The sequence below is a fragment of the Taudactylus pleione genome, unplaced genomic scaffold, assembly GCF_031769625.1.
Source record: "Taudactylus pleione unplaced genomic scaffold, aTauple2 ptg000205l, whole genome shotgun sequence".
Classification (NCBI taxonomy): Eukaryota; Metazoa; Chordata; class Amphibia; order Anura; family Myobatrachidae; genus Taudactylus; species Taudactylus pleione.
Genome location: NW_028284607.1, coordinates 2,453,768 through 2,597,946, shown reverse-complemented (window position 1 = coordinate 2,597,946; position 144,179 = coordinate 2,453,768). Strand labels below are relative to the sequence as shown.

Sequence of the window (144,179 nt, the reverse complement as noted above, 5' to 3'; positions counted from 1 at the left end):
ATCATGAACCACTGATGTTTTGTTAAAGATATTCAATATTTTTGCCATATATGGGGAGTTTCCAATGTTTTCTTACTATTTTTGTGATGTCACATCGTACCTTGATTGGCTCTGATGGCCAGCCTTCCCCCACCTACTTCTTCCTATTACCTACAAGGTAGGACATTGGGGCCTGTAACCTATTAGCTTAATGCTGCTGGACCGCATATGCAGTCAATAACCTATTAGGAGAATGCTGCGGAATCTGCCTGTGAAGGACACTGGTTGTTAAATGTATTTATCCATTAGGAAGACAATACACTTGGCCAGAGCATGTAGGTTGTTAAGTGGTGCTGGTGGTGGTAAGTCTACACATGGTACAGCTTAACCAGGTCTTAGGTTTGTTTAACCAGGTAGAACTGTGAGGATGGAGAACGTTACTACGCATACTTCTTATTGGATCCTTCGGGACTGATTCAGGGGCCTATTCATCATAACTTAAAATTCGATGGAGGTAATTAGGTTTAGAACTCGTATGGAGTTCTACCTAATTACTGGAGGAATTCATCATTCCTCCTCTCCATAACTATCTATTTCGAAAAGCTGTCATTTTTGCGATGACAGCTTTTCGGGAAATAGATAGCTTTCCCTCTCTACTCTATCTTACCGCAGTTGGAATCTGTGCTGTGCATGCGCTGTTACATTCATAAAACCAGCGCATGCACAGCAGTGCCTACAGCGGCGGTAATTTTGTGTGTGTTCCCCACCACCCGCCCCCCCTTCCTCCTCCGCATACCTCTTCCCTGTCCCGCACTTACCTGCCCGCTGCAGCGCCTCCGGCTCCGGTGTCTGCTCTGACATGTTTTCTCCCAGCAGACCACAGTAAAAACGTTTTTTTTTTCCAAACTTTATTGTGTTCTGCTGGGAGAACACAGTGTCCGAGCAGACGCCAGAGCCAGAGGAGGGACTAAAGCGCCGGAGGAAGACGCCGGGGGACCTGCACACGCTGACACAGGTAAGTGTCACCTGCTATTCTCCACCTCACAGTGGCGGATAGTAACTCCATCAAATTCTGAAAAAACATAATTTTCGGAATTTGATGAGTAGCATAATTTCCATATCCCCATACTAATGTATGGGGAGTGTGGAAATTAATGCAGGGGGACTTAACCAGGAGATATCAGTGATATCTCCTGCGTTAAGTCTCTTCATGAACACTAAAATAACAGTAATTAAGGAAAATGTCCTTAAAAAAATTTATTTTAGTGTTGATGAATAGGCCCCTCAGTCTCTTACCAAGTTGGCCGCCGTCTGCAGTTCGCACATGTATAGTCTTCCACTTAGCTTTGGAGAGACCTGCTATTACTGGATTCCACAAATGCCACTACCACTATAGAGACTCTAGTTCCTCTACAGTGCTGCTTACATTCACCAATTGGTGAGCTGTATGCCTCCACTCTGCTCCATGACCAGTCTGAGAGTATAACTGTGACTATGGCTATGAAATAAACCATCCCACTGGTTAAGTACTGGGGTGTACATTATATAACCAACAGGTTATGGACTCAGGCATGCAAGTTACAATTACAGAGGCCCCAAGCTGTTAGAATTCCCAGTAGCACACATAAGCCATCTTAGTCACATGCAAGGCACAGACTGCTACGCTATCAAACACAGAGTGAAGACAGCACAGACTGTTTGGTCCATAACAGTGTGTCAGCAGAGAAGCTAGATAGAGCACAAATGCTGCATAGCTATGTCTGTGAGAAGCAAACACACAGAAGCTACAGCCATAATGGGATTTATCAAGCTGAAAGGTGTAGACAATTACACCATATGGAATTTGCTATGGAAATGCAAATAAAGGGAGAAAGGCTGTGGATAGTTTAAGTAGATCCTGGTGACAGCCAAGCCCAGATGATGTAGAAAGAGTAATGGGGACAATAGGCTTAAGTGTAGAGGAACACGTGTATTCTATCATATGTGGGATGGTGTCAGTGAATGACATGTGGATAGCACTGCAGACAGCATATCATGCGAAAAATTAAACTGAGATGTCTTCCACTTAGCTCTGGAGAGACCCACTACTACTACATTTGACAAATGCCACTACTGCTATAGAGATGCTGGTTCCCGCAAACAGTCACCAGCTGGTGAGCTGTATGCCTCCATTGCACTCCATGACCAGTCTAAGTGTGTATAACTGTGAGTGCTACTACATTGCTATTAAATAAACCACCCACTGGTTAAGTACTGGTATGTTCGTTGTCTCAGAGAATCCACTGGTGTGTGCATACAGTCTGTCATACCACCGCTACCTGTACACACATATTCCAATAAGAACAACAGGTAGCATAGAGACAAAGGGATATAACAGATATATTGACGATATGGTGCAGCTTGGAGCTCAAGGGTATTGCTGCACCGGGTGGTATGATGGCATATAGTACACCCTGGTGGTTAATTGTACTATAACCCCATATGTAAGTGGTGGTGGTACAGGGTACTTACATTGCCCATAACACTCTTTATGGCTCTCATGCTGGAGTCTCCTTATAGCTGGAATGCTCTGCATCAGTGCAGCACCTCATCCCTCGAGGTTCCACCTCAGCCCTCAAGGCCACATTGTGTCACTAACCTGCACTCCAGCCCTCAAGGCTGCACCTCAGCACCAGTGCCATACTTCAGCCTTCAAGGCTGCACCTCGGCCCTCAAAGCCACACCCCAAATCAGTGCTGCATCTCGGCAATCAAGGCCGCATCGTGTCACCTAAGTCACACTTTAGCCCCCCGATACTGCAGCCTGACCCTCAAGGTGGCAATGCATCACCTAAGTTGCATTTCAACCCTCAAGGCCACACCTCAGCCTTCAAGGCTGCACCTCAGTCCTTAAGGCTGTACCTCATCACCAAAACCGCACTTCGGCTTTGAAAGCTGCACCTCGACCTTCAATGTCACATCTAACCTCCTGTACCATCGCCAGCTGCTTAACATCTTGTGATCACCAGGATTGGCGTGTAAGCCTCTACTATCCCGAGTTTAAGACCATACGACCACTTAAGTACCGGTGAGCGTATTCTGCTCTAAGGGAACATCGGGTGGATGTTATTGACAGAAGACCTCGCCAGCATGATTCTAGGGGTCTTACATGGTGGTTCATTATAACTGGCCCAACTACATGGCTGTCATGGATCCAGGCATGAATCCAGAACAGGTTTGGCTACACAGATCAAAGCTCTCACCCAGAAAGTTCGGGAACTGTCCTTTCGAGTGGAAGAGGTTCGTACTACATCTGACACCCAAGCCTCTGTTAGAGAGCCCAAAGTGAACATTCCAGATCGCTTCTCAGGGGGCTGTATGATATACATGTATTTTCATCTTTGGCCATCGTCATCTGGTAGAGAAACCCAGCGTGTAGGATTAGTCATATCCCTGCTCCAAGGAGATCCTCAGATCTGGACCTTTGGTTTACTTTCAGATCACTTGGGCTGCAGTCAGTGAATTACTTTTTTGAGGCCCTCGGCTTGCTCTTTGACAAACCATATAGAGCAGCCTCAGCCGAGGCACACCTACTATCCTTAAAGCAAGGGGGAAAGCTGCAGAGGACTACTGCACCGAGTTTCATAGATGGGCCGTAGACATCAGATAAAATGATCCTGCTCTCCGCAGCGAGTTCTGTCTCAGCCTTTCAGAAAAAATAAAGGACATCCTGGTCCAGTACCCAGTGCCTGAGACTCTGGATGACTTAATGAAGCTTGCCATCCACATACACCGATGTATCAGAGAGCAAAGAGTGTAGAAGGAATTACCAGCCTTGCCCCCTCGGCTGGTAGTGTTCGACTTCACAGCAGAACAAGAAGAAGCCATGCAGGTTGGGGCTCTTTGCTTGTCTGCAGAGGAAAATCTCCGGAGTTGGACCCTGGGCCTCTGCCTCTATTGTGGAGGAAAAGGTCATGCTGCCAATTCCTGCCCTTCAAAGTCAGGAAAAGCCAAGGTCTAGAGCTGCAGGGAGAACTTCATCTGGGCCTAGCTATAATTTCTCCCAAAAATTCCTTTTTGGTGCCTGCTCTGATACAAGTCGTTGGAAGGGATTATACAACCACCGTCTTTCTGGATAGTGTAGCAACTGGGAATTTCATGAACATATCCAATTTTAAGACCTTAGGAATTCTGTCTGAAATCCTTGTGCACCCTATTTCCATCTGCAGGATTGACGGTAGCCCTCAATCCTATAGTAGTGTTAAACACCAGACAGAAGTTGTCACCGTCTACCTTTTGCATTGCCCCTTGGCTCCAATAGTACTTGGTCTGTATTGGCTGAGGATCCATAATCCTGTCTTGGACTGGAAATAAGGCAAGATCCTTCAATGTGATTCTAGGTGTCTTACCTATTCTCAACGGGCAGCACAACCTTCTTCACAGTCAGCTCCCCCTGAATTACCAGTCCCTTACCATGACTTTCTGCATGCTTTCTCCAAGAAAAAGGCTGATACACTCTCTCCGTACAGACCTTATGACTGCACAATTGATTTTCTCCCAGGTGCCAAACTCCTAACGGAAGACTCTATGCTTTCTCCATTCCTGAGAGCAAAGCTAGGGATGAATATATCCAGGAGAGCCTGGCCAAAAGCTTTAATCATACATCAAAGTCTCCCGTTGGAGCAGGCTTCTTCTTTGTTGAGAAGAAGATGGATCGCTTCGGCCTTGTATAGATTAACGGGGTCTGAACAATTCACATTCAAAAACTCTTACCTTCTGCCATTGATCTCTCTTCTTTTGGATCAGTTGAGGGAGACAACCATCTTCTCTAAAAATTGACCATTGGGGAGCATACAACCTGATCTGCATCAAGCAGGGTGATGAATTGAAGATGGCATTTAATACACTATCGGGACATTATGAGTATTTGGTGTTGCCGTTTGGCCTCTATTGTGCCCCAGCCATCTTCCAAGACCTTGTTAATGATGTCCTTCGCAAGTTTCTGGAGAAGTCTGCTGTAGTATATCAAGATGACATATTGATCTATTCCCAGTCACTGGATCAACATCGTCATCATGTCAGACTGGTACTACACAAACTTCATGAAAACCATCTCTACGCTAAACTTGAAAATTGCGAGGGTAATAAAGTCTCCTTTCTAGGATATTATGCCTGCGGTCGCTAAAGATCTAGATGCCAATGTAGCGGGTAAGTTCAGACAACCAATGGGAGACTGAGGTGTTGCAAACCAGTAAGATTTTTATTCCAGGCTTGAAAAGGCAGAGCCAGTGTAATGGCTTCTTTCATAAGGCAAACACAGTTTGGGAACAATTATTCAGCTTACATGAGACAGCAGTTCAAACGAGCAGAGTATTCCCAGCACAGTAATGGTTCAGATTGTCCAGCATAGAGAAAGCTGCTGAATGTGCAACCTCTCCCCCACATTTCCACTGACTAACTAAACTTACCAGGTTTTTATACCTTAGCTGGTCTTAACTGAGGTAAGGGTGTGGTTCCTCCCTGGCTACAGGGAGGTTAACCCTTTCCTCTGAATATGTGAGAGTCCCACTCTGTCACAGCCAGACTGACACAGTCACTCCTGGGACTACTGGCTTGCATGCTTCTTTGCAGCTGTTGGCCATTTGCTCATTTGCTGCTTTGCACGCTCATTGGTGCAATATCTTTTATATTCCTCCTAGTCAAACACCATCTTGCTGATTATAGCGTTTCCCAATCATGAGTTCCCAGCCCCTGCCAGTCAGTTTCCTGCCTGTCAGTGTCTTTGCCTGCTTGAGACCCTGCCTCTGCTGTGACTATGCCTGACATCTTATAGCTCACTCACTGCAGTTAACATCCTGAGCAGTGTGCTGACTTCAGGGAAGTTGGCAGCAAGCCGTGGTCTCCTGTACTCTGATCTTGGCCTGAGGTCTCACTGCATTCACAACAATACCATCTAGTGGCCTCCATTTGCTTCTTGGTCACCTCAGCCCTCAAGGCCACATCGTGTCATGAAAGCCGGACACTGGCCCTCAAGGCCGCATCTCGGCACCAGTCTCTTACTTTGGTCCTAAGGCCAAATCATGTCACCAAAGCCACACTCCAGCCCTCAGCACCAGTGCTGCACCTCATCACTCAAGGTTGCATCGTGTCACTAAGCCACACTCTGGCCCTCAAGGCCACACCTCGGCACATGTGCCATACTTCAGCCCTCAAGGCTGCACCTCAGCCCTCAAGGCCGGACCTCGGCATCAGTGCAGCACCTCAACCATCAAAGCTGCACATCGGCCCTCAAGGCCACATTGTGTCACTTAGCTGCACTCCAGCCCTCAAGGCCGTACCTCGACACCAGTGCCGTACTTCAGCCCTCAAGTCTGCACCTTTCCCCTCAAGGCCACACCTCTGTATCAGTGCCTCATCTTGGCCCTCAAGTCCACATAGTGTCACCTAAGTCGCATTTCGGCCCCCAAGGCTACACCCCAGCCCTCAAGTTTAAGACCAGGCAACCACCTAAGTACCGGTGACCGTATTCAGCTCTAAGGGAACAGTGGGTGGCTGTTATTGGTAGAAGACCTCGCCAGCATGATTCTAGGGGTCTTACATGGTGGTTCCTTGGTAATCGTAACACATATACCACCTCCTAATCATTCACCACGAAGGACACTTTAGTTGCAATGTAATAAAGGAAATCCTGACAGTCTATTCTGAACTTCTTTTTTGTACAAATGCAACAAAACTGACAAATGGCCAGACCGCCCATGGTATTGCATATGCTGCACTCTCAATCACTAAATAACAAATTAAGTGAACAGGAAGAGGTTTGAAAAATATCTTACATTTTTTTATCAATGCAAATTAAATATCAGATGTACAGTATATGTTTTACTCAAACCAAATTGTCAATTATTGTGTTTTGTTAAGGCTGTAAAATTATTTTCCACATGAATGCAACTTGTACTTACAGTAGCTACTGTATACTATTTCCTTTGTAACTAATGCACCACAAAGCTGCCATCAGTAATATCATTTACAGCTAAGGTCAAGAGCAAATCACTGGTTAACTGCTTTGATGCTATGGGGACCTTTATGTTTTAACAAACCAACACAGACATCAGGGATGTTAAGAAGAGCTGAAGGGGTTATTCCATGTGGCATTTCTCTGTGTTGTAAGAGCAGGTAACATCAGCCTCCAGTGAGTCAGGTGCAGGACTGTACTCGCCTGCAGCAACAGCCATTAACCTCTCATCACCCTATTAGTAAAAACTAATTAGCAGTTTCATCTTAATTGCCAGTGTAATTTGTTTGTCAGTTACCCATAATTCATGTCCTGAGGCTTGTTTTTCTCTTTTGCCCGGTCATATAAGATCAGGTGACAGTGTATTAGTTAAAACTAAGGGATAGTTAGTATATGGAAACATAGAACATTATTTACCTTAACTAGAAATCTATTGCTATAACCTTGGCTTGTCCACATACAATTTCTAGAATCAGGGGATAGTTGTGCAAATATAATACTGTACAAGTAACACCATAATTACATTACTGGATTAAAAACAAAGATGTAAGTTGAAAATATAGAAAATGATAGAACTAAAACATCTAATTCTTCTAGTTGCAGAGCAACAAAAAAAAAATCCAAGCCCAGTAAAACAATACACCTTTATAGACCCTCGTGTGGTGTATTGCCCCTGCTCAGAGCCCTCCTATTGCTTTCATTTTCTGTACAGCTACCTGGTGCAAACAGGGGGCTTAGTGGTGAGCACCGCAAGCCATAAATATAGAAGGACTCTCAGCACATTTTTGTGCACGTAAAAATCTGATCTGAAAAATATAACTCCTCGGTCACCAGCTGAAAGTAATCAATGGCATTTTGGAGATGGAGAAAAAAGATGTGTTCTCATATACCTGTTGCCAGTGTACTGGATGGTTGCCTTGCTGTGATGCTGACTTGTCTTGAGAATGACACTTTGGGGTCAAAACTTTGATTGGATTACATTTGGTGATGTTGGAATATTAATAAATATGGATGATCTTCTCTACTGATAAGCGGTGAGTGCCCTCTCTCTGGCTTAAACAGACAGTTTTGGATATATACATGGAGAACTACATGCTCTCTCCCTAGTGGAGCACCGTGCGAACTGCTGCTTTATGGATGTGAGTGCGGAATCTCTATGTGTTTAAATGTTTATATATACAATATATATATATATTTATATATATATATAGTCCAAGAAAAAAGGGCACACTTTATCCAAAAAAAACTGATACTAAGATGCAATGCTGAAAAGCATAAATCCACATTTATTTCTTAGAAAGGCAGAAAAATATCTTCATCACCACCCAGTGTAGGAAAGTCTAAACTTCTGGCACAAGTAGGAAAAAACGCTACTTAATCAGAAACTTCCATAGGCAATCCATCATTATGAAAAAATCAATGTAGGAATACTCATTGTAGTCTGTCGACCTCGGTCCCTTTGTTATTGGGCCGTTAGAGACTTGCAGCATAACAACACAGCATCTCCACCTGTAACGTCCAGAGTAAACTAAAAGAGTCACTCACCTCAAGCCACTTTAAATGCGCGCTCCACAAGGCAATCAGTCTACCTATTCTGCAGCCAGGTGTACTCCACGTGTGTCCTAAATGGACCACGCCGGGGCTCTCACACTTCCGGGTGTGTCTGGCAGCATCATGTGCTCCGGGTGCATCCGATGACATCATGCGTTCCAACTATGCGTTCCACTGCTCGCCCATGTGTTACTCTGCCACAGTGCTCTATCAACACAGCCCTAGTGGACACCCTGCGCAAGTACATCTCCCTCACCCTGGCTTACTTCATTGCTGCCCATAAGAAATAACCACAAGGTGTCAAAACCTAAAACAACCTTATGGCTGCCTTAGCGCACATCTCCTGTGTCCTTAAAGTGAGTGGCCCTATACAAGGTGCAAAACATACACTAAAACTAAACAAAAAACATATTACCATTACCAAAATCACCAATAACAAAAAAATTTAAAATTACTCATATTCAATAATACATACAAAAAGTACCTAAACAATTGAACCCCCGCTCATACAATAATATTCATTAATCATAAGAAGCACCTAAAATTTATATTCTCATTTAGCCCTCTTGGGGCAATTGTATCCAATTAAAAATCCAGTGTGCCTCTCTTTGCAGCAGCATTTTATTGCGGTCACCACCTCTATCTGGTTTAGGAACATGATCGATGAGTATAAATTTCAACGAAGCCATCTGATGCCTCAATTCCAAAAAATGGCGTGCCACTGGCTTATCACTCAATCCATCATGTAGAGCTTGCCTAATGGAGCACCTGTGATTCGCCATCCATTCACAGAAACTTCGCAATGTGTTCCCGATATAATAGAGTCCACACGGGCACATCAGGGCATATATGACATACGAGGACGTGCACATAAGCCAATGCTTAATGCCAATCTTTACTCCTGTATGGGGGTGGGCAAATTCTTTGCCAGGTATCATACCCCCGCAACTAGTACAGCCAAAACAGCGATAACATCCAATCTTTCTATGTGTCAACCAAGACAAACCACCTTCCTTTTTAAAATTTTTGGTGGGACACATCAGGAGTTGTTTCAGGTTAGGCCCTCTCCTGAAGGCAACAAGTGGAGATCGCCTGAAATTTTTTAGGTTGGGATCACTGCCTACAATCGGCCAGTGCTTTTTAACAGCTTTCGCAAAAATGGGTGCTTTTGTATTATACTGGGTGGTGACAATCAAACGTCCTTCAGTTCTCTCACATTTCTCAGGAGAGGTTCTTTTGCAGATATTCCTAGCCCTTTTCAAACATCTGGCCACCACTCTATTTGAATATCCCCTTTCAACAAAATGAGCTGCCATTTCTTCCAATTGCACCTCTGCCATCTCTTCAAGTGTGTTATTACGAATCACGCGAACAAACTGCGAGACTGGTAGCCCCTCTCTTAATGCCTTGGGGTGGTGACTTGTCGCATGCAAAAAGGTGTTCCGGTCAGTAGATTTCCGGAACAAAGTTGTACCTAGAACATGTCCATGTCTAAAAATCGACTATTCTAAAAACTCTATACTGGTGCTTTCAACCCTACTCGTAAATCTAATGGGGGTATCAAGTGTATTTAATTCATCCACCATCATCTTAAACGATTCACTGGTGCCCCGTCAAAGGACAAGGATGTCATCAATGAACCTAAAACAGTGCAGAATGCTGGGACCGAATTTGGGATAAATGTACTTACGTTCACATTGCGTCATGTACAAATTAGCGTACACCGTCGCCAAGTTCGAACCCATTGCGGTCCCAGCATTCTGCACGTAGTAGGAATCACAATATTGAAAGTGTTTATTTACCAAAACACATTCAATAACTTCACATTTTATGAATGTTCCAAACAGTTGATTTAGCCACACCTAATGTTTTTGCTATCTCTCTGATGGGTTTGTTTTGATTTTTCAGCCTAATGATGGCTTGCTTCACTGATAGTGACAGCTCTTTGGATCTCATATTGAGAGTCGACAGCAACTGATTCCAAATGCAAATGTCACACCTAGAATCAACTCCAGACCTTTTACCTGCTTAATTGATAATGAAATAACGAGGGAATAGCCCACACCTGTCCATGAAATAGCTTTTGAGTTGATAGTCCCATTACTTTTGGCCCCTTAAAAAGTGGGAGGCACATATAGAAACTGTTGTAATTCCTACACCATTCCCCTAATTTGGATGTAATTACCCTCAAATTAAATCTGAAAGTCTGCAGTTAAAGCACATCTTGTTTGTTTCATTTCAAAGCCATTGTGGTGGTGAATAGAGGCCAAAATATGAAAATTCTGTCAATGTCCCAATATTTATGCACCTGACTGTAAGTCCTCCTCCGGCTCACGGTTTCTGTACTGTATGGGGGGGGGGCCTGCCTATTTTCTCAGTCTCGGGCCCCACAATTTCTGATGGCAGCCCTGCATGTATATCTGTATACGAAGCTCTACACACTACTAGCGTTATAAAAAGTATCAACCACTGCATCATAACACATCATTTACAGACTCAGTCGCACACAGATATACAAGTGTCGCAGATCAAATGAATCAGTGCAGTCTCGTGGCGTATCTTCCTCGCATCACTTTGGTTAAAACAATATAAAAAATATTTTAAAAAAGCCCAGCACTAGGAGGATCGCACAGGACCTGGCACTCCAAGAGGGGCTGTTTGGCACGACAGCAGCAATAGAGTATTAGGACTAGGGGTGAGCGGGTTCGGATTTCTGAAATCCAAACCCCCCCGACCCCCCCCGATCCGAGGCCGTTCCGAGTCAGGCTCGACTTTTCCCGCCTGACTCGGATCTGAAATCGAGGCAAAACGTCATCATCACGCCTTCCGGATCTCGCGGGTTTTGGATCCTATATAAGGTACCCGCGTCGGCGCCATTTTCTCACTTGGCTGTGGACAGTGAAGAGGGAGGGTGGGAGTTAGGGCTGGCTGGGCTGTGTAGTGTAGTGTTGTAGTGTAGTGTAGTGTAGTGCAGTGTAGTGTTGTGCTGTGCTGTGCTGCGCTGTGCTGCTGTTGTCCATAGGGGCTGTGTCCACTACTTCAAAGTCCATAGGGGCTGGCTGGACTGTGTTGTGCAGTCAGTTGTCCATAGGGGCTGTGTCCACTCCAAAGTCCTGTGCAGTGTCCCAGTCCTAAAGGGGTGCTGTAGTGTTGTCCAGGGGGTGCTCTGTCCATCAGGGGTGCTCCGCCCAAGTGCTAAAAAAATATATATTTTTTTGTGTTGGTGAATTGTGTGCGCAGTAGCCGCACGTGCATCAACAAAGTAGTGCCAAGCGTGCGCCTGTGTCCCATAAATAAAGGGCCAGCTTGATTGACCGCTAAAGGGTGCTGTAACCCCCAAAGGGCACTCCAAACAAAATAAAAAAATATATTTTTTTGTGTTTGTGAATTGTGTGCGCAGTAGCCACACGTGCATCAACAAAGTAGTGGCAAGCGTGCGCTTGTGTCCCATAAATAAAGGGCCGGCTGGATTGACCGCTAAAGGGTGCTGTAACTCCCAAAGAGCACTCCAAACAAAATAAAAAAATACATATTTTTTTGTGTTTGTGAATTGTGTGCGCAGTAGCCGCACGTGCATCAACAAAGTAGTGCCAAGCGTGCGCCTGTGTCCCATAAATAAAGGGCCGGCTGGATTGACCGCTAAAGGGTGCTGTAACCCCCAAAGGGCACTCCAAACAAAAATAAAAAAAATATTTTCTGTGTTTGCGAATTGTGTGCACTGTAGCCGCACGTGCATCAACAAAGGAGCAGCGCCAAGCGTGCGCCTGTGTCCCATAAGTAAAGAGCCGGCTTGCTCATTTCTTAAAGGGTGGTGTAACCCACAAAGTGCACTACTCTCCAGCAAAAAAAAAAAATATTTTCTGTGTTTGTGTGCGCCTTAGCCGCACGTATATATCAATATAACATAAATGGAGGACCAAACTTTCTCCGATAAAAATAAAATAGCGAAAGATCAAGAACCACTTCCTCCTAGTGCTGTTGCTGCTGCTGGGAGTTGTTCATCATCCCAGAGAGGAAGTAGGAACACCACTACTTTTACTAAACAATTGACCCTCCAACAGTCCTTAGCGAGGAGGATGAAGTACGACAGCAGTCATCCTGAAGCAAAATGTATAACTGAGGCCTTGACTGCTATGTTGGTGTTAGACATGCGTCCGGTATCCGCCATTAGTGCAGTGGGATTTAGACAATTGATGGAGGTAGTGTGTCCCCGGTTCCAAATCCCGTCTAGATTCCATCTGCATCCTCAAAGCAGCAGCGACAAGCGTGCGTCTGTCTGTTAAAGGGTGGTGTAACCCTCAAAGTGCGCTCCACAAACCATAAAAAATTCTTCTTTTTTTTTCTCTTTGTGAAATGTGTGGGCTGTAGCCGCACCTGCATCCTTAAAGCAGCAGCGACAAGCATGCGTCTGTCTGTTAAAGGGTGGTGACACCCTCAAAGTGTGCTCCACAAACAATAAAAAAATTCTTATTTTTTTCTGTCTTTGTGAATTGTGTGGGCTGTAGCCGCACTTGCATCCTCAAAGCAGCAGCGACAAGCGTGCATCTGTCTGTTAAAGGGTGGTGTAACCCTCAAAGTGCTCCAAAAAATAAAAAACTATTTTTTTATGTGTTTGTGACTTGTGTGCGATGTAGCCGCACGTGCATCAACACAGTAGCAGCGCCAAGCGTGCGCCTGTGTCATAAGTTAAGGGCCGGTTTGGACATCTGGTCCGGACTGAAGGACATGCCAACAATTTCTGACATGTCTACTGTCACTGCATATGATACTGTCCTCAAAGCAGCAGCAACAAGCATGCGTCTGTCTGTTAAAGGGTGGTGTAACCCTCAAAGTGCGCTCCACAAACAATAAAAAAATTCTTCTTTTTTTTCTGTCTTTGTGAAATGTGTGGGCTGTAGCCGCACCTGCATCCTTAAAGCAGCAGCGACAAGCGTGTGTCTGTCTGTTAAAGGGTGGTGTAACCCTCAAAGTGCGCTCCACAAACAATAAAAAAAATCTTCTTTTTTTTCCTGTCTTTGTGAATTGTGTGGCCTGTAGCCGCACCTGCATCCTCAAAGCAGCAGCGACAAGCGTGCGTCTGTCTGTTAAAGGATTACATCGGTGACAGCATCCAAGTAGGCATGTCAGACAGTCCGTACATGTACTGGCAGGAAAAAGAGGCAATTTGGAGGCCCCTGTACAAACTGGCTCTATTTTACCTGAGTTGCCCCCCCTCCAGTGTGCACTCCGAAAGAGTGTTTAGTGCAGCCGGGAACCTTGTCAGCAAAAGGCGTAGGAGGTTGCTTCCACAAAATGTGGAGAAGATGATGTTCATAAAAATGAATTATCAACTTTTCCAGGGAGACCAGCCTCCAGACCGTACAGAGGGACCTGTGGTGGTGGATTCCAGCGGGGATGAATTAATACTCTGTGAGGATGAGGATGTACACAACACTGAAGAGGGTGAGGAATCGGTGAATGAGGAGGATGAGGACGACATCTTGCCTCCGTAGAGCCAGTTTGTGCAGGGCCAGATTAATTGCCAGCTTGTTTTGTGGGGGCCCAAACGAACCAATCATTTCAGCCACAGTTGTGTGGCAGACCCTGGCGCTGAAATGATTGGTTTGTTAAAGTGTGCATGTCCTGTTTATACAATATAAGGGTGGGTGGGAGGTCACTTTTGTTAATTTGCTAAATGTCACAAAGAGATAGTTTGCCTACATTCAATGTGAATATGTTGTTATATTTTCCTTAGACCCAAATTGTCTTTTCCTCCCCCCTTTTAAGAAATCATACACATCTCAGATGACAGTGGTCATCGGCCAACCGAACCTCCCTCTCAGTAATTGGGTGGCTGCAGGCAGGTGGCCAGGCGGGGAGGGTAGGCAAATATGCAGGAATGACGGCCCTAGAGAGCAGAAATGTAGAAAATTATTATTAAGCTGTGTTATTATCAAACTGTTAATTTCAATGCTACATAGCACTGGTTAGGTCCATCACCTTTTTATTTTCTTTGTTTGGTTTGGTTGCACAGGTATTAAACTGATAAAAGAAAACAGTGCTCCATAGCGCCTAAGTGTGTTTATCTTTTGTGGTGGTCTATAGGTATTAGACTGTGGTAAAACAGTGCTATATACAGGTCTGCCCTCATACACTGAGGTTTCAGTCGCAACAAACAGCCAAGTCCTGGACGAGCCGGCCGCGCCAATCGTCTTTATCACTCAAAATGTGCATCTTATTCGCACTAATAAAACAACTGGAAGTGACAAAACTACTTTGGTAGATTGCACTGATGAATTTGAAGTGCAACACTTGTCTATCTGTGTGCGAATGAGTTTTAGGGGTCTATTTACAAAGCAGTGTTAGGAGACAGAGTGAAAAGTGATAAGGTACCAGCCAATTAGCTCCCAACTGCCATCTCACAGGCTGTGTTTGAAAAATTACAGTTGTCTGCAGACCGCCTGTACATACACAGCGGCAGCCACAGGGAGGGGGGCAGGACATGCCCCCCGTCCATGGGACATGCCCCCACCACGCCCCCTGGCCGCAGATGATGGTTGTTCAGTGTGTATGAACAACCATCATCTGCAGATATATCTGTATAGTGTGTACCCACTATTACTCGCTTACTCTCCCGGAGTGTCTGGAAGACTCTAGATTTTTAAGTGGCTCTCGCATATCCCAGGGAGAGTAGGTCAGTCTCCAGCACGCCGCTCAAGACTGGAGTGAAGTAAGCAATCTGAGCAACTTGATGATACAATTCGCAATATTATTTATTTCTCTAAAGGGGGCAATATAAATTATTAATTTCATCTAAAGGGGTCAATATTAATTATGAATTAATCTAATGCATTGTTTCCCAAACTCAGTGCTTAAAGCTTGCTAATAGTCCAGGTTTTAAGGATATTCATGATTGAGCACAGATGAAGGTGAATTAATTAGATATTCAGACATTTGCATTTATCCATCTAAGCTAATGCATGGATATCATTGAAACCTGAACTGTTTGGGGGCATTGAGGACTACGTTTGACAAACACTGCTCTAAAGGGGGCAATTTTAGTATATATTAAGTAAATTTAGTAATTGGCGTACTAGTTTTAGTATTACTTTTAGTATAGTATTTATATAAGAGACACTATTATTTATTGAATATATTAGGGGCACTACATGTGTCATAGTATACACTACCGCCAATGTTCATACAAGAAATCGCAGTTCTACAAGTGTCACCAAGCATTAACAGTCATGGGCTGTCAGTGTATGCTGCAACACCCGCAAACTTTATCTATTTGCTCAGTTCAGTGCTAGTTTATGTTTTTATGTAGTTTAATAGCACTTATGTGTTGAACTAATATATTTGTAGTAAAATAATATTTTAAGGGTATTACACTATTTCCCTTTTAGTCTACTGTTCACATTTATCCTTCATTACCAATGGTCCACATTTCATTGGTGGATATCATTGGAGAAAGTCAACCAGAGGATCCACTCCCTTTCATATAACATAGACATATGGGTCTAGAGGGAAAGAGAACCCCATATCCAGGGCAGCCATCAGGGGGGGACTGCCGGGACTGCAGAGTCAGGCCCGGACCCTGGCTGAAGGGGAGGGGGCCCGCTGGCTCCTTCCACCACAGCACAGCCTGCAGCCCGAACTAACCCCTTAAACAGCAGAAAGGGAGCCTCATACGCGCACGCAGGGGGGGGTTTCTGAGTACCTAGAAACCCCCCTGGCCACCGCTCCATCGCCGCGCAGCTAAACAACATTTTATTTATTTCAATTAAAAGGAGCTGCCGGAGTTCGCTTACACTGGCTGCGGCTGGAGCTGGGCTGGCTGACTGTAGGGGGAGCTGCTGCAGAAGCGCGCAGCTCCTCCTAGGAAGGATGGGGCATTGACTGCAAGAGGGCCAGGCTGAGCTGCCGCCAGGTGACTGCATTCCCGGTGCTTTCTCCTGGACCTGGAGCCCAGGTGAAGTCATGTGGGGGGTCCGCCAGCGCGCGCGGGGGGGGGAGTTGCCAGTGGGGGTGTTCTTATGTTTTTTTGTGAAAGAGGTGTGTGTGTATGTATGTATGTGAGTCAGTGTTGGTGTGTGTGTCTGTGTGTAGTCTTTGTGAGTGTCTGTCTAGGTTAGTGTGTGTGTGTGTGTGTGTGTGTCTGTGTCATTGTGTCCATCATCCAAATATATGTAAATATGTGTGTATATATATATATATATATATATGTGTGTGTGTGTATATATATATATTATATATATATATATATATATATATACCGTGTGTGTATGTATGTGTATATATATATATATATATATATAGATATATAGATATATATATATATATATATATATATATATATATATATATATATATATTAGGGATGTGCAGGCTCGGATAGGTTCGAGTTTCATGTTGAGTTCGGATTTTTCCCTCCAAAAAAACGGAACTCAGAAAGAGGCTAAATGTCATCTTACATGAACGAACATCATCATTCCTGGACTTTTGTCCAGGAATGATGATGTTCGTCCATGTAAGATGACGTTTAGCCTCTTTCTGAGTTCCTTTTTTTGGAGGGAAAAATCCGAACTCAACGTGCAAACTCGAACCTATCCGAGCCTGCACATCCCTAATATATATATATATATATATATATATATATATATATATATACATGTGGATGGACTGGCACTCCCAATAACACACTTCAAATTGCTGCTGCCGGTGCCCTCACAAGGGTAAGCAATAGAACAAAGAAAGGTGCGGCACTCAAGGCATCATAATAATGAGACAACTTGCGGCAAAGTATTGTCAACGTTTCAGTTCATTCACAGAACTTTTATCAAGATAAAAACATAGAAACATACACATACCTTTATACAAAAGCAGCACCACAAGGGAGGCCGAGTTCCGGTGCTGGGACCGCCCACCCGCCCGGCGGCTCCTTACGATGACGTCATGACGCTCATGGCGTGACCACGGCGCTCTCGTATGTGTCACCATCACCATGACTACAGAATAAACAAACAACATATATACACAGAATCACAGTTGGCAATCCTAGCGCTACTTGTGAATGAAATTGCACATAAACACCTCAAAGACATTTTGTTATTAACAACACATGTGAATATATTAACAATAATGATTATTGAAATGAGATCAATACTTTTTTATAATTATATAGCTACTACCTTATAAGAAACAGGAATATGAAATGTTCTCATTAAGTCCCCGGGGAAAAATCACATCAAGATAAGAAATCCAACGTGCCTCACACTGCAACAATTTACAGGCACGATCACCTTCACGCAATAAAGGAGGGATGTGGTCTATCATCCTATATCTAATACTCGTTAGGGGATGATTGTGTTCCGCAAAATGGCACGCTACTGGCTGTTCACTACCCCCACTTAGCAGGGCATTTCTAATGGCAGATCTATGAGCCGCCATCCGCTCTTTGAACTTTCTTTCGGTCTTTCCAATATATGTGAGTCCACATGGACAAATAATCTGGTATATCACAAAACACGTATTACAATTAAGCTGACGTTTAATAAAGATTTTTTTACCACTGTGAGGATGTGCGAACACATCACCACCAATCAGATATTGGCAGGTCACACAAGAGCACTTAATGCATCCAAGCTTTTTATTAAAAAAAGGCTGTGACTTCATACCCATTCTGGAGATATCAGTTTTCACAAGTAAATCACGTAAATTGCGCCCTTAAGAATAACACGGCATAAGGCGATTGCCACTAAGGTGAAGAGCTTTATCTGATTCTATCACCGGCCAATGTGTCTTAGCTACGTGACTAATCGTGGGGGAAGCTATGTTATATCTATTTACCCACGGAAATTTTGCTTCTGGTGACAATTGACTCTTCCTTCTAATAAGTAGTTGTTCACGATCTAGGGCTAACACCTTAGCTTTAGTTAATTGTAAATTTTTGGATGAATAGCCTCGAGAACAGAACCGTTCTATCAGCTCGTCTATCTGTGTAATGGCAACATTGTGATCACTGTTGATACATAAAATTCTAATCATTTGTGAATACGGTAAACCTTGAATAAGTCTCTTTGGATGGCAGCTTTGCGCCTGTAACAATAAGTTCCTGTCAGTGGGTTTTGAGTAAAGGGTAGTGCAAATAACTTGATTCCTTATCAATATTTTTACATCCAAAAAATTCATTTCAACCCTACTTATATTATGCGCAAACTTAATGGGGGAGCTGCTGGCGTTATGGGTTTTTAATATCAATTCTAACTCAGATGCTTCACCACACCAAAACACCAAAAGGTCATCAATAAAACGTGAGTAAGAGATAATCTTTGAGGAAATATCTACATTGGAAAAAAACAAATCATTTTCCACCTCAAACATTACGATGTTTGCATACACCGTCTCTGCGCTTGACCCCATCGCGCAGCCCTTAAGCTGTACATAATAGGATTTGTCAAAAAGGAAAAAGTTATTTGTTAACAGAATCTCTAATAGCTGCAAGATATAATCCACCAACAATTCTTTAAAGACAGATTTTCTATTCAAGAATTTTTTAACGCAAGCCAAACCAAAATCATGGGGAATCGAAGTATACAAATTTACAACATCGATACCAACCAGCCAACAATTTTCAGGGACAACATTAAGCAATTTCAGCTTATTTAGTAACATGGTGGTATCTAACAAAAATGATGGCTCATTTTGTATTAACGGTTGTAACAAAGAGTCCAAGAAGACTGCAGTTGGTTGCAATAATGATCCCCGTGCGGACACTATTGGGCGGCCTGGCGGTGGATTAATCCCCTTGTGGATCTTGGGGATAGTATAGAAAAGTGGCATGATGGGAAAATTAGGTATTAACACTTCCATCATCTTATCTGAGATTAGTTGTAAATCCCGCGCCTGTTGTAAGATGTTAATTAACTTCTTTTTACACATAGCTGTTGGGTCGCTTGGTACTTGGATATAAATGTCATTATCAGAAAGTTGTCTCTCTATCTCTTTCCTATAATCCACCAAGTCCTGAAGGACGATTGCTCCGCCCTTATCGGCCGGACGAATAATCAAATTGTTATTACTCGACAAGGACTGCAGAGTTATTCGTTCCAATTGTGAAAGATTAGGGTGACATACTTTGTTGGAAATATTAGATTCTGCTACTTCCTGATCTAAGAGTCTCATGAACGTTTTAATACTAGGGTTATTAGATACTGGCTCAAATGACGATCGTGAACCCATTTTCATCAGTCGAGACGGAATTTTCTCCTTCTTAGTTTGAGAGTCGTCTTTAAAAAACTCTTTCAGTTTTAATTTACGCTGTAAAGCACTTTTCTCTATATTCCATTGGAGCTCATCAAAGCCCACCGTTGGCACAAAAGATAAACCTTTGTTAATAATTTATATTCGCTATCTGAAAGCTCATAGGTGGACACTAGGTCCTTCTGGACCTTGGAGGCTTCTCTGCTCGACCTCTGCCTTTCATTTTGGTGACCTCTCCTCGTGAACCTCCTCTTTGAGCGATTTTTTCCGATCTTGTAAGTACCCCTAAAGGGCCGAAGGCTTGTTTATGTCCTTTTGTCTCACTATTGGAGCTGAGGTTGTCTAATGACGAATCGGTCTCAAATCTAGTAAACTGCTGTTTGCGCCTAAAAAAAGGACGCCGAAGGTCTTGTGGTTGTTGACCACCGGTCCATCTATTTACAGTGTGGGTTTCATAATCGTGTTCTACTTTCTGTAATTTTTCTTTTTTAAATCTGATTAGGTCACGTTTATACTGTGCCACTTGGATTTTCAATTTCTCTTGCCAGTTATTCTCCATATCAGCTAATAAAATCGGCATTTTAATAGATTCAAAGGCAGATATTTTATCTTTCACTTTCTGTAATTCTTTGGTAGATTGCTCAATCACTAACAATAACAAGTCAAATGAGCACTTGTTTAAGATTGCTATCCAACGTCTACAGAAGTCAGAGTCATGAAGTCCTATAGTTGGACAATTGCGCACACGGAAGCCTCTAGGAATTTTTTTCAATTTATAATAATCACTTAGCGACAATCCATGAAGATAGAAAACCGTTTCCTTCTTCTTAAGACGTAAAAGATCTTTAAATATCATCTCAGCTGAGGTCGATTCTGTTTCATCTCCAAGACCTTTCGCATATAGAATATTTTCAGCTTCCGATTCTGTAAACGACAATGTAGGGTATTGTACAAAACGGAGAGGGTCCTCAATTTATTCAGCCATATCTAAAAGTTCAATATTGTGTACCGTTTCCAGTACACTTACCAAAAATAATGCTGAATATATTGCCCGTGATCCAGGAAAAGTGTTAAAAAAATTATTCCTCTCTTTCAATTGCAAAGAAGGAATACATACTTAGATGCTGCAGTTCTGAAAAAGTGCTGGGTGCCCTGACTGGAGTCCTCACTGCCAATGTGTTTACTCCCATATATACATGTGGATGGACTGGCACTCCCAATAACACACTTCAAATTGCTGCTGCCGGTGCCCTCACAAGGGTAAGCAATAGAACAAAGAAAGGTGCGGCACTCAAGGCATCATAATAATGAGACAACTTGCGGCAAAGTATTGTCAACGTTTCAGTTCATTCACAGAACTTTTATCAAGATAAAAACATAGAAACATACACATACCTTTATACAAAAGCAGCACCACAGATTAAAGACAGATTTTCTATTCAAGAATTTTTTAACGCAAGCTAATGAAAATTGCACATAGACACCTCAAAGACATGTCTATGTGCAATTTCATTCGCAAGTAGCGCTAGGATTGCCAACTGTGATTCTGTGTATATATGTTGTTTGTTTATTCTGTAGTCATGGTGATGGTGACACATACGAGAGCGCCGTGGTCACGCCATGAGCGTCATGACGTCATCGTAAGGAGCCGCCGGGCGGGTGGGCGGTCCCAGCCCCGGAAGTCGGCCTCCCTTGTGGTTCTGCTTTTGTATAAAGGTATGTGTATGTTTCTATGTTTTTATCTTGATAAAAGTTTTGTGAATGAACTGAAACGTTGACAATACTTTACCGCAAGTTGTCTCATTATTATGATGCCTTGAGTGCCGCACCTTTCTTTGTTCTATATATATATTATATATATATATATATATCCACAGTTCTGCTGGCACTCTGAACAACACTGTGGCAACTTCATCCTGTGCTAGAATCCAATATCATACACCCCCAAAAAACAAACGGCACTAAGACACTGATGTAAAGAACAATAGATTTTATTGTAAAAAGATCAACAGTTTGTATGGTCCTGACAACAAGCTATTGTTCTTTACTCCAGTGTCCTAGTGCCGTTTGTTTTTTGGAGGTATATATATGGTCATGACGTCACGCCGCACCATTGGAGGTAGAGGTCGGAGGAGCCGCAGTTCTAGAGGAGCAGTGCGCTGTCGTCGCGCCGCCGACTTGAAGAAGCAGAGAAGAAGCCGGAGCCTAGGAAATAAGGTAAGTGAAAAAAAGCAGGACTGGATCTAATAACCATAGGAAAAAAGTGGGGGGAAAAAAAAGAAAGTGGGGAAGAAAAATGCTGTGCAGAGCCTGGATTTAACAAATAGTGGGGGCGGGTAGTGAATTGGGAAAAAAAGGGGGCAGCTGGGCAGACTGTAAAAAGAAGTGGTAAAAAAAAAAGCTGGCCAGAGACTGGATTTAAACAGGGAGGGTAAAGTGGGATGAAAAAAAGCTGGGCAGAGACTGGGTCTAATAATAGGGAGGGGGGGTGAAGTGGGGGAAATAAAAAACTGGGCAGAGACTGGATATAATATTGGGAGGGGGGTGAAGTGGGGGAAAAAAAGCTGGGCAGCTGGTCAGAGACTGGATCTAATAACCAATAGGGGGCCCTGCCTATTTTGTCAGTCCCGGGCCCTACAATTTCTGATGGCAGCCCTGCCCACATCGATATCCAAAGGAAAGTTCCTTTTATACCTCTCTCACTCCTACATAGCGCCAAGTGCCCACTCTCACCTACTCTTTCCTACATTGTTTTAATGTGGGTCCATTGGAGACCCGTGGAGTGTTGGGCCTGCTAAATCCATTTTGTTGTTATAGTACTTCAACTGGCCTTTGCTGCCCAGTGCCCAACTTGTGTGTAAGTTGTAACAACACTGTGTTTGTGTCACCTTATATATACGGTGAAGATAATGTGTTTCTTCATCAGTCAGCCAGGACTCAGTGTCTGTACCTAACTCTCTCTCCAGTATATATTGCCGTGATGCATTCGACAACATAACAATAATAATAGTAATTTTTCTGAGGAAAGTGAGAGTCTGGTTATCTTGTCTCTGTGCCGGCTCCTCAGTCTTCTCTTCTCTCACTGTGAACCGCCCTGTAAGGAGTCTTTAGTTGAGCAGTAATAGCCTCAAACTGCCTACCATGGGCAAACTACCATAAGTACAAGGGGTGCAGCTGCTATGGGGCCCAGAGCTTAAATTTACATGTGTTATATACATTTTTCCCCATTGGGTGGTACATTAAAAACTTTTGCTATGGGACCTTCAAATATCTAGTTACATCCCTGCAGCTTACCAAATCTCTCATGTCATGTCTCCGTAGCTCCATAGTCTGCTGATTTGGTAAGCTGCTCAGTCAGTCATTGTGTCATTCAGTGGAGCTGAGAGGGACTGGGAGGAGCTGCAGCAACAGGCAGGCTGGCTGTGTGTGTTGTGCAGCAGCCAGAGTCTCATCTAAAAAGCTACCTTTGAATGGATGCCGCTGTGAATCCTGGCTAGGGAAACAGATACAGGTGTCTATGAGAGGCTCTAACGCAGGGCCGGTGCAAGGTTTCCAGGCGCCCTAGGCAACATTTCACCAACCGCCCCTGCTCCATCCAACTCATAATTTGCCATGCATCAGTCTCCCCAGTTAAATAACACAGCAGTGTCTCAAATTCATAATATACTATGTGGAATATTACGTACACCAGAGCGCCAAAATAATAACGTACCTCATAACACTGCCACAAATGCATAATATGCCACACAGCTGTGCCACAAATTCATTATATGCCACTCAGCCATGAATTATGCCATTCAGTTATTTTTTATTGGACTCAGTGGCGCCCTCCAGTGGCCAGCGCCCTTAGGCGCCATGCCTAAGGTTGGCTAATAGTAGCACCGGCCCTGCTCTAATGCTGCCATGACCTGTGTGAGGTAGCGTGAGAAGGTTGACTGTGAGATACCGAGAACTCTACAGGTGCATACACACGGTCAGATCTGTCAGATGAACGATGAACGATGAATGATTTGAACAATTTTACAAACGATTTGAACGACTGAACGATTTCAGATAGTATTTAAATGAATGAAATCATCCAAATCTGACTGTAAACACATCAGATGTCAGATATCATTATCTGACATTAGATATGAACGATTGAACAATTTTTAAAATCGTTAACATTCAGATCTGACACAAAATCTGACCGTGTGTATGCACCATACCAGTTACAGACAAATTTTCCAGTAGCAAAAAAAGTGCAACACGCTGACAAGCTTACGCAAGCCTGAGATGGCGCGTGAACGTCCTGTCTCAGGGTCTATGTCCAGTTTGACTTCGTCATATAGATGGAATATGTAGTTACGATTGAGCCGGCACATGTGTATGATCTCGCCATCGGCCAATGCGTTCAGGTTCAAAAGCCCCCTAAAAAACGTGGCTTGTGTAGCCTCTGTGGTACTCGCATAACCTCCTGAACCTGTTCTGTTTCTTTCTTCTGTCTCTCTCCAGCCTGGTGGTAGAGCCTCTGGTATCCCAGCCAAGCGCTTGGCACAGCAGTGCTCAGAAACTCAGCCATTCCTTCTCACACAAAATAAAGCTGCTGATTTTGGTCCTTTGCTAGGCATGTTGATAGTGGATTAATTAAGTTCAATTTGAAACACATGCAAAATTCTCCCGGGTTCACTTGTCAATTCGGGAGTGTTTCTTAAACTCTGTTGAGTTAAAAAGTTTCAGTAGGAAATCGCAGCTCACAGGCAGGTGAATTGATTTCCTGAATTTGGAATCGAGTTTTGTCCATTCTCGTGAGAGTTTTGAAAATCGAATCTTGGTAAATTCCCAAATCCTATCTTTACTAGTGAAAAATTACTCGAGTTTGGCCGATGGTGAATTTAAGAGTGTTTGCTAACTCTCCCAACTTTTTCTGTAGCTAAACAGAAATCACTCCCGAGTTTGACGTTTGTAAATTTGTGAATGATAAAAAATGCCCAAACTCTCTAGAGAATGCTTATTCAACCAAACTTGAATCTTAGTAAATTTACTCCTAAGTCTATAAAGACTATAAACATTACTCATAAGCGTAGAGACGGGGGTGCCACCCGTGGCCAGGGGGTATAATGAAAACAGGGCTGCCAGGACTGCAGTCCCCGGTATGCCCCTGTGGCTCAGCAGCTCCTCAGTGCAGCAGTAGCAGCAGCGATGAGGCGCACATGACGTCATGACGTCAAGCGCGCCTTGTTAAAAAAAAAAAAACTTTATTTATTCTATTGTCCAGGCAGCCGCTGGCAAGTAATGGTGGCTGCCCAGACCTTGATATCTAGGAAGTTCCTAGATGTCAAGGTCCGGAGAGCCGCCATAGCTTGCCGGCGGCTGCCTGGTACAGTCAGGTGCGTAGGGAGGGTGGCACCAGGTGCCGTAAAGGATAGAGGCTGCGCCGGAGCCCGACTCCACTTCAACACATACTGCCTGGCCTTAGGCAGGTCACAGCTGTCTAATCAGACAGCTTGAGCCACGTAAGCTACCCCCCTCTGCGCTTCCAACCCGAGTCATGCGTGTGACGTCACACGCACGCGCCTATGACTTCTGACAGGCGGAGACTGCAGTGCAGTGCACAGTAAATTGGACTGGAGAGAGGAGGTTCCCAGGACGCACCTACCCACCATGGAGGGCGCAATCTATCAGTACCAAGTAATCCACAGGTTGGACACTGGACACTGCTGCACTACTGGAGCAGGTAAGCTACATTCAACAGGCAGTTGGGAATTTAGCAAGGGGGAGGGGGTACAGATAGAGGCACAGAGAGGAATAGGGTGCAGAAGTGTGCACATATAATGACACTGAGAGGAATACGGGGTACAGACAGGCTGAAGAGGGTACAGTTAAAGGCACAGAAAGAATAAGGGGTACAGACAGAGACAGAAGGGGTTACAGAAAGAGACACAGAGAGGCAGAATGGAGCACAGATAAAGGCACAGAGATGAACTGGGGATACATATAGAGGCACAGAGACGCAGAAGTGGGCACAGAGACGAATATGGGGTATAGAGTCAATAGGGGGTACATATAGAGACACAGAGAGGGAGAAGGAGGAAAAGATAGAAGCACGGACAGACACAAGGAAGTACAGATAGAATTATTCCGAAAATATGGGGGGAGGGGGGCGCTAGTCCATTACTTTGCCAGGGGCGCTCGGACCCCTAGATACACCTCTGTATGCCAGACAGAGTATGTAAGAATGATTAGCTTTAAACTTTGCAAGGCATATATATTAAAGAAATTTCTAAATATTAATAAATTAAGGTGAAATTAGAAGAATGTTTGCATAGATATAAGATTAAAAAAAGGAATTATTAACAATACATGTGACAGCTGTTTAGAGTGGGAGGGTTGTGGCAGGGCCGTAGCTAGGGTAGTGCGGTGCCATCGCACAGGGCACCACAGGTCAGGGATTGCTGTTTGGGCCTGTCAAATTTCTGTTTATTATCATTCTTGCTTGTAGCTTTCTCTTATTTCATCCCCAGCATCTCCTGGCCTCTCCTATCTCTTCCCTGGCCCTTCCCCATGAAGCCATGGCCCTTTTTTGGGTGCATTATGTCCCTTTGAAAAATGAGGGGGGCGCCAATGCTCTTTCTGGCACAGGGCACCAAAAAGTCTAGTTACGGCTCTGGGTTGTGGGCAGTAGTAGTAAATGGGTATGCAATAAGCCTTAAATGAAGGAGGCGAAGGAATTGGGAGAAAGAGAAAAAGGAAGAAGGAGGATGCAAAGAAAAAGATGATGAGAAGGTGAAAGGAAAAGATAATTGTTGAAAACAATGTATAAGTGTAAGGTAATAGGAATACCACAGAGTTAAACTAACATATGGGTATAGATCTCTATGGTTTTGTATGATGCAGGGGGATAATTTGAACTCACAAGAGGAGCAGGATTTACAAATGTTTTTTAAATGTGTAGTAATTTTAATGCATAAAAGTACACTGTTCAGTCGAAGAGGCAGGATCAGCCAGAAAGACAGGCTCATGTTTCACCGCATGTATCACCGACCCTAGAATTGTTTCATTTATTTTTCTCATTTATAGGGGTGAATTAAATTAGGTGGGAAGGAAATGAATTGCCGCTGAAACGTCATAGAACCGCCGGCAAAGGCACAGCATTTCACCCCCCTCGTGGGCCGATCTCACCCTGGACTCGCTGGGGCTGCGACCAGAAATGTTCTATTCCAGAGGTACCGTAAGTGTGGCGTACAGCCGCACTTACTGGCGGGTGCAAGGATCTCACACTTATTTGAATTGACCCCTAAGCATTCTGTTCCACTCATGGTGCTCATCTATTAGAGAAATTCCAGACTCCTGTTCTGTTTTCTCTGCTCTCACTAATGCTAGATGCACTGGTAATTATACCAAAGTACATACACTATGTATTGTTGATTATGTAGCAGTGCCATTATTGTTTTATGATCCTAGCATATAATACCAGCATGTAAATGTTGTGTCCTTTGGGTGTTCATAGATGAGCAGCACAGTGCTTAATAAGGCCTCGGAGATCATTAATGTCTCTTATTAACAGTGTGTGTACTGAACATGCAGAACAAATAGACACAATTCAGACAAACTGTAGGGTATTTCCAGACTCCACTCAGCACATACAAATATATATAAAATAATCAGTATCATAACGATAACATACTTCCCAACTGTCATATACTGTCCAGCCGTCCCCTGCAGGACGCAGTATTCTGCGGGGTGGATCCTGCCTCTTCTACTGAACAGTGTACTTATATGCATTTAAATTACTACACATTTAAAAAACACATTTGTATCTCCTGCTCCACTTGTGAGTTCAAATTATCACCCTGCATCATACAAAACCATAGAGATCTACAGTATACCCATATGTTAGTTTAACTCTATGGTATACCTATTACCTTTACACTTATACATTGCTTTCAACAGTTACCTTTTCCTTTCACCTTCTCATCATCTTTTTCTTCGCTCCCTCCTTCCATTTTTCTGATCGTCTCCCTTTTTCTCTTTCTCCCAATTCCTTCGCCTCCTTCATTTAAGGCTTACTGTGGGGAAGCAGAAGCACCTAGCTACTCTGAATAGCAGTGCAGTGGGTGAACAGATGCTGAGTACATGTGCAAGGCCTATGTTCACTCCCTGTTTAGGCAGTGAATTTCACTAAGATCATATTATAACCTATAATGTTACCTAGGGCAGTTATTGTCTATGATGTGACAGAGATACTGGGGCTGAGATGGATGCATTTGCATCCAAAAAAAGTTCTAAAAAGATATACATAAATTTTCAAGCATATACTGAACCAGATGCAACTTAAGTTATCACTGCTAGTGGCAAATACAGGATTTCTAGAGGGGGGTTTCCAAATGCCTGAGTTTAGAGTGAGTGTGGCCAGTGCATGAAGACGGCATAATTAGTAGAGATGTGCGTCGACCCCCGTTTTTTTTTTTGTTTTGGATTTGGATCTCCCCTGGTTTTGGATCTGGATCTGGTTTATGATCTTTTTCCTCCGAGTTTTGTTTTTCGGTTTTGGTTTTGGACCTGTATTTTTTCCAAAAAATTATATAAACTGCTAAAACCACATAATTTGGGCCTATTTTTGTTCCTACAGTTTTATTAACTCTAATAACAATAATTTTCAGGCATTTCTAGGCATTTTTAACCACCTCACATCTCACAATATTGATTTCACTATTTTTCACCAATATAGGCCAAAGGCTGCAGCGAGCTGGCTGGCTAAAGTAAGCAACAGAGCAGCGGCACAAACGCATGGCAGTTTTAAAAAAAATAGGACATCAGTGAAACATTGCCACACAGCAGTGGCAGATAGGATGGCAGTTTAATAAACTATAATAATGTCAGTTGGAAAAGCCCCAAATTGTGCAACATGTAAAGAAAAGAGGTGCAAGATGGAATTGTCCCTCTCACCCACTCTTATGTGGGATATTAAAAAGGACATGCACAGTTTAACAAACCAAGCACTTTAGTGACTAGGAATGACACTTTCATGGCTGAACTCCTTGGTTTGTTTGGGCCCCCACAAAACATTTTTTGGATTGACTACCTTCAATTATTAAGGAGGTGATGATGAGTGTGTTGGTGTTGGAAATTGCATGTGCTTGTCCAATCTGCTCATGGCTGATACTAGACTGTATGTTATTAATTTACAAATTATTATAATTTTGTTAAACAAATTGCATGAACTCACTGCAAATGACGTAACAGGGAGGAGGTGCCTAGAAAGTTAACGTCCCTTCCTCTGCTAACTTTGGCTTTACAAATGGAACAGATGCCTTCACAACTGTTGTCAGAATTAAGATTAAAATAATTCCACACCCAAGACGTGGCTTTTCTGACTTTCTTTTCATCATGAGCAAGAACTGTTGCCACTGGTGGCTGATTTACGCAAACCACATCCTCAGCATCCACATTAGCATCAGAAAGGACACAAATTTCCACCCATCCTCCTTTTGCACTTCCTCCACACTATCATCCTCATATTTTATTATTTCACCATCTAATACTAGCACAGCCGTCATGGCATCAGTCATCCGCTGTGAAACTGGGTGACAGCTGTTATTTTTACTTCCTCTATCAAAGGACTGTTTAATAGTCAATTGTTTTTTTAAATTACTACTAGTAGTCTTCTTGGTCCCTTTCTGGGATGAAGTTCCACCCCCAGCAGCAGCAACAGGTATAGCACTCAAGGATCCTTCTGAGGAATCAAGGATAGGAGAGGAGTCAGTCATGCTAATGAAATTGGATGCATGACTATTTCCAATCACGAATTAGGATGTTAATGATGATGCAGGTGTTGGTGGTGGAGATTGCAGGCACTTGGATCCAGATAGAAGGGAGCAGCTAGGTGACACTGGACTGATTGTTGTTCATTTTTTTGTCCCCAAAGTTTTAGAATTTGAAATACCCTTTCCAATATGATGAATGCGCTGCATGTGACGTAACTGGGAGGAGGTTCCAAGATGGTTAAGGTCCTTACCTCTACTAACTGTTACTTGGCAATGGTTACAAATGGCTTGGCAAAGGTTTTCCAGATTTGGGTGGAAATAATTCCACAAAATGGAAGTGGATTTTTTGGTCCTTTCCCTAGGCATGGCAACAATGGGATTTTTCCCACCATGGGCAACAACTGTTGCCTGATTTACAGTTTTTACACAAACATCCTCACCATCAACATCCTCATCATCCTTGTTGTTATCGGCAACTAGATAAATATCCTCCTGATCCTCCTCATGAAATTCCACAGACGCATCCTCAATTTTTACGTCAGCATGTTGACCTGTGCTGCTCATCCCCATATTTGCAGAGGGCACACAAATGGTGGAAGGAGGATCCAAAAGGTCAGGCTCACACATGGCAACCGCAGACACACTTGGACTCTCCTCGGGGATCTGTGATTTTTTGGAGCACACAGTTGGTTCCGGTGTCTTACTAGTCTTAACAATTTACAAGCAGAGGGGCTTAAATCATCACTAGAACCACTAGTCATAAATAATAAAGGGGAAGGCCTTATCCTTTCCTTGTCACTTTGTGTAGTGAATGGCATATTGCCAATTTTTTGTTTCTCTAAAGCTAACTTAGCTTTAGATTTTTTTGCTTTAACAGGGTAAAAGTAGATTTTTTTTTTTTGGCCTGACTTAAGCCCTGGTACATTGGCCTTCATAGATGACGTTGACGGCCTTGCATCGTCATCATGACTGCTGCTGGCAGCTACAGGACTGGTATGTGGATCCTGCTCTCCGGTCATGTGACTGTCATCCATACTCACTGTGGTCTTACAGCAGTGTCACCAAGCAATTATAGCACAGCTAAGTTGGGGCTAACACACACAACCACACACAAAAAAAATTGTTTGTTTTTTTGGGCAGCAGCCCCTTGATAGACAGCAGCACAGCACCCCTGCTCACATACGCCGATGACAGGTGTGGCTTAACAACACACAGAAAAAAATTGTTTGTTTTTTCAGGCAGCAGCCCCATGACAAACAGCAGCACAGTACCCCTGCGCACCTGCGCTGATGACAGGCATGGCTAACACGCACACAAAAAAATTGCTTGGTTTTTTTTCACACTGGGGGTGAACCCATGAAAGAGCAGCAGCCCCTTGATAGACAGCAGCAGAGCACCCCTGCGCACCTATGCTGATGACAGGTGTGACTAACACGCACACAAAAAAATTGTTTCTTATTTTTCACACTGGGGGAGGGTGAAGAGCACCCCTGAAGGACAGAGCACCCCCTGGACAACACAGCCAAACTTCCAGCCTCTATGGACAACAGCCAGCCCCATGGACAGGACAACGGCCAGCCCCTATGGACAGGAAAACAGCCAGCCAGCCCCTATGGACTAAATAAACGCCAGCTGTAGTGGGAGCAGTAAATAGTCAGCATCAATAAATGAAGTGCTGCCAGCTGTAGTGGGAGCAGTAAATAGTCAGCAGCAATAAATGAAGTGCCGCCAGCTGTAGTGGGAGCAGTAAATAGTCAGCAGCAATAAATGAAGTGCCACCAGCTGTAGTGGGAGCAGTAAATAGTCAGCAGCAATGAATGAAGTGCTGCTAGTTGTAGTGGGAGCAGTAAATAGTCAGCAGCAATAAATGAAGTGCCGCTAGTTGTAGTGGGAGCAGTAAATAGTCAGCAGTAATGAATGAAGTGCTGCCAGCTGTAGTGTGAGCAGTAAATAGTCAGCAGCAATAAATGAAGTGCCGCTAGTTGTAGTGGGAGCAGTAAATAGTCAGCAGTAATGAATGAAGTGCTGCCAGCTGTAGTGGGAGCAGTAAATAGTCAGCAGCAATGAATGAAGTGCCGCTAGTTGTAGGGGGAGCAGTAAATAGCCAGCAGCAATGAATGAAGTGCTGCCAGCTGTAGTGGGAGCAGTAAATAGTCAGCAGCAATGAATGAAGTGCTGCCAGATGTAGTGGGAGCAGTAAATAGTTAGCAGTAATTAATTAAGTGCCGACAGTTGTAGTGGGAGCAGTAAACAGTGAGCAGCAATGAATAAAGTGCCGCTAGTTGAAGTGCCTAAACCTAACTCTCACCCCTTAGTGCCTAACCCTCCTCCCTTGGGGTGCCTAAATATAATGCCCCCCCCCCAAAACCTAACCCTAACCCCACTACGCTGCCTAAACCTAACCCTTTCTCTTAGCTAACAGCTAAGGGCACCCTGGACTTACCTCGTTCGGGCTGGCATTCTAGCATCGGGATTAATGTAGGCGTCGGTATTTCGACTCCTATCTCAAGTCCTGTGTCGGACTTTCAGCGTCGGGATTCAGGACCTGATTCAGGAAGGAACGCAGTTGCTAATACGCACGCAATTGGTCGATTAATTTGCAGTGCGCATGCGTATGCATCGCAGTACGCTCTCACGAACTAGCAATTGCAATGGGAACTGTGTCTGCAGAAGCTATTCAGACCCACAGCAGAGTGATTGACAGGAAGTGCGATTTGTGGGTGGTGACAGGGGTGTGGTCGTGTCTCAACGCCGTTGCAGGGGCGTGCATAAATTAGCCACTGCACTACCAGACGCACCACTACCATGCACTGAAATTAGCAATTCAATTCTGACCTAACTTAACTGTGTGTATGGGTCCAATGTTACTCGATGTTACCGATTAATTTGCTATGTAGCCCAAGTATACGGATGTGTGTAAGGGGAAGTGAGCGTCCTTATGTTAGGCTGTGATCGCAATGCAATTTCAAACATTTGCATTTCACCGCTGATATTAGCAACTGCGTAGCGTGCTTATTAGCAGAATAGCGATCCTTGCTGAATCAAGCCCTCAGACCGGTGGCATGCTATCCGCCTGTCTGATAACTACATCCCCTTTTTAACTATTAGAAACACTAGTACATATTCACATTAGCAGTGTGAGAGGTGAGTCCAAAAATAGTCAATCAGCAGTGGCCAACTCGTTGAGACATTCATTATCATTAGTATCATCTTCACTAGTATTTACTCCAGGGGTCGAGCAACTGCAACAGATACCACTAAGCATGGTACACTGGCATGTAGGGCGCCAGGCACCCTGCACAGCGGAGCATAAAACCCCACCCATCCGCCTTACCTCTGGCTCGAACTGTAGGGGGAGAGAGAGGGGAGAGGAAGGCGGAGGGAGGCGCATGACAAATGTGCAGCTTCCCAGCTGTAATCAGGTCTGTCCATCTCTGTCCTGAAGAACCCTCTCCTGGTAATTTTTGCAAAATGTACCAAACTCTGGAATGCAATGCATTCAGGAGCTTGGTAAATCTGGCATCTTAGCAGCCCCATATAAACCAATATCTGCTGCGTTCCCTTCATTCAGGGGATACTTAATATTTGCGGGTATCCTTTTGGAGAATATCTCCACATATATATCTGATAAATATGCCCCAATGTACTGTACTGTAATAAGCAAGTACAAATATTCACAACAAGAAAAACTAATGTGCAGCATTGATATGTTAAATACTGTACCTGGGAAAAATTAGTGGTATACAATGTGGTAAATTATATTGTGTAGTTAGTGTAATAGGCTTCAGGGAATGAGGGAACTATAAAGAAAATTATGTTTTTACTGTATATACATCAACATGCTGTATGTTGTAACTTTGTTGGGTATCCTATGTTCTGCATCCTCTAAGGTCTGTGAAGAACAACAAGTAATACCAGGTTCCCTGGAGATATACCTTGTTCTTGTGTTCTGTAGGTGATTCCTGGTTACCACAGTAGCTGTGACATAAATTCTCCTAGGATTTGCAGGGCTTTCAGTGAAAGAATCAGATGCTCACAGATTCTGCTCTGTTTCTGATCTAAGATGACTACTCACAGCACTATGGGACTGCTCTACACTATCTCAGAGGTCTCGCACAGTGAGAGCCCATCTATATCCCCCCAGAGTGCAGGAAGTAATACAACAATGAATGATATTGACCAGGAGCTAAAGACAACACAAACTGATACTCATGCCAATCAGGATGACAGCAGCAGAACAATTAAAAATGGACTTTATAACAAAAGCAAAAGTCACCCAAGGCTGGCACAACTGAGGGGGCAGATTCGTGCACAAATTAGGGAGCACAGCCCTAGGAACCAAATGTTAGAGCTTGTAGATAAGGTGACCTTTGGACAACATAGTGCTAAGGCACTTGTGGAGAAAAGCAAACGTAATGGACCACAAGAAGGCACAAAATGTTGTCACTGTTCCAGCCCAACATGCTTTGCTTCGGATTTGGAGGGGAGACTGCACATAGAGCTCAGTGCACTTCGGCTGGAGATGAAAGCATCTCTGGAGGCTATAAGAACAGAACTGAGCCAGGAACTGCAGGCATTACATAAAGAGGTCAGACTTTGTTGTCACCACTGCCCTTCTAAAGAGGCTGATGCCTCACGAGGACCCGAGAAAAGAGCTGAATGGAAAAGCGTCTTCAAAAAAATCAGTGTTAAAGAAGGACAAGAGGCACGCACTCCTGTTAAACTGGATGGGCAAATTAAAGCAAAGTCTGTGCCATCACTAATTCCTCAATCAGGTCCCAGCAGGAACCAGGTACTTTTAAAGGCTATGACCACCATTGCAGCTAAAAATGCTCTTGTGTCTAGGCTTGGGACAAGATCAGTTTCTGACCCGGTCCCACAAACCACTGGGAAACAGAGCTACAAACCTGTTCTGAAAACTGAAGAGCTGCCAAACCACTTGCAAAGTAATGGCAACTGGGGTAAAAAGATTATTAACAGGACTGTGGCCCCTCTTCCACAAAATTGCATTTCAGCTACTAAAACCCATTAAGGACCCATTAGTCCTTTACTGTCTGAGAGAAATGCTAAAAAAAAGTGTATAGGATTAATGACCTGGTCCTTGTAGATATTGGGCTGCACACATCGTATGTAGAGGTAAAGTAATCAGTTTGATTCAAAACAAAACTCTATCATTCTTCTCAGGTTTTTATATCAATGGAAGGTATAAATGGTTAATGTGGATGTAATTCTCTGTATAGGATTCTCATAAACAGTACTGCCATGGTAAATGAGCTATAAAACCAGTGTCACTCAATGTGAACGATAATGGGCTGATTTACTAACATTTCTTTTAGGTGAAAAATGTGTATAGAACCATAGCAACTAATAAGTACTCTGACTATTGGTCTAGTACACATTAGATAATGAAAGCAGTTACCTGACTGGTTGTTGTGCAAATAATGCACCTAAATGTAATATCAGTAACTAGTCCCAGGTATTTCCACCACATTTCAGATTGTTACACAGTTATATGTTTGCTGCTCTGTGGGAACTACTGGATTCAATACAAAGTCATACAGATTTTAAGTAAGATATGTTTGTTCCACTTCTATAGCTCTGTCAAAATTTAAAACTTTTACATGCTGTGTTTTGCATCTTAATAAATGTCACTATGTGAAATAAAACATTGTATCCTCCACTGATTTGTTGGTTAGCCAAGCTTTAGCAAAATCATTTTAAATACAAAAAGAACAATTGGAACATTGAAGCAAAATATCTGAAAGCAACAAATGTCTTTAGTGCATACAGGGCCTGATTCAGCAAGGATCGCTATTCTGCTAATACGCACCAACGCAGTTGCTAATATCAGTGGTGATATGCAAATGTGTGCATTCGCATTGCGATCGCAGCCTAACATAAGGGCGCCCACTTCCCCTTACTCACATCCGTACACTTTGGCAACATAGCAAAATAATCAGTAACATTGAGTAACATTGGACCCATAGTCAGACCTCACTCAGGAATTGCTTACTTCAGCGCACGCTATGAGATCTCAGATTGCGTGCGCAGTGCAAAACAATCCGCCTATTGCATCCGTATTAGCAACTACGATCCTTGCTGAATCAGGCCCCTGTCCCTTCGAGGATCAAGTTGGTCGGCTGTGGGTACCACCTTGTTGAAAGATGTCAATTCCCCTAATATGAGCTATGAGGGCTGCTACATGCAGTTAACTTATTTTCCCCAGGGCTTCCACTTCTGTATTAGATGTAGGTAAATGTAGCTAACAAACATTAATAGTGAGATTGTGAGAGTGGAAATCACTCAGAAGCTCCAGTATTTTGAGGGCAGCATTTAATCACAGTATTCAGCCTCGTCTGCAAGAGAAGTGAATTAGAACTCTGCATGTTAGTGAAATATGGGCCGGATTTAGATGTGGTCACAAAGCAGGGATGTGTAACTATTCTAATGATGCCTCCATCTAGCATTTGCAAACCGAATGCTGCGTCCAAAGACACAACATGGGATTACCATTGCGACCATGGTTGCAGCTTCAGGTCATATGAGAAAACCAAAGGCTACTTAGAATGTCCATCTTACCTTTGTTGCCGAAACCAGCCGGATTTAGACCTCATGGGGCCCTAGGCAAGATACCAGTTTGGGGCCCCCTCCCTCAAACACATAGAGAGAGAGAGAGAGAGGGTCTAGGCAGCACTCACAGGTCTTATTAGCAATAGTAGTAAATAAGGAGACACTACTCCATATAGTTGATAAATCCTTATTTACTACTAATGCTACTAAGACTTGTGGGGGGGGGGAGGACAAGGAAGATGGCAGGACTAGGAGGGAGACAGGGAAGGCTGGTAGAGCTAGGAGGGAGACAGGGAAGGCTGGCAGGGCTAGGAGGGAGACAGGGAAGGATGGCAGGGCTAGGAGGGAGACAGGGAAGGCTGGCAGGGCTAGGAGGGAGACAGGGAAGGCCGGCACTGCTAGGAGGGAGACAGGGAAGGATGGCAGGGCTAGGAGGGAGACAGGGAAGGCTGGCAGAGTTAGGAGGGACAGGGAAGGCTGGCTGGACTGGGGGGGGCACAGGGCAAGGAAGAATAGCTGGAACGGGGGGGAGCAGGGCAGGGACAGCTGGCTGGACTGGGGCAGGGGGAGAACAGGGCTAGGTCAGGGATTAAGTAATTAGCAGGGTACCTGTTTTAAAATGTCTTCAACTGGCTGCGCTGGTGCAGCCAGCCAACCAGAATCAGCGCCAACAGAATTTAAAATATTGAGAGAGTGAGGGGCCCGGGGGCTCTGGTAGAAGTGCTGCATCGACATTTCAAATATGGCGGCCGCTCCGGATTGGCTGCCGGTCCACGAGCTCAGGCTGGCTCGTGGCTGGCACCATAAATGACATGCAGCCTGCATTGTATTTCAATTCTACGTGGCTGCCAGTGCAGCACCACTGCACTCGGGCCCCCCTCTTTCCCCTGTCTGTGGGCCCGGTACTCGAGGCCTGCCAGTTCCCCCCTGATGGCAGCCCTGTGTGCAGGCGGCACACTGATATAGGGGCAGATTGGGATGGAAAACCAGCGCGGGAAATTTATAGTAGCAGCCCTAATGGGGGCGGAGACTGTTAACGGGGACACATGTGCAGATTAAAACAATGCACAAGAAAAAAAAAACATATTAGCCCCCACAAGTAAATAATAAAACACATTGGCTCCCATAGAAAAAAAAAACACACTGACCACCGACAGGAAAAAAAAACACATCAGCCCCCACAGGAAAAAAAATAAACACACATTGGCCCACACATAAAAAAATAAACAAATCGGTCCCTACAGAAAACAATAAAACACATTGGCTCCCGCAGAAAAGAAAAAAAATGAAAAACACATTGAACCCTGACAGGTAAAAAAAACAAATACACGCATTGACCCCATCAGGAAAAAAAAAACATTGTCCCCTGCAGGAAAAAAATAAAAACACATTGGCCTCCACAAGAAAAAAATTGGCTGAGCAGTGTCCTTCACTGGGGCTGTGGGGTATGGTGGGTAGTGTATGTCCAGAGCATGGGTGCCACTGTATGTGTAGGGGACCAGGGAGTAGGGTATGATCTGGAGGCTGGGGGTAAGGAGGCTTACAGTATGTTCCAGAGGCAGGGATGGTAGTTAGGGTGGGTACTGTATTGTGAGGCCATGGGGTAGTCTGGTTAGTCAATCAGGGGGCAGGATAGGAGTAGTAGTAGTGCAGATTAGGGGCTGGATGGGAGTAGTAGTGGGAAGTGGGAGTAGCTGTAATGCGGGCAGGTTTGGAGAAGTAGTATTGCGAAGCAGGGGGCAGGCTGGTAATAGTAGTAGTAGGGGCCAGGGGGGCAGGTTGGGAGCAGTAGTGTGGAGCAGGGGGCCAGGTTGAGAGCAGTAGTGTGGAGCAGGGGGGCAGGTTGGGAGCAGTCGTTTGGAGCAGGGGGGCAGGTTGGGAGCAGTAGTCTGGAGGAGGGGGGCAGGTTGGGAGCAGTACTGTGAGCACGGAGGCAGGTTGGGAGCAGTAGTATGGAGCGGGGGGCAGGTTGGGTTCAGTAGTTTTTAGCAGGGGGGCAGGTTGGGAGCGGTAGTTTGGAGCAGGGGAGCAGGTTGGGAGCAGTATTGTGGAGCAGGGGGGCAGGTTGGGAGCAGTAGTTTGGAGCAGGGGGGCAGGTAAGGAGCAGTAGTTTGGAGCAGGAGGGCAGGTTGGGAGTATGGATTCCTACATATCGATTCCTACCTACCTATACCTTCTTAAATTGTCGCTATTTAGCGTAATGAGTCGCACAAGAAATAAATGCTTTCATGCTTTGAGTGTGGTTCCAAAGCACAAAAAGTTATTATTCAATATAAAAACAGATGGTTACACACTGTGATCTAAATACAATTAGCACAAATAAAGCACACAGACCCAAGGTACAGTTGTTAAATACGCACGCGATCTGGACCCAGATACCGGCATCAATATAGAAACCTCCGTCATCAGCAAGGCAAGAAGACCAAGTTTAGATAGCCCACATATATACTCTTACAGGGATAGGCAATGTAATAGAACAGTTTGGCATGATTCCATTGGTTCTTCTTCCTGGTTCTTCTGTTACAGTATAGTTTATAGGTCAATTTGAATGGACACAAACCAGCCTCCAACAGCCCTTTGTGTCCTTTTTCCCACTGCATACTAAATCTAAGCTGGTAACATTACAGAGTACATTTTAATGTTTAACTCTCTATAGTCCATAGTTTGCAGACACATGTTGCGAACTTCTCACTGATGGTACCAGAAATCTGCAAAGACACAGTGGATCAGTACAACACCAAACACGGTCTGCTTACCATGTACTAAACCTTAGATATCAAATTACATTTATTTCACAACAGTAATAATACCGAATAAACCTTGAATATTACACTTTTTATACTAGGGAACCTCTTAAGTGTGCAGTGTGTAAGTATTGGGATTTTGGGAAAAGATGCTAGTTAGCACTGTGCGACTACATGTTTGTGGAGTACACCATGGTTTGTGTTTTGCAGGGTTAATCATTTTATGTGTTTTAGTGACTGTATTTATATGATGAGGACTTTTAATTTCTTCTATTGCATGGGAATCGCACGACACTAAATAATAGCATCGCCGTATGTACATATAATGGGCGAGATTCACTAAAATGGCGCTGGGTGGCCAGTCGCAAAATGGTGTCTCATTGCCATTCGCAAAATGCTGTCGCGCAGATTTAATTTTAAACCGATCCTGTCTCATCCAATTATCCGGCTTCGACAGTCCACTCTTTGATAGCAAACAACATGCTATCATACTCTGATTTTAAAATTAATTTAGGCTTACATTATGACATATTATTTAATGTTCATTTATGGGATGGCACAAGGTGGTTCTTAATCCATTAATAATGTGTTTCTAGGAGGGGACATAAAACTACCCTTATACGCACACCGCAGATCTTGGAAGATCATGGGAAAGATGTGGGGATGCACCAATCCTATAAAGGAAGTCTTGAGGGGGAATAGGGACTTTATTTAAGCTGTTTTAAAATAACATTTTAATAACATTTTAATAACACATTTTTATGCATGTCTAAATCTTATACATCATATGATGGTACCTTCTAGTTCAGGGTTGTAATGCAGTCCTACATTTACCTCAGTATTCATATTGTACTACTGACTACCATCATAATTTACCTTATCTTTACATTTTCCACATTTCAACACAGTAGGAACACACCTGACACATAAGCCAATTACTATGATGACAACCAGTATGAGGATCAAGAGGTTACCTATATTCGCAATCATTTCCTGGACCCACTCCAGTGTCTTCCCTTTTTGTAATTCTAAAATTTCAGAGATATTTCATGGGAATGGCACTAATCCTACATTATGCTGTCCTTGGGGCACGTGAGAGCACACTCAACAGTCGGTTTGGTTCAAAATTTTGCCCACCATGGTGTGATAATCCTCTAAAGGATACCCACCCCAATACTGGTTATACTTTGGTTGGCACTGTTAGATGCATCTCTCGTTGACTATGGACCCACAGAACTCACACATAAAATAATCCTCAGATGATAAACCTTCACACTGTCTCCCAGTATCCAGAATAGCAGATCTCTTAACAATTACTGTACTAAGATTGGTCAGACACTCCCCTGATTCCTGATTGGCATAGCACTCCTCCTCTTGACTCCACTCCATCAATACTGCCATTAGCTCCCATCTCCTCTATCAGTCCCCCGTCACAGAAACCAGAAATCCCCGAACAAACCAGGATGAAGAAAATCTCTGGAAGAGAAGACAAAAATGAACACAGCAGACCAGTCCATTGCCATAGCAAGGATCTACAAATTTCTCTTAGTTCAGATATCTCACTGCAAGCTTTTAACCCTCCCGGAACAAGCTCGCGATCGACAGGTCCATGTTATCTGCCTCGTCTCCACCTTGTATCTCCACCGGTTGGTTGACCTTCTTACAGTGAGTGGAATGAACCCAGGTATCTCTCTGCCACCTTCAATGAGGTTGTACTTGTCAGCAACACCTGATATGGACCTTCCCAACGATCACTCAAACAACCTGAATGCAAGAAATTTCTGATCATAACAAATTCTCCAGGTTCAACATCATGACAGTTTGTTTCAGGCATATCATGTGAGAACAATTTCAGTTTCTGCTGTTTCTGTTTTAACTGTTTACTAATTGTTATAAGATACCTTGCAGTTACCTCTTTGTTACCTTTCAAATCTTCCTGCGGACTTGTAATCAAATGAGGTTGTCTACCAAACAGTATTTCAAAGGGGGACAGATTAAGAGGAGGCCTAGGAGTTGTCCTAATACTATGAAGGACAAGTGGGAGTGCTTCTGGCCAACCTAGTCCAGTTTCCGACATAATTTTACTTAATTTGTTTTTATTAGTACCATTCATCCTCTCCACCTTGGCACTGGCTTGCGGTCGGTAGGGGGTATGAAGTCGACTATTAATACCCATCAGTTTACACATATTTTGGAAAACATCATCTGTGAAATGAGTACCCCTATCACTCTCAATAATTTTAGGGATACCGTATCTGCATACAAACTCCTGAATAAATTTGTTGGCAGTGAATGGAGCAGTATTAGTGGCAGCTGGATATGCCTCAACCCAATTAGAAAACACATCAGTGCACACTAATACATACTTGAGATTCCTGCAGGGTGGTAATTGGATGAAATCAATTTGTATTACCTGAAAAGGTCTGTCAGTGGGAGGGATGGTTCGGTAGGGATCATTTTTCCAATGTTTTTCCTCAAGCAGGTCAGACAGGACATTGCTCTCTTCTCCGCTTGAGAAGAAAAACCTGGTGCGCACCAGTATGCTCTCACCAGTTTGCACATACCTTGCTTTCCCAAATGAGTCACACCATGCGCTGCCTCAGCCAGGCTTGGGTAGTACACCTTAGGAGCCACTGGCTTACCTTGTCCATCTCTCCAGACTCCAGAAGACTCTTGCCCACATCCCTTGGACTTCCAGACTGCCTTTTCCTGAATGGAACACAAATTTTGCATCTCAATTAATTTCAGCATGTCAATCATTTGAAAAGTCATCATTTGTTCAGTTGGTACATTCATTTTTAACCCGGCTGCCCATTTTGCAGCTTCGTCTGCCATGTTGTTGCCCAGTGACACTGGATCATCCTCACATGTATGGGCTTTACACTTAATTACCGCCACTGTCTTAGGCAATTGGATTGCTGTCAATAGTCCTGGAATGTGCAATTGGTGTGCCTGCTGCTGTCATAAATTTTCTCAGATGCCATAGAGCGCCAAAATCGTGTACTACCCCAAAGGCGTATCTAGAGTCAGTGTAGATATTAGCAGATTTACCTTCCACTAATTCACACACCCTCTTTAGTGCCACCAGTTCTGCCACTTGGGCCGAGTGTGGTGGGCCTAAAGGTTCGGCCTCTATAATGACCTCATCATTTACCACAGCATATCCTGTACATAACTCTCCAGTGTCAGTTTGTCTATGACAACTCCCATCCATGTAAAATGTCACATCTACATTTTCTAAAGGTGTATCGTGTATGTCAGGTCTTGCAGTAAAGGTTTGATTCAGATATTCCATACAATCACGTGCATCAATATACCTGCAGAACTCACCTTTCACCAGCGACTCACCACTCTCCACCCTTTGTGCATCATGTTGCATATATGGTAAATACGTAGCTGGGTTTAACGTACTGCACCTTTTGAAGGTGATGTTTGCAGGTGCTATTAAAGCTAGTTCCCATTTTGTGAATCTAGCTGAGGAGACATGTCTGGTTTGGGCAGAGTTTAGCAAAGCAGATACAGCATGGGGAGTATAGACAATCATATCATGGCCTAATACCACATCCTTACTCTTACTGACCAATAGAGCAGTTTCTGCTACACTTCTTAAACACGTTGGGAGTGATCTTGCCACAGTGTCCAATTGTGCACTGTAGTATGCTATGGGCCTACTGGCATCACCATGTTTTTGTGTGAGGACACCTGCTGCACAACCATCAGATTCCGTACAATATAAATCAAAAGGTTTTTCATAATCAGGTATTCCCAATGCAGGTGCTCTTGTTAGACTATCATTATCTGAGAAGACCTATTATGGACTGGTAAATCAATTCTCATCCACATCGGTTTATTACCATATTAACTTGGAATTTCTAATGGCTTAACTTTATATACCGATCCTTTATGCAGTGCAGACATATATTCGGGACTCCGGACCTCATTCAGAGTCGGTCATTGTGGCCGCATGGTCGTATGCCACCGATGTTCGCTATACTGCGCATGCGTAAAGTTCGCAATGCGCATGCGCAAACTAGCCGCTACGATCAGAAATTTCTCTCTCCTTGAACACAGCCAGGTCGGTAGTTTGAGTGACAGAATGAGGCGTTTGTGGGTGGTAACAGGGGGAAAGTGCTTGAAAACGGGGGAGTGGAGATCCGAACGCAGGCATGCCTAATTATGCAAACAGCGTTTTATGGGAGTGCATACGGTTTATGGGAGTGCATAATTAACAAAGTAGCGTCATGGAACATGTGACATGGGAGATTTTTACACTGACATGATCGTAGAGCTTAAGAGAGGGTATGGTCAACCTTAAGCTATACGACCGGTTTCGATGGATCCCGATGGTCTCGATTAATCCTTATATGCCCGGAGATGACGTGCAATGCGTATGAGAAGGGGGCGTATTTTTTTGAATTCCGACCGCTTCCACCCCTTGGTCGGCCAGCTACCAATCCGAACTTAGGGACGCAACTTGCGAGGGAATAATTTGAATATCCGGCCCCTTTTCCCGTACGACCGTGCGGCCACTTCGACCGACTCTGAATGAGGTCCTCCATCCTGGGATTATTTGTTTCATTTGCTATATGCTGCTAGTTTTCAATTTATTTATTTTTTTATCTATATTGAATATTTTAATATTATATGATAATAAATTGTATATATTTTTTTGATGAACCTAGTCGCCAGTTACAATTTTTAATTGGAGCGCTGTAATTATTTATTTATATTATCCTTAAGATTAAGGAAAGCCTGTTCTGATTCCCCTGTGCGTACGACACGATCGTGCTTTGAGGAAGAGACTAAGGCCCTCTTTCAGAGGCGCTCGCAAGAAGCGAGCGCTCATTCTGAATGAGGGTGGCCGCTTCCTTTTTTTAGTGCGGCCTCCTGGTCGCTAGCTAAGTTGTGGGTTATCACCCACAGCTTAGCGACCGACCAGGTTGATGGTCACGATGGTGAACACCATCACGACCATCGGGGCTTGCAACGAGACCCTAGGGTTGGGTCTCGGCATCCACAACCCCCAGGGAGCTTCATGCTCTGATCGAGCAGGAAACTCCCCAATGACATCACTGATGATGTCAATGCGGCCGCCCACAAAATGGTAGGTGTTCCTTAAGGAACGCCTCCGTTTTGGAAACCACCCCCCCGATCAACATTGACAGCCACCCCTTTTGTAGAGAGCTCCGGAGCGAGAGAGTTTCTCTCTCACTCCGGGGCTGGTGTACGCGGCATGCGCAGGACCAAAACATCGAGTCGGTTGCGAGCGGTCAGCGCTTGCGACCGACTCTGAATGAGGTCCTAAGTCCTGTAATGGCAAGGGCAAAATAGAAAAACCTGGGATCCACATTCTGCAATATCCACACATTCCCAAGAAGGTACGAATTTGCTGTTGATTCTGCGGCAGTGTCATGTTCTGTATGGCTTGGATTCTGTCATTTGTCAGATGTCGTATCCCCTGGGTTAGGCAGTGTCCCAAGTATTTAACCCTGGACTGGCATGGCTGTAGTTTGTCCTTAGCACCCTTGTGTCCTGTTTGCGAGAGATGAAGCAAGAAAAGTTTAGTATCATTTAAACATGACATAAACGAATCAGAACATAACAATAAATTGTCCACATATTGTATTAGAACAGACCAATTGGCGGGTTGAAAAGATTGTAAACAGTCGTGTGAGGCCTGGGAGAAGATACTGGGGCTGTCTATGAAACCCTGGGGCAATCATGTCCATGTGTATTGTACACCCCTGTATATAAAAGCGAATAGGTACTGACAGTCAGGATGAAGAGATACAGAGAAGAAAGCAGAACAGAGGTCAATGACAGTGAAATGGGTTGCATTTGGTGGGATCTGCATAAGAATGACAGCTGGATTTGGCACTACGGGAAATTGGCTCTCTACTACCTTATTAACCCCTCTAAGGTCTTGTACCAGCCTACAACCCCTCCCCCCACTCTTCTTCACAGGAAAGATGGGACTGTTGGCTACACTTGCTGTATGGACTAAAATTCCCTGCTGTAATAATCACTCAATTATGGGATAAACCCCTAATTCTACCTCCTGTTTTAATGGGTACTGGGGAATTATTGGAGCTTGCCTACCGCTTTTTAGGATTACCATTACGGGAGCTACATTTGCCATTAATCCAGTGTCATGTCCATCCTTGGTCCAAAGTGAATCTGGAATTTGGGATAACATTTGATCTACCCGAGATGGATTTTTACCTGAACCAGTAGAGTGATACATTATCCTTTGGGGAGTGTCCAATATATCCCTCACCTCATGCGCAACTCTCTCTGGGATATCTAGAAATATACCATCAGGGGTACAATATATGACACATCCCATCTTACATAACAAATCCCTTCCCAGTAGGTTAGTAGGAGCCACTGCTGCCAGGAGGAAAGAATGCCTGGTATGCAATGGCCTGATAGTGACCTCTGTGGATTTAGTTAAAGGATAATGTTGCACTTTACCCGTTACACCCATTGCTGGTACTGTCTCGCTGGTCACCTGTAAATTAGATGGAGATTTTATTACTGATCTGGTCGCCCCTGTGTCTACAAGAAAAGGATATTTAGTACCAGCTACATCAACCATCATTACCGGTTCTTCCCTAGTACTTCCCATTAACCTGACTATCTGTAGACTACAGGTGTGACCCGACCCCTAGCGTTGACTCTCACTCTCCAAAAAAGCATTTAAGGCCACAATTGGAGCTAGTGACTGTTGTGGATTTCATGTACTCTGTGTATATCCTTTATGGGGATATCCAGGTACTCCCTGGTTAGGGAGTCCTACCTTCTCCACCATATAGTTCCTACTTACATGTCCCACTTGGTTGCAGTTACAACACCTTCGTGAGTGGGGTTTGCTGAAAGGGTTGCTGTGTGGGTTAAGCGGTAGGGAAAGATTGTGGGTGTGGATAAGGATGTTGAGGGTAATATGGTGGTTGTGGGTAGTATGGGTTTTGAGGCTGTGTGTAATAAGTGGGGTAGGGCTGTGTTTGTGGTGGTGCAGGATTGGTGAGAATGTGTAGTTGTGCAGGTGCATGTGTGTCTGGTGGCTGTGATGTTACAGTCATTCTTCTAGAGCTTGAATACTAACAGCCATTAGATTCTCGCTCTGGGTCTCTCTCTTTTTGAGGATTTTTTATCATGTTCAATAGCGGATTCTATGAGCGTGTCTACAGTAACTCCTCTCCAGCCAGGTATTGAGGTCTGATCTCTTTTAGACCATCCATAAGTACAGTGATGATCATTCCCCTGTGATGAGTGCTATCTTTAATATCCTCTATCCCAGTGTACTGGGTGATAGCATCCAGAGCTCGGTTACAATAATCTTCTGCAGATTCACTCTTTTTGTTTTATAGTGAACATTTTACTCCAGTTAACTACTACTACAAAATATACAGCCAATTGAGTTATTATGCGGGTAATGTTACCTTGGTTGCTCTCGTCTGTTACGGGACCATCTCCATCCAATACGCAATCCATGATAAACTTTTTCACATCGGTATTGTGCAGAAGACAAGCCCTTAACACCACTCGCCAATCCTTATTGGTTGGCTCGTGAGCACTACCCAAATTTTAAAAAAATCTTTGGCATTTGGCTAATTCCTTTTTAGGAACAGGGAAATCATTCATTATAGAATTTAGCTCCGCTCTTGTCCAAGGACAATGCATTGCTACCTCCTTTGTGGGCACTACACCGTTCGCATCCGCATTCCCATTCGGAACAGTTATTGTCCGGATGGGATGCAGACTGGCCGCACTGCTATTTTTGATCTTGTTACCTGGCTGGGGATTGAGTCTATTACTGCTACATATGTGATTAACAACTTCCTCTACGGGTGCAGTGGATGTTAACACTTCCTGTATTATCACTGATGAAGATGGCGGCACCACTTGTGCTTGTTGTGATGGAGCATCTAACATGTGTACAGCATGGGAAATGGCAGACATAACAACAGGTTCATCATCCACATCATAAACATTTTCTTTGTGATTACTCAAGAGAGGGTACAAGTTACTTGTTAAATTTTTTTTACGACTGTACCTGCACCCCCATCCACATAGGGTGGTGGTGGTGGTGCGCGTGAACCACTGGCAATACCTTCCGCAATGCTACCTTGCTGCACATGTGTGCTATCTCGTGGCGCGCACGCACCGCAGTTTAGCGCTGCGTGTGTACTCTCCGGTAATGTGCTCGCGATGCTAGTTTGCGTCGCGTGCACACCATTAAGCCACGCATCCCCCTCATCCTGCCATAATTTTAAACACTCGTTATATTTTACCTTATTCAAACGAGAGCGCACCATACAGATGCTATCTTCGACATTGTTCAATACCTCCTTATCAAAGCTGCCAATTCTGGGGAACGGTCTAACACTCTTCATAGAAATTTTAAACCATACATCACAGTACTTAATCGCATAAGCACCGTAATTAGTATGCAAATATGCCGTGCCGACCCAAGCGGCGCTTCCAACAGCAGCACATCATCTAACATCTCTACCGTTTGCTTGGCTCCCATTCTGGGAGAACCCTAAGCTTTTCAATAGAGATTTAAACTGGTGAAATACAGTCAAGATACTTTCACTTACGTGCGGACGATATTAACAGGATGCGCCCACACACATATGGAAGAATAACCAGGCTGCTTCCACGCACCTAATCCCTTTTTGACTACCTTTCAACTGCTAGCATGTAGATATTCCAATAGCACCTACCCTTTTCAGTGATTTCGTCCACCCTCTGCTCAGTTCACAATCATAATTTAGCCAAAACTGTGCAGTTCAATTACAGTGCTCAAATAACCCTAACTGATCACTGAATATTGTAATCACACTGAGAGCTGAAACTACAACAAAGACAACAACTGCACCTGCTTATGTGTATAGACTGCGGTATCTACTACCGAGACACTAGGCCGACACCAGGCGCCTAGCACTTAAGGGTCATACGATACCCTTAACTAGGGAACATGTTACCCCTACCAACAAATATTCACTGTTACACACACTTTTCCTGCGCAGAAAAATACACGTTTTCCCAGACTATGGCAACACTGATCAAGGTATTTACAACAATGCTATCTATCAATATAACCGTGCACTCTCAACGGCTTTGTTTAAAACACGTGGCAGCAATACAGTAAATACGTATATGCTATTGTGCGACTAGTCGCATACACGATAATGCGACTACTACACAAAACGTATTATTACCCTTACGCTATTGTGCGACTTCCCCTTTTAAACATAAAAATCTATCAATGAAGGAAAACAAACTTTTTCCTTTCTTGTCCCTGGATTCTTAATTAGCGCTCCTTAAGCCACAATAACGGTTAGCGGACTCTCAGCAACAAAGTGGTAGCAGATTTTCGAAGGCACAATACGTTCTCCTGCTATGGCGCCTCCACCCTTTTGCTGAGAGATCACTGACCAAATGTTACCAAGTGACCGGTAGCGTGATTCACACTGCGAGCCCCCAACTATGGATTCCTACCTATCGATTCCTACCTACCTATACCGTAAATTGTCGCTATTTAGTGTAATGAGTCGCACAAGAAATAAATGCTTTCAGACTTTGAGTGTGGTTCCAAAGCACAAAAAGTTATTATTCAATATAAAAACAGATGGTTACACGCTGTGATCTAAATACAATTAGCGCAAACAAATTATACAGACCCAAGATATAGTTGTTACATACACACGCACTCTGGACCCAGATACTGGCATCAATATAGAAACCTCCGTCATCGGCAAGGCAAGAAAACTGGCATCCAAGTTTAGAAAGCCCACATATATACTCTTACAGGGATAGGCAATATAATAGAACAGTTTGGCATGATTCCATTGGTTCTTCTTCCTGGTTCTTCTGTTACAGTATAGTTCATAGGTCAATTCGAATGGACACAAACCAGCCTCCAACAGCCCTTTGTGTTCTTTTTCCCGCTGCATACTAAATCTAAGCTGTTAATATTACAGAGTACATTTTATTGTTTAACTCTCTATAGTCCATAGTTTGCAGACACATGTTGCGATCTTCTCACCGATGGTACCGGAAATCTGCAAAGACACAGTGGATCAATACAACACCAAACACGGGGTGACACTAAAATATAGAGCTGCTATTTTGGTGTCAGCCCCTCAGATGGTGTCTCCTGCACCCATATTTTTAATACTTACCTCTCCGGAGCCCCCCGTCAGTGGTATCAGTGAAAAAAGAAAAGAGAAACAAGACAAATAGCTTGAGTTTGATCATAGTGTACAGAACGATAGCACAGATCTCTGGGGCAGAAAAAGCCTAAAGCACCAGCACTCCATTTTTGACAGGGTGGTGAACCATCACTTATCACTGAAAAAAGTATTGTCTGTTCAGGTGAGCCATACTATTTTGTTAAATGCAGTGATAAGCTGCAATTAAAAAAAACAGCTTTATTGCTGCAATTGGGGCTTAGTTAATAAATAGACCCCTTTGTCTTTTACATACATTCAGCAATACAAGACACAATTACGCAAAGAATATTTTTCAGGATAATTTTAATAAACAATGCACTGCACTGTTATCCTGTTGCAATGCATAAAATTCTGTATAACAATATGAAGATAAAACAATACACCTGACATAGATCAAGTAATGTTAGTTGCTTCAGTTAGTGAATTGTAGTTACACATAATTTAAAACAATCTATACAATTGCAAGGTGTTTAGAGTGATGTCTAAATGTCAAATGTCAAGTATACCCCCCAAAGTCCCAATTTTTGTGGGACAGTACAGATTTCCAGGATAACAGACTGGTAAAGTTTAGCAGTTTGGGATACTTATTTTGTGATAAATAAGCATGTGGTTTGACAGATTTGGATATTTTTTTGGTGGGCCAGGACCAGTGGCGGACTGGGCCGGGGGGCAGGGTGCCATCTGCCCCCCGGGCCGTTAGAATTGTGCAGCACAAGGGCCGCTGCTGCACTGCTGTTGGGCTGCCATGCAGGACTGGGGGAGAAGGGCTTTTCCAGTCCAGCCATCGGACGAGTACGGCGCTATCCGCTCAGCAGTTCCTGCACTGCAGGGAGGCGCCATGCTGGAGAGGCGCTCTCCCTGCAGCTGCTGCTGAGTCATATTTTGCTGCTGCCGGCTGCCGCTCTGCCTAACAGGCAGCGGCAGCCTGCTGCAGAGAAGCGAGGCTGAGCCAGAGCGGCTCCTCACCCAGTCCCACCCCTTGCTGTTCCCCCTCCTTGCCGGATCCCGCCTCCTCTATCTTCTCCTCCACGCTCCTCTGAGCGGCTCTTCACCACCGACACCATTGCACTTGTTTCCCCTTCCTCCTCTGCTCCATGCTGCGCTGCTCCCGATATGCTGACTGTGCTGCTGTGACAGGGATTAGGGGAAGCAGAGGACGAGGTGCCCATTGACAGTGCTGCAGCCTGGTAACATGCTCTCTGCATATTATCTGCCTGCTGTATCCACTAACCCCCCTACTCCCGGCACACTGCGACCCTCTCACTCCCAGCCCGGGCTGCAGGGAGATGACACGATGATGCTGTTTCAGAGCAGCAAGGGTTAAGCTATCAGCTTCTGGGCGGGGTTTATGGTAGGCATCTGACCAATGAGATGAGGGATATAGGGCAGGTGATCCCTGGGGGAGACTGATTATCATTTATGCGTTGGGCTCTTTCTGCTTTCGTGAATGTGTGCACTGTGCACAGAGGATCCAGGGTCTGCTGTGGGTGCAGGTGGCAGGAGGCCTCCTCTCACTATCTCAATGCCAGCTGTAGATGTTTGGGGCAGCAGGGGAGTTTGGACCTGGCAGCTCAGAGGTAAAGGGGACAGGACTGAAATCCCTGGGAGAGTGGGGGTGGAGGGGGGCACCTGCAGGGTGAAGACCAACTTTCCAACACTCCCCAGGCACAATGCAGGTGGTCACCCACATAAGCTATATGTTGCGGAACTACAATCCCCAGCAGGAGACTTGCATGGCATGCTGGGACTTCTAGTTTCACAGCAGGAGATTCAGGGGTTGTACTCATTATGTACAGAAACATAAGAGCATGGGGTATACATATGTGTGCAATAAATAGGACATTTCATGTAACAAGCTCCATATACCCAACCTCTGCCCTGCACATGCCTGGGGATGTAGTGAGGAAGCCGGCGGTCAAAATGCCGATCACCGGCTTCCCGACAGTGAAATCCCGGCATGGGACTAATGATAGGCGTCTAAATACCGACGTCTATCATCAGCCCCATGCCGAAATCCCGACGCCCGGCATACCGAACGTTTGTAAGCCGGGCGTCGGGAGCACTTAGCCGCAGGGGAAGGAAGGAGGGAGGTTAGGGTTAGGCACCCCTATGGGAGGGGAGAGTTAGGGGTGTTACCTGAGTCAGGATCTTCAACTGCCGGCCTTCCAGCGTCTGTAATTCTTCCGCCGGGGTTAGGTCCGCCTGTGATTCATACAGATTCCCATGCCTGTGTATAAGGGATGACTATACAGTAATATCCACATCTAATGCAGACTCTGCTGGGAAAGTTTATTGCAAAAAAGTTTTGACCCAAAACAAATGTGGCTTTATAGCAGTAATTCTGCTGCAGAAAATGTCTCATGTCCTACACACATCTATCTGCATACAGTATTGCAGCTGGCATGTAAGCATTTTTTTGATGTGTACACAGGACAGGACATGTGTGCAGTATAGTGGTCCCATGACTGACAATTTCAACGTATTAAATTCTAAAACCCTGGATACAAACTGTTATGTACATCAGACTTACATGTCTGATAAAGAGCAACACGTGTACGTGAGTGTGTGTGTATGTATCATGTCCGGCACGATATGGTAAGCCGGCCCTGTGCCGCCGCCACCGTGTAAGGGGCACCACTAATGTGGGCATTGTGTATAAAGGGCACTACTGTGTGCTGTAACATGAAGAAATGAAACTACTGTATGGTGTAATGTGAATCAGGGGCACTATGTGCAGTGTAATATGTAGAAGATTTTTTTTGAAGCGCGCGCTGTCCCTTAATAAAGAATGGGAGGGAGGGCGCAAATGTATAGTTTGCAGGGGGCGTCTAACACCCTAGCACCGGCCCTGACTGGACTGTATTATGATCCTTCCTTATCCTCCTCTCAGACACCAGCGCCGCTGCGGAGGAGCTACTGTGGTCTTGTGAGATGATGAAATCATCATCTCGAGAGTCTCTCTCTTGGACTGGGAGGCGAGAGCGGAAGCAGCACTGGAATCTACCTGGGTGCGTTGAGACTAATGATGGCCTCCCCGTGTATGTGTGACCAGTGCCTTGGTAAGGTAAGCTGCAGCTCTCCCCACAGTGCGTCACCTTCACCAGTCTGTCACTCTTATATTTAAATATATAACATGTAGGTTGCATTGCATGGTGTGAGATTGAATATATATATAATATATATATATATATATATATATATATTCAATCAGAGGACTGGCACTCAGGTCAATCAAAGCATCCTTGCCAGGTGCCCCCACAGCAATAGCCAAAAGTAGAAATTCACAGGGTGCGGCACTCACGGACATAGAGACACAATACGCTGCTAGTGACGTTATTGACGTTTCAGTTTTATGTAACTGAAGACAGTTACATAAAACTGAAACGTCAATAACGTCACTAGCAGCGTATTGTGTCTCTATGTCCGTGAGTGCCGCACCCTGTGAATTTATATATATATATATATATATATATATATATATATATATAAAAAACATAATAGCGGCACTCCATGGTTCTGATGAAAATGATTTGAAGTAGCATTGAAACGTTAACCCTGTCAGCTGTGTCTGTGTATTTCTTTCTGCTGGAGTGCCGCACTTATCTACATATACATATGTAGATGTAGATAAGTCCATAGTCCAGGAATGATGATGTTCGTCCATGCAAGATGACGTTTTGCCGCTTTCTGAGTTCCGTTTTTTTGGAGGGAAAAATCCGAACTCAACGTGCAAACTCTAACCTATCCGAGCCTGCACATCCCTAATAAATATATATATATATATACATAAGAAAGACCCGGCACTCCATAAATCCCCAACTGGGTAAATGTCTGGCTCCAGGTGCCCTCAGTGAGGCGGAGACCACTCCCCTCTGTATAGTCCACAATAGGTACAGCGGCACTCAGGAGACTTCACAAAGAGCATTTAATTATTTCGACGTTTCGGGATACGGAGACCCCGTCTTCAGGAACATACAGATAAATAACATACAATAACAGTGGTCTTAAATACCTGTGTCTGTGCTGAGTGAATGCAGCTGATCTGCCCACCTCCGGTAAACGGACCCCACACATCCGGTCGAAGGAAGATACAGTCACTTAATAGTTCACACATAGGAGAGTTGTTGCACTATTAAGTGACTGTATCTTCCTCCGGGCAGTGGATGACGTCACTTCCGGTTCGCGGGTGCCGCGACCGGATGTGTGGGGTCCGTTTACCGGAGGTGGGCAGATCAGCTGCATTCACTCAGCACAGACACAGGTATTTAAGACCACTGTTATTGTATGTTATTTATCTGTATGTTCCTGAAGACGGGGTCTCCGTATCCCGAAACGTCGAAATAATTAAACGCTCTTTGTGAAGTCTCCTGAGTGCCGCTGTACCTATTGTGGACTATATATATATATATATATATATATACACACACACACACACACACATGCAGTGCTGGGGCCACTTGCTTGTGTTTGCCCCCCAGGCTGAAAGTTGCCAGCCAGCCCCTGGCCAGGACAGGGATAGTATATCTTGATTTTTGGTCCTGGAATGTTCGGAGTTATACATACAGCTCTTGTGCAGTGCTCTTTTCCAGCCATAAAACACAGTATTCATTAGAGTGGAATCACTTTCATGGTGACATATTGAAGTGAATTAGATGCACTCCTTCTCTGCCCCACAACAGCAATTCAGTTCTTAATTCCCTTTATTCAGCGTTTTCTTTCCTTCACTGTAATGTGTCAACTCAAATGAATACTGCTCTTTAAGCAGAAAAACACAATTGTTCTTATCACTGCCACCAGATAACAACCTTTTAGTCAAAACCAGACATTATGCTGGGTACAGACACTGACAGATATATCGCCCGTTCCATTGAATCTCAATTGGGCAGGCAATTTAAATGCAAGCCCAGGTGTTATATCAGTTTAGACACATTGGCCAAGCAACTGCCTTAAACAGACAAGTGCAGGTTTGAGACAAAGTAGCATATAGATGCCTACCATCATGTAGGACCCCCTCTAGCCCAGCAAATTGCAGCAACTCGATAATTGGACAGAAGACCTCTGGAGAGATGTTGACCCATGCCGTCTGGATAGCTTCCCACAGCTCCCTGATATTTGTAGGTGCAGGATCTTCGGTGTGAATGGACCTCTCCACCATGTCCCATATAAGCTCGATTTGGTTCATGTCAGGTGATCGTGGTGGCAACACCATTCATCGGAGCTTTCCTGAATGCGCCTCGAAACAATTCTGGACAACTTGGGACCGATGACATGGTGCATTTTCCTGCTGGAATATTCCATCATTGTGGGGATACATGAAGTTCATGAAGAGCTGCAAATAGTCATAATGCAGTGCAACACAGGTCTGGGCATTTCCATGACATCACAGTACGGTGGCGCCACCTACCATTAATTTTACATATTCCTATGCCATGACTTCTGGCTCTTCAGTGTGACTGCCTCTTGGGAACTGAGGTAATTTTTATCTATTATAGCAGATTTCAGAAGAGTTCCATAAAACACTTGGTGACCACAGGATAAACCAATAGCCTTAATATAATATAGGCAACAAAAATAATTACTGGTGTACATTAAAAATATGATGGTCATGAAGTATGTAATTGTAGCACTTGACTTTCTGGAATTGAAGAGGTTAATTGAGTAACCTCTTCAATTCCAAACTAGCATTGAAACTAGCATTAAAATTCTTCTAACTATTGTCTTGGTAATTTCCCTGGATCAAATTTCATTCTTAGCAGGTTTTTCCTACACATAAGAAAATAAATAAGGTTATGAAAGAAGGACTGCCAAAGCTATTGTGTAACCAAGTAAAATAAATCTGGCATCATGTCAGCCTTTCAAGGAAAGAGATGGGTGAATATCAGTGTTATATAATCATTATACTGAATAAATATGACAAACACAAAATGCTTTGCTGCACTCCAATTACTTCTGATGTACTGTATGAGGCATGCCTGCATTTGATACTATGCAAACAAGCGGAATGTATCTGTACTATAATGTAACCGTGCAGCATTGGTATCATGGTCGAAAAGCAGGTCAGGCAAGCCTTGCATACAATGAGGCAGACTGACACAGCAAAAAGTAGTAAATACATTTTCTTGCAGCAAAAAGTGTATGCACACATCCTGACCATCCTGATTTAGGACTGTCGGAAGGCATATACTGCTGCTCAGGACTTTGTGCCCTACTTAGGAGAGGGAAAGGTATTGGAGGTGGCTTAATACCTAGCACCCGTGTTGTGTGACCACACACACTTCTCATGTGCGCATCAACTAAATTAAATAGTCCAAAAGTTGGTAATAATGTTATTGATATGTCTATTTATACCACTTTTCCACCAAAATCCCAGGTCTGTTGGCCAATCAGCGGACTGGCTGGAGCAGAGGGCCGACCTGCACCAAGAGGTAGGTGAGTATTGTATGTGTGTGTGTAATAAACTTTTACTGTGTACAGTGTGTGTGTACTGTGGTTCCTTAACAATTTTTTTTTACAGTGGAGGTATTGGTGCTGGCTCTTGTAGTTTTACAAGTGCCTTAGGTCAGACATGATGTGACCTGTAGTTCCATTGTAAAAAATCAATAGTACACATTTATTATGACTATTGCCAATGAACCCACAGGCCAGGGGTGCAGGGAAGAGACCCTGGTCTTCAGCCCAGGCCTGGAGTGAGAGGGGAGACCCCTTTATTAGGGTCCCTACTTTCCCTGGGATCTCCGGCCTTGGCTAATTAGTTTGGAGTGTTAATGCTTTTGCCGGAGGACCTGGTGAAAGGCTCCCCTGGCTGTGGCATTACACTCAAATTAGTTTGAGCCTGGTGCTGGCTTTAAAATACGGGGAACCCATGACATTTTTTCCCTGTATTTTTAAAACCAGGACAAGCTCATAAAATATGGGGCACCCCTACACATTTTATCCCCATATTTTAAGACCCATAACTGGCTCACAGAGCCTGGGGGTGGTTATGCTTTTGGGAGGGGAACCCCACACCATATTTTTTTTAATTATTATTATTTTTACACTTTTAAAAATATAAAAATACACACAAGCAGCCTGCACACATCTCACTGATATGTGCAGGATGCATGTTCGGGAGTGTTGGGTTACAGGCAACACACAGAACACGGAAAGGAAGCACGATCACATACACCATCGAAAAACACAATTCAGCAAAACACAATTTTGGGTAAATTTTTAGTGTTTTATCTGTCAAAGTTACCCATGTTTTTGTGATGCTGTGCGTGTTTAAACTCGGGTAATCTTGGACCAGACACGATTCTTAGTAAATGTACCCTCACGAGTTGTTTTATATTTTAGTTTTATGTCTTCAGACGCCCACTTATGCACGTCATCTCCAAGAAGTGTATGCAGCCATCGGTAACATCGAGTACCATCGAATGCGAATATGACCATACCCTACCACAAGCACTGCAAGTGCTTCAGTGTGAAATTCAACCAAGTGACGTGTACTATGACACTCTGTAATAATTATGCATGCCTCTTTAATGGCGTTAAGATGCTCAGACACGCCTGTGTTCACACCACCACTCCCCCATTTCAATCGACCAACCCCTGTTACCACCCACAAACGGCTTGTCCTGTCACTCAGTCTAGCGAGCAGTCTATGCTTAAGGGACAATCACTTTGCAATCGGTTGGACAGGTTGCAAACATCGGCTGGCTATTTGAGTATGCATCCTAGCGAGTGGGTCTGAATCGGGCCCTTAGTTTAAGGAAAGCATGCTGTTAGAAGTGCACTTCTGCCTCAGCAGGTAAAATATTGTCTCCTAGACAGCTTCCCATGATTTCTTCTTATCACCAGGCTACTATCCTTCATAGAGTTGTGGATTGGTATCTGAATTCCCGGGAGAAGCAGTGGGTTGCTTAAGAATCAGCCTCTACTAACCTATGTTTGGATATTGCTCCGTGGTGCTCCAAACTGCCATGTACGGATCACCCGATTGTGGGACCTACTCTGGCACTATGGAGAAAACTGAGGTTAAAGCCTGGTGTGTCCTCAGAGGTGTCCCCTCTTACTCCTATAACCCAACCCCTGGTGGCTCGAGACATATGGCATCTAAATGGTCTGCTTTTGGCTTAAATAGGCGAGGTAGCTGGGTTTCTGGAGGGATATTTAAGTCCTTTGATGCATTGTCCAAGACCCCTGGTTTTACCTACAAATGCACCATTTTTCTTCCTCTCTTGGAGAAATGGCTCAATTTGGTAGATCCTTAACTTCCTTTAAATGTATCTGTACAAGCGATACCACCCCCCAACATGTAATCTCCACCAGTTACCAAATTCTTTTAGCTACTACTTTTCCTGAAGGGACATCCTTTCAAAGTGCTTGGGATAAGGATATGGTGACTAAATACATTCAGATTAATCGTAATAAAGTATTTCAATATGCTGATGCATGTTCCACTAGTCTGGAGGTCATAGAAACTCAATATAAAGTTCTAACGAGGTGGTGCCGCTGCCCAGCTATTATTTAGAAGTATTCTCCTGGGGTGTCGCCTATTTGCTGGAGATGCAGGAAAGAAAGAGGTACAATGTTCCATATCTGGTGGGATTGCTAATTGATTACACCATTTTGGACCGGGTTATAGCCTTGGCATCAGAGATTCTTGGTTTTCCGGTCCCTGCAAACCCTGATTTTTGGTTACTATCTCATACAACCATCCATCTATCTAGATATAAAATGTCTCTTTTAAAACACATGAACAATGCAGCCAGAGCAGTAGTTCCGATCCCCCCAACCAACTACTGTCTGGGACTGGTGTCGAAGGTTAGGTTACATGTGTACATGGATGACATATTTCACACTGCCCCAGAGAAACAACCTGATTTCCTGGTTTAGCTGGCTACATTTTAAACTCTCCCCCTCGTATAAAGGGTTGATTCCACGAGACTTAAGCTGTGTATCCTCCTGAAGTGTCTCTACTTGCTGATCTTATTGTTTTATACTATTTTACTCCGCCATTACTTTTATAAGTGCTCAGTGCCCTATCTGTAACCACACTATTCTCCGTGCATCTTCTTTACCCCTCTCTCCGTCCCCCCTTTCCCTTCAATTAACCCCCCCTTTCTGTTATGTGTTTTCAGTATTATGTCAGACAAGTTTAAGGAATTGAAGGTTCCTATCTGTTTATAATACAAGATATTATATTATTTATTGTGAATTTATGTATTGAAATATGATTTTTTTGTGAGTAATATGTTTTTGTATTGGGTTCTATATGACTTTGTGGTCAATATATTTTTGCTGGAACCGTTCAAGTTGTACTTCATATGAAAAATGTAAATAAAGAATTTATAAATAAAAAATATTGTCTCCTTCAGCAGGCTTGGAAGCAAAGTTACTTATTGAAACATTGTATCCAGAACATGACATTTTGTATCTAGTGTTGTGTCTTCTATTATGTGCAGACTGTTAGGAGTTTATATTCTCTAATCATATTTATATATTTTTTATTTATCAAAACTTCTTTTATACTTACCAGCACCAGAAATCTGCAATATTTCTATATAACAAACTGCAAATGATGTATTTGTACAAATTAATTAAGCTGCTTTGGTGTAAAAAGTGATGACTAGTAGTTCAGCCAATTATATGTGCTGGTTTTAGAAATTATATATCTTTCGATCCGATAAAAGGAAATAAGATGCCTGAAAAGATGTGTTTTGTGATCAGTGTGAAATGCACTTAATTTCTCTGGTCAGCAATTTTATGATCCTATAAACAGACTCCAATCCACCAGCATATATATTGCCACTGTATCAGCTAATTCAACTATTTGACTTTGGAGTGATCTATTCTGGGGAAAAAAAAAACTATTATTTTTTTTTATTTCACTTAGAAATTGGCTAGATTCAATTCAACTCGAATTGAATAGCACCAGGAGGGAGCTCCCGGAGTTATTCAATTCTGTGCGCTGTTAGGTCAGGGAATGCCCGTTCTCCCACCCATCGCGCCTTAAACAGGGTGTTTAGTCGTGAGAACGGGCATTCTCCGACTAAACCTCCCGGCGCGATGCTGTTTCCGCCACACTAAGGGCAAAAAACAGTATCGCGCCTGTACTTTTGTCGGATTTCTGCTTGCGAGAGGAGGGATGCGAGAAGAAATCCTTAGTTGGGTTTACTCATTCCCGGCGCTATTCAATTCACGTTGAATTGAATCGAGCCCATTGTCTCTGTACTTTGGAGGTTTATTGGGGGTATGGAGATATAGCTGTCTGTTTGTGCATGCACAGCTATTTTGTGGATACTGCAGTGTGTCAGCTGAAGGCTCCAATTATTATTGTCATATATTAAAGGGATGAGAACCCATTTTCCTGTATAGTAGAAACTGCCCTGTTAATACTTATTTGAGAAGTTTTGTACTTTACAGATATCTTCAGTATGGGGAAGACGCAGCACGCTTCAGCTGCTGCTAAATTGGAGAAATATGCTAGGAGTTCGACTCCTCACCATCCGCAAGATGAGAGTTTTGTTGTGACTCCTACTAAAGGATTCCCACAGGCCAAGAAATACTCTAATACACCAGAAATGGATATTACATTACAACAAGTCCTTGATGCTGTTACTTCTTGCAAGAAAAGACTAGCTGATCGTATAGGAGAGGTGCAGTCTGACCTCTCCATTATTCAATCAAGAAAAGAAAAGAAAAGAACAGGGGTTGTCTTGTATGGCGCACTGTTCTTAAATTAAAATATAACTTTTATTAGTATTCCTTAAAAGGTTGTACCACAGCGAAATATTAAAACCATAATACAAACACACATATATTAGTAAATAAACATACAAAAATAAAAGAACTTTATGATTGTAAAAAAAAACTGAAATTAAGTCCCACTGTGTATTTATTCCTTATATTAATATTTGATTTACCTACAGTGTGTACCAGGATGTATTTCACATGTACATTAAAGTATTCTTTTCTGAAATAATGTTGAGGTGTTATGTGTCAGCTGTGTCCAATTTCTGATTAGTAAATATATTATGTGTGTATATATATATATATATATATATATATATATAAACAAAAGTCAGGCGGCACTCAGAGTCTTAATACATACAATACCCTCACCAGAGGGGTTTAATAGTCAGTCGACATTTCGAGGTGTATCCACCCCTTCCTCAGGACATGTTGTCCTGAGGATGGGGTGGATACACCTCGAAACGTCGACTGACTATTAAACCCCTCTGGTGAGGGTATTGTATGTATTAAGACTATGAGTGCCGCCTGACTTTTGTTGTTTATACAGTTTGGGGGTGCTGTCCCCCTTGGAGGGCACCAGAGCAATTATTGGGCTATATGCCTTCTTTCACAGTGTGGGAGTGCCGGTGCACTGCTTTGTATATATATATATATATATATATATATATATATTCTCCTTATAATTTTATTTACCAATCAAAGGACAGACTGTATGCAAATAGAAATATTTGTCCTTTTAGTAATCATCTGGAGGACAAGTGTACTTGGTAAATACCCTCTAAATTAGTCCAAAAAATGTGTGGACAAAAATTTTTATTAATGAAGTCTGATTTCTATTCCTTATATTGTGCTTCACAGTCTATGACAAATTGCATAGATACCTTCTCTTATTTTTATTATTATTTTGCTGTTTTCTTATGGGATGATAATTCATCATTCCAGTTGTTGGTATCTGTTTGCATTTATATCCCAGCACAGCTCATTATATGAATGCCTTCACTCTGTACCATATATTGTTAGTGACTATTTTATATTAAGCTAGCTCTATCTGTTTATGTAGCAAGGTCTCAGTTGAAACTGTATATAATTTGTGTCCATTTATAGATTGTAACTTGTTTGTCTCTTATGACAAGGCCGTACTATAAGCTTATGATGATGCTGGCTATTCATTACATTTGTATCTTGTTCTTTCAGTGGCAATTAAAAATACACGCTGTCACTGTTTACTTAAAGCACTTCTAACAGACATGAGCTGCTCTAACAATACATCCAATGTTAACAGAGCCGTATTGTCAGCTGTGAGTTCAATTGGTACTCTTGTAGTGCGTTGGCACTCTAACATATACGCTGTCACTGCTCAATTGAGAATTCTTCAAATAAATCAGAGGGGTAAGGTATTCTAGCGCTGATTCACACACTTCTCACTGGTATTAGGTGCACTGAAGTTATTGTTACATGTTACATGATTTCATACACGCAGTGGGACCAGCACCGATGTGTGTTTCGTTGGTTACTTGCTTTTCCAGTTGTAATAATACAACTGGTGCAGTAGTTCTTCTTTTCCTTTGAAAAAACTCTCCATTATTCACCAAGACATCGAAAAGGTTTGATAAATGATTGGAAAAGCGGAGATGAGGGTTTCTACGATAGAAGATGTTCTTTTACCTTTCAAATCCATTGTGACCATTTATGATTCTCAAATAGCAGCCGTACAAAGTAAATTATCTGCTATTAAGTGGCGCCTCCGTCAAAATAACATTTGTATTGTGGGGTTACCAGAGAGAGAAGAGGACAATAGCCCTGAGGAATTACTCGAAAAAATGGCTAGTAGAAATCCTGGGTCTTGATGCCTTTTCCTCCCATTTCACAGTAGAGAGGGCACATCAAATTCCCATTAGATGTTTGCCACCAGTGGCACCACCCTGGACACTTCTAGCTAAATGTCTGCATTATGGAGACCATAGCAGAGTTCTCCATGCGGCCCATAGCAAGGGCCCATTTGAGCGCAGAGGTGGACGTATTTCAATATTTCCTGATTACGCTAGCAACGTTTAGAAAGAAAGAGACAATTTTTGCCCAATAAGAAGCGGCTGATAGATTTAAATATTGTATATGCGATTTTGTTTTCAGCTAAGTTGAAAGTCATTGCACACGGCAAAACCTAAATTATTCTCTCCCAATATGAGCTGCCCAATGGCTCAACCATCACAGGCCAGGGCACAGGCAAATGGCTGAGGAATAACTCCAAATCAATGGATTATTTGATATGACTCATATAAGATAATGACTGTGCAGTAGTGTGTGATGCTGTTGCAGGCAGAGCCGTAACTTGACTTTTTGGTGAGAGACAATTGACACCCCCCCGCCCACCCCCACCAGTTTTTAAAAAGGGACATAAGATAGATAGATGCTGGTGATTAAAGAAGAGGAAACTACAAGTGAGAATGATAATAAATAGGAAAGTTGATAGACCCAAACAGTGCCCCCTGACCTGCGGTGCCCTGCGCCATGGCACTGGTCGCACTACCGTAGTTATGGCCCTGGCTGTAGGATTGGATAATTATAGGCCAGGGCACAGATATATGGCTGAGGATTAATTTTAAGATATAGGCTCATTTGATATGCAATTATGATCTGATTGAAGCACTTTTTGTTTCTTCTATTTTAATATGTTTGAGTGAAAAAAATTAATGCACTTTAAAGGCGCCATTCAATTGTTGCTCCCCTGTACGTGCCCGATAGGCGCGATCAGCTGCCGATGCACCATTTCAGCTCGCAGCCACAGGGGGTGCGAGCTGAAATGGGTGAAAAGAGACATGTTTGAGTGCCGAAACATCACTTTTCTCGATCACGCCAAGCACCTTGGTCAGGGGTAGCTGTTTTACGCGGCTAAACACAACCACTTTGGGCGCGATCAGCGTGAAAACTGCAACAATTGAATAGTGCCCCGCGATCTCCCGTCATTTTAGATGGGAGATCGGGCGTGCTATAACAATTGAATACTGCTCTAATAGTTATATTGCAAAAATGATGTATATATTTATATTGTTGCTTTTGTCTTAAGTACTGAAAACATGTATATAAGTTTTATAGTGAATAGAATTGGGGTAAAAATGTATAGACACTCAGAGCTTATATTATAGTTTTGTTAGCGTTAGTACATTGGTAAATGATATTTTTTTCATAATAAAGGTGTCACATATATATTATTACATTGCACATAATTAGTAAAGACTAAGTAAATTTTTTCTTTCTTCCATAGGTATTGACTATATTAATCATATTTATGATCACACTATACACTATATTTTAAATGGAGTGCATATTTATTTAATTATATATAATTGTTTGTTTTTGGTACTGTTATTAAAACTGCTGAAATACATTTTTGTCACATTAGTGACAGAATGGATGTTTGGGAATATATATATTTGGAGTTGTGATTGTAATGTTTGAGCTTAAGGTATTTTTATTTATTTTTTATTTATCTATAATTATTATTTTTTCCCTTTTTTTCTCTCTCTCTCTTTTTCCCTTTTTTGTGCTGCTAATGTTTATCATGTGTGTGAAATATAATTTTGAAGCCCTTTTGGGAAATAATGGCTGGAGAGCGTTCCTTGTCTAGGAATCATTATTATTTATTGCTCCCCCACTTTCTTTTTTTTAGGTTTAGGTGAGTGTAAGGGGTTTAGGTATACCAGAGATTGGTCTAGGTATGCAGGGTTGGGGGTTTTGGGGGGCAAAAGGTATGTGTTGGATTATGCGTTGGATTATGTGTTTAATGGGGGTTTATGTTTCTCTTTTCTCTCACTGCCTTCTTCTCTCTCTCCTCCTTCTCCCTTGCATCAGGCAAACTGCTGTTATAAATTTGATACGTAGATTTTATGTCTCAAACTAAGTTTTTGAGTTGGAATGCAAGAGTGCTTAATTATAAGATTAAGATATCCCTTTGTTCTTCGACAATTTAAGAAATCTAAAGTGGATATTATATGTCTCACAGAAACACACTTAGTAGGCAGTAAGCAGATGTCATTAAAAAAATGTGTTTGGGGTTGGGCATTTCATTCCTCTTATACAACGGCATGAAGAGGGGTTTCTGTTCTTATAAGGAAAACAGTTCGTTTCAGTATGGAGTCTTTTCAATGTTGGGTTAATTATATGACCCTGCTTATATTGGATATTTATGTTCCTCCATCTTATACTCATAAAATAGTTAAAAAGCTTGTGAATTTCTGGCTCAGTTTCCAGATACATCTGCTGACTGTATTGGGGACTTTAATAATGTGTTGGATCCCTTGTTGGAACATTGGAAGCCAAATACTGTTTCCCTCTTTGTTAGGGGGAGCCAGTTTTTGGCAGTGGTGGCAGACATTGGACTCATAGATTTGTGGAGGGTGAGAAACCCAGGAGTGAAGACATTTTCCTGTTTTTCACATACTCATGGTTTGCTCTCTGGGATTGATTTTGCATAATTTCTCCTAAATTGGTGCCTAGAGTGGTAGCAATTAGATATAAGTCCAGGGGGATATCAGACTCCATCTTGGTTATGAGTTTGGATTTGGGAATGCAGAAGGTCCAGTGTTTAAACAATGGTTATTGTTAGTTAATACCACCCTGGCCCATGAGAAGTAGGGATCATTGTGATTTACCGACCTAAGTCCGGCGGTTCAAATCCCGACGCCGGTAGACCGGCAGTGAAGTTCCCGACAAGGTGAGTAAATGAACTATTTCTAACCCCTCCCCCCCATAACCCTAACCCCACTACCCGCTGCCTAAACCTAACCCTCTCGGGGGGGTGCCTAACTCTAACCTCACTCGGGGGTGCCTACCCCTAACTCCCCCTTCCCCTAGCCTTACCTTAACCCTCCTGGGAGGATGCCTAACCCTAAGTCCCGCCCGGGAACCCCTAACCTAACCCTCCCCCCCCTGCAGCTGTCCACGTCTGCCACCCGGCTTACCTTCGTTCGGTATGCTGGGCGTCGGGCTGCCGGCGTATGGATAATCCCTGGCGGGATTTGACAGTCGGGAAGCCAGCAGACGGCATTTCGACCATCGGCTTCCTAACTACATTCCTGAGAAGTATTCATATTTGATCAGACAAGCGGAATTCAAGTTTGATAAAGTTTGTATAAGTGGCTCAATTCAAAATATTTTACAAATTTTTCAGAGTTAGATTCATCTAATGTGTCTATTTAGTAGTTTGTTTGGCTTAGGTGGGGGATGCGAGGGGAATGGGAGAAAGGAGATAAAATATTACTTTATTTTATATATTTTTTTTCCTTGATTTGTTTTGTTTTTTTGTGTTTAGGTACGCAACTGTATAAAGTATATGGATAACACCTGAGATGTGTAATGTATATTATTGTACTGTATATGTTGTCTGAGATAATTGTATTTGTTCTTTTTTATATGAGACAATTAATAAAAGAATATTGAATTGAATAAAAAAAAAAAAAAGATTATCTTTCTAACCATCCAACTAGTTGGCTGTTTGGAACGAAAATCTGATAATCTATGGGAGCAAATAATCAGCTGTTAGCTCCCTGATGCTGGAAAATGGACAAAAGCAGTCATTCAGAAAAATTTACTGAATCTGTTTATAAGTTGTTCCCATACATTACCAGATTTTCATTTCAACCAGCCAACTAGTTGGATGGTTTCAAAGATAATCTTAAACTGTGTTGCAGCTTTACTCTAAAGTCAAAAGACCAATTATCTGATGTTGCCATACACTGTCAGATAATTGGTCTCTCTGATGGTGAGTATATCCACTATCAGATTTGAGCACCAATTATCGCATCAGTCGGGCATGCTGAAAGATTTTTTAGGCAAAACACTATGCAATTATCTGTCAGAGATCTGTCCAATCTGGCTGGTTGGAATGAAAACCTGGTAATGTATGGGAGCAAATGACAATAGAAATTTGCTCCTAAACAGACCAGAAATTTGCTCCTAAACGGACCAGATTTTCCTTCCCACCAGACAGATTTGACAGATATCTGACAGATAATTGTAGAGTGTATACCCAGCATAAGTGATAATTGGTGCTTGGTTGTGGCCATACACTTCTCTTATTTTCTGTATATGTTTTGCAAGGTTAAGAGCTGGTGATTCTGTGGGTTGGACCCCGGCTGCCGTTCTTTTAGCGCAAGTCACATACCTTTTTTCTTTGTTTTCTTCGTATCTTCACCATTGTATTGTGTCCTGCTGCTTATTAATATGTTCACTTATAGAAGCAAACGCAAATCTCTTATTGAACAAATATTTGATGAAAATCATGTTACTACTGTGAAAGATGATGATATTGGAAGTGCTAGGTTTACATTAGAAAAACTAATTATAAAGGAAGGCAAAATTTGGTGGGAGTTGGTTTCCTTAGAAAAATATTTAAGTGAAGGAATGATCCCAAGGGGTTTAAGGCTTGATAAAACCCCATCCTTCAATACAGAAACTGAAGAATTTATAGAATCCTGGTTTAAAATCCTAGACTCATGTTCCAAATCTCTGATGGAACTTATCATTCAGGAAAGGAGTAGAGAATTGGTTAAAATAGAAGAGGAAATTGAAATATACTTATCTCTTGTTAAACCCTTTTCAAATTCAGAGGATTTTAAAACTATGGAGGAAAAAATAACTATTAGAATAGAAAAAAGTGAAAGGGAAATTATTTCCAAAAAACAGAAAAAATATGGAAGGGATAAAAATGATTATAAACTTGGTTTGCAACATCATATTACCAGGAAAGAGATTAAATTCCAGGATAAATATGAAAGGAAATCGTTCCCAGAAGAAAAATCACTTAGGGTCTCTGGACCTATATCCAAAACCCCTTATAATGATAGATTGATAAATAAATCAAATATTTACAATTATGGGGATTCTAAACAAGAATGGGATTGGGATCATAAGAGCCCCTCTGTAAGAAAGCAATATTATGGTAGAAGATTTTATAATCCAGGTGGAGATGTTTACTCTAGATCAAAAACAAACTTTCGAAGAGGTTTTAAGAGCTCTCGTTCTGGCCCTTATGAGGGAAGATATGATGATGATGAGGTCTCCCTTAGGAAGGGTTCCTTTTCAGGGAGACCACATCAGGATCGTTTTTTAGGAGAGGGTCGGTCTCAAATGAGAATGCCCAACAGAAGAAACAGAGAAAACGTGGGAAGAGAGGAGGAAAATGTAAGCATTTAAATAGTAGAAGAAGGATTAGACAAAGAAGAAAAAAAGGGGCTGATAGTTCTCCCCCAAATATTCACCCTCTTGGGGAAAAATTGGACACTTCGGACTTAAAGTCGAGTACTAAGATTTATAATCTCAGTAAGTATGCCCTAAACCAATATGAGATACGGGTCTTAGAAAAAGGCCTAAAGTTTGCCCCTAGTAGTAGGATGGACCCCTTTGAGGTTTTTATCGATCTTCAAAAATTTGTGAGGAAACTTGCACTTAAAAAGTTCTATTCAGAGAAAAGTGAGGGTATGGAACCCATCCCAGAAGGTCCAATATCAGTATTTAATAGGAAATCAACATTTAATCCCACATACAAGAAAGGATGTTTTGTTGAATCATTCGAGAAACTAGTGAAAGAAGATTTAGAATTGCTGAAACCAAGGAAACGAAGGGACATGAATTTGTCAAAGGAAGAACTAGAAGCTATTAAATCACTAAAAAAGAACAAGGAAATAGTTATAAAACCCGCAGACAAAGGGGGGGGGTTGTAATTATGTCAATAGAGGATTATAATGCGGAAGTCTTAAGACAATTAGGGGACTCCAACACATATAAGAAGTTGAGAGGTAACCCCCCTGAAAGGATTGTAAAAAACTTAGATATCCTTTTGGCTTTATATGCAAATAAGGATATCTACTCAGATTCAGAGAGACTGTATATGAAAATAGAAAAACCGTCAATACCGGTACTATATATCTTGCCCAAGATACATAAAAATGCTGAAAAACCCCCAGGGCGCCCCATTGTGGCTGGAACCAACTGCTTGACCTCAAATTTATCCCATTTTTTAGACCATCTACTTCAGCCATTAGTCCACAAAACCCCTTCTTATTTGAAAGATGGCTTAGCTTTGATAGAACGATTGAAACATATTGTTTGGGAGGCAGGTTGGTTTCTAGTCACTGCGGATGTTACTTCACTGTATACCATAATACAACATCAAGCAGGTCTAGAGGGCATTAAATATTTTTTGAACAAGGAGGACATCTCAGAGGATAAAAAATCTTTTATTATTGATGGTATATCCTTCATTTTAAACAATAACTTTTTTTGGTTTTTAGGCGATTTTTATCTTCAGGTATCTGGGACAGCGATGGGCACTAGACTGGCTCCGAGTTATGCCAATTTATTTATGGCCCATTGGGAGTCCACTTCGATATTTGAGGATCCATCTCTTGGGGCCAGTCTAGTGCTCTGGACACGCTATATAGACGACATCTTTTTTATTTGGAAAGGTGACAGATTATCCTTAGACACTTTTTGTTCATCCCTTAATTCCAATACTCAGAATATTGTTTTAACTTTTGATATTAGTATTAACCAAGTGAATTTTTTGGATTTGACACTTTATATAAAGGATGGATGTCTATTAACTCGGAATTACATTAAACCTACAGATTGCAACTCTTACATAGATTACACTAGCAACCATCATTTTAATTGGTTAAAAAGTATTCCTACGGGACAGTTCCAACGCATTCGTAGGAATTGTACGGAGATTTTAGAATACGAAGAACAATCAGAAATTTTAAAAAAACATTTTGTGGCGAAAGGCTATGATGCTGGAAAAGTTGAGGATGCACGTGTAAAAATTAGAAATTCTGATAGGAATGATTTTTTTAATAAAAAAGATGGAGGGTATAAAAAATATAACAAGGAATGTATCCCCTTCATTACAAAATTTAATAATCAATTTCGTCAAGTGGAGAACATAATTTCTAAGCATTGGCAGATTTTATATAGAGATCCAGCATTAAGAAAGTTTATTGAGAAGAAACCCACTTTTATTTATAGAAGAGCTGATAATTTAAACAACTCCTTGGTACGTAGTATGACCTCCGAACCAGGTCCAAGGAAAATGATTAAAACCGAGGGGTTCCATCGATGTGGGACTTGCATGATGTGTAAAACATGTAAGAGCCCCACAAGTAAAATCACTCAATATAAATCAAATCAAACAGGGAAGACATATATTATTAAAGATTTTATTACATGTCACAGCAAGAATTGTGTTTATTTACTGGAATGCAGCTGTGGGAGTCAGTATGTAGGCAGAACTACTCGTATGCTGAAAGAAAGACTCTCAGAACATTGTAGGAATATCCGTAAGGGTGTTGAAACTCATAGTGTTCCCCTCCATTTTAAAGATAAACATTTATGTGATCCTAAATATTTAATTTCTTTTTGTGGCATTAAGATATCTCCCTGTAAATGGAGAACCCAAGATCAGGAAGGAGACCTAGCCAGGCTAGAAATGAAGACCATTTATGATCTACGCACTTTGACCCCAAGGGGTCTCAATATTGACTTTGAGACTAAGTGGTTTTTATAATATTTATAATTTTAGAATGTATTAGGTGTTTGTTTATATTGTTCTCTTACTGCATGTTTTCTTTATTATGAGGTATCCCTGTGCCTGCAGTGTTATCAGCTTTTTGAGACCAATCTCCATCCCCATGGTATTATTTAGTGAACGGAGATGCAGTGAACAAAGAGTTAACGGAGCGCGCGGCTAATTGATATTTACACTGCGGAGCAATTTCTCCGTTCCATCCATGACTTCCGCTTGTGCGTTCTACAGTCAGGACTTGAGACATTGTTACACTTTCCGGTTTTGCGGGTCATATCCCGGAAATACCTTTTTTGCGTGTCAAGCCAGATGGACTCACTGACGGCAAACGACATCCGGTTTTAGATTCCGCGCACCGGATATTACGTCGCAGCTACATTCTGGATACATCGTTCTGTACTAACAAAGCAGGAAATGGATCAATGAAATAATTGGATCATTAAGGATGGATAGCCTTATGCTAGGATTATGCACCGCACTTTGTTTCTTACCAATCGGGGACACTTTGTGAGATGTTACATGTTTTTTATATATTTTTTATATATTTATTATTAAAGATTGTTTTGTTTTAGGGTCTTGGGTTTATCATCATGTATGTTATGTGGATATTGCAGAGTTTTTTTTGGTCATTTTGACGCATTTATTGTTTTAAAAAATGTATCATTAGGATCACAGGTGTTTTTACTAATGAACACTATCAATCATGTGTTCAGGTATATAAGGAGCTTTAGTTTCCATTTCTCCCATACACCTTGAGGAAGGAACAGGTTTCCGAAACGCGTTGGTGGTGTGGGAGAAATTACTGCTGCCTGGCTGGACCTAGGAAAGGATTTTCTCTGGACTGATCGGGGAGGAGATGTACCCGGGTTAACATCTATCCACCCACGTTCTTTACAGTGCCTATCTCTAGGCCCATTCCGGTACGCAGGATACCCCGAAGGGGGATTTTTTAAATTATTATTATTATACATATCTTTTTGTCCTGTGCTGTTTGTTACGTGTTTATTGTGAATAAATTGCTTTACTGCTTTACACGATGGGAGTGCGCTCTCTGTGATTCTAGTTGAGGGTCCATGGAACATCGATTACAGTAGGACAAAGGTTATCCCTGAATAAATCTAGAAGATCTCCTTAAAGATACCTTTATGTGCAAATTTTTCACCATTTTGAGGTGAGCATACTCTCATTGGGATATATCAGTTGACATTGATTGCTTGAAGTTCCCTAAGGACTTGGATTGGTGTTATCGGACAGAAGAACCTTTCATAATATATTTTATTAATCTTTTTAACAATTATAGGCTGATCAGCCAATGTTCAATCCCAGTTTTCTGTGATAACTGGCAGGAAAGCAGCCAGTGTTGAGACTGAATGTGGGAACAAGTCACTAAGAGGCTAATATATGTTGTGTCTTGTTACTACTGAAACCCAGGCAAGTTCTTTTGGACAAAGCACCCAAAAACCAGATAGGTTTCAATTATTAAAGTACCTACATACACTGAACTATGGAAGTCGATATTGGGAAATTGGAACAATACTGTAGTAAATGTGGATCAAAACGAAAACAACACCCATGCTTAATAAGTCAACGAAAATCAATAGGACCATAATTGTGCATAATAGAAAATGTAGTTGGAAAATGACTGTAATCAGCCTGTGTATGCATTCATATAGTAATCCAAACATGAAGAGCCAAACAGTTGGATCTTCTTCTAATTTGCCACCCAGTGGCCAAATGGAATGGTGATACTGCTGCTTGACCCTCGAATCAAGAGTCAGGACTGGCCCATGTGTGGCAATGGCAATCCTTTCACACAGAAATATGGAGAAGTTATGAATTATTATACCCTAACTGAAGGTTATAAGTTACAACTGTTCCAGGAGATGGATCTTGGTCGATGTCATTTGGTATTGGGTGGTCGATGTCATTTGGTATTGGGCTCTTTGCTTAATGCATACTACTAAGCTCAAACTGAAGGCCACAGAGTCTCCGAGCTTAATGACTGGCTAACCGTACATACTGTGATGTGCTCTGTCCGTAGTGGTCACACTCATTACTGGTAGGTAAAACATCCACAATCATGCTCTAAGTAATCTAAAGGGAATATGAATGCTCTGTTTAATCGTTCAGAATAAGGAACCACACCTCACCAATCCCCTTCTCCGGGACAGGATGTTTTTTAGTCCTCTCTTCTTGTCACACTCTGAAGGTAATTGCCCTCCTTCTGTCCAATGGATATTATTCCCAATTGGGCTAGAGGGGCTGTGATTGTCTGAGAAGATAGTGACCATCCAAGTCAATTGAAGACAAAAGTATTTCAGAGCACATTTATCATTAGTTTAACATAGTACTTCATAAAAATAAAACAACACTCTGTTTAGTGGTTAAACTCTAAACAAACCATCTTGATCTCAGTCATGAGGTACCCTAACAAGTGTCATTTGAAACCAACATATGGGTTCTGCCATTTGGATTTTAGTTCATTTGGACGACATTTGCATAGACGCTTTTTTTATTTGGGGACTATTAATCTGAGTTTGAAAAACTCCAATATTAATCTCAATCTTATCCTCAAATCCCAGTTTACAATTCCAAATTACTGGCTAGTAACACAGACACTCACCTGCCTGCGCTACAGGACCCTATTTGCCCATACAGAGTTTGTCAAAGCTGGATTATTGGCTGAGACAAGATCAGTTTAAAATTTAATTGCAGCGTCACCATCTTTCGACTGGCTGCAAGATGCCATCTTGGAAATGAGATCGCAAGACGCCATTTTGCGAATGGCCGCCTAAGCGCCATTTTAGATAAACTCACACTTTAGTACATGTGGCGATATTACTATTAGCATCATGTGATTGCATCTGTGACCATCGCCATAAGTTACCGCGATTCATCAAAAGCCCATTTCATGACTTTACGTAGTTTTGGTGCTCTGGATAAAGTGTATATTATTATAATTCCCCTAAAGGATATATTTCAGAAATGGCTGTACAGTATGTTGATTGCATTAGCTAAACAGAGAAAATGGCCACGTGACAACAAACTTGTGTAGACAAGCTTCCTGGACATAATGTCTGCTCTCACTCCAGGTGGCCCTGCTCGAATACAGCAAGAGGGTTGTTTGTAGCACCTTACATTAGCAGGCTTCCTGCAATAAAGTACCTTCAAAGCCAAGAGTGTTATATGAGGTTTGGGTCTTGTAGCTGTGCTAATTTGCATTTACACAAGAACCTGGGAGAACAAAGGACTGTACTTCTGAGCCTGGGAAGGGTGGGGGCTGCTGAGAGAGGGGGGCATGTGGAACTATAAGGCTCAGCATTCCACACTGCTAGGTGTTCACTTAGTTTAAGTGAAATTCAAGTGAATCCATTTCTCATACACACATTAATACGCACAATTGCGCTGGTAACTAATCGCATATTAGAGAATGCATAAGATCCTGTATGAAAACGCTGTTTATTAGATTCATGCGCACGCATCTGCCCCAAGTTAACTAGCATCTTTACATCACACCCTGCATACTTACACATTACATATTCACATAAAAGGTTTAATAAGCTTTAACGTATAAGATTCAAGTATGCACATTTACTATAATTGCTATGAAATAAAGGTTATTTCATAACTAAGGTTTTATACATGATAAGTAAGCCATGTTTGGAATTGTACTGATGCGTACTCTCTCAATAGCATTCCGGTACCATCGGTGTGGAGATCGCATCATGCATTCTCAACTTATGGACCGCAGAGACTTCAAGCAACAAAATGTACATAATATGAACAACTGTTAGGATGATTGCATGAGGCAGGAAACCAGAGACCCCCAGTTGTTAGAGGCTGGGTGGTGTCTATTTGAATCAACCTGTTAAATGCCTTGTAACATATGCCCTCTCCGTTATGACCAATGGTATTAGCAACAAACTTCTCTATTGTGTTGTTTATTTCTGGGGGGTATAAATATGCTCTGACCCTGGGTTCCTAGTTTTTTTGTGCTGAATGCTGATTGACGAGGGGTTTCTTGCTGATGCCTAACATCTGGGCCAGAGAGCGCTGCGTATGTATATTTGTACTTGGGTCTGTATAATCTCTTTGTGCTAAGATTATATGAGGATCATAGCGTGTAACTGCTGTACTTTTACTTGAATAATACTTTGTGCTTTGGAACCACATGTTCTGTCTGGAGTCTTTATTTACTGGATGACTGCATACGCAAATTAGCGTCATCCTTAGAGGTTTATAGGAAGGATATTAGAAGGTATAGGCAGGGGTATATAGAGGTTCAAAGGCAGTATCCTTAGTTGGGGGCTCATAGTGAAGTCAATTACCCACTCACACGGCACTTACGGTTATCAATATCTCAACAAAGGGTGGAGTGGCCACATGCAGGGTTTACCTGCAACTGCTCGGTGCTGAGAGATCGCTACCCATTTTCATGTGAGCCAGGGAAGCTGACTAGAATCCAGGGACAAGAGAGGAAAAAGTTTGTTTTCCTTTGTTGATAGAACCTAACATTTAAAGGGGTGCCGCAGTATTGAGCACGCGGCTGAGTCACAGTTTTGCGCACAGCAAAGACGCACTTTTGCAGACGCAGCTAAAAAGTTGTCATACGGTTGTGTGGTAGTCGTATTATTGTGTATGTGACATCTGGTAGCACAATAGAGTATATGTACTTCCGGTTGTGCTGCCACGTGTTTAAATAAAGCTGTTGAGGTTTACATTTTTCAATTGTTATCAATATCTGGGTTAACGTGTATTTTTCTGCGCAGGAAAAAGTGTGTAACAGTGAGTATTTGTTGGTAGGGGCAACTTGTTCCCTACAGTTAGAGGTACCGTATGACCTTTAAGGGCTTAGTGCTAGTCGCTCGGTAAGCAGCTTACTGTTCTATACACAGTAGCAGGTGTACATGTTGTCTTTGTTGTAGAGAGGTGTGTGGAAGTAGCCTACTTAAACTTCCATAGGTGTGGAAGTTGCCTTACTAAATCTTATCCAGGTGTGGAAGTTGCCTTTTTCAAATCTTATCCAGGTGTGTGGGCGCTGCCGTTTAAATCGTCCACAGGTAAGTGAAAGTATCTTGATTGTCTTTCACCAATTTAAATCTTTATTGAAAAGCATAGGAGTTGTCTCAGAATGGGGGCCATGCAAACAATAGAGATGTTAGACAATGATGTGCTGCTAATGGAAGCGCTGTTTGGATCGGTACGTCGTATTAGGCATACTAAGTACGGTACTTATGCGATAAGGTATTGTGATGTATGGTTTAAAATGACGATGAAGAGTGTTAGACCGTTTCCCAGAATTGCTAGTTTTGATAAAAATGTACTAGATAATGTCTGGGTTCACATCAGTCTGATGCGCTCCCGAGAGAAAAAGGTCAAATATTATGAATGTTTAAAGTTGTGGCAGCATGAAGGGGATGCGTGGCTTAAAAATGTGCAAGCGATGCAAACTAGCATTGCGAGCGCATTGCCAGAGAATACATCTGCGACACTGAATTGCAATATGGGCAAGCCGCAAAATGGCAGCAAGGTAGCATTGTGGAGAGTATTTCCAGCAGTTCACGCTCACCACCCCCACCTTATGTGGATGGAGGTGCAAGTACAGTTACCAAAAATACCCATAAAAATGTAACAAGCAATTTGTACCCTCTCTTAAGCAACCATAAAGAAAATGTTTATGATGTGGATGATGAGCCTATTGTAATGTCTGCCATTTCCCATGCTGTGCAAATGATAGATGCTGCATCACCACAATCACGAGTGGTGCCGCCATCTCCATCGGTAACAGTAAGGGAAGTGCTAACACCCTCTGCACCCATAGAGGAAGTTGTTAATACCATACATAGCAGCAACAGATTAAACCCCCAGCCAGGTAACAAGGTCAAAGGTAGCAGCGCTGCCGGCCTGCATCCCATTCGGACAATAACTGTTCCGAATGGAAATGCAGATGCGAACGGTGTAGTGCCCACGAGGGAAGTAGTAATGCATTTTCCCTGGACAAGAGCAGAACTAAATGCCCTCACTAACCCCACGCAACAACAAACACAGCTCTATTCCACAAACCCTATACAACCACAGGTCCCATACTATTCACAAACCGCATATCCCCCACAATACCATTACCCTCCCTATCCTTACCCATATCCACCACCTTTACCCTCTGCTCAAACCTCACAACAACACGTGTCTTCACCCGATCCACGAACATATTTTAATTGTAAACAAACAGGACACTTAAGTAGAAACTGTACAGTAAAAAGAGTAGGAACCCCAAATCAGGGAAGACCTGGACATCCCCATAAGGGATATGCTCAGAGACCAGCAAATGTCCAGCAGGCACCAGCTCCAATTGTGGCCGTAAATGCTTTATTGGAGAATGGTAGCTAACGCTAGGGGTCAGGTCATACCTGTAGTCTACAGATAGTCAGGTTAACGGGAAGTACTAGGGAAGAACCGGTCATGATGGTTGATGTAGCTGGTACTGAATATCCTTTTCTTGTAGACACAGGGGCGACCAGGTCAGTGATAAAATCTCCCGTTAATTTACAGGTGACCAACGAGACAGTACCACAATGGGTATAACAGGTAAAGTGGAACATTATCCTTTAACAAAGTCCACAGAGGTTACTATTGGGCCGTTGCATACCAGGCATTCTTTCCTTCTGGCTGCTGCGACTCCTACTAACCTGCTGGGTAGAGACTTGTTATGGAAGATGGGATGTGTTATATATTGCACCCCTGATGGTGTATTTTTAGATATCCCAGAGAGAGTTGCACACGAGGTGCGGGATATGTTGGACACTCCCCAAAGGATAATGTATCACTCTACAAGTTTAAATGAAAATCCATCTCAGGTAGATGAAATGTTGTCCCAAATTCCAGATTCTCTTTAGACTAAGGATGGACAGGACACTGGATTAATGGCAAACGTAAGCCCTGTAATGGTAGATTTAAAAAGCGGTAGGCAAGCTCCAAATATTCCCCAGTACCCACTAAAACAGGAGGTAGAATTAGGGGTTTTTCCAATAATTGAGCGATTATTGCAACAGGGAATTTTAGTTCATACAGCTAGTGTAGCTAACAGTCCCATCTTCCCGGTGAAGAAGAGTGGTGGGAGGGGTTATAGGCTGGTCCAAGACCTTAGAGGTGTTAATAAGGTAGTAGAGAGCCAATTCCCTGTAGTGCCAAAACCAGCTGTCATCCTGATGCAGATCCCACCAAATGCAACCCATTTCACTGTCATTGACCTCTGTTCTGCTTTCTTCTCTGTGCCTCTCCACCCTGACTGTCAGTATCTACTCGCATTTACATACAGAGGTGTACAATACACATGGACACGGTTACCCCAAGGTTTCATAGACAGCCCCAGTATCTTCTCCCAGGCATTGCACGACTGTTTACAATCTTTTCAACCTGCCAATGGATCTGTTCTAATTCAATATGTGGATGATTTATTGCTATGTTCTGACTCGTTTAAGTCATGTTTGAATGATACTAAACTTTTGTTGCTTCATCTCTCGCATACAGGACACAAGGTGGCTAAGGACAAACTACAGCCATGCCAATCCAGAGTAAAATATTTGGGACACTGCCTAACCCAGGGGTTATGACATCTTACAAATGATAGAATCCAGGCCATACAGAACATGACACTGCCGCAGAATCAACAGCAAATTCGTACCTTCTAGGGAATGTCTGGATACTGTACAATGTGGATGCCAGGTTTTTCTATTTTGGCCTTGCCTTTACAGGAATTAGTCTCTTCCTCAAAGCCCAATTGTGTCATACACACAGAGGAAACAGAGCAGGCTTTTCTTAATCTTAAGGATAGTCTGACAAAAGCTCCTGCATTGGGAATACGTGATTATGAAAAACTTTCTGATTTGTATTGTACGGAAGCCGATGGTTGTGCTGCAGGTGTCCTTATACAAAAACATGGTGATGCCAGTAGGCCCGTAGCATACTACAGTGCCCAATTGGATACTGTGGCAAGATCACTCCCCACTTGTTTGAGAAGTGTAGCAGCTACCACTTTATTGGTGAGTAAAAGTGAGAACGTTGTATTGGGTCATGATATGATTGTCTACACTCCCCATGCTGTATTTGCTCTGTTGAACTCAGCTCAAACCAGACATGTCTCTTCGGCTAGGTTTACCAAATGGGAACTAGCTCAAAATGCACCCGCAAACATCACTGTTAAACGTTGCAGCACGCTGAATCCAGCAACATATTTACCATATGTACAACATGATGTACAAAGGGTGGAAGGAGGCGAGTTGCTGGCGGGAGGTGAATTCAGCGGACATAATGATACGCACGATTGTATGGAATATCTGAATCAGACCTTTACTGCTAGACCTGACATTACACGGCACACCTTTAGAGAATGTGGATGTGACTTTTTATACGGATGGGAGTTGTCATAGACAAACAGACAGAGGTGAATTATGTACAGGTTATACTGTTGTAAATGACACAGACATCATAGAAGCTAAACCTCTTGGTCCTCCTCACTCAGTCCAAGTGGGAGAGTTAGTAGCACTGACAAGAGCATGTGAACTGGCAGCAGGCAAATCTGCTAACATTTACACTGACTCGAGGTACCCATTCGGGGTGGTGCACGATTTTGGGGCTCTATGGCGTCTGAGAAATTTTATGACAGCAGCAGGCACACCAGTTGCACATTCCCAACACATAAAACATCTTTTAGAAGCAATCCAACTGCCCAAAGTGGTGGCAGTAATTAAATGTAAAGCCCATACATGTGAGGATGATCCGGTGTCACTGGGCAACAACAGAGCCGATGAAGCTGCAAAATGGGCAGCAGGGTTAAAAATGTTTTCTCCCACTGAAAAAATTATGTCTTTCCAAACAATTGATATGCTGAAATTAATTGAGATGCAAAATTTGTGTTCAATTCAGGAAAAGTCCATTTGGAAGTCCAAGGGATGTGGGCAAGAGTCCTCCGGGCTCTGGAGGGACGGACAAGGTAAACCAGTGGCCCCCAAGGCATATTACCCAGGCCTGGCTGAGGCAGCACACGGTCTGACTCATCTGGGAAAACAAGGTATGTGCAAGTTGGTGAGAGCATACTTGTGTGCACCAGGTTTTTCTTCACAAGCAGAAAAGATAGCAATGTCCTGTCTGACCTGCTTGAGGAAGAACATAGGGAAAGCGATCCCTACCGAACCGTCCCACATTCCACCGACTGATGGACCTTTTCAGGTGATACAAATTGATTTCATCCAATTACCACCCTGCAGGAATCTTAAGTATGTATTAGTGTGCACTGATGTATTTTCTAATTGGGTTAAGGCCTACCCAGCGGCCACTAATAATGCTGCGTTTACTGCCAAGAAAATAGTTCAGGAATTTGTATGCAGGTACGGTATCCCTAAAATCATTGAGAGTGACAGGGGTACTCATTTCTCAGGTGATGTTTTTCAAAATATGTGTAAGCTGATGGGTATTAATAGTCGACTTCACACCCCCTACTGACCGCAAGCCAGTGCCAACGTGGAGAGGATGAACAGAACTGTTAAAAACAAACTAAGTAAAATCATGGCAGAGACTGGACTAGGATGGTCAGAAGCATTACCGTTGGTCCTACATAGCATAAGGACCACTCCTAGACCCCCTCTAAATCTGTCCCCCTTTGAAATACTGTTTGGTAGACAACCTCATTTGATTACAAGTCCGCAGGAAGATTTGAAAGGTAACAACGAGGTAACTGTAAAGTATCTTATATCAATGAGTAAACAGTTAAAACAGCAACAGCTGAAACTGAAATTGTTGTCCCATGATATGCGTGAAACTAACTGTCATGATGTTGAACCAGGAGAATATGTTATGATCAGAAATTTCTTGCATTCAGGTTGTTTGACTGATCGGTGGGAAGGTCCGTACCAGGTGCTGCTGACAAGTACTACATCTTTGAAGGTGGCTGAGAGAGATACCTGGGTCCATTCCACTCACTGCAAAAAGGTCAATCAACTGGTGGAGATACAAGTCGGAGACAAGGCTGATAGCGTGGACCTGTCGCTTGCGAGCTTGTTCCGGGAGGATTGAAAAGGTCGTAGTGAGATACCTGAACTAAGAGAAATTTGTAGGTCTTGTTATGACAATGGACGGGCCTGCTGTGTTCATTTTCATATTCTCTTTTAGAGTGTTCACCATCCTGGTCGGTTCGGGAATATCCAGTTTCTGTGATGGGAGACCGATAAAGGAAATGGGAGCTGATGGCAGTGCTGATGGAGTGGAGTCAGGAGGAGTGCAATGCCAATCAGGGGAGTGTCTGACCAATCTTAGTACTGTTATTGTTAAGAGAGCTGTCATTCCGGATACTCGGGGACGGTGTGGAGGTTTATCGTCTGAAGATTCCTGTATTTGTGAGCTTTGTGGGTCCCTAGTTGATGCGAACTGCATCCAACGGTGCCAACCTAAATATAACCCGTACTGGGGTAGGTATCCTTTAGAGGATTATCATAGCATGGTAGGCAAAGTGTTAAATCAAACTGATTGCTGGGTGTGTTCACAAGTGCCACAGGGACAGCATAAGGTAGGGTTGGTGCCATTTCCTCTGAATATCACGGAAATTTTAGAATTACAAAAAGGGAAAACATTGGATGGAAAATTTCTCTCATCCAAACCACCTCATTTCAAACTATATAAATTCCAAGTAGATAGATCACTTTTGTGTTTAAACATAACCAACTCCAATAAACCCGGGAGTTGGGAAGTGACGGGGAATAATCAGACGATGACCTTTTCACAAAGAGCTGATAATGAGTCCATAAACCATGATCTGTTACGCTCAATTAAATCTAGTGGGAAACATTCTAGGTATTGGCATACATTGAGTTCCACCAAAGAAATTATTGGTAAGGTGCCAGATGGTTATTGTGCTAAAATAATACAGCCAGAAACTTGCATGTACCAGATGGAAGACCCAGAAATAGAATTGTTTGCAAGGGAAATGTTCTTAATGATAATGATGCATACCATTCCTTATGTTCTATCTGATAATGTGTATTTTATATGTGGAAGAAAAGCGTATAAGTGGCTCTCCCCGAGTTACGAAGGTTTGTGTTACCTGGGAAGAGTAGTTCCAGAAGTTATGACCCTCACACATGTTGAAATGCTTGGTATACATAAAAACACACTGTCACCATATCTTCACACACAATATGAACACAGAGGCAAATGAAATATGGTACCTGGTGATGTGCACAAAGCCACTCAGTTAATTAGTGAGACAACTGGCTTTCAAGTTTTAGTAGCATTGGATCCCACCAGGATCGCTCGGGGTACATTAAACTTTATATATATTCAGGAACTTGCTAAATTGATAGATAATATCACCGAGATGTACGATGACACATTCAGGTATACAGGGAGAGAATTGCAAGCGTACAAGAAAGAACTGGTACAACACAGGCTAGTGTTAAATTATTTAACTGCTGTTACTGGAGGGTATTGCGTAACGTTGGCCACCCAATTTGGAGTAAAATGTTGCACCTATGTCACCAATGATACCAGCGACCTTAAGGAGGTGATATACCGGAAGATGGATGAAATTCTGCAGCTAAAATGGGAATTTCGTAAGAAACATAACCATCAGTGGCTGAAGTAGGGGAGAAGATAGAAGGATGGGTTTCATGGCTGAACCCAGTGAAATGGTTCTCAGGTCTAGGGGAATGGGTCCAGGAAGTGGTCGCCAGCATAGGCAAATTCTTAATCCTTATACTGATTGTCATCATAATAATTGGCATATTTGTCCGGTGTGTTCCCATTGTTTTGAAGTGTGGAAAATGTAAAAATAGAGTAAAACGAAAGAACGAAATTATGATGGTGGTCAGTATGAATACCGAGGTAAATACAGAACTGCATTACAACCCTGAACTAGGAAATACCATCATTTAATGTATTATATTTAGACATGCATAGAATGTATTATTGAAATGTTATTTTTAAAAACACCTCAGATAATGTAAAGTCTCAATTCCCCTTCAAGACTGCCTTTATAGAACTGGTGTATCCCCACACATTTCACATGATCTTCCAAGAACCGTGGTATGTGTATAATAGTAGTTTTATATCCCCACTCAGAGACACATTATTGATGGATTAAGAACCACCTTGTGCCATCCCATAATAACACTAAATAGTATATAAATGTAAGCCTAAATTATATTTTAAAATCAGATTGTGATAGCATGTTGTTCGCTATCAAAGGGTGGACTGTTGAAGCTGGATTAATGGCTGAGACAAGATCAGTTTAAAATTGAATCGCAGTGACACCATCTTGCGACTGGCCGCAAGATGCCATTTTGGAAATGAGATCACAAGATGCCATTTTGCGAATGGCCGCCTAAGCGCCATTTTAGATAAAATCACACTTTAGTACATGTGGCGATATTACTATTAGCATCATGTGATTGCATCAGTGACCATCGCCATAAGTTATGGCGAATTCATCAAAAGCCCATTTCATGACTTTACGTAGTTTGGGTGCTCTGGATAAAGTGTATATTATTATAATTCCCCTAAAGGATATATTTCAGAAATGACTGTACAGTATGTGGATTGCATTAGCTAAACAGAGCAAATGGCCACGTGACAACTAGCTTGTGTAGACAAGCTTCCTGGACATAACGTCTGCTCTCAATCCAGGTGGCCCTGCTCGAATACAGCAAGAGGGTCGTTTGTAGCACCTTACATTAGCAGGCTTCCTGCAATAAAATACCTTCAAAGCCAAGAATGTTATCTGAGGTTTGGGTCTTGTAGCTGTGCTAATTTGCATTTACACAAGAACCTGGGAGAACAAAGGACTGTACTTCTGAGCCTGGGAAGGGTGGGGGCTGCTGAGAGAGGGGGGGTGTGGAACTATAAGGCTCAGCATTCCACACTGCTAGGTGTTCACTTAGTTTAACACACATTAATACGCACAATTGCGCTGGTAACTAATCGCATATTAGCAAATGCATAAGATCCTGTATGAAAACGCTGTTTATTAGATTCATGCGCACGCATCTGCCCCAAGTTAACTAGCATCTTTACATCACACCCTGCATACTTACACATTACATATTCACATAAAAGGTTTAATAAGCTTTAACGTATAAGATTCAAGTATGCACATTTACTATAATTGCTATGAAATAAAGGTTATTTCATAACTAAGGTTTTATACATGATAAGTAAGCCATGTTTGGAATTGTACTGATGCGTACTCTCTCAACAGCATTCCGGTACCATCGGTGTGGAGATCGCATCATGCATTCTCAACTTATGGACCGCAGAGACTTCAAGCAACAAAATGTACATAATATGAACAACTGTTAGGATGATTGCATGAGGCAGGAAACCAGAGACCCCCAGTTGTTAGAGGCTGGGTGGTGTCTATTTGAATCAACCTGTTAAATGCCTTGTAACATATGCCCTCTCCGTTATGACCAATGGTATTAGCAACAAACTTCTCTATTGTGTTGTTTATTTCTGGGGGGTATAAATATGCTCTGACCCTGGGTTCCTAGTTTTTGTGCTGAATGCTGATTGACGAGGGGTTTCTTGCTGATGCCTAACATCTGGACCAGAGAGCGCTGCGTATGTATATTTGTACTTGGGTCTGTATAATCTCTTTGCGCTAAGATTATATGAGGATCATAGCGTGTAACTGCTGTACATTTACTTGAATAATACTTTGTGCTTTGGAACCACATGTTCTAAGTCTGGAGTCTTTATTTACTGGATGACTGCGTACGTAAATTAGCTTCATCCTTAGAGGTTTATAGGAAGGATATTAGAAGGTATAGGCAGGGGTATATAGAGGTTCAAAGGCAGTATCCTTAAGTTATTAAATAGTCCAGGTTCTGGGAACTGCGCTCCTACCCCTCGGATAATATAATATTGCTGAGAATAGAATGGAAGGGCATAATACTGTATATTGCCTGTCTGTTAGAGCTACTTTCTGAAGCATCTCATAATGATTATTTTAAGTACTTGAGACTATGCACTGTTTACGTCTAATTTTCCTGTTCTTTGTAGATATTTCCTGCAATTAACATACTGAAACTAATAACAATAAAATAAAAAACCATACATTGGGGAATCTGTTTCACTATAATACAATTCAGTGAATTTAATAGCTTTTGGTGTCAATAAACATAAAACATTAATGCAAACTTCCCTGCACCAGATAGACAATTTACACAATTTATAATACTTTTCTAGCAGCTATTGGATTATATTTTGTGACCTTTTTTCTTCTTCTTTCTGTTTTATGTATAATATTCTTGGCTGTAAGGTAGCCTGCTCTTAATAGCACACTCTCCGGTCCAGGAGATCTATTGAGTAACGTGTGATGCCAGTTGTGGTTCCAGTGTTTAATAATGCAGCACCATGTATTTTTACCTAAAATGCTTATTCTAAAGCTCATAAACAGACTGAGATCAGTCTGGTCAGTATTTCTGTAGTGTATTGCAAGGCAGGTATGTTAAACTGATCACTTCTTAATAATCTTTTACTGTCTAAAATGTTTCTGTTTGATCTTATGGGAAATAGTAAAATAATGACATCAAACATCTCCATTGTCCCTCTATTCTACTGTCTTACTTATACTTAACTTTTGTGAATTATGAGTATACTTATCTGTTAAAAAAAATGAAGAGATCATTTTTGGGCATACCTAAAGTTCCAGGTGACAGAGGGCTGCTATTGGTCTATGCATGTGGTTATACAACAACTGTAGTAATAATAACCCCCATGTGATTCCGCTGCTTGACCTTCTCATAATTGTCTAAACTGGAAACAAACACTATTGCCTGTTCCAGGTTGCATTATGTGGCAAGCTTAACTATGCAGCTTGTCCTTTGTGTGTGTATTGACAATCGGTAGATAAGTGGGTAATTGGATTTCTCAGGAAAAAGTACGAATAGGAATAAATGATGAAGGAGAGAGAAGTAATGGAAAACTATACAATACCCATGTATTTATGTATTTTTGCAGCCACAAAGCCACATGATGTCAGAAGAGATATTTATGACTAAATATTAGATATTGGTTAAATTTCCATGGTAGTTCCTATACACTAGGGAAAATTGTACTAAATGTCTCCAAATACCTTCTTAAACTAACCCTGTTCCTGCCAATAGGTTTATAATAACTCTTCTGCAGACTACCGTCCTTGCTTGCAGCACCGGAACTTTATAGCTGATATAGGGCCTGATTCAGACCCACTCGCGAGCGGCTGTCCGCTCGCAAGTGGGTCGATGTTCTGGACTGAGCATGCGCACGACGGAGGGAGCTCCGTCGTGCGCATGCGCCAGACGCGACGAGCGAAGGAAAGTCCTTCGCTCGTTGTGTCCGATCAAAGGGGGCGTGCTGTCAATGTTGATTGACAGCACGCCCCCTTTGGTGGGCGTGACGGGGGCGTGCCTCCCTGACGGGGGCGTTCCCACGGGAACGCCTCCCATCAGAAGCCGGCCCACTGACATCACTAGTGATGTCAGTGGGAGTGATTTTGGCTCTGATAGAGCCAAAATCACTCCGGAGCTTGCGGTTGAAAACCTCAACCGCAGGCTCCGGCTCGCAATTTCGATGGTCGCGATGGTCTCGACCATCGCGGCCATCAAAAAGCACGCTCGTATAGCCTGTGGGTGGTGACCCACAGCTATACGAGCGTCCAGGAGGACGCTCCATGAAAATGGAGCCCGGCCCTCATTCAGAGCGTGCGCTCTGCTCAGAGCGTACGGCTCTGAATGAGGGCCATAGGGTACATTCATCTTCACAAGGATTGAAGAATTTTAAATGTAAAAGGTCAAATATTTCAGACAGGCAAAAAAAAAACAGAAGAGTTAAAACTGAGCAACCCCATCACATGCATTCACACCCCTAAGCCTAATCCACTTAATGATGGACCTGGTATGGTATACTCCCATTTTTCCAATACTGAATACATGAATGTCACATGAAAATTGGGACTGTTAGACAAGACAGCAGTACTTGAATACAGAACTTCAAGGGTAACAAAAATGTATATCCTGAATACACCTTAATCAGGGACTAGTTTCTATTATATAATCATTAAACTACAGCCAAACCAGGACAGTGCATTTACTGAGTCAGGCCTTGGTAGAGATACTTTAATTTAGAGTCAAACCGGTGCCGATCCTTCAGTATAGAGTCAGAGCTTGGTGCATATTCTTTACTGTACAGTCAGACCTTGGTGCAGATCCTTTACTGTAGAGTCAGACCTTGGTGCATATCCTTTACTGTGGAGTCAGACCTTGGTGCAGATACTTTACTGTAGAGTCAGACCTTGGTGCAGATCCTTTACTGTACAGTCAGACCTTGGTGCAGATCCTTTACTGTAGAGTCAGACCTTGGTGCATATCCTTTACTGTGGAGTCAGACCTTGGTGCAGATACTTTACTGTAAAGTCAGACCTTGGTGCAGATCCTTTACTGTAGAGTCAGACATTGGTGCAGATCCTTTACTGTAGAGTCAGACCTTGGTGCAGATGCTTTACTGCAGAGTCAGACATTGGTGCAGATGCTTTACTGCAGAGTCAGACATTGGTGCAGATCCTTTACTGTAGATTCAGCCCTTTGTGCAGATGCTTTGCTGTATATTCAGACCTTGGTGCAGATCCTTTACTGTAGAGTCTGACCTTGGTGCAGATCCTTTAGTGTAGAGTCAGATCTTGGTGCAGATTCTTTAGTGTAGAGTCAGACCTTGGTGCAGATCTTTTACTGTAGAGTCAGACCTTGATGCAGATCCTTTACTGTAGAGTCAGACCTTAATGCAGATCCTTTACTGTAGAGTCATATCTTGATGCAGATCCTTTACTGTAGAGTCATATCTTGATGCAGTTCATTTGTCCAATAAATCTAATTGAGAAATTCCAGAGCCCGAAGATAGCAGGTGCAGCAAGTCCTCTTAATCCATCAATATTTGAGTTGTTAAGCAAAATAGACACAAGGTTAATATCGGGGCATAGAGAGCAGTTGAGCAGCTAGCTGTAGCATCTCTGGAAGCCAACACCTGGCGACCCTTAAGAGACTGAGGTGGTCGGAAATTTTCTGTCATTTTTTGAAGAACCTCTCCTTGAGCAGTGAAATGAGCTGTATCTGTCAGGATTCGATGCTGCAAAGACAATAAAATATGCATTATCTGTGATGGACTTTTGTAGCTGATGTAAGCAGATCACCAACTGTTGAATTAGAACTGTAACAGAGTATGCAGTAAATCCTACAAACGCAAGTAACCTAACTTCCTGTGAGCACAATTACATTCTAATTATATTATATAATGGTGATTTACTGTAAACAATTTTATACTTCACAATAAAAGAAAATCCCCCACGAGTGAAGTAAATATACATTACACTGGGTTTCCTAAATGAATATCATGAGTACATACTGTATTGGCTTAATTAGCTACTTTTCATTAAAGAGAGAATGGGGGTGGGGGTATGGAAGGTATACTTTGCTATGTAGGTGTGCTCTGCACTATCCTTCTGATCATCCAAAACCTCAGACTGAGGTTGTGAATCTATATGAATATACCCCTTTAGACATAAAATGACAGAGCTGGACAAGAAAAAACTTTTATATATTGAATCATAATTGTAATTTGTTCCGTGAATATGGCAACTTTACTTTTTTCAATGTTATAAATAATATACAACTTACAAATTGCTTCTTGCATTCTGTCTAATGGTTTTACCCATACTTGCCAACTCTCCCTGATTGTCAGGGAGACTTCCTGAAATAGTAGCGATCTCCCTGACTTCCTGAAGAGTCTAACAATCTCCCTGATTGCACCTTATCCTCATTATGTAACTGATATATACTTGGAAAAAAAAGACATAAGAAATATATACATTCAAATAAGATCATCACCAGTGCTATTTTCTTGCATTGGTTATAAGGTACAATGATGCATCAGTTTATTTTTTTCCATCAACAAGTAGATCTTACTGAGCAACACCTTTACCTGTGCATGACTAATAGTGACTGGCTGCTCAAACACTGTCCAGATCACAGCCTCCGAGCAGTCAGGGGTTGTGAGAGAGCCCTGGTATCGATAATACTGAGACAACTTGTCATGGGGTGGGAGGAGGGTTTCCAAAGGAAATGCTGACATCAGCTCTATGTAATCTCCTGAAAAATAAATTGGGATAACAACAGAAACATGTACAGTAAGTGATATAATTAGTTTATAGATTGAACTAAGGGAACAAAATCTTCAGACAGACTGTTTGACTCTTAGGGGTATATTTACTAAAGTGCAGGTTTTTAGAAGTGGAGATCTTGGCCATAGCAACCAATCAGATTCTAGTTAAAATGTATCTAGCACCTTCTAGAAGATAATAGCTAGAATCTAATTGGTTGCTATGGGTAACATCTGCACTACTAAAAACATGTACTTTAGTAAATATACCCTTTTGGTGCTAATTAGAGCAAGATAATGTTTAATGCTCAGCAGGGAAACTAATATACAATTTTTTTAGATGCTACCTAACAACTCACACTCATTGTTTCTTATTTCTGAGCATGGTGCAGAGGGCAATGATGTGCTGTGATAAGGATTCAGTATGATTTACCGCCGGCCGACAGCGGATGCCCGGCAGGGGTGAAGATCCCGAACGCCCAAAGGTAAGTATAATCTAACCTAATTCTACCCCCTAACCCTAACCCTCCTTTAGGGGTGCCTAACCGTAACCTCCCCCCCAAGTGCCTAACCCTAACCCCCCTCTAAGTGCCTAAACCTAACCCCTCCTTCCCCGCAGCCTAACCCTAAGTCTCCCGGGGGGGGTGCCTAACCCTAACCTCCTCCCGGGGGTGCCTAACCCTAACCCCCCCCTTCCCCTAGCCTAACCCTAACCTCCTCCCGGGGGTGCCTAACCCTAACCCCCCCCTTCCCCTAGCCTAACCCTAACCTTCCGGGGAGGTTGCCTAACCATAATTCTCCCACGGGAGCCCCTAACCTAACCCTCCCCCCCGCGGCTGTTCGCGCCCGCCGCCCGGCTTTCCTTCGATCGGTAAGCCGGGTGTCGGCTCCTGGTGTAGGTCTAATGACAGGCGTCGGGATTTCGACACCTGTCATTAGACACTTGCCGAGATTAGACAGTCGGGAAGCCAGCAGTCGGGATTACATCCATCGGCTTCCCGACTGCTTCCCTGTGATAACTAAACAGATATCTGTTTTGACTGCCTTATGGGTCTCCTTTACAAACCAGACAGTATGACAAATTTCTATGAAAAAGCAAAGTTTTGCATTAACATTTTCACCTACTTTTGTAGAAATGAAGTATCGGGGCCATTCATTATAAAGGTAACGCAGGAGATATCACAGATATCCCCTGCTTACCTTTCTCTCCCAATGTGGCCCACTGTCCACATACACTAATAATATGGGGTCCTTCAGATGGTGTTTGCTCCCGCACCCTAGTCCCAGGTGTTATCCCTGGGTTGCAATCCCTATGCCCCTGTCTGGCTCATTCCGCCGGACACCGGGATTTTGTGCGCCTGCAAGAAGCCCAGTTCACGGAGGTGCACTAGCACTGCTGAATCTGACCCAGTAGTGCTATGTTTCTATGCTACGGAAGTAGCAGCGACAGCGATCGCAGAGACAGCTGATTTTGGATCAGCTGTCTCTGCCCTGTAGCTATGTTGAATGCTCCTGTGAATTCCTATACACCGAGTTGGCCCGGCCCCCCAATAACTAAAATAATGAATAGGCCCCATAGACTCATGTTACAGATTGTTACAGACAGACGTTTTTATACTTTTACATTGTGAATGTTCTAATGCTGTAAATTGCTACTAAACAGAATTGATGAACTCAATCAAGTGCAGCAAATATTATATTAATAATTTTTTTTTTACATTATTGTACATACTGACCTTCCAGTGACACATTCTTCATTGCTGAAACCAATGTGCTATAACTGGGGTTATCATTGTCTCCTACCTAAACACAAAGCAGCGTCATACACAATCCATAGAAACAACAAACAAGTATCTTTATACACAGACATTGGACATATATCTTACCGTGATCAGGATGCCTAGTACAGCCAAACCTTGGGAGTCCTTCTTGGCTTCAGCGATACTGTTGTATTTTTCATTCATGTGAACAATATGCAGCTGAGGGCAGAGAAACAGTGTCCAAAATGACTCCCTTTTTACCAAGACCCATTACCTTACATTAATTGGTAGTGTTGTGGACATACTTGTCAACTTACTGGCTGCCCCCTCTGGGAGGGGACAGCCAGGTCAGCTCAGCGGGGGGCGTCACAGCAAAATGAGTGGGCCACTACACAATGCTGTGATTACTGCCATTGTGAAACAGTGTGATGTGATTCAGCATGAATTGTGTTGTCAGCTGCCTGATAACACAATTCATGCTGATATTGGCAAACTCTAAAATAAAATCCTGTGTTTCATGTCAGTTTTATCGTCTCAGATGTTCCCTCTTTGTGTACACATTGTTTTGCTTCTAGTGGGTGTGGTGTGATTTGTCGGCAGTTATCATGTCGACAGTTATGGATGGTCATTCCCCGACCTACCCTATGGTTTTAATTCTCTTTACTATTTGACCATCGATTGTGGAAGTCTGTGTTATGACGTATCATTTGGGATTTGGGAATCTGATGTGCAATACTATAAGAACTGAACAAACTACTTAATATAGTGATATAGGGGCCTATTTTGAAACACGCAATTTATGTTCTAATCTATGTTTGGTGAAGAATTAACATACAGCTACACCACAGCTAAACTATTGGACTAATCAAATGGCTTTTCGTTGTTAACCATTTATTATCCACATAGTGTTACACGCTACACCAATTGTATTGATTTGTACAATATAATGAATTAAACTGAATAGCTTTTGGCTGGCAATTATTTACTTACCCACCTTGTGTTACACGTTGAATTAACAACATAATTAATGAATGTACGTGTAACAAATTAGGTGTGCTCATGCAACACTGTTTGAACACTGTATTTTATACAATAAATGGACTATCCATCGTGATAGCCCTACATTTATGGTTACTGCTCTGACCAGGTGCTGCTGCAACCCATTGTTATTATACCTACAGCCATACATCACATGATTGCCCAATCTCGTCTGATCTTGGCAGCTAACCAGTGATAGGCCTGGCTAGTACTTGGATGGGAGACCTCCTGGGAATACCAGGTGCTGTAGGTCAAAAGAGGCTGATTGGGATTAGACACGCACAGGTAGAGCAGCAAAACCTAATATGTGTTTAACTATACTTGTTCATCAATTGATATATTTCAATCATATACCCAGTGACATGGAGATTTAACTAAATATTTTGCCGCTTTTTTACTCAATCATGATCACAGCAGATGATTATTATATATCATCTGTGTATTGTGGATAGGATGTACGGTGCCTTATTATTTTATTGACGAATATTAAGAGTTATATTTTATAAACATACATAACCATTCATAAGAGTGCCCCAGTGACTAGCTCTACTTTCCTCTCTGCTTTTATACATATACAATTGGGCTTTGGGAGCACCACCAACAATATTTAATGATGTAATTTGTACACTAATAATAAATGGTTGGTACATTTATGAGCTGAAATTGTTCTGTGCGGAATCCTCTTTCTTTTTTGTAAATATCTCATAAATACAGATGATACAGGTTTAATATCTACAAATATAGAAATGAGATGGAGATTTAAATACTTCACAAATAGATGATTTAGCTAAATTGCTATTTTTTTCTCAGTTCTGTTTCCTAACTTGCTCTGTCCCTTTTTAAGATACTGCAGGTCTCACCTAGCCTGGCTCTGCTATTGTTTCCCTGTTTGCCATCCCTTCCCCCACATGCAGCACAATAGCACAAATGCTGGGCACTAAGGTTACACTGCAACCTGCATGTGATAGTGGACACATTTTTCAATGTTATGTCTAGCTCCAAAACAGTGATAGGATCTTCACCAGGCAAGTTGGTAACTATCTGTTGTTGTCTTCAAACCCCAATTAGCCAGACTCCCTCCCATTTATGTGACCACATTGGTCTGTGATCTCATCACTCAGCTCCTGTGCAGGATCACAGCATGGGTGGAAAGTCTCACTGATTACCATTTTTACTGGTACAGCAAGCAGAATTGCAATTTTGCACCCATGGCACGTATTTTGTAATCATGGCCCTTTGCAAAATATGAGGCCAAACCCCATACCATTCTGCTTTTTCTCCATTTTATATCAGTAAGGGCTATGGCAGTTATAGTATAATAGAAAAGGGGAGATTTATCAAATCTTGGAAGAGATAAAGTAACAAAACAATTAGCTTCTAACTGTAATTTTACAGGCTGTGCTTGAAAAATGACAGATAGAAAATTGATTGGGTTCTATGAGCAACTTCTCCACTTTATCTCACAACAAGATTTTGATAAATAAATCCCCCCCATAATGTGTAAAGCTGGGTACGCAATGGCCGATATATTCAATTGTTCAATTGAACAGCTGATATATCGTGGGTGCATCGGCTAGTGTGTACAGAAGATATGTCTGTGAACGACGATGTATACTTGCTGCAGAGGCCACGAGGGGGGGGGGCGCGACGCGATCTCCGGCCAGCGGGTCCTGCGGCCAGATGATGGTTTCTCAGTGTGTATGAATAACCATCATCTGCAGATCAGTCGATCTGCAGATATATATTTTATGTGTGTATTGTTTCTTTTAATACATGCCCCATCTCCTGCCAGATATTTATTTTGCAATATGATATTGTGCAACATTCCTAACTTACAGTATGTTGTCTTTGGGGGGTACTTGCTAAGCAATGAGGGTACACATTATAAAACTCCTGTTCTATCAAATCGATAACTATGTTATGTGATGAATTATATTAGCACTATATATTACCATACTGCTGGTAAACTATGCTACCAATATGAGATGACTGAGCAGAATGGAAAGGGAAGCAAGGGTAGAGAAAGGTACCTCAAGTGAGAACTGCTTCCCATCCACTGTATGTTCTGATCCATCCTTAGTGGGACTTCCCCAGTGAAAGTGAAATTGTAAAGCCTTGTATGTGTTGGGGAGTCCTGCTCCACTGATACTAATGTCCCCTGAGAGACTCAGCAAAACTGCAGAGTAATAGACAAGGCAGGGTAGTCGGTACACATATAATTTTAGACCATTATTACTGAATGACTGAAGCAAGATGTCAGTACAAGAAAGAAAAGAGAATTTGCGGATAGGTTACACTTACTATGTATTTGGCTGAAGACTTATTGTGCAATGACTTGCTACTAAGGCCTAAATGTAATAGGCTCTCATTTGCTGGTACCAGGATGATTACCGTTATATAGCCAATAGGTTTAAAGTGTCATTTTTTGCCTTAAAACTAATTACTATATCTTTAGAATCGCTCCAGTACCAGCATATTGGAGCCTTTTACAATTGGGCCTAAATTTTTCTTGTCTACTTCTCAAAGAGTAGAATTAACAATAGCAAATTATCTCAGAGAAAGTGCTTCACCTGAGTGTCCATCATTCATGAGCTTCCATCGGCCAGGAGGAGCGAGATCATAGCCCTGGAAAGTGATGTCGCTTAAGTGGCTGTCTTTCTTTACTTTGGCTTTTTCAATGTTAATAGGTGACTGATGTTCACCCCCACAGTTATGATTGATGTCCTTCCAGTGCTCAGGACCTGACCCCAATGAAGAAAAAAGGATATGTATTATTGATATGTGAAGTTATCCATTGCCAGTTAGAGACTATTATTTTTAGATGTATCCTGCCTTAGATGTATCCTGCCTTAGATGTATCCTGCCTTAGATGTATCCTGCCTTATGCTGGGCATACACAGACAGATAAAATGTCTGTCAGACCGACAGACATTTTATCTGGCAGCCTACCAGCCGCAGATGTCGCTGGCATATACTGTGAGATTTTTCTCACAGTGTATCAGCCCGACATCTGTGCTCCGCCCCCGGGGGAGGAGACATTTCCCTGTTCCTTCCGTAGGAAGGAACACAGGTAATGTCTGTCTGTCGGCCGCGGCTGGGCCAACACTGCCTGATGCGGCCGACAGTGCTGGACAATCCGGCATGCCCGACCGAGCAATATTTAACCCTCGGTCGCCCCCCACATGCTACAATTATCGGGGCGATCCGCCGATATCAGGCGGATCGCCCTGATAATTGTAGCGTGTATGGTCAGCATTAGATGTACCCTGCCTTAGATATACCCTGCCTTAGTTTAAATTCAAACTCTCCCTAATTTAACCAGTAAAAACTCTACCTATTGTGTATCACCCAGTAATTGAAAATTAAAGAGAAGGACAAAAGAAGTCATGCCCCCAATATGTCCACCATACCTAAATTTGCAGAGGACAAGGATCTTAGAAAATAGAACTAGTAGAAGATATGCTTATAGATAATAAGATTCCTGTGCTCAAATAAAAATAAGATGTATCTTGGTCCAGTGGCTTGAGCCTGACATGACCATGCTGATATATGGCACATAGTTCTTGGGATTGGCACTTAAGTGAAGGCATCCATGGTGTGTCTTATGGCAGGTGTTTCCTGACATAATAGCTAGAAAGGAATTAGTCACCATAGGAAGCCATCTTTGGGGTAGCAGTTAAAGTCGACATTATTCCATTCTGGTTTCCATTCACCAAAAGTTTGGGGTTATTAAGTTACTCTTCTGTCAGCCATGTTTGTCAGTACATTACTCACCACATTTTGGGTTCTGGGAGGTATAACACCATTGACCTGTTAAAAAATTGACAAATATATTTTAAATCTTAAATGTATAAAGCATTGTATTATTAGAATGAGCAAAACATAAACTAATTTGTCATTTAAAGCTACTTAATTCCATGACAAGAATGGAAACATATGCTGGAACATGCGACAGAAGGCTTTGTGGTGCGTTGTAGTGCTGCCACTGCTGAGCAAAATGTGGCTCACATGTCTGAGAGACATTTGTTATAAACGACAGATTCATTAACACCTGAGTGGGCAATATTTGGTATCACACCCGCAGAAACCAAAGTACCAAGAGGAGGTAAAAAGTTGTTAGTTATTGTATCAGCAATAGCAAAGAAATGTATCTTACAAGTGTGGCTACAGACTACGGCACCTACATTAACAATGTTTCAGGGAAACTTTTCCATATATTCCGTATGGAGTGGTTGGAAGCCTTATTGCAAAAGGAAAAGTTTACAGAATTCTTTTTTGCCACTTGGGAAAGTTACATTGAAACATTGTCACATTCATTCAAAGAACAATTGGGGAAGTGTTTTAGAAATACAATCTGGTATGAAACACATATATGTGCAGGAGATCCTCCAATAGTATTTTAAAATATTTGGTAAAATTATTGAGAAGTTTTAGGACGATGTTGAGAACCCGGGCTCAAACAATGTGTATATGCTCGCATTATTTCTATCTACATTATTTTGTGCATAATTTTGCATTAATATGTTGATGATGAAACTTGTAGATTATACATGTTAATATTTTTGTCAATGTTATGGTATAACCCAAGTGTATCTGTGCACTTGTTGTACTATTGTAGTTACGATTATGTTTGTTATGCTTCAATAACGAAACAATTATAAAACAAAAAAACGACAGATTCTTGAACCTTTATATAGATATTCTACCAGTGTCCACCAAAACCCAATTCCAGAAGGGTCTTTAGCAATCCACATGAGCTAGGAATGCAAGTGGAGGACCCCCTATTCAGCAAACTTTAGATCATAATGTCATCCTATCTTAAATATATCTCAGATAGGTATAAAGTGATGCTGAATGGACTCTTACCACCTCTAAGTATGTCATTTCTGTGACACATGATACAAGTGAAATGAACAGTGCATTCTTTTGAATGACTCATTTAATGTATACAACTGTGATACTCCTGGCTCTGACATGAGCCAATGGACATTGCAATATAGGAGACTTCCATTAGGTGGAGCCATTACACTCCAATACTGAGACAAGTCAGCAACAGGACAGTGAATCTGTGGATGAACATGCAGGGTGAGATGCCGCAGGTCTGTGAGAGACAAGAGACTGGGCAAAGCGTTCGAAATTCCAATAGTGCAGAAAAGTTGTGGGTCCATAAAAGTAACTTGTGTGCAAAATTTCAGCTTGGTCAGATAATTTTTACTATCCCCAGCGGACGCTTGAAGTTTTAGAAATTAGACACAAATTAGGATATTTTGTAATCTAGTGAAGGCACGGTTTTGGGGCACATATTTTAGCAATTAAGTTTTTTGCTGAAAACACTTCAGTTGAACTCAGTTTGATACACACCTTCGGGGTAGATGTTCAAGAGGGGGTTTGTGCACCCCCCCAACAAAAAGGTAAAAAATTTGAAATTCTCCATGAAATGCCATCTTTGACGCATGTGCTCCTGAGATCGACTGGCACTATTTTCAGGTATTCTGACTTATAAACTATTATTTTCTAGGATTTAGGGAGTAAGGATGGACATCGGAAGCCCACTATCAATTGATGACTGGACTTCCACCATTGAAACTTTTGATGCAATGTTAACTAACCATCACATCAAAAGTATTCAAAGGTAAAAACTATTTATATTATTTGGGCAAGTGCAAAAAACCCTCCAGTGCAGTTAGCAGGTGATGGGATCGGGGCATGGCTAGGGGCGGGACCTGATGCAACATAAATACCGTGTCCTCTTTAGTGTAGCTAGCAGTGCTGCTGTGCTGTGGGGACTGGAGGGTACACTATATTTACATATACAGTCCAGCTCCAGAGTCCATCACGCCCAGTATTGGTGGGGAGGCCACTGAAGTGAGTCCAGTGTGTTACAGCCAGGCAGTGAGGAGCAGAGACACAGCTGACACTGACAGTGTGAAAGTGTGTCTCTGTGCTGTGTGAGTGACTGCTGCTGGGCAAGGGCTGCCGTCTGATTGGCTCTCTGAGACGGTTTTGGTTTTCACTTTGGAGCAATCAATAACTGATGAGGTGTCATTGGGAGTGATGAGATCTAAGTCCTTCAAAACTGCAGCACATACTGGTGATTTAGCTCCTGGTCCTTCGCCGTATTCATCTGTTCTTCAACCTCCACGTGCACATTCTTCTAATGAATCTAAAAGTGATTCAGACACCAGCGAATATGATTTTAAGTAATTAAAGCTTGAAAGCTCCTCATCGCATATGCGCATTAGTCTTCCAAACACTGCTCTCGTTAGTGGTCAATATGGTATGTCAGATAGGGAAACTGCTGCCATATCCCAATTACACCGCATCAGTCATTGATCACTCCAAAGTGAAAACTTCAAAACTGTCTCAGAGAGCCAAATACTATTGATAATGGACAATAGTGGAAATAAAAGTGAAGGTGGATCTTTTTTTCTAATTGCAAATTATTTTACATTTAGCCTCTTTTAATATGTCTTTAATTGTGTATGACATGAAAGTTACAAAACCCTTTCCATTACCTTATTAACTCCTGTCTTGACTACTGCAACTTTCTTCTATTTAGGCTTCACCTCACCAGTCTATTATCACTTCACACCACCAGAAACGCCAAAAGTGTCTGGTCTCCATCTATTTATGCATCACAGGCACTGCAAGGTTCACCTCAATTAACCTTGCGGTTATCATAACAGCATTTCCCACCATAGACTTCAATGGCGCTTTCCCACCATTGAAGTCTATGGGGGAAAGTGTGACAGACTGATCACTCCGAGCCAATCAGCAGGCAGATCCTTCAGAGGTGCCCGCTGAATGACTGGTGGGTCCTGTAATGACAGGAGTTACACGGGTCACGGTCAGTCACGCCTTGGAAGCGTATGTGTCTGACCTGGGTTCGTGTGCCCGTTTTTTTTGGTTTTAAACTCTTGGATGCCTATTTGGAACTAAGAGGATGCGATCTACACTAGCAATAGGTGATAATGGATTTTTTTATTTTTACAGGTGCCGTGGATTCTACTGGATAAGTGGATGTGAATGACTACAGGGATTCTAGATAAGAATCCATGAGTGTGAGTGTGCATGTATATTTAAATCAAATAAAAAAATGTCATTCACGGTATGTGAGTCGTCTTTATTTTACTATTTCTTTTGTAGGTGAACGCGGGCCCTTAAAGCCCCGCATGCTGGTACTTGTGATTCTTCAAGTACAAGCATGTGGGGGAGGCTTGCTTGGAACTTTAGTTCTCCAGAAAAAGACCATATTGATAATTCTCTTGTTTAACCATACATTTACACTATCAACCTGGTACCCACCGGTCAGTGGTGCCGGGGATAGCCCCGATCTATCAGCCCAGACCTGGGGTGCCCTGGAGAGGGGGAGCCCCTTTATTTAGGGTTCCTTACCAACCCAGGGATCCCCGGCCTGGGCTGACTAGTGGTCAGGTGTAATGTTTTGGCCAGGGGACTGGTGAATGGGTTCTACGACTGTGGCATTACACCCCTGCTAGAAAGAGTCTGGTGCTGTGTATTTCCACAACCAGGACCGGCTTAACAAAGCCTTGTGCTGGTTCATAAAATACAGGGGACCCCTACTAATTTTGTCATTTAGTCCCCTGTATTATAAGAACAAGGACAGGCTCAACAGAGCCTGGCGCTGATTCTTAAAATACAGGAGAGCCCTCCGCGTTTTTTCCCCTGTACTTTAAGGTTTGTGCATGGATCTGCAGCGTCAGTGCAGTACATTTGAAGACAGCAACGTTTCTCCTTCAGCACTGAGCAGTCATAGTGCCAGTGATTTGCCAGCTCTGTTGAATACTACTTACCAGAGAGCCACCATTAAGGTGCATGCTCAGCTGTGTCCCAAGGACCATTTCACTACTACAGCTGAATAGTTGGGATTGCCAATTGAAAAGCAGTCTGTCTGTATAGTATCTACAGCCCTTCATTTTTCAGTTGGGATTCCCTCATTACTCAAACAATATCCCACTGTTTCAGGACAATTGTGCTCACTGTGGACCACCTAAATCATTTACCACTGATTGAATTCTGGATCATTTTGAGCATGTACCAAGGGTTCAAATGTATTAATGGTTAAATGTTTTACTATAGCCCAGAGGTTCCCAAACGTGATCCTCAAGGCTCCCCAACAGTTCAGGTTTTACAGATATCCATGGTTGAGCACATGTGGTTAAATCAAATTGACTGAGGTACTAATTAAGTCACCTGTGCTCAGCCATGGCTGTCTCTAAAGCCTGAACTGTTGGGGAGCCTTGAGGACTGCATTTGGGAACCTCTGCTATAGCCTATTTTACTGAAAAGCTCTGGTTCCTACCAGCTAACAAACCATCCGATTAGATCCTATTGTATCAGCTTTGTATTCACACTCTCTCTCTCTCACTCTATACTTCTTATGTGATGTCTGCACCTTCTCTGTCAACCTTGCCTACTTTTGTTCTATTTCTATGTAGAATTTATATGAATTTATTATACAGCTGTCACGTGCTGCAGAGTTTTATGGTGCCTTATCTGTAAATGATGATGACGATGATTGAACATAATTTGGCCATTGTAATATTGGAGTCTTTTGATAACAGTTTACTTTAGCAATGTGACAGTTCCCTTTTACACTACCTATAGCAATTGCCAAAGTTTTGAGAATGACACAAGTATTAGTTTTCACAAAGTCTGCTGCTTCAGTTTTTATGATGGCAATTTGCATATACTCCAGAATGTCATAAAGAGAGATCAGATAAATTGCAATTAATTGCAAAGTCCCTCTTTGCCATGACAATGAACTTAGGAGCTCATTCAGACCCACTCACTAGGCTGCGCTCTCTTGCAGCTGTTAGGAAGCGGATATGCAAATGCCTTGATCGCACGGCCAGGCTAAAGAACGCCCTCTATGTCTTAGCCATTGCAGAGTGATCGCACGCCGGTGCAATGACTCCCACTTTTCTTTCTAAGCACACATCATCTCCAGGAAGTGTATGATTAATCGGTAACATCGAGAGCCATCAGAGCTGCTCGCAGCCCTTGAGGTAGACCCTACCCCGCCACAAGCACTGTGTTCACTGCAGGCTGAAGTACAACCAGGTGACATGTACGACACTTCCATGCTAATTATACACACCCAAAGAACACTGTTTTGACACTCAGACACGCCTGCATTCCCACTCCCCCGTTCTCCAGGACCTTCCCCTGTTACTAACCACAAATGGCATTGTCACTCAAAGTAGCGCTCAGTCTGAGTGCATGATTCCCAATTGCAGTGGCTGGCTCATGCACGCGCACTGCGATGCATGCACAGATGGGCGACTATCAGCCATAGCGTGCGATTGTAGCTTAGCGAGCGGGTCTGAATCACCCCCTTAATCCCAAAAACAACATTTCCATTGCATTTCAGCCTTGCCACAAAAGGACCAGCTGACATCATGTCAGTGATTCTCACAGGTGAGAGTGTTGACGAGGACAAGGCTGGAGATCACTCTGTCATGCTGTTTGACTTAGAATAACAGACTGGAAGCTTTAAAAGGAGGGTGGAGTTTGAGATCATTGTTCTTCCTCTGTTCCCCTTGGTTACCTGCAAGGAAACACTTGCAGTCATCATTGCTTTGCACAAAAAGGGCTTCACAGGCAAGGATATTGCTGCTAGTAATATTGCACCTAAATCAACCATTTATCGGATCATCAAGAACTTCAAGGAGAGAGGTTCAATAGTTGTGAAGAAGGCTTCAGGGTGCCCAAGAACATCCAGCAAGTGCCAGGACCGTCTCCTAAAGTTGATTCAGCTGCGGGATTGGGGCACCACCAGTGCAGAGCTTGCTCATGAAAGGCAGTAGGCATGTGTGAGTGCATCTTCATGCACAGTGAGGCAAAGACTTTTGGAGGATGGTCTGGTGTCAAGAAGGGCAGCAAAGAAGCCACTTCTCTAAAAGGAAAAACATCAGAGACAGACTGATATTCTGCAAAAGGTACAGGGATTGGACTGCTGAGGACTAGGGTAAAGTTATTTTCTCTGATGAATCCCCTTTCAGATTGTTTGGGGCATTTCGAAAAATGCTTGTCCGGAGAAGGAAAGGTGAGCGCTACCATCAGTCCTGCATCATGCCAATAATAAAGCATCCTGAGACAATTCATGTGTGGGGTTGCTTCTCAGCCAAGGGAGTGGGCTCACTTACAATTTTGCCTAAGAACACAGCCATGAATAAAGAATGGTACCAAAACATCCTCCAAGAGCAACTTCTCCCAACCATCTAAGAATAGTTTGGTGACAAACAATGCCTTTTCTAGCATAATGAAGCACCTTGCCATAAGGCAAAAGTGATAACTAAGTGACTCGGGGAACAAAACATCGAAATTTTGGGTCCATGACCAGGAAACTCCCAAGACCTTAATCCCATTGAGAACGTGTGGTCAATCCTCAAGAGGTGGGTGGATAAACAAATACGCACAAATTCTGATAAACTCCAAGCATTGATTAGGCAAGAATGGGCGGCCATCAGTCAGTATGTGGCCCCGAAGTTGATTGACAGCACGCCACGGCGACTTGCAGAGGTCTTGAAAAAGAAGGGTCAACACTGCAAATATTGGTTATCGGTATGATTTACCGCCAGCCGCAAGGTACAAATCCCGTCATCGGAAGCCCGGCAGGGGTGAAGATCCCGACAGCTAAAAAAAGGTAAGTACATCTAACCCTCTCCCCCCCTAACCCTCCTTTAGGGGTGCCTAAACCTAACCTCCCCCCAGTGCCTAACCCTCCTCTAAGTGCCTAAACCTAACCCCCCCTTACCCGCTGCCTAAACCTAAGTCTCATGGGGGGGGTGCCTAACCCTAACCTCCCCTTTCCCCTAGCCTAACCCTAACCTCCCGGGGGGGTGCCTAACCCTAACCCCCCTGTCCCCTAGCCGAACCTTAACCTCCCAGGGGGGTGCCTAGCCCTAAGACCCCCCAGGAGCCCCTAACCTAACCCTCCCCCCTCCGCAGCTGTCCGCACCCGGCTTACCTTCGATCAGTAAGCCAGGTGTCAGGCTCCCAGTGTAGGTCTAATGACAGGCGTCGGGATCTCGATGCCTGTCATTTAACTCTTGCTGGGATTAGACAGTCGGGAAGCCGGCGGTCGGGATTCTGTCCGTCGGCTTCCCGACTGCATCCCAAATATTGACTCTTTGCATAAACTTTATGTAATTTTCAATAAAAGCCTTTGACATTTATGAAATGCTTGTAATTTTATTTCAGTATACCATAGTTACATCTGACAAAAAGGTCTAAAACACTTGTCAGGGTAACTGCAGTCCACAGGACTTCTACCTTCGATGTGCTCAGGATCAGCAGAAGCTTACAACACTTAGCATAGCAGCAGACAACCGGTTGGAGAACAAATAAGGGCCCTGATTCAGAGCCGGACGCTCTGACCAGAGCGCTCGCTCTGAATCAGGGCCCTCCTCCATTAAAATGGAGCGTCCTCCTGGACGCTCGTATAGCTGTGGGTCACCACCCACAGCATATACGAGCGTCCAACAAGATGGTTGCGATGGTCTTGGCCATCGCGACCATCAGACTTGCGAGTGAAACCCTGTGGTCGGGTTTCTCAACCACAAGCCCTGGAGTGATTTTGGCTCTATCAGAGCCAAAATCACTCCCACTGACATCACTAGTGATGTCAGTGGGGCCGGCTTCAGACGGTAGGCGTTCCCATGGGAACGCCTCCGTCTGGCAGGCACGCCCCCGGCATGCCCACCAAAGGGGGCGTGCTGTCAATCAACATCGACAGCACGCCCCCTTTGGTGCGAGACCCGGAGCGATGGAAAGTCCTTCGCTCGCCGGGTCTCGCACATGCGCACGACGGAGCTCCCTCCAGTGGGGAACATCGACCCACTTGCGAGCGTACTGCCGCTCGCGAGTGGGTCTGAATGACCCCCAAGACTCAGACAACGTTGTGGGTACAACGCAGCACTGAGCAGACTGTTCTAAAGGTCTATCTCAGTGTGCCTTTATTTATACCAAACTCAAACAAGGTATGGTGGCTTTAGCGTACACAAAAACACCAACTGGACATAGAGATAAGATAAACATATGGGCATCATGATGCATGTTCTAACTTCTTGAAATGTTCTTCTCGCCTGCCTTCTGGTCATCTTATTTTGCTTAGTCATGCCTGGACATCACTTCTGGTCATCTTCTTTAGCTTAGTCATCTCAGACTGTCTAAGGTCTCCACCCCTGCTTATCTCTACATCAGGTGTTCTTGTTTTTCTTAATTTCAGACTTAAGCAGTTTCTTATTTCTTTCTTAAAGGAACATACACTAGAACATTTAATAAACTTATATCAAAGCCCCATACCCTCACACACTAAAGCAGCAAACTTTGTAAAAAACAATACTTGTGTCATTCTCAAAACTTTTGGCCATGGCTGTATATACAGAGAAACAGTAATGCTAATGTAATAAAAGGTAACAATAGAACATGTGGCGTGACCAACAACAACCAGATATCAGTCAGAATTGTTAAAAGTTGATGTCTGATTGTTATAAGCTACTAATTTTTCCATATGCAAATTGATATTAGTTTGTTTTATTTTGTTCTATGAAGAGAGTTTTTCAAAAATAAATGCATAACAGCATAAGTGAAGTGACCCATGGAAAGCTATACTGACATTTGATCAGAGCTAATTCTTGTTGGTTGCATAGGTTTATTGCAGATTTGGACCTATCTTCGCAAAGAAACTCTATTAACATATTAGTATGTTTTCTTTGATTTTGGATGATGATGATTTCTTCCATCATCGAGTTGGTATATATAAAGTTTGTTTTCATGTAACAGCTATAGGCAAACGTACTAGACATTATATATCGTTGTATATTTTTATACCATATGTGTACAATGCACCACATCGCATTACAAAAGAATAAAACAAGGCTCCTGGAGAAACTGAAAATACCAGTTCACCTTCTTACCATAGGTACATATGGGGGTCAAACACCTGCATGTTCATTTACAAGACAAATCTAAGCATTGTCTTTATTTTAAGAAGTCATTGGGCTATAACAACTAAATTAGGCAAAATTTGTAAAACACTTTTCCATGGTAATACTCATTATATTCAAGCTTTTAGCATGCTCCCACAAAATGTGTTTGCCTATTTGTTCTGTTTATTTTGATACCTGTGTAATGTGTCATTTCCTCTAATGCAGGCTAAGTTAGAGGGGCTAGAAAGGAGTGTATAAGAGATTTAACAATTAAGAAATACAGTTAAAGATGGCATTTTAATTGTTTGTTATACTATATTATGTTATACTATGCTTTGCTGTTGAGAACTGAATTAGTTTAAAATAACAACTTTCAACTTGCAGTGAAATGTTTATTACCAGCGGTGGCTCCTACCTGCTATTCCCTGGGGGTCTGCTGTCTAGTCTCTCTGCCGCTCTGAAATGCAAAGCTTGTGCGCATGCGCAGTATCGCGATCCGCATGTGTGAACAAAATAATAAGCAGACCTGGCTTCTAGGGACTGCATCGACTACAGCCCCGAGAATCCAGATAGGGCTGTAGTTACAGCAGGGTAGTGGTTTCACATTGGAAGCACTCTCTTTGTTAATTGCATCCCCCTGGAACTGCTTGTCCAGCTACAATTAGCAGGGAGCTCATTATTCCTTGTGGGTGGTGAATTTTATTGGGGGATGGAGAAGGAGGTAAAATCCACCATTGTTTACTACTTGTATTATTATCTTCCTCTTTTTATAAAATGAAAATATATTAATAAGAGATCTACATTTAGGAAATCAGGATACAAACAACATTCAATAACATGAAATTAGGGGTAAAGTTGGCCCTGCCCAAATGATTTTATAATCTAAGCGGTGTCAGACTGGAGCATGAAGGGCCCACCAAGAAATGCAGTGGTAGGGGCCCAAGCTTAAGGTTTGTATGGCCAGCCACCAGAGGGGATATGGCCAGGCACAATAGAGGTACTTGGCCAAATATTAGAGAGGACATGCAAAGAACAGGGCCCCTTTGTAAAGGAGGGGACAGAGGTGTGTTAGGACCACCCACTTTGAATGGCAGTAGGACTAATGTAGTTTCCATAGAAACAAACCAAGCACCCAAGTTCATCCATGAACCTGCTGCATCAAATTCCTGACCCCTAGAGGAGGGGGTGAGGCCCACTGAGGATTTCCCCTGTGCACCTGTGGGCCAGTCCAACTCTGAATTTAAGAGAAGTAAGAGATGAACACATGATACAGAAGGTTGTGTATTACAATTGTTGCTGCTGGTAAGGAAAGTGTGTTTTGCTAAAGTAAGCCAGAAGCATTATTAGTCACCATTAATAAAGCAGCAATTGGTGACTACTGGTGATGTGGTCTGTTTGGAAAAAGTAGAAGGTAGAGACAGCACATGTAATTACTGAACTAAATTAAATAAATTTGATTTTCCGCATAGAAATTATATATTTTATAGCAATTATAAATTATTACGGTGCAGATACACGGATACAACACATTGATTATATATATATATATATATATATATATATATATATATACACACACACACACCGGTAATTTAAATAATTAAATGTAATTAATGTAATGTAATATGAAATCGCCTCAAGCCAATAAATATTAAAATACTAATTCCTAATATATTAGTATTGATAATTAACATTATTGTATCAATAATGGTAATACTAAAAAAAAAAATTAAATTAAGAACTCCAGTACTACTTTAGATGTTAATGTACATCCTGTCCATTCAAACTGTATTTTTTTATTATACTGATATGTATTTAACAAACTATAACATTAATGAAAGAATGATGCCCAAAATATTCTGTGTTTGGCCTTGTGATAGCCCCCTTTCTAGTGCACATTTAATATTAGAAGCTACACCACCAAAATTCTGTGTTTGCCTAGTATTGAGCATTTTCATAATAAGGCTATACAATAACTAACAACTGAAAATGTGTAATAACCTATAGAAATATATTGCCTTAATCAATCTAGTAAAGATGTAACAATGAAAACAAATCTGTTATCAGTTGCTATGGGTTTTTCCACTTTTGCACTTTGTTGTTAATTACAGTGACTCCCATTTCTAGGCTATGTATGGTATATAGAGATTAGGGACGGTAAGTAGAGGAGTAACAACTCTATACAGTGTGTATATATACATTTTTGTTACTTCTGTACTTTTGTGTAATTGCATCAGCACATTGTTAGATTTCTACTGACCTTGCTGTTGGATGACAACTTTATTTCATTGTTACTGAAGGTCAGAAAATGTATTTAGCCTGGCAACCATATTTACCATAAATACTTTTGTTATAAATTAGTATTGTGAATACATTGCAAATAATTTTAAATCAAATTAAATAACTCTCAATTTCTGCATTTCAGGAAGGGGGAGAGGGTTGTTGGGTCACTATTACACTTATTAGTGCTTTTAATTATAGCTGCTAATTTCACTGAACCTTAGAAGACAAAATACCTAGAATAAAATTCTTATGGCAGTTAATAAAACAAAGCTGTTTTAGTGCAACAGAAAACTTTTTCCTTATGCATAAACATTGTATTGGTATATATGTTCTAGACGTATGACAACGTCTTTGGAAATATACAGAAAAACCACCTGAAATTGATGGACCTGGCAGTGCCCAGTTTGTACATTCACTAATATAGAAACGTAACAGTGGTAGCATATCCTCACCTCCTCCAGATACCTGTATAATTAAGGGAACTGTGATTAAAGTCCCACAGAGCTGGAATATATTCATGTTGAAGCTGTACTCTGAAAGACTACACCACAGAGTCCCACTACTGGTCGCTCACTTCTCACAGACCCAGCAGGATTGCCCTTAGACCCATTCAGCTCCACATTGATATATATATAAGGATCAGGCTAAAGGTTTTTCATTAACTCTTTCCCACCTGTGTGGTGGGCAGAACACTCTGTATGACTCCTCCTGGGATACTGAGGTAAATCTCTTCCTGCTACAGAGAGACTGACAGAATAAGCTAAATATGTCAATGAGTAACAGGTATTAATTCTCAGTCTGGTCAGTTCTGTAAAGCGGCTTGTAGGGCCTGGTCTATAACCGTTAAAATTACCATATTAAAAAAAAATAAACTATTGAAATTTTGTATACCATGTGATGGTAATAGAGAAGAGAGTGAAAGTAGCAGCACTGGAATCATACAGCTTCTGAAGGAAAAATTATAGTACTTAGCTATGTGTGAATTATGACTGATGGATTAACACAGAAAACACCCTAAAATAGCATTATTATCAATAATCACTTGTTTGCCTATAATAAAGCAACCTGAGGCAGCTGGCTCAGGGAACCAGATTTTAGGAAGGTGACCGCAAACTACAGGCAATTCATAAATCTTCCAACAGGGAACTTATAACCAATTTCAAAAAGAAGAAATGCAATGGACTAAATTATGGTAGTTACTATTATACGTATCTAATGATACGTATAATGACAATTACATTTGAAAGCACACACAACTAATATACAGATATGTACATAGAGTATGCTGTTTGCATAGTGTAGCCTTAACCAGCCACATAGCTAGAAATGAAGATAGTATTGACAGTAGTTTTCTATATCTGAAAAAGTTGTAATGCCTAAAGAGCGGACTTGTTCATACATAGGATTATTGAATAAAATAATCTTGGAACATACCTGTAAATGAAACCACGAATTTGTGAAATTGATTAATTAATAATATAACTCAAAAATAGAATTAATAAAATGTAGGTAAACTATAGATGAGGAAGATCAATCCTTGGGTAAGAAGGGGGTTCTTGAGATAAATATTTCATTGGTTTGTTTAGAAAGAAACACGTGTCAGTTGCATAACTAGCAATATAATGCCTGTATAGAACAACTAATACCAGTTGATATCCCTACTAAACAGACATAAAGGGTATACGGTAACCTTGTACACTGTGCTGTGAAGTTCTAGATCCTTCAAATAAAAGGCTATTCATAAATCCTTCAACAGAGAACTCATTAACCCATTTTACCCAGAGGGTGGTCATTATATTAGCTAATCTTCAATCAGGTAACTGATTTTAAGAACTAGAGCAATGTTTTCCTATTTAATGCTTTCAGGTCACAGCCTCTTATGCACACATTAACTAAATTAAATGGCTATAATGGTCCATGTCCATGCTACATGGCTGTTGTATATTAGTGCACAGGAATAGTTAAACACACAGTTAGATGAGTAATTGTACAAGGCTGTAATTATATACCATGTAGGCTTTCAATACAAGGGCATAATGACCAAACATCCATAATCCTTCTCCTAGTAAAGCTACACAGAAAAGAACAGGAGGTGGTCCAGTACTCCATTGTACCAACATGCGCACCTGGTTTAATTATTTATATTGTTGTTGGTTGTTTTTTTCAAAATAACCTTTATTTCAATCAACAAGTATTGTAAACATGTTTTATGCACAATTACAATAAATTAAATGATATCAGAATATGTTGATATATACACAATTATCTATAGGTCTTTGTAACATGGAGAGAGTTTGCAATGAGGGGGGGGGTGGTATATGGAAAGTGCTACTGCGATTACCCCAGTCACAGTGGTGACAAAGGAGCCTTCATCTTCTCCATTAACTTAAACAATTTAGGGCCTGATTCAGAGCCACTCGTAAGCGGCAGCTCGTTCGCTCCGAGCGATGTTTGCCCAACTGCGTATGCGTACGGATCGTAATACGCATGCGCGAACCAGTCAGTGCGGCCGAAATTCATGTGCTTGCAAAATAGCGAATGCCTGCTAATTTGAGTGACAGAATGAGGCGTATGTGGGTGGTAACAGGGGAAGGTGCTTGAAAACGGGGAGTGGAGATCCGATCGCAGGCGTGCTTAAAGGTCAAAACGGGCGTTTTATAGGTGTGCATATTTAAAACAGCAGCGTCATTGACCACGTCACTGGGTTTTTTTTAAGCCAGAACTGCTCGCAAAATTGTGGTAGCAAAAACCAACCACAAGAATAGCGAGCAGTTCATACCCTGTTCGATGTACTCGATTAATCTAATAAATAGCGGACATGACGTAGGATGCGAGCGGCCAGGGGGCGTAGTTTCACAAAAAACGACCGCAAGCTTTGTTCGCTCGTTCAGACCTAGAGGCGTGAACAGACCGCAAAGAGCGAACGGTTCATTTGAATAGCCACCCCTATTTTCAGGACGAGCGAGCGCTAATTGCGTCCGGCTCAGAAACAGGCCCTTAGTTCACTATGTGTCCCCCACTTTTTCAATACCTACCACATTTATTCAACATATATCCCCATCACTCTACCATCCCCTTCGCTGTTTCTCACTCGCTAGTCTGTGTCTACAAACTGTTTTGTTGCTGTCCTGCACCCACATCACTCACTGGTCTACACAACCAAAACCAACCTCACACTGATAAATCATTTTTTCATCTCCTTTTCCTTGCCCTGTCTCATGTCACTGCTGCTGGCAAAATCAAACCCAACTGTGAGCTTCTCGCCATTCCCATTATCTGATCGCTTTCATTCCACCCTAAAACTTACCATCCACCTTGGGCTTGCATTCTGTACAAAGTAGTGGTGGTACTCATCTGACTGTATGAATTCTTAACAATATAACCAGTTGGAAATGAACTCAAAGTTCCAATCAAGGGCGGAGAGATTAATAACCCCCACACAATATGAAACCAGTCACGACTGGGAAGGGGGCTCAGAGATTTCCAATACATTGGGATGATTGCCTTAGCGGTGTTATTCAGGTGCTTCAGCAGGTATTCTTATACTAGGAAATAAGCATAGAACAATAACTAAAGATCCATGAGTCTGTTGGTATATTGGGTCTCATAAATCTCTTGAAAATATCAAGCACCTTCTGTCAGTTGAACTGGTGAACCCCAAGACATTCCCACCATATGCGGTGAGGTGTGCCTGCACCTTGTCCATGTCTCCAGCAGGTGGAGAGAATAGTAAGAAACCTTTTTTTTTACAAGATATGTTTATTAATTTTAAACACATAAAATTTACAGACATAAACAAAAATCAGTGTAACAGGTTACAGCTGTAGACCAATAATGAACCCACCAATATACAAACAAATATAGGCAGAGGACAAAAAGGGTAAGGAAAAGAAGAAGTGAATGGGGGGGCTTAGTAGGGAATTATCACATCAAGTGTACCTAAAGTTCAAACAGTCACCATTTTATAAGCCTCAGATGATTTAAACTCCAAACAAGGGCACTTGGTTGCACTGAATTCCCTATTTTTTCCAACTCCGAGATGAAGGTCCTCCATATTCATATAGAGGTCTATCCTAGATTCCTTCAAGGAAGGTGAGGCTGTGGACTTCCAATGAACCAGAATTACTGCCTTTACAGTGCTGTTGAAGAATTTAAGCAACGATTTTTTGCATTTCGCCAAGGGACTAGGGTTCAAATTTAGGAGCCAGAAGGAAGGGTCAGAGGTAGCCACACAGGCCATGATGGATGTGGAAAGAGACGACCTTCTCCCACAAGGGGCACAAAGCTAGGCACTCCTACTAAATGTGGATCGACAAGCCCTCCGCAGAGTTGCAACTCCAGCATATCTCAGAAACACTAGAGAACATTTTGGCTAGAATTTGGGGGCATCTATACCAGCATAAAAAAACTTATATTGTTTCTATGACTGAAAAACTGGACAGAGCTATCAAAATAATTAACAAAAAATGCTGATCTAGAGAGTCAAAAGAAACCTGCAATCACAGAAATGTAGGGGGCTTATGGTATGTATGTTCGATCAGTAAGTTCTAACACTTAGGGGTATATTTACTAAAGTGCAGGTTTTTAGAAGTGGAGATGTTGCCCAAAGCAACCAATTAGATTCTACTTAACATTTATCTAGCACCTTCTAGAAGATAATAGCTATAATCTGATTGGTTGCTGGGGGCAACATCTCCACTCCAACATCTCCAACCCTCTCCCCCTTCATCCAAAACTGCACTTTAGTAAATATACCCTTTACAGAGGGCATGTCACAGGCACATAAACTTAAAAGGGGTCAATGGTCTACTGCAAGCCAATCGCATGTCACTATTGTGAGCAAAATGCTAAAGTTGTAAATAACACCAAATCTTGGCATCCAGCAGAGACCATTTCATCTGTAGGGAGCTAAATGGAAGCACTCCTCCAGAATCCACCAGCTGGCCAACCCCTAGAATACTATGTTGTGCCCACACTGAAAGAATAAAGCACCTGGGGTACCTGGGGGACATTGGAGTTGCCAGAAAGCAGGGTTAGAGGCAATAAAAGAGAGGAAATCCAGGGGTGCCTCCTCAGTTTATTCCACCTAGTCAATGTAGGACCTATTGTGGGGTGAGGTATGGTGGGCACCCTGGATCGCTATGAATATGTTGAGAGGGTAGTAGCTACAAAATGACCCTTCAGCTGAACCAACTGTCTGGCAACCACCGGCCTTGTCCAGTCCATGATCCGGCCAAGCATAATCACATCGTAAATGTGGAGAAATGTGGAAGTTAAAGTCCTCCCATATGTTTGCTCCTAAACAGAAAAGCACCCTTAAAACGAGGCTTCCTGGCATTGCATGCTGGCCAACCTGCATCTGCATTTTAGTAAAGACAAAATTGCAAAGCTGCTTGTGTGCGGGTCTTTACCTGCCTTATGAATTACAATGATGTGGGCCTCTAAGGATTGGGGTGAGAAGTAACGGTCTTCAGTAATTGTATTAATAGCCAAGAGCATTTTTGGGAGTAGGGGGTCCAAAAAAATATTATAATATGTAATAGTAAAGCCATCAGGGCCTCAGCTCTTCTGTGAGGGTGTTGACTTCAGGACCATCTATAGTTCAGAGGAGGAAAAGGGAGAGTCTAACCAAGTCCAGTCATCCACAGAAAGAGTTGGAAAGCCCACGTTGTGGAGATATAAGTCAATTAACACTTGAAAAAAAGCTATCTCACCCGGGGATATGGGGTCACTAAAATTGTATAGTTTGGCATAGTTTAAGTGAAAAGCAGCTGCAATATCTCGAGTGAGCATGGGTTCAATGCCCATAGCATCCTTAACTTGCTGGATATAGAGAGTGGCCCTTTGTGCCCTAAGGGCCCTAGCTAAATAGTTGCCTGGCTTGTTACCCCACTGGAAAAGCAACTCCTGCACAGATGGTAGTCTTATTTAACATTGTCAAAGAGTAGCTTGTTAAGCGCAACCCATTCAGAGAGGATCTGAGCAAAGGGGGAGAACTTATGTGTTGTTTCAATAGTCCAGAGCCGTAGCTAGGTAATAAGGGGGCATGACCTCACCGGGATGGGATGTGGCCACACAAAAGTACCAGTTCACATTACACCGCACATTAGTGTCCATTATTCACATTACACCCCACAGTAGTGTCTGTTATTCACATTACATCACAAAGTAGTACCACAAACCCCTTTATACATGTTACACCTCACAGTAGAATCCTTCATACATGTTACACCACACAGTAGAGCCCCTTATACACTTTATGCCACACAGTAGAGCCCCTTATACACATTATGCCACACAGTAGTACCCCTTACACACATTATGCCACACAGTAGTACCCCTTATACACAGTATGCCACATAGAACCCCTTATACACATTGCACTACACTGTAGTGTCTCTTATACATGTTATACCACCCAATCAGAGCCCACACTCTTACTGCCCCCATTCATAGCTATCACTGCCCCCAATCACAGCCCACACTGTTCCCTTTCACACTGCCCCCACTCTCACCACCCCCAATTATAGATATCACTGCCCCCAATCACAGCCCATACTCTTCCCTGTCACATATCCCAATGCCCCCACTCTCACTGCCCCCCACCCCCTTTATAGCTATCAGTGCCTCAAATCACAGCCCACACTGGTCTCACTTATAGCTATCACTTCCCTCAATCACAGCCCACACTGCTCCCCCCTACCAGCTTACTGCCCTCCTCTCACAATCCCCACTACACAGCTCACTGCTCTCCCCACACACCCCCTCATAGCTCACTGCCCTCCACTCACAGCCCTCCTCAGAGCTCACTGTCCTCCTCACACAGCCCCCCCTCATAGCTCACTGCCCTCCTCACCTCACACAGTCCAATCACATCCCCACACTGCTCTCGCTCACACTGCACCCGCCTCACCTGTCCTCCTACAGGACACACTTCCCAACCCCCTCCCCTCTTACCCATACCCTACTCCCCCTATACTTCTTCCTCACAGTCAGGCTAGTGCTGCACGCAGGCTGTGACAACTCCAATTGCGGTGGGGGCGGCAGCTGCTGAGCATGGCGAGTGAGGTACTGGCCGCACCATCCTCCCTGTGGCCCTCCCCTCTTTCCCTCAGCCAGCACAGCCAGTGTTAGACACTGAGCCTGCGCTGGCTTGCATGCTACAGAGGCACTTGGAACATTGTGGTGGGTGGCCGGTTCCGCACTCAGGGCTGTCCCACTCTGTATGACGGCACCAGCCGCACCACCCTAGTTACGGCCCTGCAAGACTCCCAAGTTTTTGCAAGATGATACGTTTTTGGTCCTTCTCCTTTTTTAGCATCATACCTAATTGAATCAACTTCCCTCAGAGCACATATTTTGAGCTTCCCAAACCTCAACCCTGGAGACCTCTGGTATTTCATTAAGGGTTAAATAATCAGTAATCTTGTCCTCTACTTGAGATTTATAGCGGGTCAGCAAGGAACTGTTCATTTAGTCGCCGTATGCATTGTTTAGTATAGGAGAAAGAGGTCAAGAACATCAGGGTGATTGGGGCATGATCAGACCAAGTAGTGAGGACTATGAGAGTGTTATGAAGCAGGTGAAGAAACCTATGCTATAGAAAAAGGCAGTCTAGTGTACATGTCATGAGGGCTGGAGTTAAACGTATAGTCCCTGTTACCTCCAAGAATCTACCAGCCGGTGGTCGTGAAGAGTGCAAAGGTTACAGTGCACTGATCCCAACCTTCTAACATTTTGAACTGGGAGCACTTATTCCCCAAAAATAGCAGGATTTCTTATGACTTCTGAACATTTTTTGACACACGAGTCCCTACCATTGACTCTAGTTTTCAGCTGAGAATACCGATACATGATTTTTTTCTGTTTGCAACAAATGTTTCTTTTTCTATGTAATTATTGTTTTTATTCTCTTTTGCCAATGGTAAATGACTACTTGTAAATAGCATGGAATTCTAAACATGTGATACACCCTATTACCTGTTATAGAGCTCTATTGAAGTATCCTACCTCCATTTTAATTAGTACTTTTTAATTTTAATATTGTGACTAGCAACCACTGCATAATAAATTGTATTCCATTTTTTAACATATATTTATTTCAGTATACTTAACTCAGAACCTCCAAGCTCTTTCCCCCCTTTTCTACTTTCTTTGAGTTTTTATGTTCTTATACAGAGAGCCCACATCTCTCTAAAAAGGGTAGCTGCTGTGAGGTTTTCTAAACAGGTACAGCTGGATAAATTAATAGCGCCCAAAAGTGTATATTATTGTGCACCATACTTTAACTTGTCGTGTACAGTGCTCCTTACCTGTCTCTGCATTTTTGTGGAGTGTCCAACAGAGGTGCCCGAGGTGTCTAGCTCTGGATGAATGGTCCAGTTCAAGTCACCTCCAATGATAGGGATACCTTTCCACCTGAACTCCATTGGTTCAAGAACTCCGGTAAGAAAGGCTTGTTGATTCTGGTTGGGAGCATAGAGATTAATAAATGAATACGATTGACCATACAGTGAGTGCCCAACTCTCTTCCAAAAATATCTGTACAAAATCCTGAAACAGGAGCAGTCTAGAAAACAGTATAACAACTCCTAGAGTTGTAGCAAGGAAGTGGGGTAATTACGATCTTTAAACACAGGGACAGTCCCTTTTTTTAATTGAGTTTCTTGGATAAATGCTACCTCTGCCTTAGCTGAAAAAAATTATAAAAGGGCCTGTGAGCGTTTCATGGGAATGTTTAACCCCTTAGCATTAAGTGAGACTACCCTGAGAGTATTGACACCATCATTAACTGCCATCATAAACACTAAAGGACATCAGGCAGGTACCAGGGCAAAGGTGAACATCATGAGGAAAGAAGGGAGGGGGAAGGACATAATTCCTGATTCAGCAGCAGACGCAAAAGCAATCAACTACGGATCGCAGTTGCTAAAAAATGCTAATGCCTGCCAAAGCACAGCCGACATAAATATGCCCACTGCTACCTTTTCATATCCATCCAATGTTGCTCTTCTGTGTAAATATCAGTACCAGCAATGTACATCGGGCAGTCACACAGCATTTATAACAAGTCTGACCAGTTGCAAACAATGCAAGTCTCCTCTCATGCAGAGGGCTCTCATGCTGCATATGCAATCACAGTGGCTAATTTATGGACGCCCATGATACAGTGTTCAAACAGACAGACACACCTGCTTTTTTACGACCCTTCCCTCATCACCACCCCCAAAATCTTACTGCCTGCCACCCACTTTGCGATGGATTCCCCTGTGCATCCGTAATGGCAATGCAATCGCTCTACATGTGCAGTGCGGCTTATATGCATGTGCGATGGCAATCAATCGCTCGATCGCTGAATCAGGCCCATAAACAACAATACAAATAAGAATCAAAATAAAACATGCAATAGTAAGACTAACAGAACTAAATGGAAAAAGAACACCCCTTGGGAGCTCAGTCACGATGAACATGACCAAGATCAAGGGAAACCAAGGTGCTGTAGAGGTCATTGGAGGTTGGTGACAGTAACAGCCTGAACAAGAATAACATGTATAGTGCGTCTGATATGAAATTCTCAAAAGACACAATAGGCGCATATTAGGCTATAACCAGCAGCATGGAACTACAAACAATCAGCAAAAGAAAATAGAGAAAATAGGCCACATTGGAGTGCAACAAAAAGGAGAAAACAGGTCACAGTCATGGGCGCCGAGAGGGGGGGGGAGCAGGTACAGTTTACCCGGGCCCGGGCTTGCTAGAGGGGTCCAGCGTCGCCCCCCCTCCCTCACAGCAGCTCAGCACACAACTTTTGCTGGGCTGCTGTGTGAGACTGCTCGCAGCTGCTGCAGCAGCCGGAGCAGTCTCCTATGGTTGTGGGGGGGAGCGATCACACTGATCGCGCCCCCCCTCTGCTTAACGCTGGGCTGGGGGGCTTACAGCGCCCCCCTCACTGGCACGCAGCGCCGCTAAGCGGCGCTGAAAAAGTTGTATTTTTTCTATTTTTTTTCAAGGGGGCGTAGCCACGCCTCCCTCAATTAGGCCACGCCCCCTCCTTTAACCGGGCCCTGCCAGTCTCTCTACGGCCCTGTTACCAGTGTGTGCACTCCTGTGATAAGGACTTTCCAAGCTGTATATAGACCATCTGCCCACTGACACGTATTGTACATACAGTAAGCCATTATTACAGCCACTAAGCACGGACATCTCGCTATCTCACACTGACATTACACTTACTGATTTCTGCATCAATTACACTTTATGTGCTCAGGGCCGCCAAGAGCCAAGGCGGGCCCCGGTAATAGGGGGCGTGGCCTAATCTCGGGAGGTGTGGCCATGCCCCCTTGCCGGAAAAAAAAGAAATAAAAAAGATTTGCAGCGCCGCTAAGCGGCGCTGCGCGCCAGGGAAGGGGGTGCTCTGAGCCCCCTCAGCCCGGCGCAAAACCAGGGGGGCGCGATCAGTGTGATCGCTCCCCCGCACAGGCATAGGAGACTGCTGTGGCTGTTGCTCAGCAGCCACGAGCAGTCTCCAACTGCAGCTCAGCACACGCTGTGTGCTGGGCTGCTGTGAGGGAGGGGGGGGTGGCGTCAGACCCCGGGCCCGGGTAATCTGTACCCGCTCTCCCCCCCTCTCGGCGCCCCTGACTGGTAATATCTATTAAACCTTATGTGGAGAATAGGAGAATTTGATACTGGGTTATAAATATGCCAATTTGTCACTGTATATATGCCAATTTACTGTGTTATGTGCATTGTCTGCTACACCTTAATCTTGATTGATTTCCCATCTGTATCAGGTTTAATTACAGTATATTACAACTATATAAATAATAAATGAATTCCGATTTATAAATTGAGTGAGAAATAAAAAGGAGACAGAGCTAGGAAGTGACAAGATGTAGAAGTCACTGTAAGGCTTTATCGATGTTATTGCCTTGGAAAGTTGATGTTACAGGGTGCCCCAGGTGTTAGAGGAGGCCCCAGGTGTTAGAGGAGGCCCCAGGTGTTACAGGAGTGTCCAGGTGTTTCCATGCTCTTCATTCAAATCCAAACCCTTCTGTCTCCCGTAGAGCAAAAAGCAGCTTTGCCTTCATCTGCTCATAGTTCTTATATGGAGGTAGGTACAGGCGATTATAGCTGCAGAGATAAGATGTGTTACGGAGGTTGGGATTAATCACCAGCATCATATACAAAAGTAAAGTTGCTCACACAATTCAGACGGCCACTATTACACTGAAACTATGGGCATGGTCCTAATATTGTATATATATGGGCCCATATAAGTCAATAAGCAATTGCATAGTATAAGCGCTGGGTAATAGGCACTTACCATGTGTGGCCTCCTGGCAGAAATAATTTTCTCCCACCTTTGGCAATGCAGAATTTTTGGCAGCCATGTCTTCCTGCAATGATAATAATTGTTCATCAGGTTTCCTATAACTACAGGACATTTGATCATGTTACAATCAGCCAATCGGATACTTACCCATCAATCCTGCAAAGCCACCCAGAGGTAAGTTGCTGGCACCGGTCACAAATTGCAGCAGGCGTATCCGGTCCTGGTTGTCCATCTCATTGACAAACTACATCAGGATGAAATAGTCATCGTTATACATCATCCCCCCAATAGTGGGAAATCAGATGCATTTGTACATGTGCGGATCTAGAAGACTTCCATACCACCTGTCTCCTGCAGTACATGTCACTGTGTCATAGTGATGCAGGATAAATAAATACTGGTATATATACATAAATTATAGAGCTGGGACAGATAGACAGCCATCTTGTACATATAACCACATGTAAGATATGTCATCTGCGTTACAGAAACAGCGCCACAAACAAAGGGTCTCCTGTCATAGAAGGAAAAGGGATGGCCAATGGACTGTGCTAAGCAGGGATGACTGATCCATTGTCTGTAATCTCCTCTCCCTCCTGAGATGTAAGGGAAGGCGCCTACTGTGTGATATGTAACCACCTCTATCACCCACCATCCCGGCTCTCACAGCTCATGTCCCCAAAGGAGAAGGAGGATGGGGAATAGGCCACAGTTTATGGTCTAGGGCTCGGGTGCTAAAGATCATGCATTAGGGGGATATGGAATAGGAGACACATGTATTATAGGCCAGGGCATACACATCACACGAGTTAATAAATGCAGTTATTTGATATGCCCAGAAACATAATATCATTATTACATATGACCTATCAGTAGGGTCACTTACCTGCCAGAACCAGACAACCTGTTTGCTGTTCCATGTGTAGCGCTGATAGACCGTGTCCCTCTGCCAGTCCAATAAGTCTATGTCTTGTATACCGCACAGCATCACCTGCAAAACCAAATGCCATTCTCTTACCCTGTACTCCTAGGGCACTTCTCTATGAAGTTAAACATTAATATTATAATAAAATGATATTGCCCCATAAGAGAATTATTAATTTTATTTGCCTCCTTAGTCAATACATAATAATTGCCCTGACTATAAGTGTACTGTGACTCCCTGCCTTCTGATTGGCCGGATAGATGCAGCAGTTTTATGGTGGGTTTGTGGTGGGTTTTCCATGGGTTTCGGCCAAACCACCGGCAGTGGTTTTTAAAACACCAATAAAACCTCTAAATAGTAAATTTAGTGGTTTGGGCTTCAAATCGCTGGTGATGTCCATCAGTTGCATAATGAGGGGGAAATAGGCATTTACTAAATGTTACCCCTTATGTGCAGTTGCTTACCTAATGTATTCCTCCTTATTGGGCTCAGTAACCCGAATGTTTGCCCCATCCGGCCTCAGCTTGCGGGATGTGACTTCTAATAACGTGTCCATGGTTACAGAGAAGAACAGCTCCAAGTCACAGTCCTCGATGTTGTTGTCTCTGCAAACAAGAAGCATAGACACCATTGTACACACCGTGTAGCCGGATATCACAGCATTACAGGAGAGGTGAAGGATAAAGAAACAGAAGAAGTTTTCTACCCAGACACATAATATGCGGGATATTTTATTGTTGCAAACTAGTGCCATATATTTTTGGTATAGACAGCACTTAGTTACCCAATGCTATGTGCTATAAATGTCATCTTAGGTGATGCTGAGCAGTTATGGCTCTGAACTGAGCCCATAGAATAGCACGGTCTGCATACAGATATATGCTATCATCCTAATGTCCTAATAACACACACATGATACACTTATAGTGCTGCCAATAATACAAGTAAGAATATAAAACAGAAAGGGCTTGATTCAATTGCCCGCGATGTAAATAGCACCAGGAGGTAGCTCCTGGAGCTATTCAATTGTGCGCGGTGTTTAGTGGGAGAATGCCCGTTCTCACGACTAAACACCTTGTTTAAGGTGTGAGAACGGGCATTCCCAGACCTAACTTCCCAGTGTGATGCTGTTTTCCAGGCGCGATGGGCAGAAAACAGCCTTGCACCGGGACTTTTGTCAGATTTCTGCTCGCATCTCCAGAGGGGTGCGAGAAGAAATCCTTAGTTGGGGTTAGCTGCGCGGTGTATTGAATAGTCCCGGGAGCTAATTCCCAGAGCTATTCACTTCGCGTAAAATAGAATCCAGCCCAAAGACTTCATGTTCTCACAGCCTTAGTGCATTGGACACACATTTTTAGTCACTCACCTTATCCATGTGAGGGACCTGTAGATCTGAGAGTCTAGAGCCTCCAGGTCTGCCATGGTGAGCTTCTTCCCCAGCATCCGCTTATAGAATGGTATTGAGAAGCCCTTGGCGATGTGGCTACCATGGAACAAGGCCTGGAGGGGAGAGCGAGGAAATCACTGCTTATGGGCGACACACACATTCCCTACTGGGAACCACACTACATTTCATATCATCATATAGAGGTAATGTTCTAGTAATGTATTCTCTAATTGTGTTACTGAGCTATATAACTAGGGAGTGGTGCCAGAGGGCACAACAAGCACTTCCCAATGTAATGACGCCAGTTACTGAGCTATATAACTAGGGAGAGGAGCTAGGGGGCACAGTAGGCACTTCTCTATGTAATGATGCCAGTTACTGAGCTATATAACTAGGGAAAGGTGCCAGAGGGCTGTCACGGCCAGGGTATTTCAGCATGGCGCTAGGCGAGTGTTACCTATGAGGTCATTGTGGCACGGGCTGTCTGGTGGCGGAGCTGGTGTCTGGCGGGGGGCTTTGGCTGCGCGAAGTTGTTGTGCAGGCCTGTTGTCACTCTGCGCTGGTAAGGCCTGGCGGCGTCTCCATTCCGTTTGGCATGGGTGCCACCATCTTGCCTTCTGGCTATGTGATGCGGCTGGCCAATCCTGGTGAGTCACATGTTCCCTCCGGCCAGTAACAGCACGGCATGGGGTATTTAGGAAGGGTCAGTGCCTTCCTTCTTTGCCAGTGCAACATGTATCTCAGCCTAGCTGAGAGGGAGTTCTCTGTGCTTATCCTGTTCCTGTGAATTCGCTGTCTGCCAGTCTGCCTGTCAGCTCCTAGCTCCCACTGGACTACCCTGCTTCCTCCATCACCCTTGCCCATACCTGAGTGCCTGAGCCTGCTGACATCCTGCGCTTCAGTTCACTACCTGCATACCTGGCTTGATTGTTTTCAGTTTACTACCCGCAAACCTGGTTTGATTATTTTCAGTTTCACTACCTGCACACCTGGACAGCTCTAATTGTTTCTACTTGGACATTAACCTTTTTACTCCCACCACAGAACTCTTGTGCACATTTATATATTCCTGGACTTTTATTTACTGCCACATTATATGTCTACTCTAGCACTTATTAAAAATCCTTGTTTTATTTTCAAATCTGCTTCTGTGATCGCTCCTGCTACCACCCCGGGTCCACAAACAACCCAGAACATAACAGTTTGCACTGGCCACATGGAGCCGGCCACGGATCAGGAGTCAGGAGTGGATTTGTTCAGGTGCATTTCTGGTCGTTTAGAGAATCTGGAAAACATGCAGCATCAGATGGCTCAATTTCTGCAAGAGATGTCCAAGTGACAGGATAGTTTGCAAACTTCCTTTTCTACCCCTGGAGTACCAGCATCTACATCCGCTGTAGCGTCTGGGAATACAGGAGGCAGATCATCTCCCCGCTTACATCTTCCTTTACAAAGTAAATTTGACGGCAACCCTAAACTCTGTGAGGATTCCTAAATCAGTGTGACATACATTTTACCCTGCAGCCTGACAACTTTCTAACTGCAAGAACTAAAGTGGCTTATATAGTCTCTCTGTTATCCGGCCAGGTCTTGGAATGGGCTTCCCCACTCTGGGAGCGCTCAGATCCGCTGCTGGATAATTACGCATGCTTTGTGTCATCCTTCAGGAGGATTTTCGATGAACCTGGGCATACTGTATCAGCATCATCAAACATCATGACACTGAGACAAGGAGTCCGTGCTGTCAGTCAATATGCCGTGCAATTTCAAATTTTAGCATCAGAGCTCAAATGGAATGAGGAAGCCCTCACCTCAGCCTTCTGGCAAGGGTTGTCAGACTGACTAAAGGATGATCTAGTCACTCGAGAGCTTCCTACTAATCTGAACGACATGATTTTGTTGTGTATCAAAGTTGACCTACGCTTCAGGGAACGTCAGGCTGAAAAAAACAGAACTGACCGGCAAAGGTCATTTACCCCCTCCATTTCTACCCATCCCATTCCTTCCCATACTGAAGAGGAGCCTATGCAGGTGAATCATACACACCTCTCCAAAGAAGAATGTCAGAGAAGAATGCAAAAGAACCTCTGTCTGTACTGCGGAGAGTCCGGTCACCTGCTGATCTCCTGCCCCCGTAAACTGGGAAATGCCAAATCCTAACTGATCCTGGAGACATCAAGTTAGGAGTTATGAGCCCGTCTCCAAAAATGAAAGATTTCACGATTACCCTAGCTTTGGATCTTAAACCCAAACCTGTCTTTGCTACTGCTCTACTTGACTCGGGAGCAGCCGGAAATTTCATAACATCTAGTTTCATAGATAAATTTCAGATTCCTTGTTTGTCTCTCAATCATGCCATCTCTCTGACCTCTATAGATGGACGCCCTCTAACTAACGGGATAGTCACCAAGGAGACTCAACCAGTATTGGTCCGAATTGGGGCACTTCATTCTGAGTCCTTAAAATTCCTGGTGATATCTGAGGCCTCTCAAGAAATTGTTCTTGGTCTACCCTGGTTATGTCAACATAATCCCAGGATTGATTGGAGGTCTATGCAGATTCTGTCATGGGGTATGGACTGTCAGAAATCCTGTCTTCCAAAAATTCAACCTGTGAGAAAGACAGTTCCATTAGTTTCTTCTGCCATTCCCAAGGAATATCAGATGTTCGCCGACGTGTTCTCTGAGCAACAAGCAAATATCTTACCCCCTCATAGGGAATGGGACTGTCCAATTGAATTGATACCTGATAAGATACCACCTCGTGGTCGTACTTATCCGCTGTCCTTGCCTGAGACTCAAGCCATGACCGAGTACATCCGGGACAACCTGGCAAAGGGGTTCATTCGCCCCTCTACTTCACCTGCCGGAGCTGGATTTTTCTTCGTTGGCAAAAAGGACGGTGGTCTAAGACCATGTATCGATTATCGTGGCCTTAATGACATTACTGTAAAGAATCGATACCCTCTTCCCCTGATTACTGAGTTGTTTGATAGGGTCAAGGGCTCTGTCATTTTTTCTAAATTAGATCTGAGAGGGGCTTACAACCTCATTCGTATCCGAGCTGGCGATGAATGGAAGACCGCTTTTAATACCAGAGATGGACATTTCGAATATTTAGTAATGCCTTTTGGATTGTGTAACGCCCCTGCTGTCTTTCAAAGTTTCGTTAATGAGATTTTCCGGGATCTGTTATATGTTTCGGTTGTTGTCTATCTGGATGACATACTGATTTTTTCACCCTCTGTGGCTAAACATCAAGAACATGTTAAAGAAGTTCTGACCCATTTGAGAGAAAACCACCTTTACTGCAAACTGGAGAAGTGCGTCTTTGGAGTGCCCAGTTTACCTTTTCTCGGCTATGTAATATCTGGCTCCAGTTTAGAAATGGACCCCAAGAAGGTACAAGCAATTCTGGATTGGACCCGACCTCAGACCCTGAAGGCCATCCAGAGATTGTTGGGCTTCGCCAATTATTATAGACGCTTCATTAAGGGATTTTCTACACTGCTGGCTCCCATTACAGCCTTAACCCGCAAAGGTGCTAATCCTTCCCAATGGTCACCTGAGGCAGAGTCTGCCTTTCATCTTCTAAAACAGGCCTTTATCTCAGCACCAGTTCTTCGACAACCAGATCTGGACAGGCCTTTTTTGCTGGAAGTAGACGCATCATCTGAAGCTGTGGGAGCAGTCTTGTCTCAACGTTATGAGGACAACCGAGTCCATCCTTGTGGGTTCTTTTCTAAAAAATTCTCACCTGCCGAAAGGAACTACGCCATAGGTGAGCAAGAACTACTAGCTGTAAAGTTGGCGTTGAAGGAATGGAGATATTTGCTAAAAGGTGCCAAGTTTCCATTTACTGTATAGTCCTCGTTTGGCCCACTGGGCAATATTCTTTGCCAGGTTTCAGTTCACCCTGACCTTCCGGTCTGGAGCACTTAATCAGAAGGCTGATGCACTATCGAGATCTCTCTTCTGTGATGATCAATCTGAAAATCAAAGCAATACCCCTGTCTTGGAATCAAGAGTCTTTGCCGCATTACAAGTTCAGCCTCCTACGGGAAAATCATTGTGGCCCCGGAATTAAGGAAGCAGCTTCTCACTTGGGCACATTTCTCTTGCTTCGCAGGGCACTCAGGCACTCGGAAGACCTTGGAGTTCCTGAAAAGACACTATTGGTGGCTTTCTATGAAGGCAGATATAATGGAGTTCATCTCTTCCTGCTCCTCCTGTGCCCAGCATAAATCATCACGACAAGCTCCATCTGGGGAATTGCTTCTATTACCTACTCCATCACGTCCATGGACGCATCTCTCCATGGATTTCGTCACAGACCTGCCAGTCTCTCAAGGTTTCAACACTATCTGGGTTGTAATAGACCGATTTTCTAAGATGGTCCACTATATACCGTTGAAGAAGTTACCTTCTGCCCCTGACCTGGCACAGTTGTTTTGTCCAACACATATTTCGTCTACATGGCCTTCCTGCTGAAATTGTCTCTGCCCGTGGTGTGCAGTTTACTGCAAAATTCTGGAGGGCTTTGTGTTCTGTTCTTCAAGTGAAGTTAAACTTTTCCACGGCCTACCATCCGCAAAGCAACGGCTCCACCGAGAGAGTTAATCAAGATCTAGAGACTTTCTTAAGAATTTTTATGTCATCTTCCCAGGACAATTGGGCTGCCTTGCTGCCGTGGGCTGAGTTTGCACATAATGCTTCCTACCACTCGTCAACTAACCAAACGCCATTTCAGGTTGTATATGGCCTTCATCCTCGTGTTGCCGAATTCCGAAGCCTGCCTGCTTTCGATGTTCCAGCCGTGGAGGACACGGTGCAGAATTTTGCTGCCATCTGGACTCAAGTACGGTCTGATTTATTGAAGGCATCCTCTCGCTATAAGACCCAGGCCGATAGAAAGCATAGAATAGTTCCACGCATGCAAGTTGGAAGCCAGGTCTGGTTATCCACCTGGAATCTTCGTCTGAGGGTTCCTTCTATGAAATTTGCACCATGCTTCATTGGTACCTTCTCAATAACAGAAGTCATTAATCCAGTGGCCTATCATCTACAGTTACCCCCATACCTAAAAATCCCTAATTCCTTCCATATTTCCTTATTGAAGCCCCTGGTCCTGAATAAATTCCATAGTGCTCTACCTGCTTCTCCTCGAGTCCAGACGGAGAGAGGAGTTGAGTTTGAGGTCGCCCAGATCTTGGACTCTCGTCTACGCAGAGGTCATCTACAGTATTTGCTGGACTGGAAAGGTTACGGTCCAGAGGAACGTTGCTGGACTGATGCTCATGATGTCCACGCTCCCACGCTCATCAGGAGATTCCATTCTGCCCATCCAGAGAAGCCTGGTGAGTGTCCTGAGGCCACCCCAAAAGGGGGGGGTACTGTCACGGCCAGGGTAATTCAGCATGGCGCTAGGCGAGTGTTACCTATGAGGTCATTGTGGCACTGGCTGTCTTGTTGCGGAGCTGGTATCTGGCGGGGGGCTTTGGCTGCGCGCGTTGTTGTGCGGGCCTGTTGTCATTCTGCGCTGGTAAGGCCTGGCGGCGTCTCCATTCCGTTTGGCATGGGCGCCGCCATCTTGCCTTCTGGCCATGTGATGCGGCTGGCCAATCCTGGTGAGTCACATGTTCCCTCCGGCCAGTAACAGCACGGCATGGGGTATTTAGGAAGGGTCAGTGCCTTCCTTCTTTGCCAGTGCAACATGTATCTCAGCCTAGCTGAGAGGGAGTTCTCTGTGCTTATCCTGTTCCTGTGAATTCGCTGTCTGCCAGTCTGCCTGTCAGCTCCTAGCTCCCACTGGACTACCCTGCTTCCTCCATCACCCTTGCCCATACCTGAGTGCCTGAGCCTGCTGACATCCTACGCTTCAGTTCACTACCTGCATACCTGGCTTGATTGTTTTCAGTTCACTACCTGCAAACCTGGTTTGATTATTTTCAGTTTCACTACCTGCACACCTGGACAGCTCTAATTGTTTCTACTTGGACATTAACCCTTTTACTCCCACCACAGAACTCTTGTGCACATTTATATATTCCTGGACTTTTATTTACTGCCACATTATATGTCTACTCTAGCACTTATTAAAAATCCTAGTTTTATTTTCAAATCTGCTTCTGTGATCGCTCCTGCTACCACCCCAGGTCCACAAACAACCCAGAACATAACAAGGGCACAGCAAGCACTTCCCAATGTAATGACGCCAGTTACTGAGCTATATAACTAAGGAGAGGAGCCAGGGGGGCATAGCAGGCACTTCCCAATGTAATGACGCCAGTTACTGAGCTATATAACTAGGGAGAGGAGCCAGAGGGCACAGCAGGCACTTCCCAATGTAATGATGCCAGTTATTGAGCTATATAACTAGGGAGAGGAGCCAGAGGGCACAGCAGGCACTTCCCAATGTAATGACGCCAGTTACTGAGCTATATAACTAGGGAGAGGAGCCAGAGGGCACAGCATTCACTTCCCAATGTAATGATGTTAGTTACTGAGCTATATAACTTGGGAGAGGAGGCAGAGGGCACAGCAGGCACTTCCCAATGTAATGAGGCCAGTTACTGAGCTATATAACTAAGGAGAGGAGCCAGAGGGCACAGCACGCACTTCCCAATGTAATGACGCCAGTTACTGAGCTATATAACTAGGGAGAGGAGCCAGAGGGCACAGGAGGCATTTCCCAATGTAATGACGGCAGTTACTGAGCTATATAACTAGAGAGAGGAGCCAGAGGGCACAGCAGGCACTTCCCAATGTAATGACACCAGTTACTGAGCTATATAACTAGGGAGAGGAGCCAGAGGGCACAGCAGGCACTTCCCAATGTAATGATGCCAGTTATTGAGCTATATAACTAGGGAGAGGAGTCATAGGGCACAGCAGGCACTTCCCAATGTAATGACGCCAGTTACTGAGCTATATAACTAGGGAGAGGAGCCAGAGGACACAGCAGGCACTTCCCAATGTAATGATGTCAGTTACTGAGCTGTATAACTAGGGAGAGGAGCCAGAGGGCACAGCAGGCACTTCCCAATGTAATGACGCCAGTTACTGAGCTATATAACTAGGGAGAGGAGCCATAGGGCACAGCAGGCACTTCCCAATGTAATGACGCCAGTTACTGAGCTATATAACTAGGGAGAGGAGCCAGAGGGCACAGCAGGCACTTCCCAATGTAATGACATCAGTTACTGAGCTATATAACTAGGGAGAGGAGCCAGAGGGCACAGCAGGCACTTCCCAATGTAATGATGTCAGTTACTGAGCTATATAACTTGGGAGAGGAGCCAGAGGGCACAGCAGGCACTTCCCAATGTAATGATGCCAGTTACTGAGCTATATAACTAGGGAGAGGAGCCAGAGGGCACAGCAGGCACTTCCCAATGTAATGATGTCAGTTACTGAGCTATATAACTTGGGAGCGGAGCCAGAGGGCACAGCAGGCACTTTCCAATGTAATGATAACAGTTACTGAAGAAATGAGAACTAACCATCGCAATGAAGCGGCCCATAAAGGTGAAGATAGGCAGGTGTCCAGGGATGATGCTGGAAGCCAGGTGTATATGAAGAGCATTGCTGTCACCGGCATATTCCCAGAACCCATAGTTGGGATTCAGGAGCTCCTGGGAAAGTGAGAGAAACCAATGATATAGTACATACATATTAATCCCAGATAATTACCGATGTTTTATACCAACAAGAAAACAAGTAGAGAGGCAGACGGAGCAGTTATCAATGTCAGAGTCACTCATTACTCAGATTCTGTGAGATTCTGCTGCCGCCAGCCCAGGCCTCTGACTCTGTGTCCTGTCACATGGTCAGGCCAACTTATACCCAGCAGAGACACCAGTGACATAATTACCTGCTCAGGCCTCCATAGTCCAGCCCTTTTTCCCCTCTGAACACCACATGGAGCCGTCTCCTTTGATCATATGGTCTCATCATCATGATCTATATGGGGAAAGAGGAAGAACATGAAGCATCTGACATCTCACTGTCTAACACCTAATCATTATATACATTTGTGTACTGAGCCCAGTGGTTGTATTACAGTATCCAACCCCTTCTATGTCCCCCCTGTAGCTTGGGCCGGATCACTCTGCTGTCCTTGTTACTGGTAGGCTAGGCCCAGGCTTAGCTCACAGAGGATGGAAGCATTACACTCAGGTAATGGAGGGTGGGTCCTGGCACTGGAGCCCCCTACCATTGCTACCCAACTTATCAGAGAAGAAGAGGTTACCTGATGGAAAGAGTCCTCAAATATTGTCTGTCTTGACACATTAATGTTGGTGTTGTTCGGCAATGCATTAGACTGCAGAGATATGTATAATCAGATTAGTATTTCAGTCCTAGTGAGACATAGACAGACAGCAGAACGCCTTCATACACCCTGCCTAATGTACCTCTCCCATCACAGTCTGCTCTTCTCCTGCAGCATATACCATTGTGTCCTCCAGCTTCATAACATGCTGATGTATAATATCATTGTAACAACACCTTTATAATGATTACCTGGCACAAGTAACACTAATGGTCTAGTCTCTATTGAAAGCTGCCAGGTGTCCTAAGGTCACAGATGAAATGGAAAAGTAATTAGTGGTTTTATAAAACATTCCATTTATATTTACTATGCAGAATATTTGGCTGATTTGCTGCATGTCAGTAGTGTACCGATTTCTATGTGGCCTCAGCTAGATGGGTCATACATGTCCTTCTGTAGAGTTCAGAGTCAGGTAGCAAAAGATCTTTGAATGCCCCACACTAAATGTATAGTGTAACATAGTGTAACATTTATTTTTGCCACTGTGACAACTCTTGGAGAGATGGTGTGGATGCTGACTGTAGGCTTGGAATTGGCATATACCCAGAACAGGGATTTGGGTTTCACTGCGTCCAATGCACAGGTCGTGACCCTCTGTCTTGCTTCCAATGTATTGGCAGGAGGGTATGAAGGAACTAAGGCCCTCATTCAGAGCCGTTCGCTATTTGTGGTCGCTCGTTTAAAAACAAGGGGTGGCTATTCAAATGATCCGTACGCACATTGCAGTCTGTTCACACCTCTAAGTCTGAACGAGCGAGCAAAACATACGCTCGTTTATTTGTTAAAAACGCCCCCTGGCCGCTCGCATCCTACGTCATGTCCGCTATTTATTAGATTAATCGAGTACATCGACCAGCGTATGAACTGCTCGCTATTCTTGTGGTTGGTGTTTGCTACCACAAATTTGCGAGCAGTTCTGGCTATAAAATAACCCAGTGACGTGGTCAATGACGCTGCTGTTTTAAATATGCACACCCATAAAACGCCCGTTTTGACCTTTAAGCACGCCTGCGTTCGGATCTCCACTCCCCATTTTCAAGCACCTTCCCCTGTTACCACCCACATACGCCTCATTCTGTCACTCAAAATAGCAGGCACTCGCAATATAGCGTACAAACGATTTTCGGCCGCACTGACTGGTTCGCGCATGCGTACTAAAAACCGTACGCATGCGCAGATGTGCAAACATCGCTCGGAACGAGCGTACTACCGCTAACGAGCGGCTCTGAATGAGGGCCTAAGGCAGATAGTGAGAGTAGTCGCCGTGGCGGCATAATGGAGACAGGATTGGGTCAGAACCAGATGGGCAGAAAAGGGGAAAGTAGATTCAGGTCAGAGAAATAACTGTCAGGACCAGGAAATCACTAGGAACAGCACCAGTGGAGTAATCCAGGAGAATCGTCTGACAAACCAGTTCAGAACACATGTAACTTGCACTGGGGACAAATGCTGGCACAAAGTTATGGAGCCTAATACTCTGACACATGTGCCCAGAGATGCCCTTTTATAGGGAGGGAAATTAAATTTAGCACCAAATGTGATGTCACACATGGTGCCCCATCTCTTAAGAGATCAAGCCAAGTGGTGCTTATGGAAGATGCAGCCATCTGCATCCAGAGTCACAAGCAGCAGCAGATGGGAGAAAGGAGATGCCAGTGATCCCTGCAGCAGGTGGGAGAGGACCACTGGCAGTGAGGGGATAGTGACTTCCAGTATCAGAATAGAACCTGGTATCAGTTGAACAGTGAACACATTTATAATTCCTTTTGCATCCAACCCTGATTAAGGCCCTTTGTGTACGGCATTATGTGATATGTTGGTGATTTATAAAGAAATTACAATATCTCTGGTCTAGAGCTGAAATATGGAGTGAGGCAATGTGATAGGACAATTCTACCATATAACATGGGGGTGGAAGACATTTGGGGACATTCTTACATAGGACTATGAGGATCTTCCCACTGTGTGGCCTTTGTGAAATGGTTCATGTAGTAGCACCTTCCATCTGGGGAGTCCTTTCTTCTCTCTAGAAAACAGAGACATATTGTCTTGCCACATGCCAATATCTCACAGATGCCCATAAATACCACTGTAATACTCTCTTACCCCATCCTAGTGGCAATGCCCTGAGCGGATCTTTCTGATGAAGCCTAGAATGGAACAAGATAAACACTGCAATTAGAGATGGGCAGATCGGAATCAGGTGAGTCTGGCAAATCTGAGAGTTACATATCTAAGCTGAGTCTTGATCGGACTGATAATTACCCACGCTCCTCAGATCTAAAAGCAAAGTAACACCTTATTCTCACATGATTGTAATTTGTGGGAAGTGGCTGCTGCTAGCCCAGGCCTCTCACTATTTGGTTGGTGTGGACCTGCTGAAATCCCTGTGCATAATGGTTCAGTATATTAGAAGCACAAATACAAATCCTAGAAAGCCATGTATAAGTCACATAGGGGTCTATTCATCAACACTAAAATAAAGTTTTTAAGGACATTTTCCTTAATTAACATTATTTTAGTATTCATGAACACACTTAGCACAGGAGATATCACTGATATCTCCTTGCTAAGTCCCCCTGCGTTCATTTCCACACTCCCCATACATTAGTATGGGGATATGGAAATTCTGGTATTCATCAAATTCTGAAAACTATGGGCCTGATTCAGACCCACTCGCAAGCGGCTGTCCGCTCGCAAGTGAGTCGATGTTGTGCTCTGCGCATGCGCACGACGGCGGGAGCTCCGTCGTGCGCATGCGCCAGACGCGACGAGCAAAGTACTTTCCTTCGCTCGTTGTGTCTGATCAAAGGGGGCGTGCTGTTGATGTTGATTGATAGCATGCCCCCTTTGGTGGGCATGCCGGGGGCGTGCCTCCCTGACGGGGGCGTTCCCACGGGAACGCCTCCCATCAGAAGCCGTGATGTCAGTGGGAGTGATTTTGGCTCTGATAGAGCCAAAATTACTCCGGGGCTTGCGGTTGAAAACCTCAACCGCAGGCTCCGGCTCGCAGTTTCGATGGTCGCGATGGTCACGACCATCGCGGCCATCAAACTGCACGCTCGTATAGGCTGTGGGTGGTGACCCACAGCTATACGAGCGTCAAGGAGGACGCTCCATTTTTATGGAGGGCGGCCCTCATTCAGAGCTTGCACTCTGCTCAGAGCGTACGGCTCTGAATGAGGGCCAATGTATTTTCTGAATTTGATGGAGTTACTATTTGCCACTGTGAGGTGGCAAATAGCAGGTGACACTTACCTGCTTCCAGCTGGTGAAGTCCCCCGGCGGCTTCCTCCGGCACTCTGGTCCATCCTCTGGCTCCTGGGGCTGTGCAGACACGTGTTCTCCCAGCAGAACACAATAAAGTTTAGAGAAAAAAAAATGTTCTTTTTATTTTTTTTATCTAAACTGTACTGTGGGCTGCTGTGAGAATACGTGTCTGCACAGCCACCAGAGCCGGAGGTGCTGCAGTGGGCAGGTAAGTGCAGGGATGGGGGGGGACACACAAACTTACCACCGCTGTAGGCAGTGCTGCGCATGCGCTGGCTTTATGAATGTAACAGCGCATGCCCAGAACAGATTCCAGCTGCGGTATGTTAGTGTAGATAGAGATAACTATTTCCCAAATAGCTGTCATCGCAAAAATGACAACTTTTCGAAATAGATAGTTATGGGTAGGAGGAATGATGAATTCCTCCGGTAATTATTTAGAACTCCATGCCAGTTCTAAACATAATTACCTCCAGAGAGTTTTAAGGTATGATGAATAGGCCCCATAGTATTATTATAGGAATCAGTGAGCAGTACATGCTGGACTTCTCAGACAGAGACAGCTGTTGTCACAAGTGGGCAGAGATATGCAGGGACCTGCTTGCTATAGCAGACTTATGTTGGGAAATAAATGCAGACATCCGCCTATCTTCATAGTTGGCTGTACCTATAAGGCAGCTCTATCCCCATCCATCTGCTTGTGGAAGTAGCTGTCAGCCCTGTATTTGCTGCAGAAAATGAATCTTATGTTAGCCGGATCTCTGTGTAGGTTTTCCTCTGATTGGTCCACAATTCCGCCTACACATACATGGCAGTTACACCCACTACGCTGTAAGCCAAGATGCTCACGACTGTGAATCACCCATTATTGCTCACAATTGCGTAAAGAGGTGCAGTCACATGACCTGCGTGCAGCTTTGAATAAAGCCCATTGTATTCAGTGTGTAGGAATATTGGATTATATATGATGGTGATGTCACCTGATGATATATAACTTTGTGTATATAATACGGCACACAGCAATATATGTGACTATGTCTGTGACATCTGGTGTAGGATACCTGTACTTGTGTACTGCTGATTATTGGGGTATTTCTAATGATGAGGAAAGATAGGGAAATGCTAAACATAGACACAAAGTTACAGATGTACATAGTGAGTGACTATACTATGCTGGGCGGCCACTTCCAGCAAGAAGAGCGTAATGCAGGAAATCACTGATATAACAGAATGTTATCTAACAATTTATGTGTCTTATACATTAGCTCTATAAATCATATATGTGCTTATTCATCATGTTATATGTGACAATAAATCTAATATGTCTTGTGTAATATAGACCGGTCACGTATGACACAAACCTCCAGATGAGATTACTGCACGGACTGACTGCTGTAATAATGTCATATAAATGTGACACAGTTGTAATAATGCCATATAAATGTTGTCAAAGCCGGATGATTGGCTAAGACAGAATCTGTTTAAAATCAAGATCTGCAAGATGCCATTTTGCGACTGGTCTCCCCCATGTCACGTTCGCTAGCTGGATTTTATTGCAGGGACTTACCCAGGTAGTAAAGGTAGATCCCACGTTGTGGTCTTGGTGTTGTGATCAATGTAAAAGTATTTACCACGAGGATTCCTCCTCAGCTCCCAACTAGAAGTAAAAAAACATAGTTAATGGGTTTTCATATTAAAGGACTTGGCGATACAATAACATGAGTCTACATATGTTACAGCTTACTAAAAACATTGTATAATGGCCATATATGTTACAGTATTCAAGGACCCAACTAATGGACACTTTGTGACCCAACTATGGTCACTTTGAACTTAAATTAGTAAATTATAGTGAAATGTGCCACAGACTGAGGACTGTTTCATAGAAAACCCAAAATCTGCTATTAAAGGGGCTCATGAGGAATTGGACATAAACACAATGTGAGCTTTTATCCCACAAACTGAGGGTTTTTCTGCTGTACATGTGCACCAACATTTCTTACACATGCATCCCTATGGTGACTGGGATACAATTGGTGATTATGACTCATTACACTTACAGAAACAGAACGGATGCTGGGAGAGCTGTGTGAGCATTAGCATAGTATAATAAGTGTCTGCATAAATTCCTCCCATGCTGATTACAGCAAAGATGCGTATGTGTGTCTATCAGGAGGGGATCACTTGTGGGTGCTCAGCAGCTGCTGCACAATATGACCTAGGCTATGTATGAGGTCTCTGTTCCTCTATGTGCCCACCTATAGCCCCTATAGAATGTAAGCTCTTGCAAGCATGGCCAATCTCTCCTTTTGTGGTTTGTACATAAATTATGTCATCTGTGAGTTATTATGTACATATTTAAAGTTGTGAACTTGTCTATTACTGTCCTCTTTGATCAACCTTGTATCATGAAATGTGGCTGTATGATGTATACTATGTATGGTGCTGCTTGTGGCACCATATAAATATTACATGATTATAATAAAATTATATATTTTGAACTATAGTTTAATTACTAACACCTCCGTAAACCAGATCCATATACTATTGCTCAATCCTGGAGTAACCCAGGTATATATATTACACTTGCAGAGTTGCTCGCATCTTGTGTTACAGCCAGCTCTGCTCTGCAGGGTACAGTAAGCACAATGCATCTTTTTGGAGGCACATTTTACGCTTATGATTTACATGCAAATCTACATGAGTCCAAAATTCCTGCTTGGTGCTGTCCTACATTTATACAGACAAATGACACTTGTGAGCTCTCCCCACACTGCAGATGCTGCTGTACTAGATGTGACAGCAGGAGGTTCTCAGATCATAAGCAGGCAATGAAGATAAAACCATTCACATACCCAGGTGGCAGGTGCCTTGCAGTGGTGCTGGGCTTCGGTCTCAATGGGTAGTAACAGCTGATTGCCTGGTACTGGTGGCATCAGGAATTGTACTGGCAGCAGATGGAGGTGAATCCGTCACTGTTACAAGTTCAGGTGCAGCACTGGCAGCAGATGTGGAAAGTGCTGGTGCGTCTGCTGTGTCACTTGTAGCATCCTCACCATCTGATATGGTGGATACTGCAGGAGCTTGTACAGCTTCATCACATGGCACACTATGGTCTCCTGGTGCAGCACTGGCAGCAGATGTGGAAGGTGCTGGTGCGTCTGCTGTGTCGCTTGTAGCATCCTCACCATCTGATATGGAAGATGTTGCAGGAGCTGGTACAGCTTCATCAGATGACACACTATGGCCTCCTGGTGCAGCACAGGCAAGAGATGTGGAAGATGTGGAAGGTGCTGGTGCGACTGCTGTGTCACTTGTAGCATCCTCACCATCTGATATGGAGGATACTGCAGGAGCTGGTACAGCTTCATCACATGGCACACTATGGTCTCCTGGTGCAGCACTGGCAGCAGATGTGGAAGGTGCTGGTGCGTCTGCTGTGTCGCTTGTAGCATCCTCACCATCTGATATGGAAGATGTTGCAGGAGCTGGTACAGCTTCATCAGATGACACACTATGGCCTCGTGGTGCAGCACAGGCAAGAGATGTGGAAGATGTGGAAGGTGCTGGTGCGACTGCTGTGTCACTTGTAGCATCCTCACCGTCTGATATGGAGGATACTGCAGGAGCTGGTACAGCTTCATCACATGGCACACTATGGCCTCCTGGTGCAGCACTGGCAGCAGATGTGGAAGGTGCTGGTGCGTCTGCTGTGTCGCTTGTAGCATCCTCACCATCTGATATGGAAGATGTTGCAGGAGCTGGTACAGCTTCATCAGATGACACACTATGGCCTCGTGGTGCAGCACAGGCAAGAGATGTGGAAGATGTGGAAGGTGCTGGTGCGACTGCTGTGTCACTTGTAATGTCCTCCTCACCATCTGATATGGAAGATGTTGCAGGAGCTGCTACAGCTTCATCAGATGGCACACTAATGGAACTTGCACCATTACCTGCAAGAGAGAAATAATTAATTGTAAGAACATGTGGGACATAATACTCTTTAATTACATTACATGTGAAACTGAACATGTGTGTGCAGAACATAGAATTGCTGTGTGGTTTATGTGTGTATCTGTACTACTCACTAGTAATAAAGGATGTTATACTTGCAGATGAGCCATGTTCTCTCTCTGGTACAGGAGTACTGAATCAGAGGACATCATGTAAGATCTAATGAGTTTATAAGGCCAGGAACAAAAAGTATGTGGTTTATTTTGAAGCTTTCATGCTGTGACTGCACATGGATGCTAAAGTCTTAGGATGGATTGGGTACGGGATCCCATCAGTTAGAATTCTGACAGTCAGAATACCCACAGTGGCACACCAACATTCATAGTCTCAAAAGAATTTGGTAAGTCTTATAACCCTTACCATAACCCCCCTAAACCTAACCCTCCCCTCCCACAGCCTAACCCTAACCCTCTCCTCCGGCAGCCTAACCCTAACCCTCCCCCTACAGGGCCTAACCCTAACCCTTCCCCTAATGCCTAACCCTAATCCTTAAACCTAAAGGGAGAAAGGAAGAGAGAGAGAGAGGGGCAGAGAGGGAAAGAGAGAGAGAGAGAAGGGATAAGGAGACAGATAGTGAGGGAGCAGAGAGTGGGGAGAGAGAGTTTTACTTCTCTAATAAATCACAGCAGGATCATGTAGTGTCACATGTTGTTAAGGACTCAGGCTCCACAATCAGTCCATCCAGGATAATGGTCAGCTCACCCGTTTGGACCACGCCGTGTTTTCCCTCCAATAAGAGCGGTAATTGCTCTACAGCTCGTTCGGCTGAAACACAAAGTAAGTGACTAAGTTCTATGAAACACTCTACATCTACTAAAGTGGAGGCTGCAATGATAACGACACTGGGGCCTGTGCAGGGTGGGGCAGAAGTTGCTTCAGCTTACATTGTCCATGGTATGTCTATGATGGCTTTCCCCAGCAAGGTGTCAGCTCTCAGAGCATGGTGGCTCCATACCCTAACTTCCAGGGTGGTGTCTGGTGTTACGCTCCTGTACACAGGGGGAAATACAATTAGTATTTGGCTTGTTCTTGTAAAACAATCCATGGGGAATAATTATTAAGGAACATTTGTAGTATAACATATATATTTCAGAGGTATCTGCAAATGTTAAGGATCCCAAGGATTTAAGGAAAGACAGCAGCAGAAATCTCTAATATCTGGTCCCCAGAGGGTGGCAGCCAGCCTAATGGATTTACCAAGGTCTGGAATGCCCCGGCCCTAATGCCACCTGAAGATGTTAGCCTATAGTAGGTTATGGACTACTATATCATGGCCGTGCATGTTTTGTAGGTGCACTGATGCTGAACCGGGAAGTAGAGTAATAGTGTAAGTTCTTCGCAGGATGACCCCTTATTGGAGCCCGTCCACTGCAAGAGAATAATAATAAATTTAAATGAAAATTGTAATTCACACCACATACAAAATGCAGGATATGATAAATGGGCCCAAGAAAAACAGATAAGGAGAGTTTAATTCTATATACTGTATAGAAAATGTGTTCTTAACAAAGGTGATGATGTACTAAGCTTTGGAAAGAGATAAAGTGGAGAGTGATAAAGTACCAATCAGCTCGTCGCTCTCATGTTACAGGCTGTGTTTGAAAAATGACAATTAGGAGCTGATAGGCTAGTACTTTATCTCTCACACTTTATCGCTCTCCAAGGCTTAGTACATCTACCCCAAAGTGACATCACTACAAATGGGAAATAGTGTCAATGTTATAAATATTAAAAACACACTAATAACAGATGATAACAAACTTACTGCTTGCTAAGTAATAATAACAGATTCCTGGTAATAGCTTTGCCTCACAGCCCCATGCAGCATAATGTGCGATGTACTGAGCGCTCCCATAGGCTCCCATTACATTGTGCCAAGCACCACCACCCGCTTACATTATGTGTAGGCCTATCAGCAGTACAGCACAGCTATCAGGCCTTACCGCTATGAGCCTGTGACTATAAGACCTCTCTGTACAAGCCCCTAATGTTACATGATTAGCAGGATACCAGCTATCACACCGGTCCTATAACTACAGAGGAGAAGTATCAGAGCGTTACATGATAATAAGACTTACACAGTGACCGCTTCCTCCCATCTAGGGTTGGAAGAGCTTTTAGCTCTAGCCGTCCTCTTGCTGGTAATTCCCCCCACAGCCAGCTCAGCGTACACGGCCGCTCCAAACCAATGCTTCTTTTTGGTGAATTTGGCTGAAGACACTGAAAAAGAAGAAAAGGAAAAAGTAAACATTCGCCCCATCAGTGTGTAACACGTGTACCTTGTCCTTAGCCGCCCTCACTTAGAATATAAAGGTGCTCTAAGTGTTTGTGACATATTTCCAGATATATTTGTTATTTATTTGTGGGTCTGTATAATAGAGGTGCAGAGGCCTCAGGAGATGTCCCTCTGTCATTCTGCTAGTTAGGGAGAAGATGGATCACTAGTCCATACACTAAAGCCCAATGCTTGTTGCTTTATCACCACTGATTACATCACACGGTCAGTTTATGTAGTAGATGACTTTACTGATAAGATGGCAGCTCTGACATTTTAGTAAAGATTCCTCCATTAATGGGTTTTTCAATTATTATAACAAAAAATGAATGGATGGTTCATAGATGTAAGTCCTTTGCAACGATAAAACATCTGACCCTACACTTCCCTATTATCAGGTGGCTGTCATTTCTCCAAAGCCTGATGTTCCATCAGGTATAAATCTATAGAGAAAGGCGCCCTCTAGTGTAGTGATTATAGTACACAACCCAGTGATAATGTGAGTTTTTGGCCTCTTGGTGTTTTACTGGATATTTTGTAATTATACTAATCACTATACTAGAGATGATATAGTCACACTCATCCAGTCTGCAGCAGCCAGGAAGATATGAAGGATCGTCCCTCAGTGCTGTAGTGAGGAAAAGTGCAGCTTTAATCCAAGATACAGCAGGTAATGTCTGCCCAATATAATTAGGGACAGTATAATCACACTCACCCTGAATGGCAATATTACTATATATTATATAGACCTTGGCATTGGGTTATTTTATCCAAGGGTTTTGTATATTGTGTATATATATGTTTTGGCTACAATTAGTAACATTACTGATCTATATAAGAAGTGTAGCTTACATAGTAAAATACTAAGCTCAGGATGTGTATAGTCACATATATAGATACTGTACTTACAAACAGAAAAGTGCCTGAGAGGCAGAAGCAGAAGCATGTCCTTTACAAGGGACTGTACCTTCAGTATTTAAACACTGTTCATTATGGCCCCGCCCCCTGCCACACAAGTTGCCGAATCACACAGGAGGGGGTGGGGCTGTAATGTCGTTAGAGGAGTGGGCTTACCAGGAGAGTAGGCAGGTATGCCTGATGTAGCAAGGCAAGGATAAACAAGGCTTCTTGTCTCGCAGCAAATTAAGCATCTTACCTGTCATGTGCAGCTATAATCCTTCATGGGTGGTGGTATCAGGCTGCTGGGGTGAGGCGGTGACCATTTCAGGCTACAGATCTGGCCTCCAAATCCGTAATAAAGTACATTTTTGCACTAATAGCAGCCAGAGCGGAACACTCCGGCTGCCGGTGCAAATTCAGTCATCCGTAAAATCAATCAATCTCCAAGTAACTCAAAGTACAGAAGTACAGGGGTAACTGTTAAGCAGAAATGTGTATCCCAGGATATAAAGGGCTATACTACAGGTGCTTAGAGAGAAATGGCTGCTGTACTGTGACAGTCATTGTGATGCCTAGTGTATTATGTCACAATCACTCACACTAGGAGCTATGTAGGCCCCTGTCCAGCACAGGGACACAGAGGGGAAGACAAAGGATGCTGATATAATAGTGACACAGAATGCTACATATACACTGGCAGCAGTAATATATAATTATGTTATATCACCAAACATGACCAGGGTATAACTAGTAGAATAACCTGACATAACAGGAGCACCATGTAACAACAATAATCCATTTAAAAAAGTGCATTCAAAGGCTGTATAATCATCTAACAAACATGCTACAGTTTTAGCTAAATGCACCAATTGGCAATGAGACGTTGCCAATCCCAGGGAAGAGCGACCTTAGACCCTGCTATAGATCTCACACAGAAAACACGCGTTCCCAGATCCATAACGGATCCGATTTCATTCCAGGTTCATGATTTACCAGTACTGAGCCAACAAACATTTATTGTGCTATTTGAAGCCATGCTGGTTTAAAATCCTAATAAGTCCAATATTTATTCGCATCTCTTAACAGTCATAAAATAGGTGTGAGTTCCTATAATATGACAAAAGAGATTAAAGGACCTGAGTATCCTCTGCATGGTGATGCACTTCTCTGTTACCAGGAACAGATTTACAGACTAAAGTCTGTTATGTAGGGAAACAATGGAGAAATGATCTAAGTGCTACACCTAAGAGTGAGCAATGGTACCAGTGTATACATGGGGATACGTAACCCATAGAGAGGATGTGCCTGTAATGACTGAATGCTATCCTGGTGCCCCATATTGATGGGGTCTCCGCTCTGTTCATAAGAGGCATCCCCAGATCCCAGTTAAGTAACCCTGTCCCTAGGGCTATATAAATACAAATTTCAAAACTCACCAAGGTAATGCGGTCCAGTGCTGTCTGGCCTAGAGCTGACTGTCGCTATTGGGGGGGACTCCACGCTACTGGATTCTGATACAACATGATCAGTCCTGGCTGGCCAAGCTATTGCTGGTAGTGGCAATTTCGGGGAGACAACATGTTCCCCCCACCCAAACACCAAGATTTTGCATTAATTATCAAAACAAGATGCATTGTGCAGGGAAAAGACAACACAAAATGCAATTATAGCCCCTACATGATTATTATAGCTTTGGTGTTGGAATATCTAGTTTGACAGGTACCCAAGTCAGTGTGCTCTTGTACAGTGGGTGTAAGTATAATGGACCTTTATGGACGGCTGTCCATAAGGCTGTGCTGCTTTGTTTATACTACCACCATTTCTATGATGACACCTGTCCATTGCCCCATATTGGTGCTTTGTTACACCAGTTGGCCAGGGTACATTATACTTCCCCTTATGACTTGAGTAAGGGGTATTAGCAGATACCACAGACCCCCAGGGACTGAAGAACCGTTAGCATTCATTACCCCACTCAGCCTGTTAGAGTCAGGGCCATGCTGTATGGGATGGATGATGCACCAGTACCCTTCCAGCACTTAGCTAGTGGGAGAATGTGAAGGTGTTGCTCAGGCTTACTTGGATGATATTGTCATTCTCATGAAATTAGTATTTATTAGTAAGCTACTTACTGTATATACTGTAGCATATATATATATTTTACAGATAATATTTGGTCATACACATCAGCCCCTGCCACAGTGGAGCTTACAATCTATATTCCCTACCACCTGTCCACACATTAGGGTCAACTTTTATCAGGAGCCAATTAACCTACCAGCAGTGGCGTAACTAGGATCTTTGGAGCCCAGGGCAAATGTAAGATTTGCGCCCACCCCCACAGTAAAATATGTTTTGTACGCCTTCGTCGCGTGGAAAAAAGATGGGCGTGGTCAAACAATGAAAGAGGCATGGCTACTGAAAATGGGGCAGGCCAACATGACATGCCACCAATTTCTTGTTAGTCTGGGAACATTCCTTTCTACTCCATATGCACCTTACCTTTATGGTGGTTTCTCACAATGTGAAACCTCTGAAGAAATACATCCTCCCTGGAATGATGGCGTCTTCAGTCGGTATTCACTATTCATGCAGGTCACATCATCCGGAAGATGCCTGTTTGTGTAGGAATATTAACAAGGTTATCATCATACAACAGCGGTTCAACCAGACTCATTCCCCCTGTGTAACTTCCTGCCCCCTGCATCTCTCAGCCACACCATTATCTCACTGCATCATCTTCTTAGCCACACCATCATCTCCCTCCCTGTGTTGTCTCTTCTTAGCCACACCATCGCCTTCCCCCGTGTCATCTCAGCACACCATCACCGCCCCCCTGCGTCGTCTCTCAGCACACCATCACCGCCCCCCTGCAGCGTCTCTCAGCACACCATAACTGCCCCCCTGCTTCATCTCTCGGTACACCATCACTGCCCCTCCTGCGTTGTCTCTCAGCACACCATCACTGCCCCCTGCTTCATCAACAGGACAAAATCACTGCCCCCCCTGCTATGTCTCTTGGCACACCATCATTGCCCCCCCTGCATCAACTCTCAGCACACCATCACCCCCCAGTGTCAACTCTCAACAAACACACGATCACCTCCCCCCTGTGTTGTCTCTCAACACACAGACACATATACATACACACACTGACACACATACACTGACATATACATACACACTGACACATATACATACACACACACTGACACAGATACACACACTGACACATATACACACACACCATTCACCACAAATGCAGCCAACCAAGTAAAAGTCACCCTTCCCTACCCCCTCCCCTCGGAAGTCCACCCCCCCCCCTTGCGACAGTCCGACCCCCCTCCCATCCCTGCAAAAAAAAATATACTCCTACCTGGCTGGTCCAGAGCAGTGAGAGTGCCGGGGACGGAGAATGACCCTGTCACAGTCACCTCCGGCGGCACCCACAGCTCTTAGTATAGAGAGAATGGAGAGACTGCCTGGGAGGAGCTGCCCGCTTCTGCTTCAGCTCCCCTACAGTCCCCCAACAGCACCAATAGCCACACTTGCCTGTTTGTTCTATTTTTAGTCCGGGAGCAATGGAGGTGCGGTGGGGGCTGGGGGGGTGTACGGTATCCTGGCCAGTGGCACCCCCCTCTGCTGGGCCTGCCACGGTGCCCAGTGCATGTGCCCTGCCCTGGTTATGCCACTGCCTACCAGTATATTTATGGAGTGTGAGAGTAGACCCATGCAAGCACAAGAAGAACATACAAACTCCAGTTATGGCCAGTGTGGAAATCAAGACCTCAGTGCTGTGAGGCAGTAATCTAACCATTACACTAAAAGTAGATTTGAAAGATCACTTACAGCATTCTGCTGGACAGTCCTGTTTTTCTGGGACTGTCCCGCTGTCCCACCCACGAGCCGCAGTGTCCCACGGTGGGGGAGAAGTTGGAGGAAGTATACACCGCTGCTCTGCATATCGGAGATGCTGAGCATACCCTTAGTGATGTAGACGGGGGCGTGCCATCAGGCCACGCTCCCTTTTTGGGCACTCGTGCCTAGTCCCGAATCCTCCTCAACAAATGGCAGATTAGGGCAGACAAGGGCCAGATGGGTATGTCAGTGATGACGTAACTAAGGCATCGTGTGGGCTAGGCCATAACTTGTGAAGAGGCAACACGAGACTGGCTCCGGTCCATAACCCAAAGACAAGTACTGACCTTCTTAGGTACTGCAGGACAGTAGAGCGGATTGGTCACAAAGATTAGTGCTTTAGCAAAGCCCCATACAAACCTCCGTAGAAGCAATACCTCAAGTGAGTTGACTGGACCATTGCTTATGAGATTGCATTCCAGTCACATTATGACAAGAACACTATTATAGTAACTGGCATGTCACATTATGGATTGGCGTCCCTTTCCCTGTAACCAATCCAAACTGATTCATGCAGTAGTCAGACAAATTAGATTCACACCAGTATACATTATATCCAGTGCCGAGGGGGGGAGGGTCCTCACTATACAGTCACTTCCAGAGGGAGAAGAGCTCAACCCCCATCTACTCACTGCCACTTTTATGTCTGTGTCAGAGATTACATGTTTAGATCCTCCTCCCAAATCTGGCTCCAGAAAACCTGCTATGGGTTTAGCTGACCCCACTATGTGAAAATCGGCACAAACATTTATTGCATAGCCAAGGGTGGTATGCAATTAATATCAGTAACTCTTTAAACTTTGAGCTCATAGTCGCCGCTTTATAAATATACAGTATCCCCGTATGCAGTTTCTTCCCACTGTTATAGATGTTGCTAAAGATGAGGGTAAAGAGTGACAGTTATTGCATAAGATAACAGCAGCAGCCATGCTGCAGTTTTGCAATTGCTGACTTTCAAGCATCATGAATTATTCAAGCAAATTGTGATGCCCGGCATAATGTCACCAGCAAAGGTATAGGCCACCTCACTATAGGACACCCTACTATAGGTCACCTCACTATAGGACACCCTACTATAGGTCACTTCACTATAGGCCACCCTGCTATAGGCCACCTCACTATAGGACACCTCACTATAGGACACCTTGCTAGAGGCCACCTCACTATAGGACACCTCACTATAGGCCACCCTGCTATTGGTCACCTTACTATAGGGGCCACAGCATGATATTGTTACTCCTCCCGGGGTGATAATAAAGCAGAGACCCTATCGCATACCCGAGGCAAAACGGGCAGCGGTAAAACGATAGGTGGAGGAGATGCTGCACTTAGGGGTCATAGAGGAGCAAATAGTGAATGGAATAACCCCATTGTCTTAGTGGCTAAGCCTTCAGGGGGTTTAAGATTTGTGATGACTTTCGCAAGTTAAATAAAGTTTCTCAGTATGACTCCTACCCTATGCCCCGGGTGGATGAGTTGGTGGAGAATCTAGCAAAGAGCCAGTATCTCACCACTCTCAATTTGACAGAAGGGTATTGGCAGATTCCTTTGACTGAAGCTGCTAAAGCAAAAACAGCCTTCTCTACCCCAGGGGGGTTTGTTCCAGTACAAAATGCTGCCTTTAGGTTTGTATGGAGCCCCAGCAACTTTCCAGAGGGCTATAGATAAGTTACTTTGGCCTCACAGGGAGTATGTAGCTGCATGTTTAGACGACATTGTCAACTTTAGCTCTGACTGGGAGTCACACCTACCAAGGGAAGAAGCAGTGTTACAGTGTTTAAGGGCACATGGGTTTACGCTAACCCTGAGAAATGTGCCATTGGAATGGTGGAGGGGAAATCTTTGGGATGTATCGTAGGCAGAGGGCAGGTTAAACCTCAGCCCAGTAAGGTGGAAGCAATCCTCACGTGGCTTAAACCCAAATGTAAATCACAACTCAGAACATTCCTTGGTCTGGTGTGTTATTACCACAGGTTCATACATGATTTTGCCACTAGGGCGGCTCCACTGACTGAGTGCCTTAAGAAACAATCTCCAGATCAGATAATGTGGTCTAGGCCAGTAGAGGCTGCTTGGCAGGATTTAAGATAAGCTTTGTGAGTAGAGTCTGTTTTGCAAGCTCCTCACTTTAAGAAGCAGTTTGTGTTGCAGACTGATGCCTCTGGGACAGGCTTAGGAGCCGTCCTTTCCCAGGAGGAAGACGAGGAGAAGAAACCCATACTGTATCTTAGCCGGAA

The 144,179-nt window shown here is 43.2% G+C and overlaps 2 protein-coding genes and 2 pseudogenes across 2 annotated transcripts; 2 read left to right on the top strand and 2 right to left on the bottom strand.

Annotated features, from left to right (window-relative positions):
• Window positions 1-33,570: 33,570 nt before the first annotated feature.
• LOC148517956 (uncharacterized) lies at window positions 33,571-35,062 on the top strand. Its single transcript, XM_088477951.1, has one exon. The coding sequence runs from the start codon at window positions 33,571-33,573 to the stop codon at window positions 34,537-34,539; it is 969 nt and encodes a 322-aa protein (XP_088334077.1). The 3' UTR covers window positions 34,540-35,062.
• Window positions 35,063-85,986: 50,924 nt separating this feature from the next.
• Window positions 85,987-106,107, bottom strand: LOC148517954 (carbonic anhydrase 15-like). Its single transcript, XM_088477950.1, has 8 exons — window positions 106,040-106,107; window positions 94,123-94,158; window positions 92,919-93,089; window positions 92,379-92,524; window positions 89,437-89,529; window positions 89,287-89,353; window positions 87,374-87,540; window positions 85,987-86,521 (listed from the first exon to the last, which is right to left on the bottom strand). The coding sequence occupies exons 1-8, from the start codon at window positions 106,104-106,106 to the stop codon at window positions 86,315-86,317; spliced, it is 954 nt and encodes a 317-aa protein (XP_088334076.1). The 5' UTR covers window position 106,107; the 3' UTR covers window positions 85,987-86,314.
• Window positions 90,484-90,601, top strand: LOC148517955 (5S ribosomal RNA; annotated as a pseudogene).
• Window positions 106,108-116,620: 10,513 nt separating the features above from the next.
• LOC148517953 (NEDD4-like E3 ubiquitin-protein ligase WWP1) lies at window positions 116,621-138,347 on the bottom strand (annotated as a pseudogene).
• Window positions 138,348-144,179: the final 5,832 nt, after the last annotated feature.

Excerpts from the sequence above, each read along its gene's own strand:
- LOC148517956 (XM_088477951.1), top strand. The coding sequence starts at position 33,571 with ATGACTACTCACAGCACTATGGGACTGCTCTACACTATCTCAGAGGTC.
- LOC148517954 (XM_088477950.1), bottom strand. The coding sequence starts at position 106,106 with ATGAATATATTCCAGCTCTGTGGGACTTTAATCACAGTTCCCTTAATT. Across the intron at positions 94,159-106,039 it reads TATACAGGTATCTGGAGGAG|GTCAATGGTGTTATACCTCC; the intron begins GTGAGGATATGC and ends ATTTTTTAACAG. Across the intron at positions 89,530-92,378 it reads GGAAGCAGTTCTCACTTGAG|CTGCATATTGTTCACATGAA; the intron begins GTACCTTTCTCT and ends CTCTGCCCTCAG.